Source organism: Rhopalosiphum padi, chromosome 2, assembly GCF_020882245.1.
Source record: "Rhopalosiphum padi isolate XX-2018 chromosome 2, ASM2088224v1, whole genome shotgun sequence".
Lineage (NCBI taxonomy): Eukaryota > Metazoa > Arthropoda > Insecta > Hemiptera > Aphididae > Rhopalosiphum > Rhopalosiphum padi.
Window position 1 is genome coordinate 68966114 of NC_083598.1, and position 144179 is coordinate 69110292.

Genomic DNA, 144179 nt, shown 5'->3' on the forward strand with positions numbered 1-144179 from the left:
TGCGTTATTCTTTTAAGTCGATTAGAGTGTCATTGTCGGTCGTCGGAGTGTCGGACTTATCATATTTAGTCAATTGTAATATTCTAGCATATACATATATATATATATATATATAAATATTTACACAACGTACACTGGCAACTGTAAGACAATCATTAATATCACTTTAAATGAACTGACGAGTGACGACTGAATCTTATAGTTTATTTTAAACAATAATCACGTACTAATTATAAGTATCGAGTCTTAATAGATATATGCACAGTCCTAAACTTAAACACGTACGTTTGTTATAGCAGACGGGCGAGCGATCGGAATACAGATAGTTGTTAGATGTTATATTCATTAGCGCAACTATAGGGGGAGGACTTAAGGGGGCTTAGCCCTCCCAATTTTTTTGATTATTTAAGATTTAATAATAAATTATAATAATATATTAAAAATAAGAGTTTTTTTCAGGGAGGGCTAATCTATTTTTGTAATGTAAAATTTAAGTTTTTTGTAGCGATTTTTATAGACCATTAAAAATTTAAATAATTTTTAAATTTTCTTGATATTTCGGGGCCCCCTTGGCTACGCCACTGATAGGTATATTATATATTATAGTTTTATACATATAAAAAATTGGTACTTTTAAAGTGGAATAATTACTCCAACATTATAATGACATCATCGATATACTTGATAGTGATGACTGATACAAACATTTTTCATTCGAATAAATGCGTAGGTATAGCTGTAGAGATTACTGACTACTATTTAAAGAGAGTAAATATATTACGTAATTATTTTTATTTTTATATAACGTTGATTAGATAAAGTTGACAAAAATCTTTGATATCCTTTGATCTTTATACGCAATAGTACAACATAGTACACCTGCAAGAGAGATGAATTAAGTAATAATACATATATAAATATATATATATGAAGGCAAATTTTATATCAAAATTTTTTTTATTTACACGTTATGATTTTTATTGTATCCGTAATGGCTGAATTACCTGAATCCCATTTAATAATAACTGCAGCAGTGGTTTTTTTTAAATAGCTTAAAAGCATAGGTAGACATTTAGTTGAATTTCTAGGAGGGCTATAATAATTCAATGTAAAGTGATCCCACATCCCCTTTCGATACACAACACACAAGTATAACATATTACATTCGAGTTTTGAGGGGTTTATTGATATACTTGGGGGGCTAAGCCATCTAAGTCCTCCCGCTGTCCGCTAATGCTAACAAATAAAAGTATCCATATTGTAAATAATATAGGTGATGAGTGAAAGTGTGTTACCCTACAGTGATTGAGTATATTATGTTATTGTAATAACTAGTGAATATGTTATACTTGAATGCAAACAAAATCATTGTAATCATTGCTATCGATTATGATAACGTCGCAGACTAGGATATTTTATTATGTAAACATTTATATTGCTATACCATTTAAGTTATTTGTTATTTATTTACCATTTAAACTCAAGAAAAGAAACTAGGTGTGAATGCACTATATAAAGGTATACTTTTCGATGATTGTTACTTCATCATAAAATAAAACCTACCATTTGTACGTATTTGTTACCTTATGTAGTTAATAGTTATATATATATATATAATTATAATTAGAAATGGACGAATGAACATACGTTGATAGTTGATACGTCTACACATCAATTGTAACTAATTAAAAGTTACAACTAAAATTGTGTACCTACTAAAGTACTAACTATAGTAAGGAAATAAATAGAGTCGGTATTTTCAATATTTTATTTTGTGTGGTGAAAACAACTTATGAGGAATCTTATATTAAATGTGTTCAAGTTTTTTCGCCTAAAAATAAAAATTATATTATACTTAAATGTAGAAATTATTCAAAATTTCAAATATTTATAATTATAAGTATAGTACACAAAGAGCCGAAATGTTTTGAAAATTATTTATTATGTGAATTCATGTCTAATATAATATAATATATGCTTGAAATTTTTATTTTTCACAAGTAAAAACACAACCTATACAAATTAATGCACAATAAGCATTTAAGATAAAAATATACATAATAACATGAATTACTTGAATAAAACACCACCCATTAATGACACTTAGCTTGGCGAATATTAAAATTGTTAATAGATATTTTTAATTTAAATGGTCACGACACCATTTGCTTTTGAGTCTGCGTTGTGGATTTTATGGAAGTGTGAAGGTATGTAACTCTTTTATTAGTGGGTTGGGGTGATTTTCTAGTTTAGCAAATCAATAAAATAAAATTGATTTTATCAAAACTAGTTTTGCGTAAAAATTTCTGTTTTTTCAATTTTATCAGAAAGTATTAAGAATTTTCATTCTTGACCTCTTAAAACTTAAAAGTACCAACTGGATTCAACTTGAAACAATCCTGAATTAAACATCGAAGCATTTATTCTTTTATAATAAAACATAAAAACAGCGTGTACACGAAAAATAAAAAATAAACACGTCATTGTAAAATCAATACATAAAACTCTCCGATCCGAACTTAAAACTTGGTTACATAACTTAAAAATATAATATATGTAACCGATTATTACTAATCCTATATATATGTATATATTAACCAGAATAATTACATACAATATTTTATAAAAAAAATTGTGGATCATAAAAGTAGAATAAATTATGAAAATATTAATAACATGGACACATGGTATTATTTGTTAAAAATAACTAAAACTATAGGTGCGGTAACTTCTTTAGAGTACCACTCTAGAGTGCCACTAAGTGATAAATGAATAAATGATAACAGACAGCAGTATAACATTTTGTTATTATGTGTCAGAATCATGATGTATACAAATAAATAAAATGTAGAATGCATGAATAATTTGGATTCATATTATAGCATATTGTATTATATAATACCAAAATATTCTTCTGCATATAACTTTATATAAAATATTTTATATTTTATACAGGAAATGGTAAAATAGAATACAGTACCTAAGTGCATTCAGCTATCACTTATCACTTATCAGTAATATAATTATGTAATATAATAATATACCTAATTACCTTATAAATATAAATAACAAATAACACATTTGAAAACAACATTTAAGATTAATTTTATTTTGTATAATATTTTCTATCATATTTATTATTAATAATTAATCTGATGTATAGATTTGTAAGCATTAACTATAATACCTATATATATATATATATATATATATATACCTTCATAATTTTCATTATAAAATATTAATACACATGACTAACAGACTATATAATGCATAGTATACATATATAAAATCTAATTATTATTTATTTTATTATTATGGATAACATTTATTACTATTGATTTATTTTTAATTTCATAATATCACGTAATATGGTTTTATTATTTTATATTTTAATAAATAACGTTATCGAATATTGCTATATTGGAAGTTTATATCATATATTCATATTTATTTAGTTGAAAGATAAAAATGGTAAATACCTATAATTTTATTTACAAAATTGGTTTTATTTTAAGAAAATTAAAATATTTTTATAGGTTATAATAATACTTTTATTTATATATAAATGCATGCCATAATAATTACATTTTTCATACAATTTAGCATATTTGTAATTATTTTAAAAATAATTAATGATTTAATTAAATAATTTATAATAACATTTTAACACGATATACGACAGTATGATAAAAGATTAAAGCAACTTAAAATTACTAGTTTAAATTTTAACAAGCACATTTAAAATTACAGTTTATTAGATGAAAATAGTCGTTTCAAGAATAGTGTTGTTGATGGAGAAATTGAAATTTATGATTTTATTACATTTACAGGAACTACTATGAATTAAGTTATTATAAATATATATTGGAATATTGGATGGTAAAATAAAATATCTGAATCTGTACCACGGGATAACGAAGGTTTTAAATGTAAACTAATTTGGATTTCAGAAGCAAGTTAAAAAGCTTATTCTTTTGCTTTAATTTAACATAAAAATCGTTTCTGTGTGACACTATATATTATTATTATCATATTTTTATATCCTTGCCTATTTCAAATGATTTAGATTGAGAAAAATTCCATATAATAGTTGAACTATAATCGATAATATATTAATATGCATTATAATATATTATTATTATATTATTATCCCCCCCCCCCAAGAATTGATGATTTAGCAAATAAAAACAGAAAGCTTGATTTCATTTTATAATTTGACTATATTTATTATATATATAAAAATATAATGTAAAATAAACATATAAAGTTATAAACACATCTCCCTAACTGCCTAACTATTACTAATTAGTAAATAGTAATTACTATAATATACAGTCTACCCGTAGGAATCTTTTTACAATTTATTAGTAACTTGATTATATAATTGGTCAGAATTTAAATTCTTGATATAATCAAGAATATTTTTAGGATTGATTGAAAAGAGGTTAATTTATTTATTATCTAACTATACCCAAGTGTTATGTTTATCGTATATTGACATTATAAAATAATATTTATTATTTATATATATTAAAAACTATGAATTGAGAAATATAGGTATTTAAATTTATTATTTAGAAATTTAGAATAGGTATACCTACTTGTATTAGTTGTATATAAACATATAGTTTATATTTTATTATAGTTAGGTACAAAAGTTAAAATAACATGTACCTAGATGGCTAAATGTTATCATTATTATTTAAAGTAAATTACTATTTAGTATAGGTTTTAAAATCGATTTCTGCAATATTTTTAAAACCTGTCATTTGTCAATCACGAATGATTATGTACTATAGTAGACAGTAGTTTAATAAAAATGGTTTTAATGTATTTTAAATCGTATAATAAAATAATACGTTCCAATTATTACAAAATACAAATACGTAATAATTATAATAACGTTGATAAATTGTTATATATACAGACATACAGTATAGACATTAGACAGTATATAGATAAGTATGTACATTGTACATAATATGATACTACATTACTACGAATTATATACCAAATTTAATAGTAATAATTATTATTTCCACTAATAACTCAGATTTATAATAAAGCGAGTTCTTCAATAATTAATATAGATACATTGTACAATATTATTATATACTAGGAATGTATATTCATTAATAAAAATATCAAATATTAAAACTATATTTACAGATACCTCTGGATGTAGGTATAAAATATATAATATCTATTTAGTTTTTTATGTTTACTTAAAACATAACTATACTTGTTTATTTTTACTTTATCATTATTTTCATTTATCATATAATTTACTATTTGTTGATACTCTGTGCAGCATTGCAGGCTGCAGCCTCTATATTTTTGTTAGCAATTTTAATTTAATAAAAATTGTGTAGCCATAGTTAACAATAAATACATTTACCGTTCACATTTCCCAAAGTCAAAGTGTATAAGTAAATATTATATTATTATAATATCATCATTCTTCACCTGTTATTTTGTAATATTCAAGAAAAAAAAAGTGGGCAAGTGGGTATTGCTCTGCTGTATAGTGGAGATGGAGAGTAGGTCACTGATCACCAAAATGGATGTGTTAAATTTATCATTGTATACGAAAAACGATTCTGAACGGAGATGATTTGTCAGTCAATGATAATTAGTTGGATATATTATATTATTACCTAAATTTAAATTGTAATATTATATCATTATTTTACGCGATTTCGTAAAAAATTAAATTTCATACGCTCATAAAATGTTTTCTATATTGACGCTGGAATTTTTTTTTACAGTTACTTGTAGGAAAACTTATGGATAACCTTGTATTGTATTGGATTTTTGAACCTTAAGTATAAATCACAAACATTTTATGAATTTTCAACTTCAAAATTCCATGCAAATTTTCTCAATTTTGATATATTTCGTAAACATTTTAATAGTTATATTTTTACTACGATAGGTACAACTTATAATAAACCTTGTATTAAATTTTAAAGATTTTTTGGATAGCCAAATTTTTTTTATTGGCATTTTAAAAAAAACACCTAGAAAAGTCGAAAATTTAAATTGTCTATAAGTAGCTTAAAAAAGGTCAAAATATTTTGAAAATTTAATCGTAAATAGATAACCATAATATAAACATTTGGTGAAAATTTCAAGTATTTTCCTATTCAAAGAGGGGCTGAAGTCAAAAATCGAAGCATTATTACTACTCCAAAACGTGATAGATACAAAAAAAAAAATAATAATAAAACACATCATTGTAAAATCAATGCATTCATCACTCCGTTCAGAATCTAATACGTAGTTATAACCATACTTTTAAATTGTATATTTGTGTTACCTTTGATATTTAATATGTATATTAAATTAAGATAAATTAATATCAGTGTACTATGAGTTATGACTGTATTTGTTTTATCATTATCTCTCTTTTTCACTAGCAATATGATAAATTTACGTTTAGCAAACCAATTTTGTGTTTTTAACTTTAATAATAAATTCAATTGAAATATTTTAAACTTAAAGTTGATCGTTTATGATATTATATATATATTAGTATCTTACATTACCTTTTAATGATATTTATATTTTTATGTGAGATATATTCATGTAAAATATTACAATTTAAAAATGCTCATATTTTACTTTAAAATTGAATATATTGAGATAAGCCAAAGTATAACAAATCATTTTTATAACTAAGTTTGTTTATAGACCAAATCTACTTTAATACTAACAAATAACAATACAAGGTTAATTCTGACAATTCTGTTGAACGCAAATTTTCTGTTTTTTGTGGATCAAAGAGAAAAAACGTGTATAGTGCTCACTACCCAGACATCCTCTGATTTTTCTGAACAGTCTTAAATAACCGGAGTATAAAATAAATGTTTTAGCATCTGATATTGCTCTATCGGTTCGACGGCTCGCATTTATTACAATTAAATACTAAGGGCTTGGCGGGCTTGCTATAATAAAAAAAGAACATGTAAGCAACTGTAAGCCTTAAGTTAAAAGTTAATAAAATTATGGACTATCTGTACAGGTATCATTATGCATATTCATATTATATTATACATGAAATGTTTCAAATTTAACAAGCAAATGCTTATACCACCGAGTACAGTAGTACTTATATATATACTCCGCTACTCGGGCCACGCTAATACTACTGTAGAGTATTATACTAGCGAGTAGATATATATATAAGTATTTGAATTACAGAATTGTTTTAAATACTGAAGAGATCTGGATAAATAGTCGTTGGTCACGGACAATGAAAGCTAACAAAGCGGAGGTCAAATCGTATGTAGTCCGAAAACACTGATTTAGTATGCAACGTTGCCGTCATTAAATATCTATAGGTACATGACCATCCAGTCATTGTATTTATATAATATTAATATTGTATTATATCAAGTAATTATTAAGTAATATTGTTTTGTTTTATTTTATACAATACCTATACATAAATATGTATAATATATTATAATTTAATAATATATAGGTACTTGCTTTGTATAATAAATAATACATTATGAATCACGCGCGATAAAGAATGAATTATAAATTTGGCCATTTGGTAAATAATATTGAAAAGAACTATTAAAATCAAATTATTATATACCTAGCCATAAAAGTAGATGTTTACAAACTAACAGTTCTAATTATAACTATTTTAAAATTAATAAACACGGCATATGTAGGAAACTTCAAAAAAAAATTATCACTTTTACCATATTAAAAAATACGTAAAAACTAAAAATTCGACATAACACTAAAAACATTTTGCTATAAATGTTTAGACATTTTAGTAGGTACACTTAATTTTTAATTTTATCATTTTTTCTTGGAAATGAATGACTTGTTTAAAAATTTGAAAGTGTATCTATATATATATATTATATATATATTATAAAGAAGTAAAGATCATTTCCTAACTGACTCATCATTACTTAGGCGAAAACGCTGAAGCTATGAGTATGAAATTTGGTCAGTAGTTTTATTTTATTAGGATTGCCATTGTTGTCAGATTTTTAAATCCCCAATGCCACCAGTGACTATATAACTATTATATACTTTAATTGCGTTCCAAAGATATCTGCAAAAAAGTTCTAATATCTGAATTGCGGCCGGATTTTTTTTGGGTAAAGATGAATGAAATTGTGGCCCGGGCTTTTTTGCGTTTATATCTTATATCCTAGTTGCGTGGTCCGATTAATTACTTACCATTTTTAATTTTTGTACTTCCCAATAAGGAAACTAAGATACATGGAAAGGCATTTATGCGCATCATATATGAATGTAGTAAACTTAACATGACATATTGATATTTTCACCAAAATAGTTTTTGCTGACTTTGAGAAAACGATTCAATTAAATCTATTAAAAGTTTTTCCTTCTATGTTTATAATTCTAAAGTTTAGAATGATGCTGATTTCACTTAGCCCAAAACTGGTAGAGAAAAATACAGACAAAAAAAGATACCGATTTCGGTAAATACAAAAATTTTTTTTGGCTTACCATTATTGAATCCGAATGAAACGAATGATGTGAGTGACTATTTTACAGATTACTTAAAGGCTATTCAACCAAGAAATAAAAAAGTAGAAATATTTATTGATTATAAATTATAATATTATAGAAACATGAATTTTAAACGAGTCTAATCATTTATCCCTCCCTTTATAATGACTACTATGCAATATATGCACATTACTATAATATAACTGTTAGGCTTTTACCAGTGCCATAATATAAATTTTAAAAAATGATGACATTAAAAATATATATATATATTTTATATATAAAACATGATTTTTAACCTACCTGCAGTAATAATAATAATAACGGTTAATTTCAATAAACACTTTCATCACTAATGAAAGGGACGAGGGACGATTTACATTGTAAGGTCACATAGAAACTCCATACGTGTATGCGACAATAGAGCACCCTGTTGGCCCTTGCGTGTCACTTTTATTGTTTTTAATTTTTACTGACAGGGACAAAGGATGGCCCAATGAGAGTATCTGAAATCAATGATAAAGCCAGATCTTTGGAAACGCGAAGGCCTTTGATGTGTCACTTTACACACATCACGATTTTGGGATCCCCCCGAGTTGCGTCCGGTAAAAAAGGTATACACGAATTGCGTCCCAAAAAATACAGGACGCAATTCGTGTATTTTAATCAGGGGTTTTTAAATAACTAACAAAAATAAATAACAATTATAAATATAATATAAATCAATCAAAACATTGTTTATCAAATATAATAAAAAAGTAAATAAACGTTAAATTGCTTAAATCCAATCAAAATTAATGTAGTCCATAATATAATAAATAAGTTAATTAATAAATAAAACATTGCGAAACTAAATGCTATATACACATACATATAATACAAATCTTTACCGATAATCGATATAGTATAGGTAGAATAGAAATCATGTTTTATTGTTCACAATGACGAATGACGATGAACGAACTTGCTTATTAGTTATAAATAACAACATTTTGTTATAAATGTTTTAAGTTTACTATTATAAATTATAATCTCTAATTCTACCAAAAAAGTATATACCTATAGGTAGTTGTATATATACAATTATACAACTATATTATACATCATATATTATATTAATATTCTACGTATACAGTCAAACAGTCACATTTCACAAATTATTTTGTATTGTATTGAATACCTACCGACTTGATATTATCTTTATTTCGATAAGATACCATTATTACTATATACTATACTAGTTATTGGATTTTATAGCTGGAGATATTATAGTAATAACTTATCTATACGACTGTCGAGTGTCGACTTTAACTAAAATAGTTGTATAAATGAATAAATTCAACAAAATTGCAACAAAGTTAAAAAAATCCCAAAAATTGCACTTAAAACTTTTAGATTTGAATTAATACTTACATAAAACGTATTTAGAACTTATTAATTATATTAATAACTATTAAAAATATACCTCGGAGAACCCCTGAAAACGAAATAAAAATTCTACTAACTAACCAATATAGTGGGACGCAATTCATGTATACCTTTTTAACGGGACGCAACTAAGGTGCCTCGACGATTTTTATTTTTTACGTTATTAACAGTAAACACCTAACTAGTAGCAACCCAAAGGCCAAAGGGGTACATTAAAAGGCCTTTTTTTATGTAATGCTCATGTAGTCATATGGAAATAAGTAAGAATCCTTTTTTTATTTAAATATTTATTAGCTAATACAATTAAAGATGTATTATTAATACGTATAGTTTTCATTTGATGGAGTTTAAGACAAAAGTCAATCTAAATACTGATATTATTTAATTTGTCATGGGCGATTCCGAGCGCGCGGGATCAACGACCGTGATTACAGTCTATAATATCTTAATAAATTTAATAAAAATAAATTTTACGAGGTAACTTTTAGGTTTCTCTAAATTTCAGTCTTATTTTTATTTAAATGATTAAACCATGCTTCAGAAAATTTAAAATGCCAATTAATTGTATTCTTTTATTTTAGGAATGATCTTAGTGCTAGCCGGTAGGTACCTATTAAATATATAGAATAATTCGTTAAATATCGTTAATATATTAGTAATTCAAAATAGTAAATTGAGCATTAGGTGGTAAAACACCAGATATTAATGGACCAATGGGGCACTGGTGGATAGCAGGATAGTTAAATAAGATGGTATTTTCTCAAAATACCCAAGGTAAATTTGAAAATAGGTAAGTAAATGTTTGTGTGACGTAGCACGTAGGTTAGGTACTTAATCAAAAATTACTTTTTGGAGTCATACTATAGAAATATACAGGTAATCATAATACAGAAACAAATAATGTTAATTTTAACATTTTGTAAGTGACAAATTAATGTTTTACATAGTAGAAACCTACGAGTATAATTCAAATAACTTATATAATATGGTTTAAAATAAGGTAGAAAGTACAAACCTGAAACCAGTAAACCACTAACGGGCACTGGGCAGTAAAACACGATCTTGTTTGAAATATTTTGTAATTTTTACAAATTATACAAATTTTGTCGAACAGTGTGACCGTATGCAATATTAAACTTTAAACTTTAAAGTTCATTTTTTAACCTCCTTTTTTTTGTGGTAATAATATAATTTACATGATAATAACATGGTCCCATCTGTTATCACCAATTATTTCTTATCACGGGGTCCAACTGTACCCATCCCGATGGGACCATGTTATTATTATCATGTAAATTATATTATTACCACAAAAAAAAAGGAGGTTAATATATTGAAAATGAACTTTTATTTATTCTGTGATGCTATGTTTATAGATGTACATTATTATTACGTATAGCCATTATAATAATAGATAATTAATGAATGCAATATAATAACCATAATTAAAATTTAAAGATGTATCTTTAATATTATGATAATGACAGACATCTAGTTATCACTATTTTGTACCAGACTGTAGTTGGCAGTTCATCTCATAGAGTAACTCTATGGTTCATCTTGATCTTTATTCTAAAGCGACTAGAAGCACAGAATCACTAGAATGGACACTTTTTGAGTTTAACATAGGTTCTTATGGGGCACAGATTTGCAACACCTGTTGGAATATCAGTGTGGCCTGTAAAAATATTTCCCATTATTTTATTTTTCTAGCTAGACTGATATTCCAAATATTCTAAAGAACGCGATAACGTTTGTTATTGTTTACAAAAATGTGTGCTGCCGAACTGTCCGAAGTCCTATAAAATTGGCAAATCAGTATAACCAGACAAAATTAATTTTACATTTTTGTGATTTTATGGATACACTGATATTCCAACAGATTGAACAGTATTTTTGAGTTCTCACTTCTCAGCCAGTCAGTCAGTCAGTCAGTGTCCTTCTGGGTATTCATTATTCTGTGCTAGAAGTAACGGTTGTTGCTAGGATGAGTAGGATGCTAGATGCACTTGTCTTGTCTTGTTCAAAGCCTCTTTATCGTTGATAATTTATTAACTAGATAATACCAATTACCAAATTTAGATTATTTTTCAGTTATTGCACGGTGTTTGGATCTACATTTTCATTGAAAAGTAATATGATAAATAATGTACCTTTATTATTATAGTTAATACCAAATCAACGTAATAAGTAATACATCATTTCAATTAAAATTAGATTTTCAGAAGTAATTATGTTTAATTTCCTTTAGATTTTTCTTACATGTATTTTGTACATAATAATTAATAATTAGTGGTGTATAGATATACACGACTAATAAAATATGTATATTAAATTATTAGTTAATCCTTTTTAAAGTTATATGTTATAACTTAATTTTACTATACAATTATATTATAGTTATGGTGACCAGACGTACTATTTTTCGTAGGACAGTACTCTTTTTTGACATGGGTCCTAATGTCTTTAACAATAGTTTTAAGTACATGATATTGTACTCTTTTTTTTAAAATTATTATAGGCTAATGCGCGTTTATGTGTTTTTACTGTTTTTTATAATTTGATTATTAATTTATATTTTATGGTTCGATCTAAAGTATTCTTATTGGTTAGTAGCACGATTTAATATATACTAAATCGTATATATTTAAATTTTACACTTGGTATTTTTACCTTTAAAAAATAATTTATACTTTAGTTTAGGTTTACTTTAAATTCTTCAATATCAAAGTATTTTTATCATAAAGACACACATTGACAAATTAAATAAGTTTACATTATAATTTCAAATAATTGGTTTTTATAATTGATAATAATAATAAAATAAATAGAGTAATCAGATGAAAAAAAAACATTTTTATAGAAGGATTGGATAATTACGACTGAGAAGTAGCTAAGTTTTAAAATGTACTTTTTTTTAAATTTTTAAATCTGGTCACCATAATTATAGTAAATAATGTTCCGTTCCATTTTTATACGACTTATTGGATTGGAGACTGGAGTAGTGGAGTGTAGTACCTTGTGTAGAGGCAGTCGTCCGAAAAATGATAAGCACTGATAACTGATAAGACTGCATCGATATTGTTAAATACATAGACCTTATACTAATAGTATAAGGTCTATGGTTAAATATAACATCTATTTTTCAAAATGTTGAATGGCTGACATTCCCCCCCCCCCCGAATATTTTTGGCATAGTAGGATATCACCCCCCCCATATTAAAAAACTATTTAAAACATGTATTATAATTATTATAATATTTTTCCACCCATATTCAAAATGTATTTAAAATAAGTATTAAAATATAATAACAATATATTTTAGTCTGTATTATTATATTATTATATATAGTTAATAGGAATAGGACATTAAAGATGTTTTTACAAAATTTAATGTTTCATATCTATAAATATCTATAATCTATCTCGAAATTTCTAGTTATTTTTTTTATTATTTTGATTTGTATTATTATTACTACTACTATTATTATGTATTTCAAATTAATTAATAATGTAAAAATGTAAATAATTAAAATTTATTACACATTAAGAAAAAATAAAAATAATAATTGCATATATTTTATTATATTAATATTATACTAATTATAGGTATATTGAAATAAAAATATGGTGAGAAAATATCCTACTATGCTGAAAATAGCCGGGGGGGGGAATGTCCACTTACCAATTAATTCATATTTCATAATATTAAAATATAATAATTTTTTCCTATTTACTATTAAATATTTTGTATTTGGTTTTCGAGTTATTTTCAGAAGTGTATACCCGTAAAATAACATTTTACATTAAGTATAAGACAAATACACCCCTGATAATAATTACATGGTATGAAAAAAAAATCATTATTTTTATTAAATTTTACTACTAGATAAATTCAAATAAGTAGTAAAGACCTATTTACTATTGGTTTTGTTTCTTTTATAAATTATAATTGTGGAATTCGATGAAATCGAAGCAGTGTGTACTCTGGTACAAATGTGTAGGTTTGATCCTACATTGTATGCAATACCTATTATCTATTAGATCATTTTTAAAACTGAATTGTGTAACTGTTAATTAACTGTTTTTAATTATATATTTATATGCTGATATTCAAAACAATATTTATACTGTTTTTTTTACATAGTAATTGACTTTTTATTTTATTAACAGGAAACTATATTAGAAATGTCTTCAGAAGAAAAAATAAGTGATGGCGCATCAAATAACGAGATTGTTGATTTTAGTATTTACTATTTGGATATGGTGGAATGTCCATTAGATCCAAACCATAAACTTCGACGTCACAGGCTGCCATATCATCTTTTAAAGTGCAAAAAAAAACTTCCCGGATAAAATACAATGTCCTTATGGACATTATTATTATTTAGAAAAACATGAAATGGCTAATCACTTACAACTATGCCCTCATAAGCCAAGGTCAGTTCAAGCTGAAGAAATGCAACCGTACATAGTGCAAGCTCAACGAGCTAGAAATGAGAATATCGTTTACAACTATGATGTTGACGATTTTAAAATTGATGAACCCTATTGGGACTAACCATTAATTATTTTATTCATTTTTTGTCCCCATTAGAGTGTTAAATATTATTTAAACCAATGATATTTTTACTGTATCAAGGACTAAGGTTAATATTAATTTTTTTTTCCTATTACTTAAGTAAAAGTTTTTTTTTTTTTATTTTAATCATTACACTTTTTATGCTAAGTATAATGTATATGAATTCAATTAGCATCATAATATTTTTTATATAAAAATGTAATTTAATTTTTGTCATTTTATATATTATGTTAAGGCGTTACATTATGAGACTATGTAAATTGTATAAAAATATTTCCATTGTACAACAGTATTTATCACTGGAGTTAAGCATTATAAATTTACTAATTGTATTATTAACAATATTTTTATAACACAATATCTAATTTTGAAGAGTTATGTTAAATGATTATAACTAAGGTATTAAAACCAATTTTCTTACATTTTATTTTTTTTTTATTTTTTAAGTAAAACAACTGAATCAAAATATTTGTTCCTTTTACTCATTTGAGTTAAGATTGTACCTAAAATAAAGATATCATTATGATTTTTGCATTGATTTCTTTAAATCTAAGGAAAACTATACTCAGTAATTAGTATGTAAACTTTTTCTCATCCAGAGTATGCTGCTATCATCTAGGACTCCAATTACTAATACTATTTGAAGAAAAGATTTATTAAGTATTATTAACCTTAAAATGAACTGTCATAATATTAGAGATCCCTGTTTATTTTATAATACTTCTCCTCTTCTTTTTTAAATGTTATTATATGTTATTATTCCCCGATCATTAATGTATTAATGATTGGTAATACTGTAAGAGTAGATATTATTTTATTTTATATTGGTTTTTCTTTTTTCTTTGTTAAATGAAATGTAATTTTAGTTATTAAGGTATCTTGTAAATTCTATCGTTTAATTACTGCACTTTCAATTATGTCCATAACATTAAAAAAAATATTTTTCAATATTAAATAATATTGAATAAGTTTAAATCTAACAGAGCTTAAAATATAATGCACTGCTACCCAATGAAAATGGGGACAAAATAAAATGAGCACAAATATTCAAGGGTTTTTATTACATGCACAGTAAAATTGACTAAATATGTATGAATAAAAAAAAGAAATTAAATAATTAACTTATATACCAAATAAAATATATGGTCCAGTCTATCATTTAATGACTAAATTTATTTAGATCAAGACAATTGTTCCATCATTGTTTAACATTTTTAGGCCATGGAACCACAGAATATTCATAGAAATTCTGTGATGGAACTCTTAATAATAAACATGAATAGTGATAAAATAGTTCAATATTAAGACTATGACAACATTTATTTTTTATTGACATATAATGCAGAAGTGATTTTCAATACAAGTCTCTAAAATTTAACTAAGTACCTAAATAAAACTCCAATTTGTTGAGGATATTTTATTTTTAAACTGTTCATACTTTAAAGATGAATTATTTTATTTTAATAAAATAGGTAATGGAGATAGTCTCTCACGACAATTGGGCAACAAGAAACATTAAGTCTTGAGATGATACATATAGATTATCATTAATGGTAATATACTACACATTATTTCCAACAAATGCATATTGTATTTGAACATTACAATGATTATATTCTATTTGAATAGTTTTATTTTTCAATTATTACTCAGACTTGTGTGAAACGATCTAGAGGTTTAAATTAAACTCATTTTATTTGTACAAATAAATAATTTCTAAAAAATAATTGTAGTAGTGAAAATGAATCACCTCCTTCTCTTAAGATGCACATGCACAGCCAATGTATCTTATTTAATATGTAATAGCTGAATGGAGCCTTTAACATACTTTAGGTAGTTCAATAATAGAATTGCGTTAAAAATAAGATAACATTGAGTCTATGAACGGATGGGTTATTTTATTTAACCTATTTTATACTTTATTTTTTTATAAAGTACTTTAACATGTCAAGTCTTTTTACTATAATTTTATTAACCACAAGAATGTCATTAATTATTTATACTTAAAATTATATATTTATTTATAGCTAGCTATACTTAAAAATAAAAATTCAGAGGGGTGGTAAATTGGAATGGATGGCTGGGCCAATCAAATAATTTAAACTGCCAATTTCAGTTTCATTTCGCACCACTATATTACTTATTGTATTTAATATTTAAATGCATACAGACTTTGTTTACTTAATAAAAATTTAAAAAAAAATTAGTATTTTAAATCATTCATTATTAAATTATTATATAATTGTACTTTAGAAGACTTAGATAAATTTGTGATAAAAAAATTAAATATAGCTTAATATTTTTAATACTACAATAGGTATATTACAAATAATTATTTAACATAATACAATATTAAAAAAAAACTTTTTCACGACCATACTAACATTATTTATTAATTATTAGTATGAATCAAGTAATTATTTGTGGATTGATTTTTCATGGCTTGAAATTTGTATGTTAAAAGTCGTCATCATCATTAAGATCATTAAAATCTGAAAAACAAATAGTCTATTAATAAACAAGAATAGGTTAGGTAATACTCAAAATAAAAATAAAATGAAATGATGAAATTTTGATGAAAATCAAAATAAAATGCACTAAATCACAAGTTTCCCTAAACTGACATTTTTATTTTTACTTAATATATAATTTATTAACATAAATAATACATAAAAAAAGTTAATTTAGACATTTTAACATTCTTTTTTATATTGCAAATTTGATTTGGTTAAATTCAATCGATTTCAGAATATTTTTTCTTTTTTCAGTCTAAACTTAGTAAAAAAAAATAGGAGTACAAAACTGGTATTTCCTCAAATGTATTATTTATATAAGTCAACCCGATACATTGATACCCATCATATCCAATCAATACTATAAGAAAAATATAATCTCACACTCCTGCTGTTTTTGGGTAGTAGAAAAGCTCCATAAGTTTTTAAAAGTTAATATGTATTATGTAACTAAGGCTTAATTTTTGTATGAAAGATAAATCTATTATATAAATATAAACTACTATTAGGTAAGAGTATGTCAGCGCACTATTTGTTTTCTCTCTGGCTCACGTGCAACATAGAAAAAAACGCATTTACGCACAATCATTTTTTCTATGATTTTAAGTAATCTTTGAGTAAAAACACCCATTGGCCATTACAAAAAAAATAGAGAATAATATTTTTGAGTGAAAGATATATCAATTTGTCTAAATATGGTATCAAAACAATTTAAACATCAATTCAATTTACAACATTATTTTGAAAGTCAAATAACAATAAAATATAAATTCGATATGTCATTCCCTCAAAAATATTATTATCTATCTTTTTTGTAATGAGTGATTTTACTTTGAGATTACTTAAAAACATAGAAAAAATGATTCTGCGTAAATGCGTTTTGATTATGTTGCACGTGGGCCAGAGAGAGAAAACAAATATTAAACAATTTATTAAATAATTTAATATTAAATTAATGTTCTACATTTTCTCTGCTTACCTAAATTAATTTTTTTTTTAACTAACTTTAAAATATTGTATATTGTAGAATGTTAAAGTATATTTTGATATATATTATTATTGGATAAGTCGTAGTGTTTTATTGCCAATTCAATTTTGATATTTTTAAACAGAAACCACATCTAAACATTATAGATATGATAAACATGGGCTTCTATAGTACTTATTTTGCAATATCCAGATTTTTAAATCATCAAACCGGGACATCATATAACCATTTTTTTTTTTTTAGATAAACTTGAAACCATGCCAATTACATTTTAGACTAAGTCATTTACATAACATATAATACGATAATCAATGATTTATTATTAAATAATACAATATTAAAGGTATTAAGTTATTTTCTCTCAGCTTCCATTAATCGGGACAAACTTCATGATCAACCGGGACACTAGGATAAATGGCAACTCTAGTTACAAGGATATACATAAAAATATATTATTATAAAGTATTTTTATAAGATTAATAATGGTTATTATTAATTGTTGAAAATTGTGATGAACAGATTGTCATAGCATGCATTCTTAATAACAGTAATGAGTGATGTTTTTGTCATTATTTCTAAGAGTATTGCAAAACCCCATACTGTATGCAATTAACTAAACACTATAACATGACTAATTTGTTAAATTATATTATGCTAAACACTAAAAAAGCTAAATAAAATATACTCAATTTTTTTATTATGCTTTAAATACCTATATCAGGTATATCCTTAAATAACACAAAATACTTTTTTCCCTCGTGTGAAAACACATGTCTTACCGTTTTAATAATAAACTAATAATTAAATATTAAAATAACTAAAATAAGAAAAACATTAATTCATATTTTTTGTTTATAAAAAACACATACCATTATAAAAGTCAGCTTGTAGACTTTTTTCATTCATCTCAAATATAACATTGCTTCCAGTCTAAGAACAATACATTAATCATTAATTTAATGATATATATATATAATGTATTTAAATTACCTCATCATCCAAGTCCATTATGGCACTTGTCCCTTCAGGGAACATTTCATCGGCAACTATTCCAGGCTTCATGACAATTTTTGCTTGTGTATCGGTACAATAACGATAAATATAAAATTCAATAGCACTTTTTAGTTGTGCTTGTGACAGTGAATTGAGACTCCAGACAGTTCAGACTTGAGGAGTGAGGACAGTTATAAATATTATAATCGAGATTATAACCACTCAATCATTGGTCGGATAAAATAAATAATAATATTATCAATAAGGTATGTATTATCACAGAATTTATTCTTGGTTATATAATAAATATTTATCTTTTATATAATCAATGTTATCAGTTTATCACCACCGGATTAAACCGAAAGTAATGTTTCAATTTAAAAATTTAAAATCTAAAATCCAAATTACAAGGTTTAATTAACATACCTATTTTGAATTATTTTGTCTTAATTATGGGTAGTGATGGAATTCTTAAAAATAAACACAAACGGAGAAGAGAATTGAAAAAATATAAGCGTAAAGAATTGGATCCAAAAATTTTAAAAACATTACCCGACGAAATACAGAAAGACACTTCATTGTTGAAATATTGGCATTCTAGGTATAGGCTGTTTAAAAAATTTGACCAAGGAATTAAATTAGACAAGGGTAAGCAAAAAATTACAATTCATTATTATACTATTTTTATTTTTGTCACAATGTTGTGAATTTGTTATATTGAGCAAAGAATAGTTACAAGAAAATATAACCGTGAATTGTGATAGTAAAATAGGGTTAAAGTTTTAAGTGTATAGAAAATAAGAAAATAAAAATTACTTTAGTGTTTAAATAATTTTCTATATTATTTATAGCTAATGATACAACAGTCGTAGTTAAAATAAAAATTAAATTTTACTTACCCATGATATAATTATATAAAATAGTAATTTCTAAAGTATTATTTACTATAGTATTATATTATTATACCGTATAGTATTTTTACTCTATATGTTATACTAAATTTTGTTTTAATTGTATGTTAAGCTATACACAAAACTATATTATTATTTTTTAGAAAGTTGGTATTCAGTAACACCGGAAGTAATAAGTCGCATGATTGCTAAACGATGTACATGTGATTTGATAATTGATGGATTTTGTGGTGCTGGTAGCAATACTATTCAATTTGCATTAACTAGTAAAAAAGGTAGGTAGATTTAATCTTATTTTTAAAATGAATTCATCCATTTATAGTTTATCATTTTGAAATTTAAAGCTCATATGAGAATTCAATTAAAATAATTGAAATTGTTCAGTTATTGCAATAGATATTGATCCGAAGAAAATAGAACTTGCACGAAATAATGCTGAGGTTTATGGTGTATCAGATCGCATAGAATTTATTATTGGAGATTATTATGCTTTGGTTCCTACTTTAAAAGCGGATGTTGTATTTTTATCACCACCATGGGGTGGCCCCTCATATTCCAAAAAAAAAAACTTTTAGTATTGATGATATAATGCCAAGTTACGGAGGTGGTAAATACCTTTATGAATTAACTCGTCAGATAACTAAAAATATTGCATTTTTTCTCCCAAGGAATATTGAAGACAAGCAAGTATGTTTAATTTTATCTATAAATTATTATATTTAATTTATGATTTAAGTTTTTACTAATATTCAAACCTCAACACAAATACATTATTACATTATTATCCTAAAAATAATAAAATAACTGGTAGTTAAATTATAACTAATAGCTATATTTATTTTAGTTAATTTTATAATCAACCAAAAACTAGAATGGTATTTTATAAAATTTAAAATAATAAGTTTACCAATTATTTGATAATTTAAGAAATTATTTTGAATTCCTCTAATTTGATATAAAAAATTTTCACTTATGTATATGAATATGATATTATATAATTACTAAACCTTAAAAAAAATAGAAAATATCCATACAAAATAGTTGAGTTGTACAATACATAGGTAATACAAGTATATTGTTTGTATAAAATATGTATAAAAAAAATAAAATAAATAAGCACATTTTTTCCAAAATTGTTAAAATATGCATTTTAGATTTTATTAAGTGGAAATGATTTCTGGTTTGCTAAAAATGTTGACAATATAGGAAAATAAGCAACTCTTATTATCACAAAATCCTAATAATATTTAAAAAAAAACAACCAAATAGCGTTCAAACAGGGGCTGGTACCTTTTGTTTTATTGGTTCTGGTACTAAATTATTTTATTAAAAAGTTCTATTTTAAGTTCTTGAAAAATTTAAGTCAAGGGTAGGTTAGGGCTTTAGTTTCATGGAGGTAAAAACAAAATTAACAAATAATCATTGTAAAGTACAATATTTTTCATTTTAAAGTATGGGTTTTGATTTTGGTTCTGGTTATTTGAAAATATTTAAATTAAATTCTGGGTTGCTAACAAGTTAAGGGTTTTACCATTCTAGAAAAACTTCTTTTTGGCTTGGTTTTAGTTCCTGATTCAAATATGTGAATATTATAATCAGTTCAAGTGATAACTTTTAAAAATTTAATAATAATTTATTTATTAAATTGAGAAATTAGTTTAATTATTCATTAATATGTATTGATACATTTTTTGTTTGTTTATTTATTAAAGTAGATACACTTTATATAAGAGCAATTTTTTTTGTTTCAATTTATATATCTGATAATGCTTGCATTATGTAATAATTATAATATATGTATATTATATTATGTGATTATTTGTATTACTTAACGAGTGTATTAATTAAAACTATTTTGTTATTTAGTGTGTTTCTTTAGCTGGCCAAGGCAATTTGGCCGAAATAGAAAGTAATTATTTGAACAATATACTGAACTCAAAAACATTGTACTACGGAGATTTAATTAAAACTGATAATATTAGTATTTAAAATAAATAAGTAATAACACAATATTCAATTCATGAATAATTTAAGATTTTGTACCAATATTTGTATTGATAATTTTTTCATATTTATTCAAACAATATAAGAATAATGGTTACAAATTACAATACAATATAGATTAAATATAATTAACAATTTATACTGTTATAAAATAACTTTTATAATGATATGTATGTGTTGCGTAAGTATATGTGATACTCTTAAATTTTAATTGTATAATATTCATTCCTTTAAGCATATTTTGATTAACAATACAAATAGCGTCGCAAAATAAAAATAAATGGTTGTTTTGTGCTTTAGTTTGATATCATTTGTTGCATTTTGATTTCTCAATTGAAATATTTGTACATAAACATAGTATAATATAATATCATTAGCTTACAGAGTAATATATATTTGTATAAATTTGACATTCTATAAATAGGTAGGCATTTTTAGTTTCATATTGTAAAAATCATTGATGGAGAGGATTAAGTACTTAGTAAATATAGTTGATATAAGTTAGGTAATGATTTTTACATTTTAATCGTTCATGCAATAATTATATTATAACAGTAACACTTAAAATACTACAACTAAAATTGTATAGGTACATTTATATGATGTTGATATAATTGCTCTTATTGAAAATTAAGAAAGCAGATTTTTATCATCATAATAATTTTCGTATAACTATAGTTTAAACATAATAATAAACTTAACAACTGACAACATTGGTTGTCAAACTTATAACTTTATAAGCAACTGTCAACTAATGAGTATTGAATACAATTCACTTATTTATTATAAGATGAGCTCAATTAGTTATGGTAGTGAGCATCACTTAATTAGAATAAGTACATAATATTCATTATAATAAACCACGAGCATCTATATGTCACCCTAAATTAATTGTTTAAGACAATTTATTTGATTACTTACTACTTAGGTCTTAGACAAAAAATTCACAATTTGATATGTAGGTCATGTTTGCACCAAACAATATTATAAAACAATTTTTTTTTTTTTGGTAACATTTTATGCTTTCTCTGGCCTATTATTGAATAGTTCTTCAACTATATGTTCATCAGCTACTGTTGATATGTCCCCTACTTCTCTGTCATTGACTGCAACTTTTCGTAAAACTCTTCTCATTATTTTTCCAGACCGAGTTTTTGGAAGACCTGGTGCATGTTGAATAATATCCGGCATAGCAAAAGGCCCAATTGATTCCCTCACTAAAGCATAATTATTATATTTGCTTAGCTAATAAAACTAATGAATACTAACTAATCGGTTTTAATTCATTAAAGCCTGTATTCTAAATTTACCTTTTTTAACTAACTCGGATGAAAGTTTTGGTGTAAAAGCCACACCATGGTTAGGAGTAACAAAACAATAAAGACACTCTCCTTTGACAGGATGTGGTCTGGATACAACTGCAGCTTCGGAAACATCCGGATGTTCAGTGAGTACAGATTCCACTTCAGCAGTGCTCATCAAGTGCCCAGATACATTTAACATATCGTCTACTCTACCAGTCACCCATAAATATCCATCTTCGTCCCTTCTAGCACCTATTATGAAATGTCAATTAGGTATTATCTTATAAGTTATAAGCTTTGAGGTTTAAACATTAATTTGAATTTACCATCTCCTGTGCAATAGTATCCTGGAAATTTGCTGAAGTAAACTGATTGGTACCGTTCATGATTTCCATATAATGTGCGCATCATACCAGGCCAAGGCTTATTAAACACTAAGTATCCTTCGCCAACTCCTTCAATTTCTTTACCACTTTCATTCAATAGGATTGGTTTAACACCAAAGAATGGAAATGACTATAAATACCAATTAGTTACTTGGTATTTGTTTGAGATGATCTGGTTATATTAAAATACTTACTGCTGATCCTGGTTTCATTGGTGTACAACCTGGGAGAGGAGTTATAACATGCCCTCCAGTTTCAGTTTGCCAAAAAGTGTCCGCTATGGAACACCTTTCTTTACCAATATTTTGGTAATACCACAACCAAGCTTCTGGGTTTATTGGCTCACCTACTGAACCTAATACTTTTAATGAATCGAGATTATGTCTAAAACAAAATCAAATTAATATTAAAAGCAATAAAGTTATTAAATAAAGTTTGTACTTCTTCACTGGTTCTTCTCCAAACTTCATTAATGCACGAATCGCTGTCGGTGCAGTGTAAAACTGTGTAACTTTATATTTTTCGATAACTGACCAATATCTTCCATTATCTGGATAAAATGGTGTTCCTTCAAACTAAAGTTAAGAAAACATTAACAAGTTATTCATTTGTATTTTATTTGTTTTACGTTTTCAAATCAATTTTCAATTTCCTAAGTCTTGATTTTAGAAAATTATTTTTTTTTTTAAATATTTAAACTATTGATGTTTATAATTGAAAAAACTTACTATAACTGAAGTTGCCCCATTTGCTAAAGGTCCATAAACAACATAAGAGTGCCCTGTGATCCAACCTATATCTGCAGTGCACCAATAAATATCCCCTGGATGGTAATCAAAAACATACTTGAACGTAGTAGCAGCGTATAATAAGTAACCACCAGTTGTATGAAGCACTCCTTTTGGTTTTCCCGTTGAACCACTAATAATAATAATATAGTAGTATGTTTAAAATTTGAAAAATAATAAAATTATCACTACATCATTTAAATGTATTTATTTATTTGTCTACGTGTTCGCTGTTCTGTTTAATTCGGATTTCGCTCACAAAATAACTAGGTCTATAATTTATTAGTCTAATATAAATAAGTAATATCTACCTAATATTAAAATAATTCAAAGCTATTGAATTTAGAAAATATAATCATCAGCAGTTCTTTAATATTATTCTATTCATTAATAAAAACATAAGCACACTTTTACTCAAAATCATTTTCAAAAAATTTGAAATTAAGTACTTATGTCTTATATATGTACCAATGTACTTAGTACCTACTAACCTCGTATATAACATAAATAGTGGATCTTCTGCAGACACCCAAACTGGATAACAAGAGGGTTCTACATCATCCATTTCATCATGCCACCAATAATCTCGTCCATCAGTCCAAGGTACCTGAAACACAAGATTCATATTACAATAGATCCCTGCTATATGGAATATGAATCCTATCTAACCCGACAGAAATTCTAAATTAGTTCAACCCGAACAAATCCGATACGAGAATCTGAAAATTAATCCTACTCGACTAACAAACAATATATAAATACCTAATTCCGACCAAATCCTAATCGAAAATTAACTAGGTACCGAACATTTCGTGACTAACCCGATCCAAAATAATTTTACAATAATTTAATATCTAATCCTAATTATTTTATTGGTAGCCCGATTTTAATCTGATCAGAATAATATTTTTTTATTTAAACTTGACAACTCGAACAATGTTAAAATGTATGGTTCGAACCGTCAAAACCTGACTTTGGGTAGAGTGGGCCAAGTCTGTGCGGGCTCTAGAAAGTATAGGTACCTACACATGAAACAGGATTCAAACAAATGTTATTATTTAATAACATGATAAATAAATATGAAATACATTATTGACTTATTGTTTTGCTTAAAACAATAATAGGGAGAAATTAACTCATACAATACTTCTAAATTGCGCTTATGCGATTAAGAACGTCAGATTATTATTTAATAAAATAATTAGTATTGCGTATAAGTACATCAGAGTGTAGATCTATTATGTCGGAGTTCGATCCATTTGTACCATTTGTTGTGTTCATGGATCTGTGAAGTCGTGGTAAGTGACGTACTACAATACACGTTGAAACTTCATGGCCAAAATTTTTGGCTTTGTCCATTGCTAGAATGTGAAAATAAATATTTATTTATAATTTGATTTAATACGCGTATCTTAATTTATTACCAATATCGCAAAGGCTTTTGATGTTTAACAATTTGTCTCCTCTGTATACGCTATCAGCAGTAACAAGAACCTTGCACTTACAATCGGCCATACGTTCTGCTAGCGAATCAGATGAAAATCCTGCGAACTAATACCCAAAAATATAAGATTAGGTATGAGCTATTCAACTTTATAAAGTAATTATTAGTTACTATAGTTTATAGACTATAAGAACTACGTAATTAAATTATTAACACAAACTAATATGAAAATAAAACTAGTATTATAAATTATAATTATTTAAGAATTATATTGAGTAATGTTTTAAAAAAAAAAAATTAATCAGTAAAAATCTTTGAATTATTTAAATACCTAAGTACCTAATAAGTTTTTTAAATTTAATTTTTAAAACAATATAGATTTGAATGTAAATATTAATATTAGATAGATACAGACTACTTATGTATACAATCAGTAATTAATAATGATTAATTTAGATTTGTAGACCGAATATTGTATTATTGTGTACTTGTGTACGTGAAAATTTACATAATACAATACAATTGCAATTATCAATAGAATATATTCGAGTTTTTTTTTTTAAACTGATTAGCTTATATTGTAGTAATTTACACTAATGGTTTGATATTCGTGCTCATGGGTGAAATTAACACGTCAGGATCCTTCTATTACTATTTAGTATTTAGATATTAGATACAACTGATATAAGATAGGTACTTTAAATAATTACCTATGTCCTAATATAGGTTTTTAACAGCTTATTTCTGACTAACTATGTAGGCACCAGCTAGGCACATCCAACTAAATATAATCATATGAAATATCAAAATATCCATTGAATATGGACTATCCACGTCGTTATTTTGGTTTGAATGTTTTGAAATAGAATCCAACTATATTTAGCAATATATGAAGGTGAATAATGAGTGACTTACTGATAATTAATCAACTATCGAATTAATTCATTGCAGCTCAGTGGCGTAGACAGGAATTTTAATTGGCTAAAGAACAACTGGCTAATTTTTGTAAAAAAAACTATAGTGTTGGTTTTTGATATTACTGATATTAATTATTTAAATATAAAATTGAGTTCATCACACTTGAGTATTTGACACTTCACAAATTACCTAAGATTATCATTTTTTCTATTATCGGTGTACTGTATGAAGTATTTATTAATATAAAAGATGGTCATGGGGGATCGAGATCCATCTCCCATATTCTCCCGTGCCTACGTTGCTGGTTGGTATATTTGGTATACAAATTACACAATGTATAGGTTATAACTTATAAGCAAGTACCTACAGAGTCAGTCAGAGTGATACATCTAGATACCTACTTGACCGGTACTTAGATGTTAGATATATAATACAATATTATGTCTAATATCTATTATAGACTAATAGACTATAGTATATACGGCTGTATATCTACTACCTAGGTACCTATTATATTTGAATTAAGGATAGGATCTAACATTTCGGTGGAGTACGACTGTACGCACTGCCGGAATAATAAAGAACATAATTTTGATTATTCAAAGGCGTGAGATTGTGCATGACAAAATTGGGTGCGACTAATTACCGACTAAATGCGACTAAATTGGGTAATCAACTTCAAATCATAATATTATTTTTAATATTTAAATATAGATACAAATACATCATTAAAAACATTTAAACATTAAAAAATCTTCTTTTGTAATTCCTTTAATTGTGTAATGGCATCTTCTAAAGATGTAGGGTAAGGAGAGAAGTGTCATTATAGTAATAGAAGTTTAGTTAATTTTATTGGCCACTAGATATACTTGTAGAACTTGCCTTTCGATTTTTGAATTGAATCCACTGCAGGGTGGTTATGCTCATTAAAGATGTACACTGTTTTTTACAGAACGTATCCATCAGCCCGCTGTCTAAACTCTAAAGTATCGACATTTGTGCCCATTCACAACTAACAAATCACTTCCTCTTTTCGAAGTTATATGGCGAATTTCATTTTCCATTTAAAAAATAAATATAAAATGCTATATAACACTGCGAAAAAAATACGTAGGCTGACATCGTTTAAACATAGTTTAGGTATATTTGTACATGTATCACGTATGGGAATTTAAAATAAATATATTGTAGGTAGTATGAAGTATTCTGATCCATTATAAATATATGATCTAAAATATAACCAATTACTTAATACTTTCTTAGTGATGGGAAGATTGTCTGTATCGGTAATAATAATTAATAAGTAATAAATTATCTACTATAATAATGTGCAAATTTACCGTAAATCTATATATTTGGCAACGTTGTTTAGAAGTAAAAATAATATAGCGCGCGCAGTCGTACGCCTAAAAAGGTACCGCTGATAAGGACATCGGTGCAATTGCATTGCATGTTTTTGTGTTCAGTTATATTTTAATTTACCAATCTAAAAATTACCTAAACAATATGATAGTATATCTATAAAGATAAATTATAAGTCTGTTTACATCATTACATGTATACAATGTATTATCCTATTTTGTATACTTATACCTTAGTCGGCCAGTCATAGCCTATAAAATGCGTTTAAAACTTACAACAATTGAGTGAACTGCTCCGATTCTTGCACACGATAACATAGCAATCACGATCTCAAAAACCATTGGCATATAAATTGCGACACGATCACCTTTAACTACACCTTTGGATTTCAATACGTTTGAAAACCGGCATACTTCTTCTAAAAGCTTTTTGTATGTGATTTTACTATAGTCTTCCGGATCATTGCCTTCCCTAAATAATTAAAACAAATTTTATGATTTAATGATATTAAAATATTATTACTGATTAATTTACATATAATATTTATCTAAAATAATAAGATAAGTAACGATTTTTATTATATATTTTAAATATCAACCAATCAATCCATGAAAATATGAAAAGTATTATATAATAATTAATAGCAATACACCTAAATAGAATATAGAGACGTGATTATATATTATATATTTATGTTTCTAGTGTAGATATTAAATATTTATTTTTATGTTGGAAATTAAATTAAGTTTTTGAAATTGTATTAAAATGTACAGCACATATTAAATTGTATTGTAAAGTTTATGAAGTTAAAAAGTAATGTCAATTGTTTTTCTAAATTAAAATCATTTATTTTTTTATAATTTAGGTACTTCTCAATAGATATTTATTTATAATAAATACTCGAATAGACGAATTTTCAATTCTACAATATAATAATAGTCAATAAAAATATTTAACAAGCTCGATATGTGACTTTGTGATGTTGGGCTTGCGCCAGCTCAATTGATAAGGAACATACTTTTTTTATAGGGTACATTAATATATTATTTCCAATATATGTACATGGATAAATGAGGAAAATTACGGGTTAAGGAAATAAAATGACGGCGGAAGTGTACACTTTTTACTTTCCATAATAATTTTTAATATGCTAAAATCGATTAATTAAGTCTAAATACTTGATCATATTATGAATAACTATTGTGTTATATATTTTTATAGTAGTTTAAATTCATCATATGCTATTAAGTATTAATTGAACTTGAACTTACCTATAAGTGTCTATTCCGTAAATCAATACAACGCTAGTTATAATTTAGGTACATCATCTATCTATCTATATCTATATCTATATATATATATATATATCATTAACTGCACTTATTGGGTATTGGCATTTTGCACAGTTTAATTTACTGACATTTAATGAGCTTCGAATATAAAATTATATTTTTTGACGGTTAATTGATTTTCTTGAGAGTAATAAAGGTATCCTACCACAATTAACAACGTATGTAATAGTAAGGCAATGAATAGAAAAAAATCTTCAATTTTTTTTTAAACAAAATTTATATTTAAAGGATAAATAAATTAATAATTTATACAAAATCAAAACTATAGAAAATTAATGTGTAATTACTGCATGTTGATTGTTAGTTATTATAGATACCTGTACAGTTTAAAATTTAATAAATAATATAATTTTAAATCGGCAGAATGTTTGATAATATGGGTATTGTTTTGTAATTTGATTATGGATTCTTTAAAAATATTTTACTATACATTTATAAGCAATATAAACATTGAAACTTATCGTGATTAGTAAATAGTTGGTAAGTAGTGGATATCAAACATGTTCATTGTTCAACTACCATTAATGTATTAGTAATTTGATTCGAACATATGATCAACTACATTGACAATTTGTCGTTATAAAAATAGATCCGATTTTACATTTTTATTTGATAGGTATTAAGAGATAAAAATAGTTGAGTAATTAATAATTAATAATATGATTAATATTGTTTAAATCAATTTAAATATGTAAGATGTTGTTTTAACGTTCAATATTTTCTTAACTGGAATAAAAAACAAATTCTATATCAACAAATACGAAAAAATAGCTTATATTCATTAATTTTTATTAACACGGTAAAATCAAATAATTTATTATAAATAAAAATAAATTTTAAATTATTTAAGAAAGTCGAAAGATCTGTTTTTAAAATTTGAGTGCAAAATTTTACAAACACGTTGACCTTATAACCTTCACCTTTCAAACGTAAAATAGTATATGTTCATCGAATGAAAATCAAATATATAGCATGAGATGAAAACGAATGATTTATAAATGTTAATCAAATTCTCTAATCTGTTATAAAGTATAAACAAACTTTTATGAAATTATCGTTGGTTTGAATAAAAATGCTCTACAATAAAGGAAAAGTGATGATTATTTTATAAAATTTGGTAAGTATTTTCAATATAAATAAAGAAAAAATTATTATATAATTTGCATATGAGTAAAGATCTGATTGAATGCAGATTAAATATTTTATGATTAAAAATATATTACATAATATGAACAATGCAAGGATAATTAAGATAATTATAAGTGTTACAATTGTTTAAAACATCATAATAATTTATAAAATATAAATTAAATAGAGTAAATAAATTGTTTGCAATTTATTTATAATCAATACTGGATATATTTATTACCTACTACAGGGTTAGTATTTGTATGCAAATGAAAATTATAAAAATTTAATAATTAGTTAGTAATATAGTATTTTAATTTATAATAAATAATTGTATTAATATTACGTTTTAACATTCTAGATGACTGGATGAGAATAAAAACTATTATATAGTATATAGGTATAGTATACGACATGAAGCTGGTAAAAATTGTTGAGATTAAATCCATCATATAATGTTAAGCGAAGGTGAAATAAACAATTAATTCAATTAATGAAAGTAACATAGAAAATTTTAGTTTGTGACTATTTTTAGCACTTACCTATACTTATCTATAAGACTATAATAAGTTTACGATATAATTAGTTTCTACAGTTAGGCCAGTGGCGTATTTAGGGAGGCAAGGCGGGCAATTGCCCCGGGCAGCACTTTTTTTGGGGGCAGCAAATTTAACTGGAAACTTTTTTTATAATATTAATGTAATGATGTTTGTTTAATAAATATATTATGAAAATAAATATGATATGAAAATTAATTAATACATTTTACAATTGCAGGCTTTGATTATTTTGTTATCGTGGGTACTACTGAGAAAACCTACGATATTCAACATTCTAGGACACTATAGATTTTTATACTGCGTGATACTATTAGTATATCACATGTATTGTAAGTAAAATTGGGGCTAGGTAAATTGATGGTAAATTTGTGGTAAACTGATTCCCTGATTTGAAAACGTATACGGTAAACTGAGTCCCTGGTTTAGTTTCCAAAACAGCACATTTTCCTTCTCACTTTTACAGGTTTAGTACTATCTGTTATATTAACATAACTGGCGTGGTTAAAAATGTGCTTTTTTGTTTTTAATATCTAATATAATTCACTACTTTGTACATAAAATTCACAATTAATTAAATATATAATATACAAATTCAAGTCAAATTTTTTTTTATTTATTACTATTTATTATTATTATGTACATGGTAAAAATGTATTTGATGTATTCTTAACGAATTCAAATCTTGAAATATTTTTATTTTCATATTTCAATATTTCGTGTCTCAAAAAAATTGTTTTCTATTGTTATTTTTTTAATTTTAATTAACACTTTGCTACGTATTTATATATACATATCTATTTGAATGTATTTAAGTAAGCAAATCGGTAATCGATAATGACTAATTGGTGACTATAGTCACTATACAGTACTCATTGAATGTAGAGATTTTTAATTTTTAAGTAGGCACATCATCGTTATTTATAAATTATTCTTTCGAAAAATATTATTACTCGGGACTCAGTTTACCTAGCACATTAAAGTTTTCCGGACTCAATTTAATATCCATGATTCAGTTTACCACCCCCGGAAAAATTGCCACTATAAAAAAACCGGTAAGAGGAAAAGGGCATTAAAAAAATGTGTACCCGGGGCAGTAAAATCCTAAATACGACACTGAGTTAGGCAAACTCAAAGATTACTTTCATTTCTTAATCCACCACATGGGACTTGGAGTGCTTAAAATATTTTTAAACTACAATCATAGACGTAATTTGAGTTTTTAATTTGGGGGGCTATTATAACTTGCATGTATGTACTGTGTGTATGCTCCCAGAGATATATAAAGGTGGAAGAGGATAATATGTACAAACATCAAACAATTTTTAAAATGTTATTGTTTAGTTCTTTAAGTTATCATTAAAGAAATTAAAAATATCGAAAATATAGTTAACATTTTTAAAATGTATTAAGATAAAATTTTGACAAAATTCAAACGTAAAATAATGATTTTTCCCTTAAGCGAGTTAAACTGTTTTATTATAATACATTTAAAAAAAAACGACTGTATAAACGAAATATTTTTTTATAATTATAATTTGAAAATATTTAAATTAATTTTTATTTTTTAAACTTTCTCATTCGGATAATTAACTGAAATTCCTCTAGGTATATCTAATAATTTGTAAGATTTTAGCAGGTTACGCTTTGGATTTTCTTCAGATTTTTGCTTCAAGCCAAAGTTTTTTTTTAGCGGCCCATTTTTCTTGATTTGATCGATTTCTGGTTTTTTATAAAAACAAACTCTCCGTAGGGTGGATTAAAATCTATTATCCGTATCAGCTAGGTCCTAGATCCATTATTTATCACGCAGTTCAGAACAATTCTAATATGTTCTTTTAAAATTTGATTTTGTAGATCGTAAATAAATTTTAATAACTTGAAATATATTACATTAAATTTTAATGTAAATTTTAAAAATTTTAAAATACACATACTCTACTTTCCGTCTTCGCACACATTGACGACCGTAATAGTATTGTATTATATTACACTGCGCCAGCAGTGTATAATAGTCAACTTCAAATTAAAACTGTCGATGTGTTATCGTGGTCCAATGTCCATATAATAATTATTAAACATAAGATATGTAACTAAAGTAGGTAATATAAACATAACACATCCTATTTTCAATACCCTTATTAAAGTTATTAATTATTATATACCTTTTAATACTTGACAATTTATGACTACGACATGTAGACTTAAAATTGTCATCGATATCGTTCGTTGACACGTTATCTCAGTATTGTATCCACATGATGAGTAAGTATAAAATATGAGAAATTAAAGTAGCATAAACATTACGTACCTACCCACTATTTTATATTTTTTATGTTTACGATTATAGACATAAATCTATAAGTTGTAACCTAATAATAAAATTGGCAATCAAACATTACCTAATTCGGGATTTTTGTTTTCGTAAATGTTTTTTTGAGAATACGTATTCGAGAAAACGTATGTATATTACTCAGTAATAACTAATGACTTAAAGCCAATTTAATATTATTCTCAAAAATGAGTTCAACCTACCGAATTAAAAAATACTTGTTATAATAATATAACACTAATCCCTGTACTAATCCTTTGGTGTCATTCACAGAATACATTTTTCGTTTTCAACGATTGTCTATTGAATCATTTCAATTACATTTTTTAACACATCCACTTCAATGGCCGAAAAGGTATACTTGTAACATATAGGAATATAGGTACCTGGTATCTATAATATAACAGAACGAATTCCCCATTTTTTGTATTCAAGACGATCATATAAAATATACAGAATTGACCACATTACTATATACCTAGCTATAAGCTATTTAAATTTTAATATTATATTGTACATTCGTGATAGATCAAATATATCAAACATATTATAAATCGTTGATTATATAATTTATAATCGACATTATAGTATAATAAAAATGATATAATACTTATATACTAGCGAACTTATGCAGCATGGTACTATTAATATTACCTAACATAGAAAAAACAGAATTTGAATGAAAATCAATTCATCTTTTATACAATAATATTAATATTAATTAGTGTAAATTAAAATAGCTCATGAGATTTGTGAATATATAATTTTATCTAATAATTATGTTTTTTTTATATTTTGCCATACGAAATAAAATATAAATACTATTATTTAAGTTAAAAACATATTCTTATGAAGAGTAACTAGTTTCTTCAATAATAGCATGCTTACGGCCACAAATGTGTTGTCTCCTGTAGTCCTACGTCAAATCGTTATCAGGGCCGTCCCTAGGGCGGGGTTAACAGGGGCTCGCCCCGTGTCCCGCACTCTCATCACAGTTGGACAGGCCCCGTTTTCATAGATACAATAAATAAAAGTCAAGTTGATGAGCAAAAAAAAATGTACATATCATTTTTTTTCATGTAAAATTGTAAAAGAAAAGGCCACCAACTTAGCTATAATCTCTATAGAAAAATAAATTGCTGACCAATTAAAATATAATGATATTAATATATTATTGATAAATTCACGGATTTAAAAAGTAGAAAAGTTAATTTTTAATACATTTTTATATTGTACCTATTATTATAACTTTATATTTATTGTCTATTTTGTCAATATTATTATTTATTATTTGCCATGTTACGTTATTAATTTATTTACTTATTAATATTGTTGAAGGTGTAACTGGTGCAAGGTACTATATTTGTTAAAACTATTTGCGCACATTTGAGTTTCAAATTTGGGGAGCTATATATATGCAACTGCCAACTGACGCGTGATAGTGACATTTTAGACATTTTACTCTGCCCCGAGCCCCGCAAATCATCAGGACGGTCCCGATCGTTACAAAGGTATAACATGGGAAGTTATCGTTCAGCGAAATCAATTTTTAGTTGATAGTACCTACCTATTAATACTTCAATGCATAATTGACCTATTAACTATAATATACAATTTAAAAGTATAAGGTTATTGCCCGTGTTCTCTCTGTTTTTTATATATTTAAAATAATAAAAGGAATGATAACGATAATAATTTTTAATTTTTATTTTTTTACATAAAAATACGGTGATAAATTATTATTATGCCAGAGACTTATATGTTTAATAAATTAGCTTTAAAATTAAAATATCAAAACAGCTGACTTGATAACACGGATAAGCCTTTAAATTTGATTTACTTTGATATTAATTAAATTAACAAAGATTTAAATGATTTTGATGAACTCGTACGTAAGAGTGTAAGACAGAGGAAACAAACGCGATCGAGTAACACGTCTTCTTAAATTAATACTATTTTATTAGTTTTCTTATATTTACATAAATAATATATTATTATACTTTTTTTAATTTAAACAATTAAAATATAGTTAAGAAATCATAAAAGTACCTATAATTATTCTACAATACTCTGCAGTTGAGTCAGACGAGTGAGTTATAAACACACTATAGTTAGTAGTTACGCTTATATAAATAATATGATTAATTATATTGTCGAGATGAATTTGGTATTTGTTAAAAATTAAATGATTTAGTTATAAATGTATTGATTTTACAATGATGTGTATACTTTATTTTTTTTTTGTGTCTGAAAACATTTTTTATAGCAAAAAAATGCTTCAATTTTTAAATTTTAAAGTGGTTTTGGTTAGGTAATTGGATTTAGTTTATACTTTGAGAGTCAAAAAAATCATTTACTTTTAAAAATAATCGGAAATTACAAAAAGAGTTACGATAATTTGTTAAAATTATAATAATAGGTATTTAGGTATTATTAAAATAATAATTATTTTAAAAGCTAAACTGTCTTTGCTCAGAATAGTTTTCCTATCGTTTACGTACAATAATTTTTTTTGAATTCAGACTTGACATATCTTACATATTATAATCCATAATTTAGTGAAATACTCAATGACGAGGTACACTCGATACTAATTGTACAGCAATGTTTACCTACTTGACGGTTTTTTATGTTTAAATTACATTAATAAAATCAAAAGAAACACTCATTTGGGCAATTTTAATAATATAATAATAAATAGGTTAAGTATTATAAACGTACATTTAAGTATAGGTTTGTTATTTTCTTTTTAACTTTAAACAAATTTAGTACTGCTTGATCACTTACGAGTAAAAAATGACCATGAAGATTAGGTATATAACTATACAAGTACCTAAGTAATAACTTATAATTTATTGTAAAAAAATACAAAAACACGAAACTGTAATACGATTAACTCGTTAACCTTCAATTACTAAATCTATGAGTAGATAATATTATGTTATCATTTTAAACATAAATTATAAGTTTCGATTATTTTTAAACTTAAGTAGTATTTTAATTAATAATAATTTAAACATAAAAAAATGTATGAAATATTTGAAATTAAGTTTTTAAATAAAAAAAAAACGCAAATAGATAATAAATCCAAAGCAATAATAATAACAATTTTTATATTTACAGAAATGAATTTTAATTACAATAAAATAAAATGACAGTATGATATATGTGTACACTATACATATTATAAGTGACAAAGCTACATGATGTTACATGTACCTATGTTTTGGTAATGTCTTAAAATTGTATATTGTAAAATATATGGGTAGTGTAATAATAATATGATTCACTAAATGAGGTTTTGTAATTTCTATTACTTGAACAGTAAAGTAAGTATTTGGTATATGCCAACTTTCGATTTTATATTAGCAACAAAAACAATAATAATTAAAAACTAATTTAATATAGCTTGGTAGGTATTTAATTAATTTATCGATTTTTAAGTAGGTATTCTGTATATGGTTACATAAATATTTATTTTTACTTAACACCAAATTATCAAATATTTTACCATAGATTTTAAATACAATAATTATATTTTAATTTACCTTTAACCTTTGTCTGAAGGATTGTACGAATTATTTTAGTATTTAACTATCGGTGATCATATTATATTAATTTAATATGGACTTTACAATTTATATAATATAAATCAACAAATTGTATTTTTATTATTTAAATTTTAAATCAACTATCAAACCATTAAATCATTAAACTTAAAATGATTATATCAATTATTTTATAATAAAATTTGTATAGGCACCTAATAAAATAATTTTAGCTATTTAGTTACAGTTTATTTAACTTAATATTATTAGGAACTATTCCATGATATAGCCATGTATAGACATGTACAATTGTAAAAAATGTTTAGGTACTATAAATACTTAGGTACCAAACTCAATATCTGAATCAAATATAAGACCTCAATTGACCTATAACATGGAGTTATAACTCCGAGTAGATATTACAATAGTTAAGGTTTGCTTTATTACTGAGTACTGACACGTGTATAAGCCAAGAAAATTAAAGTACATTATTCAAATTAATCTACTTAGTAAGTAGGTAACTAGTTTGTTCATTCGCTTATTAATATTTATGAACATTGAACGTCAATCGAATTATATAGGTATAGGAAATATTTATATAGGGCATTGTTGTCCAGAATCGGAACATTCGTTATTCGCATACTACGTTCATACCATTAATTATATAGTTTATATTATAAAATAATAACCATATCATATTAATAGATTAATCCTTCCAATATATTGGTTCTTTTAATGATTATTTTCAGAGATTAGGTCTTAAAATATTACCTATAAAGTAATGTAACAGTTATGTAACAGCCCTTGTAAATGGGAAAATATCTACATAAGTAAAAATCAAATAAGTATTCCTTATTACATCAAAGGTTAACCCTGTAGTTTAAATGTTCTAAACTGCTACATACAGCAACAATAAAGTAGCTACTAATTTGCGCATACCTACCCAGTATTGGCCGCCGCTTGTCAAATGAAAATAAAAATTTCTAAATTTCAAAATAAAGTTCTATGAATAGCACTCAAAGCATTTGTTTATAGTGTTTATACAAAAATAAATAACTGCACAATGTAACAGGATTGCTAACCTGTCAATATGGATAATTAATTAATATAAAAATGTCCAAAATAACCTAAATAAAGCAGAAGGAACCTCGGAAGGAACTGTTTGCTATAAAACATTTAAACCTAGGCTAATATTACCACGCCTATACAACAAAACATTTTCCTAGAAGATTAACTAGATAACTAATAGAGAAGATGTTTATGTTTATTTGTATTTGCTCTAGGTATTTATAGTAAATTTAAAAATATGTAAAACATATTTCATTTTTTTAACAGTTTACTAATTGAATTTTAAAAAAAAAAAACAAAAATTTATTTATTATCAGTTATCGAACATACCAGTAAAAAGCTACTTTGTCACCCATCCCATTACGCACGTTCTTGTCCAGTAGGTTGTAGCAAACGTTTGTAGTAGCGCCTTCCATCCATTTAACTTGTACGGGTCCGTGATTAATGTTGAAGTTATACGAGTAAAAATTGTTGATGTCATACGGCGTTTCCCAGTGAAATTGTGCCGCAATTTCCGACCAAAATTGCGTGGTCGACTCCAACGATTTATTGTGCATTTCCCGATACTGTTCCATAGACTTGATATGAGCCTTCTCGGATGTCGCGTGATACGGAAGGTATACGCTTTTCGACATTTTGCAGCGTACCTAAACAAATTTCGGTTGGAAGAATAAACAAAAAACTTAAGAACACAATATCAACTAAAACTGTGAGTAATGAAAATAAGGGGAAAAATACGACGATAACGATCAATAAAAATCACGAAAACTATAACTACACGACGGACGACCAGAAAAAACAAACTACTCCGCGGACAGGCGCCACGCCACTGAGTACTGACTGTAGGCTGCAGCGCGTACACGGTACGGAAAACATGTCAATATTTCACCCGCCGAGGCCGCCGCTGCCACCTCTACGAAAACAGTGAACCAACATTGCCAATAATACGCGCGTGAATACCGTCTAGAATAGGTATAATATTATATTGCTTATAATTTTTAGTTATAATTTAACGATGTTTACCTATATTATATTGTTTTTTTTTCATTTAAGGGAAATGCGAATTGAGATTATTTAAATGTTGCTGCTTTGACTAAGATTTTCATGTACATATTACGTACATTTTAAACAATATACAAGCCCTACAGACATCACTTGATATGATTACATTGAACAGGAAATCAAATCTCAAAAATGATATTATTGAAACACGTCTTGTCCTTTAATATGTCATATATTAATATATTATTTATATATATACACTTATAGATGGATGTTTGAAATATGGAATTATAAGATTGTTACATTGAGTTCTCCAGGTTTTGAGTTTTTGTTTTAAATTCAATTAATACATAATAATACCTGGGAAACACGATTACTTCCTGTTGCACGATAAAAATTTAAAATATTAAATGACAAAATTATATACTTAATTACTTAATCATTAACATTTATTAGTCAATTGATCTGCGCTAGTAAAATAGCGTATCAATTTTTTAAATTGTAATCAAAATATTTGAACTATAATATTTTATAACTAAAAAATGTATTAAAATGCAATAAATTTAAAATGTATTAATTTATAATTATAATATTACTTAATGTTTAAAATAAAGTTGTGTTTTCTTTTTCCATGGTATAAAACGCTTATTAACTCACGATTGAATAAACTATTCAATTTTGCGTGAAATAATATTATAACTGGTTACTGGTATTATAGTAATGTGTCTACTAATAAATTATACATTTTGATTATGATAACCGTAGGCGTATAATCAGCTTTATGAAAGGTAGTAATTTTAATAAAATATGCTATATTATATATTGCAGATCAAATTTGAAACTATATCAGAATATATTTAATCATATTTTATAAAATTTGTATTTATTATCCATTTAACCTAGTTGACTAATTATAAAAAAATAAAAACAAAAATACTATAAAATTATTTAAAACTAAAATAACGGTGTCAGTGTGATATCTAAATGACAAAATACTTAATGTATTCAAATTTAAACGTATTCAAAAACATATGTATTCGGGATCGGTCTTAGGACAAGGTAACCATTAGGCATAGGTATGTCTCAGTGATATTAAAATTAAAATTAAACGAATTATACAATAATTATTATTTTTTCCCACAGAATATTATATATATAAAAAAAACCAGGAAACTTAATGTTTATGTAATATATACGTAGGTATAAATGCATAGGTACATATAATATATTATATATGCAATATTATGTAGTTTACTTTCGGTTCGTTAAAAAAATTAGATAACATTTGAACTTTATACATACTTCAAATAAAAATATCTAATCCAAATCGGCCCTATATAATATATTTATATATGATTTATATTGCATATTTTATTATTTATCTGGTTTTAGATCGATTATTTGTTTTATATTTATCTATTTAAACATACCTATAAATAAATTTATTTTTTTATAAGTAGTAGTTTGTAACTATTACTAGTAGTAGTTAGTACCGAACATTGAACAAAATTAAAATAATTAAATTTGTTAAAAATAAAGAAATTTTACTTTGTTTCGTAATTTTTGACAATAAACTATGATTAAAAGAAGATTCTTGAAGTGACTCCTTTAGTTTATCTCATGTTTATTAAATTAAATTTTGCTTCAAGTTTATTTTAATTTAATTTATTAAATTTCCAATAAAAATACGAATTTTAAGTAGCCCTCTTTGATTAGAAAAAGCCGGTTAGACAACTGTAATAAACGTCTTTAATACATCGTTAAATTTTAATTAAATGAGAAATCAATTTTCAAAATCAAATTAAATTTTATTACTTACTTTTTCAAAATTTAGAAGTCACGTCATTTACAAGTTTTTAACCGTGTTAAAATGTACTAATTTTTAAGTATTTGTTAGTATAAAATTAAAAGTTTGTAAATCACTCGACCCAAATTACCTTTTTCGAAAAAAAAGTTAACAGTACTTTATAGAAGTTTTTGAACTTTGGCCACATCGAATTGCAAGTATTTTTAAGCATGCTTAAAATTTTGCAAGACAAATTTAATTTAATCAAGTTTAAGCGATTTTTTTTTAGTCAATTTAAGATAATACAATATCTCAAAGTTTTTTTTTAACAATACCAAAATATAATAAGGGTTTTTTATATTTTTTTAAAGTATTTATCAATTTTTTAATTAATCTATAATCATGCAAAAAATACTCATCGAAAAGTTTATTTAGACGCTTAATGAATTGCTTATGTCCTTGAAGTTAATTCCACGACTGTCCCTTCGACTCAAAAAGTATAATATTACACATTGTTTTCTAGAATTCGCATTATTTTTTAATTTTTTTGTAGGAATAGATTTTAGCTTATAATTGAATATAGACGTAGGTACTTTAAAAATATTTAAAAGCAGCTAGGTATGAATATCTTGTAATTACTAATAAGTGTCTTTTAAAAACTGTATTGTAAAGGAAATAATATTACATGTAATGTTAAACAGTTTTAATTTTATATTAATAACATATGTAATAACAAAAATTGGTATTTACTATTGATAATCAATTTTAAAAGTTTTTTTTTACACAGTGCCTATGTATTTTTGATTTTTTTAGAATGATGCATAATATGTAAAAAGACTCGTCTTAACCTTGTACTAAATTTTTAACCCTAATACGATAAAAACAAATTTTAAGAATTTTAATTTTTTTTTCAAATTTCAAACTTTAAGCACTTATTATAAAAATAAAACATACTCATATATTTTTAATATTTATAAATTTCTATATGTACCAATCCTAAAAAAAGAGGAGGTGCCGCTCTCTTATATATTAGGTGTCGAGTGGATCACTTTATGGGTGTATTAAATTTGAATTCAATGATATATCATTGTAGGTACACGAAAAAAAATTCTAAGCGGAAATAGTTAGTCAGTCTATATTACGTATAATATCATTAAATATATTTCGTGAAAGTTTTTTTTATATAATATCTATAAAAGCCATTTATTTTAATTTTGGTATTACAGTAAGTTAACATATTTTTATCTCGGATAATGTAATATTGAACTATTATAATAATTAATAATATATATACTACGTATATTATAAAAATTTAGATTATAGATAAGTATATAACTTGAAATTAAATGTTATCTTTCTTTAAATATCATAAAACAGTAAAAATAGAAAAATATATTATATTATGTTAAAATAAATCAAAAATTACATTGTATATGTATAATAAAATTCATTATAATATAATTAATAATTGTCGAGATATTATAATATCCTTGTTGAATGTTGAAATCTTATCATTAAAATAAAAAAATATTAATCATAATATATAATATACATACAAGTTTTAAGTTTCCACGAATAATTGTTATATAAAAAAACATTTAACGCTGTTATTATTTCTAAATTGTTTGGATTTTATGGTTTCGGTATGCTCTACTTATGAGGAACCTTGCATTAAATTTCCAAAACTTAGATTTAAAAAGAAAAGTTTTTATGAATTTCTAACAATAAATAGCTAGCAATTTTTATGATGATTTAAGATGAATTTCGTCAAAATTCTTACTTTAAATACATATAAACAAATTATGCCAATATGTTTTCAATATTTTTATATAGATATAAGAACAACTTATGTGAAATTGTATGTTAAAGTTTTCAGAATTTCGACCCTGCTGTATAATTTGATATTTAATAATTTATTTAATAATATTTTTTAATCGATATTTATAAAAATAAATAAAAATTTGCCATGCCTATGAATAGCTCAAAATGTTTTGAATTTTATAACAAAAAATATAAATTATTTGGAAAGAAATAACTAATAGGTATACAAGGAATATCCAATATTGTAAATATTTGAATTTCAAATACTTATTAAAAGTTAAATTAAATTTTTTTTTATATAGATTGAAAAACTTATAAACTATTTTTAATTTAATTTTAAAATCTTAAGTATAAATTGAACGTTGTTTATATATGTTTAACAACAATATAACCAGCATTTTTCGATATTTTCACGAAGTTTGTCAACATTTTAAAATATTTAAAAAATACTGTAATTGTACATTTTCGATACTTTTTAATTAGAAAATTAACCACTTATTAGGAACCATTAATTTCCAAGTATTTTTACTAATTTATAAATTTTTATTGACATTTATAAAAAAAGAAAAATTGTCGTTATATGTCATATTATAATATGAATCAAGAAATTCAAAATACTTTGAAAATTATATAATTAAATATTATTTAAATTTATACAATAATATGTAAAAAATGATTGTATTTGTAATTTGAAGTTTCAACGCTTATTTGTTTTTTAATTACTTGCATAACAAAATAAAGAAATCAATTTAGTTAAAATCTAGTTTAGCGTAAAAATGTTTGCTTTTCTTTAATTTTCTGCTTATTTTTCCCGATTAAAAAAAAAGTATTACACATTTTTGATTTTAACCTCTCTAAAGAGTAAAGTGTAAGTTTCAATTTTTTTTATTCAAAACCACCCTCAAAAGTTGAAAATTGAAGCATTTTATCAGCAACTTATCATGTATTCATTCACAAAAATAAAGTCACACATCATTGTAAAATCATTACTTTCATCATCGCTCCACCCAGAATCTAAAATTTTTATTAATACTTAAAAAAAAGTTCAGGCATTTTAAATTCTAATAAATATAGCTAAAAATTAATATAAATATTTTTTATGTATATAATATTTTATTTCATTGTATAATCTTTATTTTATGATGGAACGTTTTAGGTTACAAGATTACATTTAATATTCTATCGAATAATAACAAAATAACAAAATTTTTTTTTTTATATAAGATAAGACATTTCTAGCCTATCTTATCTATATTTATGGATAATATAGAATAAAAAGTTTGAGACTATTTTAACAATATCAATACATGAATCTAATATAGATATAAATATACTAATAGGTGTGTAAATAGGCGATTTACATGAATATTTGACAAATATTATATACAAATTATTGAACAAAGAATAAAAAATAAAAACATCAAAATTAATAGACGTATTCAAGATAAATGGATAGAATATAACTTAATTGTGAGGTCGTATTGGCGGCCGCGTTTTAAAATTTTAAATTACGTTGAAGTGGCGGATGGATATAGAGGTATATATAGTAGTGTAGTGAGTCTGTTGAATTGTGTATTGAATTATGAACATTTTTGATAAAGTTTATGTCATTATGTGATCTTACATTTTATTAATTTAGAGGTCTTTATGTATATTTTGAATGAATCACGGAGCATTTGTAACAATTCTTGAAACCTTCTTTTGAAATAATTTTTTAATATATTAAATAATATTTTTTGAATGTGTAGCCGAACATTTCCCCAGATTGAATATTCATAAGAAATTTATAAAAGTAGCAGTTGCTTGTATATTAGGAATGAACATTTTTTATGAATACCTAATTTTTTGTTTATTATTGGAAATAGCATCGATAGGCAGTGGTATACCAATGTATGCTTGTTGTTATTTTGTTGATATGTATGGCCACCAGGCCAGCCTCTTATCTAGTGTGAGTCTGCAGAGGTGTTTGACTGTTGGTTTCCAAGGTATGGTTGCGTTGTTGAATTTTGGTGGTAATGGTGTGGAATAAAGACGAAGGCTGAAAATGATTGCTGTGCTTTTTGACGTGTTGGTATTTGTATTTTCCAGTTTTTACACTAAGTTGATAATACATTAAAGTGACCTTGTAGGTTATGTGTTATCGCTTCTATAGATTCACTGTATATTACTACAATAATGTTGTATTATTATGTTTGAATATCCAATATCGTTAAAATTTTACATTAACAAACACTCAAAAAAAAAAAAAAAAATAATAAGCAAGAAGTGGGTACCGCTTTCATATTATTGCTCACGAAAAACGATTTGGATCGGAGAGGGTATGTCAGCCTGTACCACTAAATTTATTTTATGATATAGCTATTAAAGCCATTTATTTTACTTTTAGTATATTACGTTAGGTTGATATAATTTCTTACAAAACCCTTTCATTTATTATATTATTAGTATTTAATTATTGTGATTTATGATATAATATAATAACATTATATATTTATTATTTACACCATACTATAAAATTGTTTAAATTTTTAAAGTAATAATTAGTTCTTATTACTATAGTTCTTAAACACCCTAAAACAGTGAAAATAGAGTCATAGTATATAAATAGATAATATATTAAAATTAATCTACATTTTAGAAAATTTCATTGCAAATAGAAAAATTAATAAAACATATAAAAGTTTTATGACCCCACGAAAATAATAATAAAATAATTAACATCATTATTCATTGTTAAAATACATAAATTCGTTCAAATTTAAACTACAAATATAAATAGTCTTTGTATATTTTTTAGATTTTTTAGCCCTGGTGATATGAAGTACTCACGAGGAACATTGTATTCAATTTTTATATTTTAGTTATATAAATTGAAGATCTTACACATTTTTTACTACAAAATACTTATAGTTTGTAAATTTTCATGATTTTGAAGCATTTAATAAAAATGTGAATGCATATAAAAAAATTTAACCTATGCATTTTTATAATTTTTGTATAAATACAAGTAAAACTTAATTAAGATCTTATATAAAATGTTTAAAGTATTTTTATACATTCATAAATTTTTAACAGTATTTAAAAAAAATTTTTATTCGGTCTAAAATTATTTTTAGGCCATGTAATAACTAATAAGTAAAATGAAAAAAAAACATAAGTCTTTTAACTCAATGAAAAATACAAAATATTACATTTTCTGTTATAACGTACATAACCATTAAGCCATATAAATATATTATTATTTATTAGTATGTATATATCAAAAATATATACCTAATTATTTTAACCTATAAATATTTTAATGCTTTTGAATAAAGCTTAAACATAATATATAAAACAATTATTTTAACTCAATGACCCGAGTTAAATATTAATATACAAGTTCATAACTCTTATTATGTTATATTTTTTCATAGAAAACTGAACGAACATAATATAATAAAATTTATTGTTTGATATACGTTAGGGAACTATACATTTTGAGCGTTTTTGTCGAGTTTATCATGAAGGTTATTTTGATACTGCCTTCACATTACTATACTATATGTCTATATATGTACTAGTATAATGTATGCATGTATATATGTATATATATATAATATTTAATGGTAAAAAGTAGATTTAATAAAATATTTAAAACAGAAAGTGATTGTTTTTTTTATGTTGTTTTATATATATACATTGTTTTGTATTATATAAATATAAATATTAATTAAGAAATATACAAGTAGTTAAACATTAATTTAATACTTATTATAGCTAAGTAACTGAGTACTAAATAAAAATTCCTACTTACTAAAAAAGTAAAAAATGAAGCAAAATTAGTGATAACGTGTTTATATGAAAATTTGACACGTCTCCAACATTTTTATAAACATAATGTTGAATAAATAAATATATTGAAGTAAAAAAAAAATAACCTTGAATTATTCTGGCTATTAATATTGATAATAACTAATAAGCAGGTATTTTAATAATTTATAGAAACATGACACAAGAACATAAATGTATAGATAAACAATTAATTTTGTTAAAATAATTTAACAAATATATTTGAAAAAAAAATGTTGCGTAAGTATTAAGTAAAATAGGTACCAATATACATTTTGATATTAAAATGTATATTGTTAATCTAACTGTTATTGTTGAAGACACATTAAAGTTGAAACATTTTATTAGTAATAATATTAAAATGGGAAGATCAACAATTTTAAATGAGCTTTATTTTTTAATAAATATTACCTATTGGCTAATTATTCTACTACTAACAAAAATAAATAAATATATGAATTATGATTATTAATATTTTATTAATTGACTTTAAAATTGATGACTATATTTTCGAATATTCTAAATTCCCTACTCATATATGGTGTAAACATTCGAGTAGATTACAAAGAACTACAAATGCTTGTGAAGCTGTTCACTAAAAAACGTAATGCATATTTTTATTAAAAGAATATAAAATAACTATGAATAAAAGTATTGACTAATTTATAAAATAATTATTTTTTTTTTATTATTATTATTAATTATTATTATAAATCGTAAATTGTCTATACTTTTTTATATTACTGTAGTACATATTATTTAGTATACTTTATTTATAAGATTTATATTTATGCGTTCAAATAATCTATTATTTAGTATCGGTTTTTAAAAATTAATAAGACTTACAAAAAAAGTTATTCTGGAAAGCAATAGGCATCTATATACCTATTTTTTACCTTTTTGATCAGGACCTTAATGCTATTAAATAAAATTTGTATTGCAAATAGTACTTATACTTCGAATTTTTTTGGGTAGGATTATTAAAAATTAATAATGTCAGCTTCTTTACTCGATCTTCGAAAGTGGGTATGTATAGATAAGCAGTGACTCTTGACACAGTCATGACGTGTCCTGACATAAAAATTAAAATACATATTGATATTTTAGTAGGTACCCTACAAACTATGTAGTAATGATAATTCTCTAAATATTTTAGTGGTTCAATATTTACTTTGATTGCATAATAAGTGCAATTAATTGTTGTGAACTTCAGCACTTGTGTAATTATTTAAAAAAAATATTTATTGGTGAATTAAGTGAATTGTTTACTATAAACAATAACATTTCTAACTTGATTTATCATACGTTTATGACGAATTATATTTAAATAATTTGTAATTGATTATGCTTACTATAAATTAATACGTCGTCATCGTGTTACATAAATAAGGTACCTAATTTTAAATACCAATAGCGTGTATTTTTATTTTATTGACTATGTCTACTAATTATAAGTGCTGATATTCAAGTGTTAGAAATGTTATCTTATCATTAAAGCATGATCTATAAATAATATTATGTATATTCGAGAATAGATGGTGTCGTGTGTTGTCACAAATAACAGAAAATTGACAATTTTAAAATGCTTATAAAGTTATAATATAATATAATTTTAAAGTTAATTATCAAACTATCAAATTAAAAAGCAAAATTATAAATAAATAATATCATATAATAAAAGGTATAGGCGTATAGCAGTAAAAAATTTGGAATGACTTTAGTCTCTTTCACCATTTAAATATTTTTGATACCTACCTATAAAGTTGTGATTTGTGTTACACATAATTACGATCGAGTATTTGGTCCATCATGACGATTGCTATCATAATAATGTGACAATAATAATCTTGATATCTGCATGCTGTTAATGTGGTAATGAAACGTTAATATTAAAATGTGATATAATGCTGAAAAGTGAAAATAATTACGTTGTCCTTGTGTATATATTTAAAATCATAATATTGTCGTTTAATACCTTATCGTTTTTTACCTGGTGTTTTTTCCGTATCATTTTTACTGATTATTAAGTTTGATTATAGATAATTAAATTCACTCTGAACCAGAGTATAATGAATTATTCTGAACGTAAAATTTGCCTTACACATTTGTATAAGACGGATACAATACATGCAGAAATACACTCCTCTTAAACGAAAATTATAAAAATAAAATTACAGATAATTGATAGGTCGTTTTTATTTCATGTCCGAAATTAGGTAAGTATCTTATAATTTGTATCTATATCTTTTATCTTATTATAGATGTTTTTTTTAATTATTTAATTTTGAATGATTAAACATAATTTTAAATTATCAGTAAACCAGTGGCTGGTAACCTTTTTGGACTCTGGGGCCTCATTCAAAAATTAAAAAAGTTTCACAAGCTGTGTCGGACAAAAATTAAAAATTTCTAACCTTATTTTAAAAATTTTTAATTTATTAATTTTCATTATTGGATATTGTTTGCTATTTTTTCATATCAAAATAACTTATGTACGCCTTAACAGTTAACACGCAGTGGAGGTGGTCTGTTAAGCGTGTTTGGTGTTGGTTTTTAATTTTTTTTATAAGAGAAAAGGCCAGTTTACACATATATGTAGATCCAAACATAAAATAATATATATTTTGCAACTATGTTTTTAATTTTTTTAAATTATGAAGCAAGTTTAGCATAAAAAAAAGGTAAAGCCAATTGTTTGAATGCATTTTTTAGAACATCTTGGGACTAAAAATCTATAATTTTCACTTAAAACTCAACAGGAACGTTTTCAACATCAATATTACATTGATTGACGAGTAATTGAAAATATTATGAACATTGATTAAAATCTTGAAAGCGATTATTAAAATCGTATTGAAGTGTCAAAATAGATTCAAAAAATTCAACCGATGAAAATTAAAATGTTGACAATTCAAAAAATTGTTTACAAGCTGCAGGAAATATGATAATTCATTTTTTTTTAAGATAAAACCGTAAACATTTTAACTTTATATTTCGAATGACTTAATATGAGACCACATATCAGAAATAAGTTTATTTTTACTTTGTAGTTTTATATTAATTTTATTGGTGTACTTCAATATATCAACAACAAACGACCGTTCAGAAATCCAAACTTCATTTTTAAGAATGAAAGCATCTTCTCTATTTTCTTCCGAAAAATCGTAAATCTTTTGACGTAATATATTACCCAGACGCATTAAATTATCATTTATAGATATAAAATGTATAGAATATAGATTTAAGGAAATATCAAAAATATTAAATTTAATTATAATTTTGGAGTGGACTGCTGCAACCATAGTTGCTGACTACTGAAGTTCTCTACAGTAATAAGTAATAAGTATGGAATTTCTAGTTGAAAGGCATAAAATTCAATTTTTTTATGCAATTAAGTTTTTTTAATTTTCAAAATTACCATTTTGTTTATCATATTTTTTAAAACAATTAAAAATAATAACTAAAATTGAATAAAATATACAACCAAGTTAGAGAAAATTATATTTTTGAATTTCTAAGAATAATAGTTAGTTTGCTAGGTAAATGTTTTAAATGTTTAACCAAATAGGTCAAAACAAAAAAGTTATACTTAGTTAAAGACGATAGTACTATATGTATGACACAGATAGCTATAAAGAAAGAGCACCAATGAATAGTTTTAGTAATCATTTACAAAATTGCTATATGCGTAAGCATTTTTATTATAAATTGCATATATAACAAAAGATTACACATTACAACCCATTTCGTAATTTTAGGTACACTTCACGATAATTAAAATACTCAAAAATAAATAAGTAACCAGTTTCGTTGTTCAGTCTTCAGTATACGATAAGATACAGCTATTGCTATTTCTATTCAAATAAAAACGTTGATTAAGTAGGTATGTATATAACTGTATAAGTATTGCAGGCTGAAATGGATATATTATTATTGAAATGCGAAAATACTGGTTATCAAAAATTGAATTTTTTTAATCCTAACTGATGACTGAAAGTTTCACTAACAATTATATATTCACAAATTGTCATGAAAAAAATCAGTATTCCAATCGAAATTGATTATAACATGCAATTCGTATTTTGTTATAGGTGACATATCAATTATTCTAAGAAATTCAAAAACATAATTTGCTCTAACTTGGTCGATTTGTACTCAATTTAAATATTTCTTTTTTTTAACTGTTTTAAAAATATGATCAACAAAATGGCTATCTAGAAAATTTCAAAAACTTATTGCATAAAAGAGTGTTATAATAATTGTGAGTGTAATAATTTTAAAATCGAATCTTATGCCATTCAATCAGAATTTCCATACTTATTATTGAAAAATAAAAAGCATTTAAATATATTAATTTTCCACGGAGATTGATAAATTGGGTCCCGGAAAAAAGGTATTATAGGTTAGTTGAGTTCCGAAAAAAAAAAAAATTAAAATATATGTGGTTTTTATAATATCATGTTCTAATTAATAAGTCATATATGGTATAAATAATTAAAAATTGAGTCCTGGAAAAAAAATGTTAGTATGTATAAATATCATTTTTTAGGTAAAAAACTTAAATGATAAACATTTAACAAATTCTAATCTAACAATATTATTAGTATAAGAGTATTTTATTATTTGTTCCCTTAAGTGTATTTCTTTACTGAGCGTAATTTTATTTTTTTTTATTGTACTTTGTAATTTAATGTGTCTCAGAGTCTCAGACTGTACATGTAATAGTTCATCCATAACACAGAATTATTCAAAAGTAAATTATATAAATACAAAATATTAAAATTTAATTTTTTAATATTTTAGACCTAGTTGCGCCAATAGTTTATAGCTGGGACCCAACTTACCTACTACCTTTTTATGCCCGGAACTCAACTTACCGCTTTCAAAATGAACACAAATTATCGCGGACCCAATTTACCTAGCCCCGATTAAAGGTGATACGACTGATACGAGAATTTTTGAACACGCATTGTTCACTTTTAAAAACAAAACTAAACAAATAGAACATAATATTATTCTTTTTCTAAGTACCTAGTAATTTAATTAATAAATTAAAGATTTATCATACAAATAAATAAATAATTGTTTAATAATTATGATTTAATTTATATTTCATAGTTTAAATGTATTTACTTATAACGTTATAAGTTTATAACTAATTAATTATTATTTACTGTATTATAAGAATTAAAAGTATGAAGTTTCTAAACTAATTTTATGGCAATGAAAAATTAAAATTATGTCTATCTATATATCTGTAAATACTTGATCAAGGACCCAAAACAGGTTTTAATTTTTATGGTTCAATATGTCTCCCTATTTACTAACGTTATTAATTTATAATATACTTTTATACGTTTATATTATAATATACGGCCATACGGGTTTAAAGTTTAAACCCGTTTTTACACTGGAATACTGGATTAAACCATTTAATCATCAATGATATTGTAATAGTTAACTCGTGTATTATATGTTTATATCTGTCATCTATGGCTGTTTTATACACACACACATATACATATATATATATGTATATGTGTGGTTTTATAAACGACAATATTTAGTATTTAGACCATACGATTTAAGCCCTAAGGTTCCAATTCATAGATGTTGGTTAAATAATTCAATAAATTATTAGTATTAAGTCCAGATTCAAATTCAAATTTAAAAAAAAAATATAAAATATGGAAAGAAAAATTACTTAATACTTAATAGTTATTAATATTATTATAATTAATTAGTTAACATTTTCATACATTTTGTTTTATTATTGACTATTGTCGCTATGATTAATATCTACATTTAAAAAAATATCAAAAGTATATTTAAAAAAATATAATTGATATTTACATATTATTTCTTAAAGTGAATTAATTTAAATACAATAGGACATAGGTATATTATAACAAAAATAATAAATAAATAAATTTAATTATAACTGAATATTATTTTGAATTGTGTATTGTTAAAAATGTATGCCAACACCAAGTTTTATAAAAATTGATTTGAGATTTCTATATCAAAAAACGATTTTTTAAAAATGTGGACGTATCCGGTTATTGCACAGGGACCTTCAAATGATTTAAAATAATTATTTATTTTGTAAACAAGGGCATCTTTGTATGCAATGATTCTGTGTATTAAGTAATCTATTTAATATTTTTCAGGAGTTCAGTAGCTCTTAAAATTATAAATTATTAGTAATTAGTTATTAATATGTTTTATATGATTTCTGTTTTTTTCAATATCTAATACTCATATTTTGAAAAGTATTAACTTTTTTTTAAATAAAATGTATACATGATTTTAGTGTTTTGATCCTATTTCACTCTGCATTTGTTGGTTAGTGAACTTATTTCTTTTAGTACATCTATATTCTATACCTAACAATTGATTACATTTTATTTTTAAATGGAATTAATGGAAACCTTAAAGCACCCTATGGCCCATGCACAAACTCGTTTAGCTATCCATCCTATGAACATATTTGTAATTAAGTTAATAGAATTAAAGCAGAACTAAACATTGCGCATACACAAACCGACAAACCACACAAACTTGCAAGCTTACATCAGTTACATCGTAATAGTTTAGACATTTAATGACAGACTGTCGCCTCATTAGATCGAAAAATCAAAAAAGTTGATTATTTCATGTTGCCCCTATAACTGAATCGTCCTTCAGTTTTTACTGTTTTCAGCAGACAGCATTATATATGTTAGAAAACCTGAATGCTTAGAACTGATTAAATAAAATACGTAGAACGAAATACGAATAATAAAACGGATCGTGTGTGACGACTTAATAATAGGTACCTACCTACATAATGTTCAACTTTAATATGTATTTTAAGTTTAAATAAGTGAAATATCAAGTAGGTACCTATATATGCTAAAGTGGGCCACAAATTTCACATCATACCTCTTGCAGTCTTGCCTCTTCACTCCTTCGTCTAAATCTAAACTTAAAATTCTTACAAATAAAAAAATATAAAACATGATTATTAAATGAACTGATCTACCTATAGGCTATAGGCACTCGTATAATTTTATACGCAAAACACTTAAAAGCAAAATGGAAAACGATTATAATATGAATAATATTATGAATACCACTCACCTAATTATCGGAAAGTTGAACGTGAAATAACTCAACTATCGAGTGTCCGTGAACGACAGTAATGAAAGAAAGACAACTTTAGGTACTATTTAACCTTCCGGCTTCTTCGGAGGTCAGGTTTTTCTCGTAGTAATAAATCGTCACCGAAGTTTGAGTATTCGTCGATGGTCTGGAATGTTATATTATATTATGTTCTGTAGTCTGTTTTGATTTTACCAAGTCACATTATTTGAATCATACAGGTAGAACAGCGAGTCTGTATTTTATGCATTCATAACCAGGTTTTACTACCTATTACACATACGAGTATATTATAATATATGTAGGTATAGTAATTTAGATGTTTCTTCATTCGCGTAATACGTGCGAGTACACATTTGTCATTCATTATTACTTTATATTGTTGTGCACGAAAACGCAAATCCACATTAAGATTTACATTAATCGTTCATTTTTAATAATTTTATGTAAACAATTATGTAGGAGCAAGAGTATTTTTTATGTATGAAAAACGCATGTAACAGAATTATTTTTAAGTTCCTATCTAGTATCTATTGCTGCTATATGTTATTTAACGAACACATCAGCATAAAATGTATTACCTATTACGCTTAGTAGTTAGTATGCAGTCAATTCGTGACTTGTTGATATTGTGATAGGCAATATGAATATTGAATAGCTACTTCATACTTGGTACTTGGTAGTTGGTACTCCTCTACCATTGTAAATTTGTAATGTACATCCGGCGGCAAGGGACCAATAAATTAGATACGATTAATATTGGTTTAATCGCCATAACATTCTAACCTATAGAGTATAGATAGTGATTAATGGATATAATTAACCGAAACTATACACATAATTTAAAGACGTTACATTTAAATAGCTAAAATATTTTTTAAAAAATTGCTACATAATAAAGAGATATTTAAATTTTCAAATAGTATTCAGACGGGGTACAGTATTTTTAAGCCCTAATCAGTAATCTTTATCTAAGTCATAAGACCTTTCCTAATAAGACAAGTAATTATGAAAGATTAGTAGGTATTAATTCAATTAGATTTGACAATGCAATTCCAAGATATAATAAAAAACATATCAACCATGTTTTATGGGGTTAGAGATTAAAATATTTTATTAACATAAAAATAATTCCATTCTACTCGTCTTGACAAAACTTAAATAAACCATTCATGGTTTGATCGTTATTTTATAATTACGAGTAATATAAAATACAATACCATAATAGAGTAATATTTAATATGTACTTTATTATCTATGATAGTTAGGATTTATAATTCCTTAGTTATACCTATATATTATCATGATAAATTATATTATAAATAATAAGTCATTAAAAACTTATTTTAAGAAGTAACAGTTTCAAAAAAGTTTTAATTTTATAATAATGTATATTTACCGTACAGAATTTGAGTTATCTTTAATAAATAAGAAAAAATATTGATATACACATTTTATATTTCAAATGGTAATCTCCAATAATACTTTAGTATTTGTACACAAATTTATATTTACCATTAAACAAATTTCACATAGTTATCACAAGATTTTTCACAAATTAGTTTAGAGTATTACCTGTAGAGTGTAGACACAACACACAATTAAAAAATGCATTAACATTATGGTTTATTTTAAGTTATCAAAATTATATTGTGTCTTGTGTGTACAGAGCAATAAATTATGACCGATGATTTTACAATATTTAAAACATAATATCTAATCTAAATAGTTTAGGTCATAACAATATGTATAACAATTTGTGATTAATACATTTTTTTATTGAATAAAATTTTTAAAAACAAGTTAATATGTATTTAATATATAAGTTTATTTAGATAAATGCATACAACTTAAGTAAATTATTAACAAAGTTTAAATAAGAAAATAAAAAAAAATATACAGAAGTCACCTATACTTGGGATACTTGTTAAACATACAGTAATAATCAATGTAAAACAATATTCTATATTTAGTAAATTTTGTCTAACAGATCATAAATTACTTATTTTAGAATTAACTGTGATCCTGTTTAATAAATTCAGCATATTGTTCTTCATTCATTAAATTCGGTATTTCTTCCAGAGATGATAGTTCTAATTTGAAAAGCCATCCTATAAATTAAATGATTAAAATTATAAAATTTAATAGAACATTCAATAATATATTATACCATTTTCATAACAAGATTGATTTATTAATGCTGGTTTTGATTCCACCTGAGAATTTATTTCAACTACTTTGCCAGATGCAGGACTGTACAGTTCACTTGCAGCTTTTACGCTCTCTAATGCACCACATTCATCTATAAAAATATTCTTTTTAATATACTTAAGTACAAATTTTAAATTATGCAAAAAAAAAAATTGACATCAAAAGTATTAATAGAATTGGAAGATGGAGACAATACATATTATATGAGTTGATTTATAAGGCAATAGGAACTAATAATTTAAGCAACCTTGGTTCCCCTCAAGGATAGGTAACTTTTTTTTAAAAATATTAAATTTTAAAGATTTTTATGATAATGTGTATTATTATGGCCAACATTTATATGCATTTGCATATATTTACTGATTGGTTTAAAAATAGCTAATTCACACCAAAATCTGTTTCATGGCCTAATGATTCTGTATACAACATTTTTGCATATTTTAGAGTTTTTGCATTTTTAAGGCATATTTTATGATTTTGTGCATTTTTAAAGCATATTTAGGATTTCATAATTTTTTAAAACATTTTTAACTTGATGAATCGAGAATTTTCACAAAATAATAATTGTTCAAGGATTTTAAATATCAGAATGCAGTGAGGGAGCTGATAATAAAATAGGTATACAATATATGCGTTTTTAGATAAAATATTAATTTTTTTTCGCTCTTAAGTAGTCATAGTTCAAGTTGTTTATTAAAATTTAAAAACCAAAATCAAGGCCACTTTTATTATAAACAATTTAAATCATTTACAGTATAATATATAAAATATAAGAAATAATTTAATTAAAAATACAATTTTACACTATATTATTATTATTTTTATTTTTTTGAGCATAACTGTAAACATACTTAATAGGTTTTTAAGGCACAAAGTACAATTATCAGCTCTATTTATTATGAATCTTACTCACAAATATTTTTGTAAAGAAAATATTAAAAAAAGGTCATTTAAAAAAGTATTTTTTATTTTACATTAAGGTATACACAATCTGCACTTATTAGTTACTAGCACAATAAGTATAAGTGATGATAGAAAGAAATATTTATATACTTATTTGAAGAAGCCACTTATTAGTGAAATTTGACTGATTTTAATAATACAAATAAAACCAAAATAGATAAAATAGTGAGGGAATCACTTATTTTCACCTCATTTAAGAGTAGCAATTGATATAACATTTAATATCTATATACCTTTTATTTTTACTTCTGTTCCAACAGCAGGTAGCTCAGCATAAACTACATCACCTAAAGCATCCTATAATAGAATAAAAATAATTAGTTAATGTCTATAATGTAATATAATATAAATATAATATCAATTTTTTAGGATTATTAACTATTAAGTATTCATACAGTGTATAAAATAAGAAAAACAAATAACATTTTAATGTGTTAACTATCTCAATAACATGTAATTATAGTAAATTAAAAATATGAATACTTATAATATATTCCATTGTCATATTTTATAACACTGTATAAAAATCAAGTATTGGAAGTATTATATAACATCATTATTCATAATAATAGTTTTTTTTTAAGGGTGTTCAATACTGACCATTTTTATATTTGTCCAACATATAAAACATAGAAATTTAGATATGTTTTTGTCAAACATACCAATTGATCTAATAAAATAATAAGATATCTGAAAACAGATTTAAATTGATCATTAAGTTTACTTGAGATTGACAATTTTTAAATTTATTATTTTTAATTAAAAAAAGAAGAAGAAATTAAAAATCAATAATTTCAACTTTTGAAGAAGTTATGATCAAAAAATCAAAAATGTGGCAAAGTTGATCTCAAGTAGACTAAACAATATATTTAAATCGGTTTTTAGATTTCTTATCGCTTCACTAGTTCAATCGATATGTTCGATAAAGAACACGTCTAAATTTCTATGTTCCTCGTGTGTGGGACAAAGACCGAAACAGTCAGTATTATTTATGCAATAAAAATAAAATAAAATATTTTAAAGTATAATTTTTAACATGAAAATAATATAATATTTAATTAAAAATAATAATCACTAATCAGTATATGTAGATAACTAACTAAATATTATGAATTATATTTCTAAATATATAGTTTTAATAGATTTATATTCACAGAAATTCTTTAATAATAAAAGTTATGAAAACAAAAATACATTCCTATAGGGTTTTGAATAAAATGTTTTTAACGACAAACACTAAAAAAATGGCATGAATATAGACATAATAAAATAGCAGTGTTGGGTAGTAACATAAAGGTAATTGTGTTATTTATTATTGAAATAATACAAAAGTAGATAACTACATTAATTATTTAATAAGTAATTTTAACTAAAAAACTAATTACATTAAAATTTTATCAATTATAAACAAAATATTCTTTTTTAATTGATTTGAAAGCAATGTTTGGGCATAATAAAACAAAAATTAACAAAATTTAATACTCTTTTAAGCAGTGCCAGCGCTAGGGGAGGACAAATGGGATAAATGTCCAGGGTCCCGCGATTTTTAATTCTCATCTTAATACTGTGAGACACATTGACATTTTACATAACTACAATTTAAATTAACAAATTATAAGTCTATAAATGTATTATTCTATACTACACATCTCACATGTATAATATTAGAATGGGCTACTCTGGGATACCTAATGGCCAATACCTTGTCCAGGACCCCGCAATACCTAGCACTGGCACTGCTTTTAAGTGAATAAAAAATAAAAAATGGTTTACAAATGACAGAACTGTATCTTTTGGTAACTTTCATGATAGGCTGGCGGCAGCTCACTTTAAATAAAAATTGTTTCTCTCTTCTAAAATCTAACACAGTGCTTCTTTCAAGCAAAGTATTAATTCAGATTATTTGAACCAAATAAATCATGAATAGGTAAAAACAACTTTGAAGACTCATTATTAAATAAAATAAAGTTAAATGAAAATATGCATAAATTATTTGTTTTAATTTTTGTCATTTTTAGTTTTAAATACTTAGAAACTATATCATTTAAAGTAAATAGCAAAAGAAACATCATTGTAACTATACTTTGTCCAACAAGAGAAAGCGCCGTGGCCCAACAACAGTTGGTTCCTCTATGTATCCCTACACAACACGTAGACACCCACCTAATGCGATCAATTCTACTGATTATCACACAGGGATGCTCAGAATCGATATGTTTTCTAACTATTTACTTTTGAATACAAAAGTAATGCAACACTATTATTTTTGTATTTTGGTAATAAAAAGTAATCTAGTTACCTTTAAATTTTCTAACTTAATTACTTTTTAAAAGTAACTTATTCAACACTAGTTATTATATCCACGAGTAGGAATTATATTATACAATTATAATGTAATCTTAACAATTTTTGTACCACTAGTTACTAATCACTCTGTATTCGTTATTAAGTATATCTACCAATTAATTTAATTAAAATACTAATAAACATACCAATTTTTATAGATAAATTCAAAAGAAAAATATGTAATAATTGATGAAATTTAATTTTAAAAAGGAAAAAATTAATCTAGTTATTGATAACCTCTACGTTTTGAACTTTCAACACTTCTATTATTTTAATTTGTGTTATACAACACAAAGAATTACTATACAATGAATATTTTTAAACAGAATTACATTTTTTTATTTAGAAGGAATGAAGTATTTGGACGACTAAATAGAATTAAATAAAAAATTCCAAATCATTTGTTCAGTTTTTTTTTTTTTTAATTTTGAAAATTATTTTTAAGCTTGGAAGTGAAAAATTAATTTTAATAAACTATATTATTTAAAATATTTTAATATTTTTTAACCCAAAAACATTTTTTGTCATATTCAATAAGTTTAGTAAGAAAACATCAACTAATTACTGATTACTGTATAATTGTATTAAGGTTTTAAATAAATTACTTAAATATTTATAAAATTTATCATCTTTTGTATAGTTACTTGAGCATAATCTGAAATTCCTATAGTACCAATATTATCTTTCACATCAATCCATTCATGTTTGTCAGTATAATAACGATCTAAAAACAATGGTTTTAGGTAAGCATTCATTATTAAAATAAAAATTTACTGAAATATATAAACTAAAGGCATATTACCTTTAACTTGAGAAGTAGAAAAACGCAAGACACTCGCCGATAACCTTTGAGCATGATTTGCATTTCTCCAGATTTGATTAGTTACTTTAATAATTCTAATCATTTTTGTAGAAAATATTTTTTAAATTTAAATAAAGCGGCTCAATTTTGCTAAAAGAAATTAAATATAGGAATAATGAATTATGAATGTGACATTAGTTGTAATTTGTACACACTAAAGTTTAAAGTAGTGAACTCCTAAACTGAACGGGTGCTTGTGTAATGTGTAATACTCATACTGTAATACTTCTTTTTAAAGTCTGAAAACCCGGTGGCCGGTATCCTTATCACAGTTTAATCAACTTATATATAACAATATAACCCACGACCTTAGATTATTATTTTTTAGCACAGTCGCACAACAACGCAGAACAATAATAGTAATTATTATTACAATTAATAACCTCAGGTTGGTGCGCGGGTTTGTTCCTTGTAAATCGGAGGTTCAGATCAGCTGCTGCTGCTGATCATTTTTACATTGTTCTATACTTTTACCGTGGTATGAAAATTAACTGTACACAGTCGTCAGTTTGTAGCATAAAGAGACTCTATGGTCTATGGACTATGGTGATAATGTGATAAGTGTGTAAGTGATTATTATCACTATTAAACATAAACACTATATTCTACCAAGTTGTACTTTTCCGCTTTCCACATAATAATAATTAAGTCAATAATCAGCAGTGGTCTGTTATGTAATTATGTAACAAGATTACTTACAGACTACACTCTACAGTTCAGTTTTAAACTATTCTACTGATGCATAAATATTATAATATAATTTATATAATTTGAGAAATGTGTGTAATCAGTAAAATGTCTATCAAATGCAATTGATTTTCAAATAATATACTAAACAACATTTAGTTTTGAGCTAATTGTCTTAAGTAGTATAATAGCATAATATATAATACATTTATATACATTTTTTTAAAAGAGAAAATATATAGTACAAACCATGTTGATCTCTAATATATTAACTGCAATTTATTCTCTGGTTTTTATCGGTAAGTGTTACTTGTGTATGTTATGTACTAATTTATATAAATAAAATGTGAAACAATATATACAAGTTTGAACTTAATTAAGATATATATTATATTTATAATTTCTAACCTAATTCATAAGTTTACAAAGTTCTTACATCTTAAAAATGATTTTAGTTTCTTAAACAAAACCTGCTATAGTTTTTATGAACCATTATGTTTTGATTATTTTTCAAAAGAAAACATAAAAAAATAATCATACATTGTTTTTTTCATTTAAAATCATAATAGCAAAGAAATATATTTTCAATTAAATGTGTATTACTAATTTACATATGTGTTTATGTTTTTCCAACCTAGTTTAGACTATTATATTGAACAACATTAATAAAAATCAAAGAAAGTTGTAATATTATCAAATATTAAAAAAAAATTAAATACCTATAAACTATTTTAAATATATTATAAAGATAGATGACAAATATTTCTAAAAATGTTTGTTAAACTTTTGCCCATAGTTGAAACTTGATATTAGTTTATTAATCAATAAATCCTCATGATTTAATTTATCTATGTAAGAAACATTTACCATTTTATAAATCTATAAACTTATTTAACACTTTAATGAATATATCACAAGCTTTTAGCTTACCAGAAGGGGCAGGGAGTTGCAAATATTACAAATTATAAATTATATTATTTATTTATTTTAGTCTATAAATATTATAAGACATTTTTTATATTCTATGTACAAAAAGGAAAAATAATTTGCAAAAAAAATAAATATTAAATATCTATAACAATTAAACAGTATAAATTGTTGAAGTACTACAAAATTTCTTCATTATCCTATATGTTTTTAACAGACAACAGTTGTTCCTATCCTTCAAATGTTAAATATTACCTAGTTAAACTAATTAGTAATTGTAGTATCTGAAAAAAAAACTTTTAAAGAATAAGGATCTGATTATGTGTCAGTGTTGCTTAAGCACTCAATATTGTTTAAATTACTAATATTTAGAATTATTACAATGTTTTAGTATCTGTTATTCTACTAAAAGACGTTCATTCATCAAGAGTATTGGAACTTAGCGATGGGTAATTAGTATTTAATAATTATTATATACTATATTGTGTACTGATTTGTATTAAACAATTTATAATTTTTTTTTTTTTTTTAGGTTTATTGAAATGAAAAATGATGGGCATTGGTTTATACTGGTATAATCATGAAAAATTTATTAATTAATTATAAAATTATTATTGAATATAATTTAATCAATAATATTTACTTTTAAGTTATAACCTATAACTATTAAAATTGTATTAATTTTTTGTTTTAAGTTTTATGCTCCATGGTGTGGTCATTGTAAGAAATTAGAACCTATTTGGCGTCATGTCGCTCAAGCATTACACCACTCTGATATAAGAGTTGGAAAAATAGATTGTACCAGATATAAAAGAGTAGTTTCAGAGTTTGGATTGACAGGGTATCCTACAATAATGTTGTATGTTATCAATTTATCTGTTACTGTCATTATATATTTCAGTATTTATGATATTAATAATTATATTTTATATTTTCTTTTAGCTTTAGAGATAGAGAAGGTGAATTTAAATTTAATAGCGAACGATCTACAGAAGAAATGGTTCATTTTGCAAAGAGATTGGCTCGTCCTCCCGTTCAAGAGGTTACTGATAGTAAAGACATTGAAATGCTCAAACAAACTAATAAAAACTTCTTTATGTTTATTGGAAAAAGTGTTGGCCATACTTGGGTACTTGATAATTTTATATTTGGAGTAAAATATAAATTTTCATAAATAGTGTATTATTTTCCCAGGACCTCTTTTATGATTTGGCAAAACAGTATCAAGCGCATTCTTATTTTTATATTACTCCTGAAATAACTGGAAAACAGGTATCCATCAATTGATTAATAATATTTAATTTTTTAGCTGTTGACATTATACAGTGTCCCTTGAGGATTTATCCATTGCGATATATTTTGAAATAATGGAGATATCGTAATTCTGGTTTTTTATTGAGATTTACAAGGACAAGAACTACATGTATTTCATGTTTTAATTTATTTTAATGTTTTGGTAAAAAAGTTTTAAAAAAATATTTTTTTATTTAATTAATTAATTAATTTTTTTCAAAAAAATTGAAGATAGCCATTTGTAGAGTCCATTTTTCTGAAAATATTGACGTTTCAACATTTTAATTTCATTAATCTCCTGATTTTCAATATTTTTTCTAGTTTCGAGAAAAACACTGAAAGCGTTTGCCGGCTGTATGAGCTGTACGTAGGCCACACGTTTGTTACAATGATACCACTATTGTATTAAATAATTTACAGTTTTTTTAGTAAGAATATTAAAAATTGGGAAATTAATGAAATTAAAATGTTAAAATGTCATTTTCAAAAAATGAAATCTTTAATGTTTTTGAAGATAATTAATTAAAAAAAAAATTTTTTTAACTTTTTTACAAAACATTAATATAAATTAAAACATAAAGTACATGCAATTCTTGTCCCTGTTAAAAAACCAGAATTATGATATCTCTATTATTTCAGGAGATATCGCAATAGGTAAATTCTCATGGGACACCTTGTATACATTAGAAATATATGATAAAATCATGAAGGGCTATTAATTATTATAATGTAAAAAAATTTAAAATATTGTATATAATTAATATTATATTCTACCTTGTATAAATAATATTATATATTTTATATACTTATTTATAGCATTTTGTTTTTGGAGAAACTCCTGCGGTTGTTGTGTATAAAGAGGAACAACACTACTCCTTCAATGGTAAATGAGTTATGATTAAACATTGGAAAAGTTCTTATTATGTTATAATTAATATTAGCTGAAGAATGGGATATGGACTTCAATACAAGCTTAACACAGTGGATAAACACAGAGAGATTTGATACTTTTGTAAAAGTAACTCGATCAAATATTCATCATATGTTGGAGACCAACAAGTATTTAGTTTTAGCATTAGTGGAAGAGAATAAAATTGAAAAGTTACCTCCGCACCATTCAGAGTAAGTAATGTTTAAAATATTGGCAATTGGCTATATTCAAATTAAGTTTACATCTATAAAAATCCTAATTCCTAACATTGTTTTCCAATATTTGATGCAAAATATATCTGAGTTGATTTATACTAGGATTTTAATGTTATAGCATAAAAATATTTGTTTTAGTGTACTGTATTTGAGTATTTATATTTTAAAATTGAAAAAATAAAATAAATAATCAAATAAGTATTTATCTTAATTTATTAAAAATATTAAACCATAAAACTTAAAATAAATTAATCGAGTATCTTTTTTAGGTTTCTTCAAATGGTAGAATCAGTTATTGTTAAAAATAGAGAACGTTTTCATAGGTAAAATATTATATAAATGTATTCAAGATAAATTTAGTTAAATAAATCATTACCTTTTAGGGACTTTCAATTTGGATGGATTGGTTCACCAGAATTCGCCAATTCTATTATCTCATCAGACGTATCCTTGCCATCATTAATCATTTACAATTCATCTACTAGACATCATCATTTTCCAGAAGAAAAACCACATGAACTATCACCAGAATCGATTACTTTATTTCTAGAAGCTGTTAGAAATCAATCAGTAAAGGTAATATAAGAACCAATATTATGCAAATTATGATATAAATAATATTATTTATACGTTAGTATGGTAATTATTAATTATTTATACTTTGATGCAAAATATGAATACAATAAATTTAATATTTAAATAATCAATGAATTATGTTTTTGAATAGGCTTATGGAGGAAGTGGTGTATTTATACAAATGTATAGAATGTATTATGAGACAAAGAAGTCCTTAGTAAATATTTGGGTCAGTAATCCTGCAGTTGCTAGTGTTTTATTTGGATTACCTATAGGCTTCCTGCTATTGATATGCTATTCTACATGTTGCACAGACATTATGGATGCTAGTGACGATGATGAAGATGGTATGTATAAAAAATAATGACTTATTAAAATTATTTTATTAACTTAAAAACAATTTAATTTTTAATAATTTTCTTTCTTTTGTTATTTATAATTGTTGATCTATTTTGATTTATTTATAATAATAATAATTTATTATTTTGTTTTTCCTCTTTATTCATGATATTTTTTTTTTAAATAATATTTATTTAGTATTTTTGTCATAATTTCTGAAAACATTTATACTGAATTAATTTATATTTTGTTCTTAAGATTAAGTATGTCAGCTGCTAACCCATTGGCTGTATTAAATGTTGTTTTTAATTATCTTACAAATGCATACATTTTTGTATCATATTAAAATTTATTTATGTCTTGTTTTTGTATATATGTGTTGTTGGAGAATTAATAAATATTATTATTAAAATGATAGTATGATACATTTGCTTTCATTATGTTTATGTACTGTTATAAGTTTAATTAACTTCATTTTTCATTTTTCAGATGTACATCATGAGAAGAAAGAATAAGGTACTCATTCAAATATTCAGACATATTAATTTATTAACAGCTGTTAAGATGTTGAACAAATATTTAAAAATAAAATAAATAACACATAAAATAACTATTTATATACATATTATTCATGTTTATATATGTACACATACAAAATTATTCAAATATTAATTTAATAAAATACCTAAGATTACATTGAATTCCAATATAAAAATCCTACCATATTATAATATAGTATATACATTAATCCTTTTGGCTATTTTACTATTTAATCAATATTATACAATATACTATGATCTACTGCAAATAATTTAATTAATAAATTAGATAATGAATTTAATATTTTCCAATTTGTAAAACTTTGAATGAATGTTGAATTTTATTTTAATTATGATTTTCACAAATAATTGTGACCACACACACTCACATTTTATTACTGTAGCTTATTTACTAATATAAATTCTAACCTTAAGTTTTGCTATAAAATATATTACTATTATGCTTAATTTATATTACATTATCAATTTTTAAACCTCCCAAGTTATTAATTATTATGTTAAACTTATTGTTGGTTACTAAAAATTTTTGGTTAGTACATCAAGTGAAATAATCTTTTTGAATATATTAAAAGGTGAAATAAGATTAAGACTGAGTCAAAAATTTAATTAAAATAATAATGATTAATTTAAGTTATCTAAAATATCCTAAACGTAGAAGAGAGTCATAAGAAGGAACAACAATTATAATTTATTACTCATCATTAATATCTCAATTAATTTAAAATAAAATATTTATTAGTTTTATTAATTTTAAACCGAATTATAAATGAAATATAAATAATATATCTGTATTTGATGTCAACCATTCAATAAGTTTTATAAAGTCCAAAAAAATCATTAATCAATTAACTATTTTAGCAATTTATCTTAATTTATAGCTATGATAATGTATAATGTATGTATATGTTAATTTTTCTTGTAAATTAATAACTAAAATTTTATTTAATATAAAATTGTATTCTCCTGTACTGTATAGCTAACTAAAAATGTGTATTTATCTAGTCAATTTTGTATTTATTTATTTATTCTTTGTTTCTATATGTAAACACTTAATCGTGTTGTAAGTTTATTAGTTTTAATTTATAACCTTGATTATTGTATAAGAAATAGTATATTATAATTTGAAATAAATTTGAACTTGGTGGATGAAATCTTGATTTCGTTATTATACTTAATTTTCTAATAGTGAATAGATACATTTTTTGTTATAAATTAATGTATAACTTAAACAACAACAATAAAGCATAATAATTAACATAATTATAAATTAGTAATTTATAACTAATTTAAAATTATTGATTATAATTATAATTATTAATGAAATTATAATATAGGTATTAGGTATGTTTATGTATTATGTATCTTTATTTTATAGCTAATAACACAACCAAAATGGTAATATTGAAAAAAATAAATAAATACTTAGAATTAATTAGAATATGTTACTTGGCACATACAATAAGTGTAGATATTGGGAATATAGCATTGGAGCACCAAAAATAATTTTAGTTTATATATATTAAACTAAATTATTTAGCGGTGGATAGAACTGTTGAAAAAATGATTGAACCACAATTAACGTTTAAAGTCAGTTAATAGCATGACAATATATATATATATAGATATAGATATATTCATATATTTTGTCATGGTTGATAGAAACTTATGACACCAATGTAATTTATGAAAAATAATGGGTACCAATCGGTAAAGTGGCTAAATAGGAAGTAGAGATTTATGTCAATAAATAGCCACTACCTATATTGTAAATGTAAGATAGTCAGATAGATATATAAATTGATAAGATACGTTTTACAAGATTTGTTTGATGAAAACATTACACCTACATTTGTAGGTACCTTTATTATATATTTTATTTCTAAAATATTATTATCGTGTTGCATGAAAATGAGTTATTGATTTAGGTATTATATTTTTATAGTAATTATTTATGTAACCCGGTAAACAGTATATGAGGACCCATGACAGTGACTTATAGGCTGTTAAGCTCGTTTAAAATGTTTAAGAATTGAATAAGCTAAAAAGATGGTTATTTTGTTATTTAATCATGATTTAAATTTTTGTGGAACAATGTGGATTTGTAGAAAAGTACACAAAAAAAAATATTGGTTTTACAAAATCAATCCTCATTCCTCAACTATAATAATATTACATCCTATTAGACTTATATGCTACTGTATGTGTACATTGTGTATAAGGTACTAAATTTCTAAAACATATCGTTATACAGACATTTGTTATAGACAATTTTTATCAGCAAAATGTATATAATATAATTTATATATTTATGTACTCCCGCCTTAAAAAAAAAAAAATCAAAAACAAAAGTCAAAGCTATAAACATTTCAGGGGAGAAAATTAGATAAATCATATTCACTTAGTCTGTAGCAACGGCTGTAACATTGCAGTGTGGTGTTGTTCAGTCGATTTTTGTAATAGTCGGTCTAATTCTTTTTTATTGTAGTAAAACACCAATTCTTTTGGTTTTACCCCTCTAAACACATCAACTACACTAGGTTTAAGGTTGTAAAAAAACAAAGCTTGCCCCCTGTCTGAAAAATCTTTAGTTAGCATTTCGATGACCTTAGCGGCGGTGAAGTCAGCTCCATACACATGAGAACAATCTATGACTACCGGCATATCCCGTTTAAGACTGTGTTTTGTAACCAGGTTACGGACGTAATCGGCGGATGGAAATACCAAACATCTGTCCGGGGTCAGCATTAGATACTTGAAACCGGCGCGAGTCTTGTACTCTTGTATGGATATTTTGGGTCTAGCCGCGTGGTACAAAATCGAAGTTAAATTCAGCCCTATGCCAAACAGGACGCCAATCTCTAAGGGCAAGAATAGGCATGCAAAAAAAGTGAACATCCCCGGGATTAGATCGCTTTTTTTCGAACGATATATTGGTTTAACGACCCTCACTTCTACCATGAATACCACTGCCGTTATGATAACCGCTGCCAAACAAGTTTTGGGTATGTAATAAAAGTATGGTGTCAAAAACAACAGAGCCACGATCACCAGGATCGAAGTGTATAATCCACCCAAGGGGGTTCGCACTCCACTGGCGTTATTCACAGCACTCCTGCTAAACGACCCAGAACCTGGAAAACTTTGCACGAACGAATTTCCAATGTTACACAAACCAATGGCCAATAATTCTTGGGTCGCGTCCACGGTCTTGCCGTTGGCGAACGCCTTGCAAATAGATATATTCTCCAGCAGACCAATCAGTGGCAAAACGACCACGTTTGACTTCATCGTGGACATAATTTCGAAGAAACCTATGGTCTCATTGTCTCGCTGCATTGTGAACTGGGGTAGACGAAATTCCGGAAGACCCGCTGGAATTGTTCCGATGATCTTGTACGGCAATTTGAACGACTCGTCTTGAGCACTTATGAATATGTAGCTCATGACGGTACAGCTGATAACAATTATCGAATTTCTGATCGATCCTATTAACCAGAAACTCTTGTTTATGTATTTCTGAACGCAGCTTTGTTGTTCCGGGTCCGCGGGACCTAAACGAAGTTCGGCGATGACCCGCAACACTAACAGAAATACAATGCATCCGACCCCGATGACAGTGTCGCCGTAGCTAATCGTGTCGATGTCCCTATAAAGGGAACACATCATTTCCCACAGACTGGACCCGGTACCGTGGACACCGATCAGGTCTTTTATTTGGGATGCGATAATTAGCAAGGCCACGGCGGACGTGAATCCCGAAGACACGGGACCGGATACGAAATCGATGATTATGCCCAGGCCACAGACTCCCATGGCCAGTTGTATGACGCCGGTGAGAAAGCATAATAGTGTGGCATACTCTGGACCGTAGCCGTGTAGTGTGCTATAAGTCATCAGCGACACAATGGCAGTCGGTCCCATAGGCACGTCCTTACAGCTACCAACGAACGTGTAGATGAACGTGCCAAGAAACGAACCATAAAGACCGTATTGCGGTGGGAGACCTGCCAATCCGGCATACGCCATCGACTGTGGTATGACCGTTAAACCAACAGTCACGCCAGACATTATATCACCAAGTCCGTCTTCAATCGTGTAACATGGTAACCAGTTCAATATCGGTACCCTACGCCTCACGTTTTTCATAGCCACTGTTCTACCGAGTTTTTGCTTCATACACAAACAAATTCCCTGTACCGTTTCCACAGTGCTCGTTTTTCGACCGGAAATGATTTCTTCTACGAGTATGAAGTCATCGCTGCCTAACGAACACTTATATGTATCATCGTGACTATTCATCGAAGAATTAGTATCTCTGTCTGGCATAGCTGATTGATTTAATCAATACAATTAGTTCTGAAAAAAAAATTATTTTTGATTTTATATTATGTATTAATACTCGCAAAAAATCGATTAGTGTATTCATTTATTATATAATTATAACATTCATAACTAACTAATAAGTTTTTCTTAGGTATTTTAAAATGTTTTTTAGCGCAATTGGTTTATAAAAAAGTAATTTTAATTTTAAGAGGACGTCACATCCGCATGCGTTGTCTCCGTCTTTCACAAGTATGACATAGACAAAACGTGTTTACGCAGTCTGAATAGAACTCGATCAATTGTGGTTCTAAAGTAAATTTACTTATTATAAAATTGAAAGATATGGCAATATAGAACTATAGAAGGCAAGACCCTGAGTTTATTAAAAAAAATTAAAATTTTGAAAAGTTAAATGTTATTTAAAAATAATGAAATTTTTGCTGATTCTAAACGATTATAACGAACGTTATATTAGGAATAATGAAAAAAACTCAGCGTCTTGCCCTCCAAAATATTGGCATCTTTTAATTTTATAATAAGTTTATTTACTCTAGAACAAAAATTGAGCGAGTTCTACTCAGTCTGCGTAAACGCGTTTTGTTTATGTAGTACGTGTGTGTGAGACGGATGAGACAACACATGCGGGTGCTACGTTCTCTCAAGCACAAAATTGGTAAACTGCCGTTAAAATTTATATTTATTTGATATTAGCCATAGACTATATTATGTAATAGCGGTATACTAAAACAACACACGATATTGATACAAAATACAAATGTATACAATTGTCAATTACCTAATACAGTAATACCTATACAAGAAAAATGCAAAAATAGTTATTTTACTTATTTTTATACATGAAAGTTGAAACACTATCATACCAATAGTTTTGTAAAACCTCGCACGGAATACTGCTGTTTGTTATTATATTGTGTATAAAACTGTAAACTGAAAATATTAAATGTATTACGAATAATGCAGCGCGCGTGTACCTACCTACAATAACATTTTATTTTTTAAATTTTTTTTTTAAATTGAGTCTTAAGGTTACTGATTGAAAACCACGATGAATATAATATAGTATATACTATATACATTAATATATAATAGATACCTTGTCGTTGTTAATGCGTTTTTAATGTTTACCTATATCATAGACCAGGCACCAGTGGCTTTCTACCGGTACGTCGCGGCTTCCAGGGGTGTTATCCATTGGCGTATATAGGTTTTCATTTCGGAGGAGGCCGATTATGTAATTGGATTTTTTTTTTTTTGTTTTTGAGAAAGGAGGGAAGTGAGACATTATTTTAAATAGTTGTGTTTTTCATTTCGGAGGGGGCCCGGGCCTCCTCGGCCCCCCATATATACGCCACTGGTGTTATCGTTAATTATCAACTATCAAGAGAGCCGTGTCTGCAATAGATACTAAAAATAAAATTGTTAAAAAAAATTGTATTATTATAATTATTCTTAAGAGAGCCACTTATTCGATTTAAAAATTAAAAGGAGCCGTGGATGCAAAAAGTTGAAAACCACTATCATTAACTATAGAGTATAATATAATTATTACTTTTGGTTTGTATATTGTATAATTGTATTGGAAAAATGACAACGACCAATGCCTTTCGGTAAAAAATAAAAAATTATAATTAAGGTAATGCAAATAATAATTATTATAATATAATATGCAAACGCATGCAGTACCTACCTACCTATAGGCTATAATATTAAATACCTATATGTATGGCTACAATACATAATGCGCCACATAGTTAATAGCTAGGTTTATAAATATTTTAAATAGGAACTTATACATTTTTAATGATTATAATAAATGATGTAAGCATTTATTAAATTTAAATCTATTTGTATACGCCTAAAAGTCCAAATATAATTATAATTACTTATAACTTGCCTAAAAATTAAAATATTATTATAAATCTGAAATAACACAAGTGAAAACACAAATAATATTCTTAGTATTCTTATTTCTTACCTTTAAATTTGATAATGATAATAGGTCAATTCACTCTATTATTATAGGATATTTACCTAATACACAAAATTATAACTACGACTGAACACGAATTTTCTATATCACATGTTTATAAGACGGAGATAACACACTTGAGCGTGACGTCCTCTTAATTATTTAATGATCTAAGAAAAGAGTAATTTCGAGCTTAATATACAGTATGTAAACTAATTGGAAAGTCAGTAGGTAACAGTACCTATATACTTCGAAAAATAGTGCAGATTGCAGTTTTTTTCAATGTAATATACCTACTAGGTAATACATTATATATGACTCCAGGCACAAATACAAAAAAAAAATCGTGGGCAGGGGGGGGTTACAAAATATAACTATACGAATTGTGCCGCAACATAATAGAACAATTTTTTCCTCGTTACTCCAAAAATATTTGTGGAGGGTTGAACCCCAAAATCCCTCCCTGTATACGCCCCTGCAATCTACATGACTCATCGCTTACCTTTTACAAAGGTCTAAAATAGACAAAAATCATAAGCCACTTAATTTTTTTCTCAAAAACTCGAAAATAACTACCTATTTTGCAGAGTATTTATTTAAATATAAAAAAAAAACAATTTTGAAATCGGTTGAATTTTGAATAAATAAAAGAAACTTCAATTTCAAAAATACAGCATAATGTTGTAATGTTTTCACACTTTGATAACTAATTTTCTATTTTAATAGCTTTATACAGAACACAAAACTCGTTGATATTTTATATAATATATTTTTATTTATTTTTGTAATAAATAAATACCATTTCTACGTAATAAGGAATAGTAAATTTCATTCTATTAAATTAATAAAGTAAAATAAAATAAAAATGAAGTCTACCTAATGTTAAATTAAGTTATTTACGCACCTGCATTGTGCACTGATAGAATTTTAATATAACAGTTAGGTAACATTAATGACTATATCGTTAATATATCACTATATCAATAACCTCACTAAAGTATTATTAATATTTTTATCAGTATTATTTAGGTATTTTTAAAAAATGTTAGGCCAATTATAATTTAAATACAAAATATTTAAACGTTTTTTTCTTCAAACTAAAGACTATATTCGATTTAGACCACAATGGAGTTAAAATTAACTTGGATATAATTAGCAGTGTATAGTGAATATATTGAAAAATATCATAAAATTAAATATTAAATACAATTTCAATGAGTAGGTAGTGTACTTACCTATTATTTATTACAGTTTGAATACCTAGCATTATGATGGTTACCAAAACTAAACAATTTTACCATAATATGTTTCTTTTTTTTTTTAATAGAAGTTCCTTTTGTTTATTCAAAGTTCAACCGATTTCAAAATTGTTTTTTCTCCATCATACAATTAAATAACTCTACAAAATGATTATTTTCAAATTCTCATCAAAAACGTTTTGAAAAAAAAAATTTATTGGATTTTGACTTTTTTTATTTTAGAGCATTGTAAAGGTAGATTTTTAGTCATACTATATAACATTGAAAAAACTGCAGAACTACAATATCTACATTATATTTCGAATTACAGCTACTGACGTTACAATGAATTTACATACGAAGAGGTGGGTGCAACAACCAGACATCTCCATATTATGAAAATGTTCAGCAGAGACAAAATACATCTACGGAGAAGTCTTGTTCTTGCAACAAAAAATAAAACAGAAATCTCCATTTGTATTATATCTCCGTATCTAACGATCGGATATGTCTGATTGTTGCACCTTGCACCAATTGACGGAGATTTTTTTTTCTGTGGGAATACACAAAAAAGTGATTTTCGAAAAAAAGTGGAGATGTCTGATTGTTGCACCCACCTCTTCAATTACTTACTGTATATAATACAGATTTTGTAGAATTATTTTTGTACCTTCATTTATTTTTATCTAAATGGCCAATCCCTCAATGAACTTTTAGTTACAAATCATACCAAAAATTCAGTAATCAGAAGCCTGCTAAGACTTTCTATTAGGTTAATATATTTTCTCATATTGTTGTATTAAAACTTATATTATTTGCGTACAACACGTCAACACTAACAAACAATTAAACGATTACAAAGATTTGAAGCCTATACACAGGTACTAATTTCATGCGTATGCAACAATAGTAAAGAACAAAAGGATTAACAAAAAATAAAACTATTAAATAATAATATATATTATACTCATACATATAGCTATTAGTTTGAATACAATGAAAACAATGTACAGTTATGACATGTTTGGTACATATATAGGTATATCATCACTATTACAATATATTCATCATTCAGCAATCATTAAAACTAGTAGATATATAAACCGTATGTCATCGGTGTAGGTGTGTATATGTGTGTATATGTTGTATGTAGAATGTTAGTTGTGTTTGCAAATTATGACAATTAGGTTATATATATATAAATTACCTACTTAGGAAATATACACTAGACAATTTTAAACTTTTATTTTATTAAAATAATATACTAAATTATATTTATATTCATATATTAAATTAATATAGGAATTTTAAAATAGTTAAAAAATAATGACTATATCATTTTAAATTTATTTTATGTATAATATATTTGAGTAACGTTCAAATTATGAACTTAAAAAAAACAGCTTAGGATACTTAAAAAAACAACGTACGATATCCACATACTACTTGTGTCCTCCAAAAGATATATTTTACAGATATTAAATTCAACTAGTAACTTGCGTCCTAAAACTTGGATATATATTTTTTCTACCAGCTATAATACCTATAACCAGATAACCTAGGTCACATCACACTCACACCCCTAAGATATGATACATGTTACTGGTTTAATAAACTGTTCCAATTTACGATTATAATTAACGATAAAAGATTTACAGCATTCACGGAATTAATAATTAAGATTTAAGATTGAAGATAATTATATGTTGATTTGTTAGCGTGATAAAATAAAATACGCACCGTGCGATTGTCGTCCAAAATAATTTATCATCCTAACACAACACTGTCAACACTGAATGATTTGAAAAATCAATACCTACTTGTCCTACCCAATATTTGATTTTATAGATACCTGATATAATAGTGTTATACGATATGATATATATTATGATTAAGGAGATTAACATAAAGTTTTTTTATTGCTTAAAAAAACATCAAAGAACTTCATTTTATGTAAACTACTCGTATGTTCGTAAAGTGGTATTTCAACAATTGGAAAAAAGGTTTCTGGATATTCAATATCTTGTTCGTTAATTTTGAACCTTTGATTCATTAAGTCATTATGAACTGTATGGACAGAATTAGCAACAAAAGATTGTCATTTCCATTTGGGACAGTCATCGTGTTATGTACAAATTAACATCCGTTAAAATTAAATGTTTATTGTTTATCATACCAAATATTTGGTATAATAAACATTTAATTTTAAAACAAGTAAATTTACTAGCCAATGAAGTTTTAGTTGACAAATTAATAATAAAAAAAAAATTGAAATAGATTTATTTTTTAAACTTTTATTCTAGAATGCCATTTTTACATCCAGAAATGGCAAGTAATGTATAGTTTATTCCAATCATTCTAGTAGAACGTTTAAAATTTAATTATATCTACTTTCCTTTATTTCAACATATACAATATGTTATGTTTATTCTTTAACATTGGTATTTTATCAGTGTCTAGAACCTTGAGAAAATGTCACAAAATTACGAAAAAAAGAAGTGTTCAAAATAAAACTATTAAATAATTTAATAATTATATATTAATTGCAATTGACTAATAAATATTATTAAAAAAATCTGAAAACAATAAAACACTTTAAACCAGAACACATTTTTTTTTATTTAAAAATAAAAGTAAACAACAACATGTATTTTTGAAATAATTTCTTTTATGGCTTATTTTGTACCCAATTATTTATTTCTATGATATTAATAAATAGTGGAGTATTTAACTTAAATGAAATCGTAGACAATTAAAAATTGTATTAAAATTAATAATTTTAAATAAATTATATAACTTAATAATTACAACATTTTTAATAAAATACTATTACTAATACAATATTATTTAAAAATTAATATTGAAGAACCATGGAAGTTATTCTATTATATATTAGGTGTCGTCTGTCAAATGTACCTTATAACTGAGTAATGAGTATAGATCTCAGTAACATATTTTCAATTTGAATTAAATGAATAAAATTAAAAAATCATTGTATTCGATAAATGACTTTAAGAGACTGGTGTATACGCTATTATAAGCATTTATGTCTAAGTATAATTTATGTTATATTATACTTTATAAATTAAATTCATAGTTTTCTATACATGGTTTAATTTTCAAATAATTTGGCTCCATTTGAGCTATTTATATACATTTGAAAATTATGAGTGAGCGGAGATGGTCTATTAACCTATATTTAAAAAAAATATATTATATTTTTCTATTACTTATCATTTTATCAGTAATAATAATTTGAACAAATGTTTGCCAAAAATAAATCTCACATATTATATAATATTATTTCATATAATAATATTAGTAGCTGTAAATTATAAATCAAAACGGTCTTACTGTACAACGATGTGAATAGGAAAAAGGTTCATCTAGTTATAAAATAACATATCCTGACTCACGTCTCACTAATTCATCATCGCCTAGAGCCAGAACCACTAAAGCTATGAGTATGAAATTTGGTCATTACATATAATTCTACTTTATGATGTAGACAATTTTAATGTCTTTAAATAGATAATGAATATTTTAAAAATGTTATCATATCTTGAAAATGCAAACACAAATATTTGTTGAAAAATTCAAATCTCAACGGTTATTCATTTGTGAATTACGTAAAAAAAAAAAATCGATTTTGTCAAATATAATACAGAATAATGATATTAACGAATAAGTGTAATAATTTTTTTTTTTTTGAAAAGTATACTGTGGACTTTCTACCTTTAACAAAATAAAATCAGATTCAAGTATTAAATTTGCTACTAGAAACCTATCATAAATTGAAGATTGGAACTTTTTTGCTACTAAAAAGAGTCTTCAGATACAAACAAAAAAAAAAACAAATAATTGTAAAATGTCATGCTTAAAACATTTTAATTATCGAACAGCAAAATTATTTTTTCTAGTAACTTGAAATTGAAACCAGTTAAAATAAAAATTGTACTTATTTGTTGCTTATTTATTTACTTATTTATTTTAATATGATTTATCCTAGGTAGATAATTATAATTTACTTGTCCCATTTATGAAATATACACATAATAAGTACCTGGTACCTATATAAATGCGTACTTCATACTTATATATATATATTTACCAACAGGCAATAGTTATTACTTTCTAGATATACGATGATTTACTTTCTCGATACGAATCTACATTTAATGAAAAGCTCACTGCCCAGGTACTGCATACAATATACAATATAGACACATAAACGAAAATCATTAAAATTTACCTGTACACTAAAAAACAATTATACATTTACTCTCGCCTAATAAAAAATAAAAATAATCATATTCAAATAGTATTTGCATGTTAAATACAGATATTGTTTACACAATAACAATGTGTAATAGTCTTACATAAAATACCAAAATGTTCATTATTATAATATCATGTATAGACTATAATATTATTATAGTGTATTCATTTATTTATAAAAAATTACTTTAAAGAGATTCTTATCTTGTTTATTCTTTTTTTGTTCAGCTTAACTGCAGAATACCTAATGTTGAATAATTTTGTATTTTACTGTTTCAAAGAAAAATTATTTAAAATAAATATATACTAGATAAAATACTATTAATACACATAACCCAAATAGCAAGTTCGATAAAAGAAAAGAAAAGAAAAGAATTATAATTATTTATAATTTATAAGTTAAACAGGATAAAGTTAAGTAAAATATATATTTATATTAAACTGTATTACTATTTTTTTTTTTAATTTCTATAAAAATTATATTAATATTATTATGTTTTAATTTTAGTATCACTATTCCTAAATATACTCATATGTATAATAAATTATAAGCTATCGGAATCAACTTATTAACATATTTAATATTTAAATACTTCAAGCAGTCCCACGAAATGTCAAAATATATGTGAACTTGTAAAAATTAAACTTGTTTAAATTGTTTTATCTGAGTATTTAATTTCTTCTCAGAGTAGATAGCATTATAGCAATAAAAAACTTCGATAAACATACGTGTATATTATGTATTATTATGTTCATTTATAATTTTGTTTTCTAGTAAAACAAATTATGTTTTTAAATTGTATTTAAATTAACTAAAAGATAAAACACGTTAAGGCATAGTGTAAACGACACAACTATAAACAATTTTAACATACTGTATTCATAAATTAAATTATAATATATATTATATATAAATAATAATAAATACATTTTCATTTATTTTTACAGCATAATAATAATATAATAAATTAATATAATAGCTTTATAAAATTTAAATTATCCAACTTAAAAGTCCAACTATGTACTTTGTAGTATACCTACTTTATTTTTACCAGACCACTATGCCATCCTATATAAAGAGGACAACCCTCAATACTTTTAAAAATTTTATGTAATGAATCATAATCATAATTATTATGATTCATTACATACTAATAGAAAAATTTAATTTAAAATTGAATAAAAATATATATCTAGTACACGTATAATACCTATAGTATGTAAATACTAAAATAACTAAAATTTACTCGAATTTATTATCGTGAAAAAAAAATAAGGATTAGAATACAATAAATAAATAAATAAATTACCTGTACAATAAGCTCCGATAGTGTAATTATAAGGTATGTAACTGAAAATTTAGCGACGTGTCCATTCAAGCGTCTTCTCTAAACGTCTTCTGCGTGTACTTTTTTCATCCGACGAACACCAAGCTACTCTCCCCTCCAGTTTATATATGATAGGGACCCGCCAAGTCCAGTGTGGCTAGGTCGGAGATATAACCTATAGCAATTAAATAACTTAATTTAGCCACTAAAAGTGACATTATTATAATAGCTTCCATTTTATTATAATTTATACATTTTACCTCCCATGAATTGTTTACAACAATTTTACTAAGAAAATGTTACAAGGAATTTAAATAAATAAGATGAACATATAATAATCTAATACGATTCACTAAAAATAAACCAATTAAAAAAAAAAAAAAAACAATCAATTTTTAACATATTATTTTTGCTTTTAAAAAATATTAGACATTAATATTATTGCATCTACCACCTTATCTTCAACTGCTCTTAATAATCACCATAATGTCGCTCAGTTATTGTCCTGTTTTAAATCCTTAATCATATCCTTCAAAATCTATCATACATTCTCATCTCAATCAAAAAATATTATACTTTCCCACATTATTTTTCTTTAAACACACTGGTCATATATATTCTGTTGTATATAATTAATATTTTAAAAATTATTACTTTTAAACATAATATTAAAATTTCGGAAATTAATTTTCAAACTATACATAAGTAAAATAAAATCTGTAAGAAAAATGTTTAAGTTCTTTTCTAAATATTAAGTATTAGTTATGTCAATATTTAATAGTATTAAATCATATAACAATTAAAAATTTGAAATAAAAATTAAAAATTTCCTTAGTTTAATTTTTAGCCTCGTAAATTACCTAATAAGTAATACTCCTCTTATTAGATACAATTTAATAATAAAATACAGGGATACGTATTAAGTAACGTTATTGATATATTTTTGTGTACCTATTCCGTTAACTTACAAATATTTTAGATTTTCATTTTCAGAATTCTTAGTTTTCATTTATTAAACCAAATATTATTTTGTTGCAAATTGTTTTTCTATTCCGAAAAATGTATAATATTTATAAATATTAAATAGCAAGGAAAGTTTTATAAATATACAATTATAAAAATAACGTTTTAACAAAATATAGCTATTGACTTGACTTTCATTGGAAAGGTTAAATTATGACTTTGTAATACTGAATAATATTATTGTATGATTTGGCTATACGTCAAAAGAAATATATAACTATATATTTAAAATAATATTTTTGAAATTACTGTAGGTATACCTATAAAGATATACAGTATATGCATTAGATACTTAAACATAATAAATAATCAATAATATATTAACCAAATATATAGAGCATTAGCTATTTCCTTTTTATACGTGTATAATAGAGCCATTTGCAACTATAAGACATAATCGGGTAAAATAAGAATATTACATATTATTCATAAATACTAAATGTTCTTTGCACTTCATTATAATACTGCATGTTAGTAAGCCTTTAGTTGAGCTTTTAATATAAATCACAGATGTGATAAAAATTTAAATTAATGAAAAATTATTTTATTAGGAAATAATTCTGCGGATTAGGTTACCGAAACAAATTTAAAAACAATTTGGTAGTCAAATATTTATCAATTTATCATATATTTACATCAATGAGAAATCGGGAAAAATAAATAAAGGTAATTTTATTCTTTAAAATTTTAAAACTAATACATCGACTTAGAAGTTCATAATATATTAGGTTATTTAACTTAATTATTCAATTATAACAAATTAGCAAACCAGACAATATTTTTTTGTGAGGAATAAATTAACAGCATTGTATACCTACTGCACATACAGCAAGTCTTGCAGTCTTGAGACAAATGTATAATAGCTGTTCGTATATGATGTTTTATTTCGTATTATATTATTATACATGTATGCTTTTTTCTATGCCATCGCAGTTATTGTTTACAAAATAAATACCTACGATGCCATAATGTCTACTCTCTACTAAGCCACAAACTAGGAAAAACTTTTCATGATCGTATATAAATTGTCAAGGTTAATTAATATATAAATTAGTAAATACTCTATAAAAAACTATTATTCTCTACTCAAGAGCTCATAGTATATAAATATAATAAACAGTGTAAGTGTAGGTAATAAATAATAATATTAAATACCTAGGTATACATATAAAAGCTATCACTACAGCTAACGAGAGTGTAGGTGCAAAGTTTCATATACATAAATGTACCTATACAAATTCATTAAATAATTCTATAAATTAATTCTAATTATTAATTACAATTTTTTTCCCTGACTTTTGGGATTTGCTATTGACTGTTACATATTATAGATATTTAAGTATATTAAAATTTCAATACTTAGGTATAGGTATTGATTTTTATAACATTATGTAACGTGATCAAATTAAAATCTATTTTTATATAGAAAAAATTATAAAAAGTAGATACCTAGATAAAACTTAAAAAGCAAGATGAAATCCAAAGTTCAAAACAGTTATCTTCATGTTTTGTTAACTATAGCACCTTTAGGATACGGGTACGTATTATTGTAATTATACCTACTTATTATTTATGTAAATTTAAAAGCATTTAAAGCAATAAAGATAGATTATCGAGTATTTACATTTGAAAAACGATTCAATAAACGATTCTAAACATAAATATACATCTGCACTGAAGTAAGCAAATAAAAAGTAAAAAATAATTAATAGATACCTGCCATCTCACAGTATTTCAGCTTTTTAATTTTAATAGGTACCTGAACATTTAAAACAAAAATGTAATTTAACTATACAAAATTACATATTTTATATTTCCTTCAGTATGTTATATCGTTATATGCATATAATAAATAAGTAATGACTAATGAGTAGAATAACCTGTGGTATAATGGCGCATGGGGCAAAATTAACTATTGCCTATAAATAATTTAATATTTGCCATCTGGTCAAGTTATTAAGTTATTATTATTTTGCTATCATAGCTAAACGTGATAAAACATATTCTTCAGAAGTTGATGAAGTTTTGACGTCAACATGAAATAAAGTATTAATCTCGTTCATTTGATGTTATATTTGAGTAGTATAGTCAGTATAGAACTATAGAAGTAGTAATAAATACTAATTAACGATACGTTATGTATTGCTTTCATTTATTTTCGTATGATACAAGTAAGTGACTATATGTCAATATTATTAAAATATTGATATGATATAGCAACTAAATATACTACAATACTATTTATGCAGAAAATCATATTGAAATAAAATAGTTTAATGAATATGTGGCAAAAGTACACCGTATTTCTTACCTACTGGCTACTTCAATAAACATTTTATTTTTATAGCTTCAAAATGAATATTTAAATATATCTATCATTTAAGTTTATATTGTTTTATAGTTGTTTTTTTCTTCTCATGTATAATTGTTAATTTGTTATTTATTTATTTTTTTAATGGTGATATTGTGCTATTCGTTAATTAAGAAGTTGTTTTAAATTTTTTTGTTTTATATACAGTTATTTTATACATAAATAATGAATAAAATCAAATTTTCAAGTTATTTTAATAATTTTTAGATATATAAAAGAATGCTCACTTTTACTTCAACTACGGGGTAAAGAAACGCATTTATTAAAATTTATAATTGCAGCTTAGAATTTTTTATTTATGCTTAGGTAAAATCAACTTTTGACTCGAAAATTGCAATTTATGTTATATTATGTATAATAGGACAACAACATAATAATATGCCTAAAACGTGTATACAGTTAACTACCACATAAGAGTTGTTAAATGAAAAGTGCGTCATTCCCAGGTTACTTTAATGACAGTGCTATACTGATATTATGTATAGGTATCTTGCAGTTTCGGTCTAGTACTCTGGTTATAAACTAAATGTTTCATAAAAACTTTAAAAAAATATATAACCACCATCTAATACATTTCAACAAAACTAGTTTATTTTTAGTTAAAAAATAATTTATTGCTTTAAAATGTTTTATTTAAAAAAGAGTATAAACAACGATGTTTTACCTACTTTTTTTTTGAAATTTGTACTTATTAAATATAACATTATATGCTTTATCGTAAAAAAATTCAAAAAATATAAATTACATACATTAAATAAGTTATAAATTATTATTAAAATAATATAATATTTTTAATTTATTGCTGAAAAATTATTGGAACATATTAAAAATTTATTTTTTGTTTAAATCGAAGGATAGCTTTTCAACAAGTAAACAAATTAAATGATTCAAATATTATAAGCATATTAAAGATCTAAGTTTAATTTTAAGATTTTAAGCTTTGAAAATCTCGTTCATTCTTCATTTGACGTCTAAACTGTACGTCTGTAAACGTGTAATTGATTGTTATGCGCATATGTTGAATTAACCAAACTTTTATGTAGGTTCAAAAAAAATTAAAATGTCCCATTCACGAATTTTAAGTTATTTAAGTATACATTTTTCCATTTAGTTATGAGCCTCTAATATTGAGTAACCGAGAGGAATCGCGGATGAAAAATCTCGTGATAAAATATCCGTTTTAAAATAAATTGATTAAAAAGTCCGGATTCAGTTTTTATAGTCGGATAAAAGTCCGAGCACATTTTTAGTGTCGGACAAAAAGTCCGAAAATACGAAACATTTTGTATAATTAATTTTTATAATATAAACCTACTATATTTTTTTTTAGTTTTAGTTTAGTTGACGTGTTTATGTGAATAAAATAAAATTCATTCTTTATTGAAATATATTTCAAGTGTGTGTTTAATGTGTTGAATTCTATATTATTTCTTAATATATATCAAATATGTATAAAGAATAATACTTGATAGTTAATATTAAATTAATATTATAAATTTTGATATTGTTGTTCCTAAGATATTGTGTAGTAATTGTTAATATTTTTAAATACATGTATCTACTAAAATTAATTAAAATTAATAATAAATTATATAATTATGAATGAAAATAAGAAGATAGAAAAAATGTTTAATAATTTTATATGTGTATAATATATAATAAATAATAATGTCTACAAACATTTTTAAATTTTTAAATGTTTAAAATAAATATTAATTATACAGAATATTTTATATTTTTGGAGTTTTTGTCCGACACTAAAAATGTGCTGGGACTTATTGTCCGACTATAAGAACTGAATCCGGACTTTTAGTCCAACTTTTTTTTTTAAACGGACTTTTTGACCGATTACCAGCTGGGAAGGACAAACCAACATTATTAGTATCATTGATTATAAATACTAGTATGTTAGTATCTATAATCTATATTATTAAAGCAACTACATTTTTAAAATAGAAACATAGGGATTTACAGTATATATAACTACTACGAATAAAATTAATTATTTAAATTTTACATATTAATACATTTTAATTTTATACTTCAGAACAACTATAATATAATTATAATAAAATCGATAAATATACATATTTTTATTTTACATCATATTACGGGCTTACCGTTTTTTACTTGAATTTTGCATTTGATTTTGATCAACCGTACTACATTGTATATCTATGTGTACATATAGTATTTCGGTAAGATATGTAAGCAATTAAATCTACAAGAACAAGTTAATAATAATAATAATATCATCACAGTTCGATGATTATACCTACGTAGTGCGCGTGTTGTTGTTGACGGTTTATAAGTTTGTCGCTCATTATTTATCAGAATACCTAATGACAGCGACTAAATCTCGTTCTAAATAAATTAAAATAATGGAATATACAGTCTCTATATTCATGGTACCTATACAGTCGTATAACTACCAACATCCGGCCACGAGTGAGTAGAAGATTTGGCAAGTACAAAAGTACAAATGGCCTACCATATGTAATATAATAATTGCATAATATACAATTATTATTTATTACTAATTATAGTTATTTTAATCATGTATGGCTATAAATTTAAAAAAGTGGGCAAGTGGGTATCGCTCTGCTGTATAGTTGAGAAGGAGAGTAGGTCACTGATCACCATAATGATGTGTTAAATTTGAATGCAATGACGGGTATCATTGTATACGAAAAACGATCCTGAACGGAAATGATTTGTCAGTAAATGGTAATTAGCAGGGTATATCCTATATTTAAATTGTAATATATCGTTATTTTACGCGATTTCGTAAAAAATTAAATTTCTTAAGCTCATAAAATTTTTTCTTTATCGACGCTAGAATTTTTTTTTACAATTACTTAAAGGAAAACTTATGAATAACCTTGTATTGGATTTTTGAACCTTAAGTAAAAATCACAATTTTATGAATTTTCAACTTTAAAATTCCATGCAAATTTTCTCAATTTTGATATATTTCGTAAACATTTGAACTTTTAATAGTTATATTTTTATTACGATAGGTACAACTTATAATAAACCTTGTATTAAATTTTAAAGATTTTTTGGATAGCCAAATTTTTTTTATTGGCATTTTAAGAAAAAAAACTTAGAAAAGTCGAAAATTTCAATTGTCTATAAGTAGCTTAAAAATGGTCAAAATATTTTGAAAATTTAATCGTAAATAGATAACGCTAATATAAACATTTGGTATTTACAGTGATTCGTTTTTGAGTTATAGCAAAATCAAAAAATCGATTTTGTCAAAAAGTGGTTATGCGTAAAAATTCCCGTTTTTCCGTAATTTTTTCAGGGTTTTTCCCGACGCTTTTGAAAACTATTGGAATATTTTTTACTTTTGATCCCCCATAGTACCAACTAGATGAATTTTCATTTTCAAAGAGGGGCTGAAGTCAAAAATCGAAGCATTATTACTACTCCAATAAGTGATGACAGACTCCTTTCAGAATCTAAAATAACTAATAATACCTGATTGAACGAACTTTTCTAGGCGTTTTAAATACCTAGATAAATTAAATATATAGTCCAGCGCGTGAAGATCTGACGTTGATTTGTTACCAAATCCACTCATAGGACCCTCATATCATATAAAAACTCTATAACCCCTCTATAAGTTAATATAAAATGTATCTTACAGATAATTCTATTTTCCTTAGCAGTTTCATAAAAAAAATTGTAATTTTACATAACCGATCCGTTCAATCCTTCTAAATAATATAATTATATATGTATATATATATCTTATTTTAAATTGATCGAAACGACATACATCTGCTCTACATAATTTTTACCATTCAATATCAACTAACCCATTAATACACTGCTCATGAACATTAATTAAATTTATCTAGACATCCGCCACAAACCATTAAACGTTATAGACTATAAGTATAGTATACATAATTACCTAGTTCTAGAGAGAAAGCTATTTACGCGACTGCTGCATCATTTGCATTATCATTATCATCACACGAACCATACAATACCATTGTGAATAAATAAATAAATTTTTATTCATTCTTTTATAAAAAAAAAAAAATGCATTATACCTACCTTACCTTCATATTTTTTATCTAAAAGTATTATTCTAATTTCTAGTCATTCTAACGACAAATATACCTATAATGCACTTATACATTTTAATAGTAACACACAATGTTCATACTATATACCATATTTGATATTACCATATAAGTATATAACTTCTATATAAATAGGCTATATAGTTATAACTTATAATTGATTAATCTAATCGGAACAGTAGGTCAAAAAGTAAAATGACCAAATATTATGTGTAATAGTCGTGTATGTAATTAAATAACGAAGATAATCAAAATTAATAATGATAATTTATAATATGTACCTACTCTTTTCTGGTGTTTCGTAGAAAGAAATTCGATTAAAAGCTACACAAAAATTTAAAAAGTGATAAATCAAAAATTCCCAATAAATTATAAAAAACAAATTGTATGAATTTTTTAATTAATAAATAAAACAATTTTATAATGATATAAAAATCCCTAGTTTTGTAAAAATGAAGATTCTTGTAAGGTCGAATTATGTTAAAAAATATACAGAGTTCTTATATTTTCAAATATTTAGCCATTTAGGTTTAATTGTAGATAACAATATTGTATTGTATTCATTTTTGATATAATGTCAAACTATTGCATATTTTATCGGATTATTAAAGTATAAATAATAATAATAATAAATAGTATAATACCATGCCAGTGAATATCATATACTAATTTTGGCAAGGTTCATTATTAATTATCAAATTATAGCAATATAAATATATGATAATATAGGTATATGCAGTGGCGTAATTTGGGAAACATATCAGTGGTTGCAAAAATTACTCAGGATGCTCAAAACCCGTGGGGGCTTTGCCCACACACCCCCAACATTATAAAAAAAATGTCTTAATATACATATTATATTAATATAAAATATATTATAAATCTATATAATTCTTCTTTTACATATATAGATACATGTTAATATGTCATTAAAAACTATATATTTTAATTTTGGATAATTAATATGTAGTACACAAACATTAATTTTATTTAAATTTTAAATCACATAATCTTTTATAATTATAATCTAATAAATAATATCAATCGTTTATAATTTTAAAATTGTAAGCTGTAGCAGTCTCATTGTTGTTCTCTATTTTAATGTATTTATAGTAATGATTAATACATTTACTTTAATTTTATTTAATTTTTTATAGTGAATTGTAATTCAATTATATTATTTTCATTGTTGAAGTATTGATAATATTTAATCTCAATTTTGTCATTCTTCAACATTTTTTATTTCATAATTAATTAAGAGGGCGTAGTACCCGCATGTGTTGTCTCCGTCTTACACACTCATGACATAGCAAATTTTCGTTTACCAGTTTCAATATTGTACTGTTAGTTTTGATATAAGAGTGAACCGACCTATTATAAAATGTAAAGGTAAGATTATTATCCAGGACCCCACGTAGCCTTTTATTGATATTATTATTGTTAAGTAAGTTATGATAATTTTAAAATGTCTTAGATATTAATCTTACCTTTACATTTTATTATAGGTCAGTAGATACACTCTTTTATCAAAACAACTAACAGTACAATATTGAAACTGGTGAACGAAAATTTGCCATGTCGTGAGTGTGTAAGACGGATACAACACATATGAGGGTACTACGTCCTCTTAACTAAATAATTACTTACTTATTAGTTATTTTACTTATTTTTTACTATCTAGCAATAAACCATAAATATGAAAATTTTAGGAGTTGTAAAATAGTACTTTTGCAGTCCCTAGATTATATTTGGGGTCGCAAATACGACCCCCTGCGACTCCCCCCTTCAATTACGCTACTGGGTAAATGACTATTGTCAATAATTTATATAGCAAACACTAACTATTAGAGTAGTATGGTGGATAATTGATTGGGTTGTTAGGTATACTTAAACCGTAATATTATAGATAACTAGATTAGGTATATAATATTAAATGTAACGTTACAAATATTTGTTCATGTACTTACATAATAAACCCATTCAATGTTTTTAAAAGCTTTTTACCAAAAAAGTGATTAAGAATTTTGAACCTTAAAAATTAAAATTATTAGAATAAATTATTTATTTGGTTGATTAAGTTCCGAAAAAAATTATCTATCTAGTATCTTGACAGGGAATAATAAGGAAGATAAAAATGGGACACACTCAAGAAGAAAATTATCTATAGAGATACAACATTTTTTACAAACAATATTATAATTAAGTATTAACAAATTTCAAAAGATACTAATTATTCTATAGGATACTGCCTACTCAATATTTATGCATATGTAGCTTAGTAGCTACTAACTTGCTAATTCATTATGGCTAGATACCACATAAAAACTACTAATAATTGGTACCTATTTGACCAAGTTAATACCAAACGTTATTATAAACTATAACGTGGTTTGATGGTATGAACAAAATAATTAATAAATAAAGGTATCTAATTACTAATTAGAGTTCAAGTTGGTTACAACCTAGTACCTACTAATACATAATTACCTATACTAGTTTATCAAGTTAATATTGTAAAATGCAATAATTATATGTCTTTACTTATACAAGAAAGTTAATTATAAGTAGGCAAAAGACTAAAAACTAGGTATATGGATAACAGATAGAGATCGTATAAATTATAATTTATAGCCGGTACATAGCTAGTACCTACTTATATATTATAATATTATGTGTTTATACAGAATTTCTGAAAAAATACGTTTACCAAGGTTACGACATAATTTTTCTTTAGAGTATGTAGGTTATTACAATGCCTAACCTATAATATTAATTATAGGTATATCTAAAATCTAAGTTCAACACAAAAACAAATATTTTAAAATATTATGTATTAAGTGTGTATTTACATTTTTTACATTTTTATGAATCTATTTTTACTGTTTTATGATATTTACAGCTTTACAGGGACATTTTTTTAAATTCTAAGTCATATTAGTTAGGTAAAGGTTACATATTATAATTAAATACCGCCGTACGTGTACTTTTTTTTATGGCGGATAAATATATTATACTAAACTGCATATACGTTTAATGTATAAAGTGGCCACACTGCGTTTACAAATATGATAACATTGATAACACTATTAAGTATCAAAACATTCAAAACATTGAAATTTCAAACAGTTTGTTCATTATTTGATTATTTATTGGAAAAGGTGAAATAAAGAATGTGAAATACAAATCACATTTATTTACAAATTACTCAAATCTTTTACTATTGTAGTATTGTTCATACTTTCTGAATACCTGTAAACTCCATTTAAACAATTTAATATTTACTTTATTGCTCAATCAAATAAGTAAAATATTTTGCCTTAAGCTTATGTAAATCATGGAAAATTCAGAAAATCAATCTATCAAAGTTGGATCATTAGAAGAAGAAGCTCGAAAACGAAAGGAACGATTGGCAAATTTGAAAAAATCTTTAGAAAATAAAAATGAATCTAAAAAGAACGAAGACAGTGTGGAGAAATCATTACCAAAGTATGTGTAAAAATTAAATATACTGTAATATATTTAAAAGAAATTTTTTTTAGGCCAAGGTTTAAAAGTTATATTCCTGAAGATGAAGGGCTAAAGGCTGAACTTATACCTACCCCTCAACCTGGTGATATTATTGCTGAAGTCGAGGATCAATTAAAAGCTGGAGAAACCGTTTTTACTGTTCAGGAATTGGTAAATTAATGCGATTAAATACATTATACTTTATAAAATAAATCTTATAAGTTATAATTATTAGATATATATATTTGGATCATAATAATTATACAAAATATTTTTACTCATATTTAACAAAATCACACCAAATATAAACAAATTATGGTTATCAATGATGTTACGTCAATATCTGAACTCAAATAATTAATAAAAAAACTTGAAACAAAAATTATGAACAAGTACCATGTCTTATAAACTATAAAGTCATAACACTCATAACGCAATAAATAATTAACCCTAACAATTCCCCTGCACACTACTAGCAGATTGGGATCAATTTAATTTATATTTTTATATATAGGTAATCATATTTATATTTGTATTTTGTATTGTATTTGTAAATGCTACCTAAATGTTTGTTATTTTTTAATAATAATCTATATTATACTAAACTTATTAGTTATTATATCAATCTTGTTTGATAATATTTAATTAATTCTGATGTTTAAAATTTATTACATTTTAATTTATAAAATAATCTGTCAATAAGTAATGTGTACTGAATTTTAGATTTGTTTTATTTATCATTTTGACATGTACCTAAATAATGTTATTAGTTAGTCTTATTATGATAATAATGGCATGAAAAAAAAAGTACAATAAAGATTTACTTCAATTTTGTAATTCGTAATATTTTACTGTGATACACTTTTATTATCACAATAATAATATATAATACTCTATAATTAATACACAATACATTTTAAGAATATAATATTTTACTCACTGTGAAAATGAATATATTTTATTTTGCAAATGGGATAACAACTTTTCATTTATATATTTGGGCCAAATTTTTCTTGAGCTGTAAGCAACTGCTTATTTCACTTACCCAGCTTTAATTATTTGTAATGTTTTTATCAAAAATTAGTTCAACCTATTGAAACTATTAATAATAATTTATATATAAAATAAACTAACTTTAGAAATAGATGTTGATCTATCAATCTCTTGCTCAGAACTAATTTTTAGTTTATTCATATTTATTTAGATTTTTTTAATATACATATAATATGATTTTAGGATTTAAACACATTAGCACCAAGAAAGCCAGATTGGGATTTGAAAAGAGACATAGAAAAAAGAATGACAAAACTCGAAAGGAGGACACAAAGAGCAATTGCTGAACTAATACGTGATCGATTAAAAGGAGAACAAAATATAGATTTAGCAACAGCTGTAAATGAAGGTGCCAGAGCAAATGCTCAAATTGATAACGATGAAGAGTAGTATTATTTATTTTTTTCTAATTATTTTAAGTAATACTGTAAGTAATTAATAAAATTAATATAATTTACTTGTGTAAATATAATGAAACAATTTTCAAAATAAATTTTGTTTATTGTTCTGTCTTGAGAAATAAAACTTTTTAATAATATGTATATAATTATATATTTTATATTTTATGATATATGTAATATACTTGAATAGTCACTATTTTTTTCACAGACAACAGTATTTATAAATGGTTATTAAAAATATGTTTGGTCATAATTATTTTAGATTCCGATTAAAACAATTAGCCATGGCCCATGAATATATACATTTTACAGTTTTTTATTTTGTATGTATGAGATACCTTCTATTACAAAGAATACTCTAATCATCAATTTCTGGTATTAAATTAGATCTAGTTTTTATTTCAAAGGTAGATAATTATGCATGGAACTTTTGTATATTAATTTTTATTAATTGTTAAATTCATCTCCGTATATATAATACAGAGATATATATAATAGTAGTAAGTGTATAATGTGAAATTTGTTTATTTGTTATTATTTTATTGTATAAAAATAATGTACAAATGATTCAATGTGGAGAATGAAAAAATAAAAATAATCAAGGTGCAATGAAAACTGAGAAGCATGATCAAATTCTAAATGATAGTAATTATGTGTGCAGCAAAAATATTTAACACTGTAACTGAGAAACCTACAATTACAAAACAAAAGATGTGCTAAAAAAAATATATGATGTTGATTTCCATACAAAAAACAGCAAACCATATAAAGCTCAAAAACTTATTTACTTAAATTAGTAGATGAACAATTGTTGCAGTAACCAGAAGATTTATAATAATATATTATACTGTGACATGGCTATAAAAATATAAGACATATGAACAGTACTCAGATACAACTACAATTACTGTCAGGCGCGGATCTAGTAATTAAAAAAGGAGAGGCTAAATGAAAAAATTTACTTCAAACACATGAAAGCATGGACATTTGAAATATTTTAAGTAGGTATCTAAGGCTTAAGGGAGGGACTTCATCCCCTATACTCCCCCCCTTGTATCCGCACCTGATAACTGTTTTAACAATAATTTTATTTCTATGAAACGGATCTAAACAACAAAGTGGCAAGTCATATTTAAAATTTAGAAATTTAAGTAAAAAACTAAAGAAATTAGGTGAACCTATATTCAATGCTTGTGAGTTATGACTGAAAATGACTGATGACTACTAGAAAATTAGAAATGTTTCTACATTACTTAACACTGTACATCAAATTAAAATAAAAGTTTGGGTAATTTGTCAAGCTGCATGCTAATTATTAGTAAAAAAAAAATCGGAAAATCTTATTTTTCGATTTTGTGGTGGAAGGGCTGAACGGCTGGTGAAACATTTCAAGTCTTCACCCCCCCCCCTCAAAAAAATTTTTTATTAATTATTTATTATTAAATAGTAACATGCAAATTATGATAATAGTCTTAACAATTCACGCTAATTTTTAGTGTAAAATAAATCTTGAATTTTTATATGATCAGAGAGCACCCCCAATTGAAGGACGATAATGATAATCTAAAACGTGGTATTGCCAACAATTTGAAAATCGATTCTTATTTAAAAGAATACAAAAAATTCAAATCTGGCGTAAAATTCAAAACGTGTTATTGTCTCTTGTATTAAGTTAAAACGTGATATTGCCAAATTCAAACCAAAATACATTATTGCCCGTATTTTTTTATAGGACTACCTACATTCTATATAAAAACAAAACGTTGTATTGTCATTCTATAATAATTAATATTGTACCCATTACAGCAGGGGCGTATTTAAGGGAGGGGAACATGGGGCCCGTGCCTCCCTCATTCACCTATTTTATACTTATTTTTATTATATGAAAAATGTTACAACTCTATACCCCATGTTCGCAAATTTGAACTTTTTGTTTGTGCCCCCCCCCCCCCTTAAGACATTTCTAAATACGCCCCTGCATTACAGTCAACTTTTATTTAACTTTTCAGCGTTTACATGTTTATTATTATTTCAACAATTATAAATATTATGAGAATATGAAAATATTTTTGTTTTCGTGATAATTCAAATTTATAAAAATAAAATGCATTAAATAATTAAATTCATATTGTTAATACAGAATAAGATAATGTGTTAATTTGTTAACAGTCTGATATGTATTCGTGTATATTGTATAAAGAAAATGCAATAAATTGTGCAAGTTGTATAAAATAAATGTATACAAGATTATTAAATAATTTTGTAAAATAATTATTTTTTTAAAGTAAAGGTTAAAATCTAAATATTTTTGTAGATAAAATATAACTGCAAAAGACTTTAAATCTTTCGAAATCTATATAATATATAAATAATATGCGTTAGTATATTTGGTTAAATTTTAGACATTATGTGCCCCCCTCATATAACATTTCTGGATACACTACTGGTATTTTACTACTAAAAATCATATCTATGTATTCTTTGTCATAATCGTTTTGTGTAATTTATGAATACATATTTGCAACGAGCAAAAGTTCGCCTGCAGGCTGCATGATTATATAGTATTCAATCATTTCAATCATCGTACCTTTACGTCATGTTCAACTATTGCCGCGATATAATATTATGATTTATGATTATCTCATAAATGATTGAAAGTTTCTTTCGGCTATTACGTCTGATCGTCTGAACAAAAATGCATAAATAGATCTATCTTGCAGTGGGTTGGATTAAATTTGTTCACGTATACTAACATCTGATCAGGCATCTATAATGGTGTGTTTAGATCAAAAACGAGTAGATATATGACCGAAATTTCAGACGAGTGTAGGTGCAGTAAAAAATAAAAATGATGAATATATTATAATATTCCACTCGGTTCGGACGAACGTTATTGACTATACGATATTATTAATAATCATGTTTTAGATTTACGTAATATACCTATTACCCAACCCTTAACGCGTAAAATACGTAAATACTTCATAGTGTTATTTTAATTTATATAATATGTGAATATAGTATATACTAATATACTCCATTTATGGTTGTATGTGTATATTATAAAAACTCTTATTTTTCAATTATTGGCTCAAAACTCCTAATATATAAACTCTTTTATTCATTCATTATTATTTATGATAGTTGTATTTTATTATAATTTACCTATACCTATAATCAAAGCAAAACATTTTGTACATGATTACGTTTTACGATATTTTTTTCAAAAAAAAATAACGGGAAACTTTTAATTTTGTATCCAATTTTATAGGTACCTATATTTGTATTTAATATATTTTAACTAAACCTTGCAGAGGAAAAATGTCTATGTAATAGCTAAATAGCATGATACTACTGCTATTACTTTTTATTTTTGTGTTTACTTTTCGATTGTTATCTTTTTAGGCAATTAAAAGAATAATGAATAACAATAAAAATATAATACATATATATATATAAATAATAATCATGCATTGACATATTGTGGAACACCGATGGAAATTTGTTCAAATCATACAGCACAGCCACTATAGTTTTATTGATGGCTTATTGATATAGTATGTTCTCGTCGACGGTCGTTGGCTGAAAATTGTACACAAGCACGTTTAATACGTGCTTTTTGACCTTGACGCACGGGTACGGTGAACGGACGTATGTATAGTTCACGACGACGACGAATACACGAATAAATAACTGCGGACAGGATTCGGTCGCCGGGATTCTAAAAGGCGTAAAAGAGGTGCAGGTAATCTGCGGACAGCCGCCGCACAGGTTCCTATACCGAGTGTAACCATCGCCCCGTCGGCAATGTCTGTATCCGGTCGCCGTCGATCTCGCGCATCTGCACCGCGGACCCGGAAACCGCAGCTGAGTCGACACTGCTGACATTTTTTTTTCCAAGCAACTCACCCCGTACCGTTTTCGCCATCAATACGTCGTCGATATCGCAGTAATCACTATCGGGTCCGAGTCGTGAACCGCGCGCGTACCTGCAGCATAATATAGTCGCCGTAAGGCTACATATATGGTCTGTCACGCCGCGATAGCCACCGCGATATAATAATATTGTATATCTGTCGGCGATTACCAGATCTGTCCCGTATGCGAATTATTGAAACACATCACGGGGTTCGCTTGTGATGCGCGCAGTCAACACGGACATTCTATATGTTCAATCTGCCCCATCATCATATATGTTTTGCGTAAAATATGAATAAACGATGTGAGATATTATATACCTGTACAATCACAGACACGCTACACGCACACAAGCTCGGCTGTACATTTCTTAGGGGCACACTGGGCACAGTACAATTTGTATGGTGCGTGTGTTGCCGGCCGGTGGTAGTCGATGTGTTGGATGATTAAGTGGTGAGCGGCGATACGTAATAGCTAGGGGACGAAGGACGAAAACTAAATAAATAATAAAATAATAATAATATTAAATTATAACGAGTAATACGAGGATGATGTGACACGAAAATATTTATTCCTATCTATTAAATCGTTGAAATCCTTTAGTCACCAAATTATCATTTTCCCCGATCACGGGTGATTCCCTATCCGTAAATGTATTATATATGTGTTGTGTACGGAAGTTCGCGGTTTGAGCCGATACCGTCCGTTTAGTCAGTCAGTCCTAGTTTGTTTCCGGATTTGACGACGTTTTAATTATTATTTTTTTAAAGTTAAAATATTATATAATTTATTATCACGTCTAATCGAAGTGTTTCAACATACCTACTATCTGCAGCAACTGATTTAACTTGACAGTCGACGCTGACGACACTCGGTGTAAGTATATCATTAGCCGAGAACATAATAATACTATATATAGCCACCTGAATGGATATTTCTAGTTGAAAATCTTTCAAAGAAGGATGTTAAAATATAATATAATGTTTTGTTTGAAGATACTTAAGATACTTTTTTATGACCATTGAAAAAATAATATTGGATAATGTATAATGTATATACCTTGTTTTAGGAAATTACAACTTATTGCAACTTGTATAGTTGTATTATTGCACGCAGCAGCCGGGTATATTGTATAATAATATAATATTATACATAATTGTGTAAAATGTAACAGATATAATATATGTTATATAATTGTTGTATAATGTGATGTATCATGTATATTAATACACGATAAAGATTATTATAAATCAGTTAGTATTAATTGAGTTACGAGTGTATTGGTGGCTGGTGCGCTCATAGCCATTTACCGTTTTGGTGTGATGCTTAAAATGTATAGCCACCCGACGATTCACCAATTCACCATTCGTCTTGGTGTGTAATTCGCATTGCCATCACGGCATCACCTATATAATATGCGAACCTGTCGTTCGTGAGTCCGCCTCCTGTTTTATCGGTGACGAATCAGTTCCGTTTTATGCACTTTTGGCGGACGATGCATCACGCCGAAATCCAGCATCATCACCAGTGTAAATGCTGGTCTATCACCTTGTAATAATTGTGTCGTATCAGATACGCCCGTTGTGTATATTATTATTACATAGTATGAATAAGCACATTCGACCGCGACGTAACACATGATAATATAAATTTATAGTATTATTGTCAATCAGTGGCCAGTATATTAATATTTTTGTGACTCGTCTTCATTATCGTTGTAGGCCATCGAGTCATAATACGTATTATAATTATTATAACTTATAACTATTATAGGAATAATTTCGGATATCTGGCATCCAGAGCAACTTTCAAACCATCAATGTGCCTCCCAGAAACGACCACAATTTTCCGCCGAAAAAAGTGGCGTTAAACTTGTGGTTCAGCAACATTAAGTTTGCGAAAACATCGTAAACGGCGCCGAAACCTTTGACATTAACCGAAGTCGTCGAATAAGACTATACGTAATAAGTAAATTACTATTGTGTCGGTATAAGTCAATTGCGCACCTTATTCGGCCACCCGAAGACTCTGGCGGCTTGGTGGTTGGTTAGCTAAACTAAAAGCACAGTTCACGACACCAGTACACCACTCTGACTACAGTACCAAATATTATAAATTACGGCGATAGCGACACGTTACGACGGCAGCGGAGATTGTTCACAGGTCAACGTTGCTGTGGTCAAGCGCCCGATTGACATGTTCAGCATTCCGAGCGCATGCCGACGCCGCGGTGCGGAAATCAATGTGCTCCGTAACGGTCCGTGACACAATGTCAATGATGTCACCACAGTCAGCGTATATATAATTTATATGGATATCGTTCGGTACCGTCGTGATGTCACCGGAACTATAGACATTAACAGCGCATTCAAACATTCCAAACACATGCTGACCATTATCGGTTGTATGTTCCCGTAATCCCAACATATCACACGATATTCGTTTTTCATTTTTATTTTTAAATGTGTTCTCAGACATCGACATCATATTGTTTTTGTACGATCGCAAAATACCATTTGCGATTTGGATCGGCTGCTTTATCGGTCGCCGTATTAATGTATTATTTTTATGCGTCTCCGCTTGCGTGCGTTCGGCCGCCCGTCAGCCTCCGTCCCGCGTGTTGCGACGCGTAAACGTCGTTCGCCGGGACGTTTTTATATTTCGACGTGCGTCCGAGTGTGCCACCGCTTCGTGGCAGATTACTCGACGTTAAACGTTCTATTAGAGTACGCTTTTTTAAAACGTTCTTATCGTTTTTGTGTTTTGTCCGGCTTCTTCGCTGGGCGTTCCATTGCCGCTCGCCAACTTTTTTCATACCGTTTGTCGTTACCTTTATACGACGTGCAACGCGCAGTACAATCATCTCGCTGTAACCAGTACATATATACGCTTACCTATGACGTTTCGTGGCCATCATGCAGTCGGTCATCGGTTTGTTACGTAACGATTAACTGTCGATCGCTCGTACGTAAAGTCGTAAATTAGTAACGTTTGCTATAACTGCTATTGGTGCCCGTTGTCCACTCGGGTAGCGGCTGGCCACCGTGTCGCCGTCGGGTCGCGCGATTGTAAAAGGCGAGTGCCGTTCGGCTGGCTGCCATCGAGGGTCTTATGCGTTTATAACAGAGCGTGCGACACCCGCGAACCGTCACACCACGGGGTATATGTAAAATATAATTTATATTTCTAGAGGAATAAAAAAATAAATCGAGTTGTCAAGTTTTTCGACTTTTCGCCACTCGACTGTATCATATTATAGGTTTATAGGTGCAGGGTACATGACTGCAAGACTGTTTATAGCAGTCATTCTCAAAGTGGGCGATAGCGCCCCCCTGTGGGCGTTGATAGTCTTCAGGGGGGCGGTATAAGACCCTAAGAAATGTTGGTGACCTTGAAACAGAATAGAGGGGCAATACTGATTAAAAAGTATTAGGTATTTTTAAACTTCAATCTAAAATTAAATTCCTACTACATATCCTCATAATTGATTTTACGTCTGTCATAGCCGGCATGACAACTATACTGTTTTTAAAATACACTACAGATGGTAAGCTTAAATATTTTTAGGGGGCGCTGGATAATTGTTGATTCTCAGTGGGCGATGCATGAAAAAAGTTTGAGAACCTATGGTTTATAGTTGTTTATACGACTGCAAAAGATACTAAATATTTCAAAATCGGTGTGTTAATATAATTATTCATATAATATATTATTAACAACACTATATAATACTGTAGGTTTAACTTTATTGACAATACATTGTACAGAAAAAAAGTACCACAACACTGGCCTTACCGTACGGCCGTTGAGACTAGGCTGACTTAATAATAACAATAACAAAATAGTACCACATAGGATACAATATTATATAAGACGCTTATCAGTGTTAACAATATTATAATACGTTTGTGGCGTTGTTCGTACACGGTAGTCATTCTCGGTGCACGATCGTCACACCGAATCTACGCCATTGCAGTAGGTACTAGGTACCTATCAGAACACTCCTCACATCACTCACGCGTTAAATAACATAATTTTATGTTGAGTGGTTGCGTCACCACAATTATTATTTGCTTCTCTGGCCTTACATATTATGTTGATAATTTACATAAAAGTATAAAACATATATTGTACATATAAATTACATATGTATATTAAAATATTGTGTTCCTATGTGCTAAATATATATATTACATTATAAAGTTTATGGTCGTTACTCGTTTATACTAATACCTACTATAGAGTCTATATAGTATAGACTATAGACAGTGGTCGGCAACCGGCAGCCCGCTTTAAATTCTAGAACGACCAAATTTTTTTTTATACATTCAATATTTTAAAGTTTAAGACAGTATTTATAAAATTTATTTTTATATTATTCAAAACATGAGGAGTAATATTTTTTTATTAATTTATCCAAATACATTTTGAAAATGTTTACAATAATACAATACAGGTAATATTATGAGTTAGAGGTTTCTAAAAATGCGTTTTAAATATATATATATATATGGTATAATATTGTAGCAAACGCATAGGCCATAGGTACTAACAATATAATGACCATATTTACGATCAATTATTGTCACCAAGAATACATTAAAATGTGTTTGAAACATCCTTCCTTGCTATAGTATTATGACAAACAAATATACTGACAATATAATAAATAACCATATTAAAAATCAAACATTGTCATAAAAGATGTTTAAAATATTATTTTTTTTATGATAATATTGTTGGAAAGTTTTACTAAAAATGTAATGGTATTAGAGAACATTACCTATATCTGAAAATTTTGAAAAAATTATTTTCGCTGCCAAAAATTTTTTCTTGCAACATGTTGAAAGTATTTTCAAATTATAATATTGCTGTGTAGTGTGTGGGATAATACCTATACAACTTCGTCTTAAATAATTAACGAAAGTTGAATTGACAGCTACCTGTTTAAATTATTGACATACGTTTCGATTTTAACTGTAATAATGTATTCAATAATTTTTATTTTTATTAGTATTAAGTATAGACTTTAGATAAACAACGGCTAAAGGTACGGATCAGGTAAACATCGTTGCATAATCCACAGTATTATCACAGAAAATGTATTCTTTGGTAGGTAGTTATTATTTATTATTTATCTAGGTATCATAATAAAATGCATAATTACACTTATACACATAATTTATAATTTACTTAGTAAACACTAAACATAAGGACTAATAGTGGCCAAAATAAATACATGCGTACAATTTATAATGAAAAAAAAAATTAAAGTACAACTGATTAGATAAAACTTTTATAACGCAATATTGAGTAAGCTACTCGAGTAAATATTTTCAATTTTATCGGGATTAGAGATCGAATTTCCCGTATATTTTAGTCATATCTATTTTTTAAGTAGTCTTAAATTGTTAGTTGCTATTAAATACTCTGTTTTGATAATTTAATAACATTTATTATGGTAATTACTATACATGCAGATAATGCGATCGAGACCAACATAAAAATATAATTATCGTTTTCTTTTAATATAATGATGCGAGATAAAGAAATAATAATTTATTATTATTAATGGTCAGGTAATATTTTTTTTAACTCGGTTCGTCGACAATAACATTATTTAATCTAATACCTACTATTTACTAATAACAATTTTATAATAGTATAATAATATAAAAAAATTATGTAGGTTTAAGCAAGAGGTTAATTAATAATTAGGTATGAATGTATGATATATAAATGGGTTTTTTTAAATTAAAGTTATGTATAATATATTAAATGATAATTTCTAAGCAGAATGGAAGACACCAGATCTTGTGGTATAGGTAATCTATAATATTAATAGCCAGGAGAGCGAACGCAGGAAAAAATTTCGAAAGGGAGGGTTTGAAAAAATGTTCATTAATATCATATACTAATTACTATTCATATACTGTACCGTCTGTACTTATTATTTATTTATTAATATATAGGTAGCGACGCCGACGATAATAAATTACACTCGTTGTCTACGTTATAAAATATGTACCTACATAATCAAATTGGCGGCAATCGGTGTCGATTAGTTATTTTATTTATAACATATTCACTACCTACATAATGCAGTATAATGAATAATGATCATTTTATTGTATTCCTCAATATTTACAAATAATTACGGCAATTTTAAATAACTAATTATTTATTTATTAGTTACACATTTGTAGGCCAGGTCATTTATTTGTTGTTCCTGACATTTCTGGAGAAGGGGGTTAACGCCCAAAACAGGGGTCCTCCTGCGTTCGCGCCTGTTAATAACTATTAACAAATCACAACTAAAAAAATAAACACACCCCAGTAAATTAGCCCGCATAGTACTTACTACTTAGGTATATCAAAACTATTAAAATAGACAGTAACGCGTACCTGTGAAAACATTCCAGTCATTCCACATTTCCACCATCTTATGTCATAGGACATAGATAATATGCAGTTCGTCTAATACATGTTTAAATTATGTATTTATTTTATATATATGTGGTGTATTGAGAAAATTTGTTTTAATTTTTACTAGCAATTCAAATTGTGGTTTTAATAATAGCTTAGTAATAGTTGTAAAATTAACTATAAAAGCTAATTGAATTAGGGAGGATTTTTTTTAAATATATGACATGCTAATGTTTGTATAGGTTTTTTCATTTTTTTTTTAAATACTAGGTACACTTAAATGTTAATTTTTGTTATAAAATTAATGCTTATATATTGAAAACGTGGTAGAGCTTAAGAATGGGTGATAGTGAAGCAATGAGTGATATTATTGAGAAATTTGCATGAATGAAACATAAATTAGATTTTGGTTTGAAATTTAATTTAAAATTTATAAATTTTAATATTGTAATGTTAATTGAGTATTGTGATTTAGACGTTAAGTTATAGAAATACAATCGTCAATCACCATTCCACAATAAAAACTGTCTATATACAAGTTATATGATGGGCGCAATTTGAGTTTTAAATTTGGGGAGGCTATTATTATAACCAGTGGTTGACTTGGGGGGCATGGGGTGACTGAGTACCTTAACTAATCTTTTGGATACGCTAGCGTATGCCTACTTATTTTTTAAAGGGGAACAAATGAGATAGATTGTTATTTAAGTTTATCTATTAATTAAATACAAATTATAATTTATAATTTGCATGTATGCACTGTGTGTATGCTTCCTGAGATATATATAAACCATTTTGGGGGGCTATGATTGATTTTGAAGGAGCTTAGCCCCACCCCCCAAGCCCCTCTCAAATTGTGCTTATGAATGTACGCCATTAATAATGTGACATGCAGTAACTTTGAAAAATGTAAAATGTTTTTTAATTAACAACACTTTGGTTCCTAGGACACCTTATGCTGCGAGGGAGTCCTGAGAACACTTCCCTTGGGTTTCCTAAATTAGGACATGTTGAAGAAATTCCTGGTGGTTAGTTTCTAGAACTTTTTGTGCCGTGAAGGAATCATTACAAATAGGTAAGTATACTTATGATACTTAGAAACTTTAATATCAAATTTAAAATATAGCCTTACATATTGTTATAGAAAAGAAAAATATTAGAACACCTAAATGGCCAAGTATTATTGCAAATTTAAAAAATATATAGGGTAATTAGTAGTTTAAATATAGCATGTACATTATATTATACTAGCATACATGGTAACTATATAGATACTAACTAATAACTTCTTTATATCATGCATACCTATCATAATTTAAAAACAATTAATTTATTAAATGTCTTATTTAGTTTTTTTAATACATATAACATAATGTTTATAAATTGAAATACTTAATGAGTAAGTAATTAACTTGGTTCATAGTCATTTATTGTGTGAAATAATGTTCATTTGAAATTTGAATTATCCAAATTAAGTATTCAAGAAAAAACTATTATCTATTCAAACTATTAAAAATTGTTTTAACTAAATGCAAGTATTGATTTCTGAATCATCTTATAGTTAAGTCTACAATGTAGATTAAAACATATATTTGTTATTCAATATATTGTATGTAACAACCTATAATCTAACCATAAGTAAAATAGTTCAATATTTTCTTTATATAAAAATCTATAGGTAGCAGTATACTACCCAAAGTATTTGAAATTTGAAATATTACTAACACATTTAAAACATTATCTGTTACCATATCTTGAAGAACTATTGCTTTTTAGAGCAAATTATTTATGATTATATAGCCTAAAATATAGCCTTACATATTTATGATTTACAAGCATAAATTGTATATAGTATATGCTTATTACTTTTATATATATTTATACAATATACATAAAACTATCGTCTATCCATTTGCATAAAAACTTGCAATTTTCTTCTTTTTTTTTAATGAATCGATAATTCACTATTCAGATGGATCAGTTTTAATTCTTATCAAAAATTATTTCATAGCTGTTTAACCTTAGATAAGACACATTGTATTTTTAATTATTTCTATTGTAGATAAGTACCTTTTAGGTACATTATAATGAAATAGAAAATCAGAAACAATTCAAATTGAAAGTTAATTTTTTTTTTTAACAATGAATGTTTATTATTACATGAGCATATTTTCCAGATCTTATTATTGGAAATTTATTTCTGTACAAATATAACTTTTATTTTTATTAGTGTTATACTTATTGTTACTGATTGTTTAATAAATACAAATTATTGATAGAATTGATTAAACATACATTACATATTATGTCTAATTAACAAGACAAGTATTTTTTTTTCTCTTTTTAATATTTATCAATACTTCTGTCGCAAGACTAAACGGTAGGATGAGACTGTAGGATATTTTTTTTAGGATTATACGTACTGCTCTTAAACAAAGTTTTTATACCTTTAAACAAGTAGTTTTCAACCTTTTTAACCATGCGGCACATTTCATCTCCTACAAAAATTTGCAGCACACAAATCCATATAATACGTGAAGCATATTTTATATATAAACCTATTTACATATATATATATATACATATGAATACATACTAATAAAACTATTAACAGATTTTTCGCGGCACACTTCAAGAGCGCTCACGGTATACCAGTGTGCAGGGAACACTGGTTGTAAACCACTGTTTTAAACAATTGTTTAACACTAATGTGTACAACAATTTTTTCATAAATTCTTCTATATTATACAGTCGAGTCGCAATAAATCAAACCTCAATAACTCGAAAAACTTGACAACTCAAATTTTAATTTTATTCTCCTAGAAATACAAATTATATATAAATTTGAGTTAGATATCTTGAAGCTAATTTTTATTTCCCTTGAACTTCGATTTATCACGACTCAACTGTAATAAGCACAATTTCCTCAGGAACTTTTAATTTATTAAAAGATAACCAATAATTTTTTATGTAAGGCAAATAAATTAAAACAGATTGATACCCATTTAAATATATAATTATTATTTTTTTTTTTATATAACTATAAATTATTCTTAATCTAAAAATAAAAATTGAGACATATTAGAAAAAAAGTTGTAATTTCATTTACATGATTGTTAAAAAAAAATTATGTAACTATGTAAGTAACAAACAAAAGCAAAATATGATTTTAAAATATAGAGTAATTAAACTACTTAATTATTGTATGATTAAATAAGCATCAATTTACACATTTAATAATAATAATGTTAAGGAGCAACAAAGAGGGCTAGTGGCAGCATTGACAATCGAATTCAACTATGTATCCTAGTTTAAATATTTATAATTTTGAAATTATTTTTATACTTTCAAGAATGATAGAAACTTAAAGAAATTATGATTCGACATCGTACACCATGTAATGGTTACAGTTATCAATAGCAGCATGTGGTACAATCTTGTTGAGCCCTGGAGGTTGTAACGAAAATCCCAAAAACATGAAACCTCTGACCAGTACATTACGTTCAGGATGATTCTTAGCAAAGCAGACAATGATATGAGATACATTTAAATATTCTTCCGCGTATTCCAGCATGGCCAAAAAACCTTCTTTTGATCCAACTGGTCTTTGTGCATCTGCCACCTAAAACATAAATAAATTCAGTAATTTTAACTATAAAACTTGATTTAGAGTTTGAGGTAAGGTTTATATTTTATACAACTTTTTATCTATAAATAAAAAAATAAACAGGAAATAATATATACTTTAATAATAAGTAATTATGATTTATTTAAAAATATAGATAAGAGTAGATAGATACTATCATAATATATTTTATTAGAAGTTATTTATTTAAAATATAAATTATCACTTCTGATAAAAATATTAAAAACACCATTAATCACAAGCAAAAAAATATGAGAGAGGATTAATATCAATCAGAATTTTATAGACATAACTTAGATTAAAATTAATAGATAAACAAATATTTGAAACTTGTTATAATAATCTAATATCTAAACGTGTTTTAATATACAAGTAAAAAATAGGTTATAGGTACTTATAGATTTTATCCACTACTTATAAATCAAGGTTAAGTCCATAAATGTAATGCTGAGATCCATCTCTTTAATATATAATTTCTTTAATTCTACTTCCAGACTTTATAGATTTATCTCAATTACTGGAACCAATATAACTGCTTTTACTCACTCACCCATATTTGCTGACTTCCATACTAAATGGATGTAAGCTCAATATTTTTTTTTCTCTCTTTCAGACCCATAATTAACATAATTACAATTAATCATATAATATAATATTTTTTAACAATTTTAGAGTAAATTACTTATTATAAAAATTATAGAGGATAATATTTTTGAGTGTTTGATATATTGGGTTTATACTTTATCACTTAACTTTAAAAATAATTTTCTTTGTAAATTTAAATGGATATTAAACAACTGTTTTTTAAAATTTTGTGTCTAAACTCTCAATAATATTATTTTTTTACAGTTTTTGTGATTTTAATTTAAAGTAAAAAATAAATTTGAGTGAATATGTTTTTACCAGAGAAAGAAAATGAACAGTGTGCTGATAGTTTTAACCCGTTGACAATTAAATCTATTTTTTATACTTAAAATGTGGTGAGAATTTTTCACAATTTTTTTATATGTTCTAAATCACTAAAACAGATTAACTATGAACTTTTAAAATCCATACATTTGAAAGTTACTATATTATATTTCTGATAACTATAAAGTATATAGATTCTAAGGAAATGAATCAAGGAGAAAAAATATCTCACACGTGACCAACGAGTTAAGAAAGTCAAACCAACAAATAGGCTTATTTAGTATGAATGTGAAACTAGCCATTTCTTAAATTGAATAGAGTAAAGTAGCTCTGTTAATTTTAAGTAAGAGTATAAATCTAACGACTAAAATTGTATTTTTTAAAACAAAGTAGTTTCTGTAAGAAATTTTACTCAATTACAAATATATATAATTGGAAAATATTATAAGTATATCTAAAATATTGCTAGGGCTCGAAAGTTATAGGAGCTAAGACAGGCAAAATATACATGCATATGTGCATGAAAAAATGTTAAATGTGAAAACAATTATTCAAAATTCCGAAGAAAAAAAAACATCTATTAAAATTGAAAAAAATATTATAAAATGTCAATCGTGTACAACAATTATTTATTTACAAATTAACAATATGTAGATTTACAATCGTATTCACAATAAGTAATTTTTAGAAGGGTACATATCAGTTGATTAAATGCTCATCGTACTGACTCACCATAAGTGAAATTAATATTTGACTGCGACACTGACAATAAATATCTACATAAAATAATATTGAATTTTATATTTACATTGATTAAGAAAATAAATCAATTTTCCCTAAAATTGATATGATATATACAAAATGTACAATTTAAATTTTTAAACTGATCATAATTTTGATTTTTTAGCTTGATCTGCTATAAATCGATAGTATATAGAAAAATATGCAACTCCTACCCTTACTGAGCCCTATATATTATTTATATTTTTAAATTTAATTGTATGAACATCACCAGTAGGGCAGATTTTCAAAAAATGTTCAAATGATATATTAATAATATATGTATGTATATATATAATATATATATATATGAGAAATTTGTATTATTGGCAATGATGTCTAGCTAGCTCACAATAATATTACAGCTATATAAACAACAATTATAGAATATTAGAATTATGTAAAAACACAGCCCAATATTGGAGGGGGGAATTGCTCAATAACTTACATCATTCTCACTCATAAAAAAATCACTAAGAATATTTTTGATAGAACAATCATTTTAGCCCAGAAGACCTTCAACTTAATTGATCTCATAAATAAATTATTTCTAGAAATCAGAAAATCATATTCAAATATTTTAAATACATGAAAATATATATGCAACACTGAAATTAGTTTTAAATGCTAGTCATTAAATAAGGTGTGCGTAGTACTGCGAATCAATAATGGTTAGATGCATAGTATAATATAATTAACTGTGCAAGAAATTACATCAATTAATGCTGAAAAAACAATTTTAAATATTTAATATTAGAAATAAGTCAATAAAATTTATAAAACTGTATTGTTTAATTAAAAAATATTACCTAAGTAGCATAAAACAAAAGTTTTATTAACAAATAATTATCAGGTTAAAGAATTAAAATTTTAATACTATTAATAATTATTTTATCTGTTTGAATTCTGGTATCTAAATATCCTTTGCCCTTTACTTAAGTCCAACAGTTTTATTTACAGCCAATCCACAATTTGTTATAGGTGGTGTAATAAGAAATTATGTACCTGGGTACAGACTTTAAATATGTATTTGTTTTTTGATTTTGTAAATTATCATTTATTAATTTTTAATTATATAGATATACATTTAACAGTTAAAATAAAAATAAACTTTTATGATTAAAAGATAAATAATAATTGAAATATATAAATATAAAAATAATATGATAATATTTGTCCAATTTAATGCTGGCAGATAGTATAAAATATATTCAGCAACAAGGACAAAAAGTTAAAATATAATATTAATAAAAGCTAAGAAAAAAAATAAAAGGTACATTACTTATCTCATAATATGTTATCAATAAGATAATATATTAAAATGGTAAAATAAATTAGATAATTTAATTGATTAATTAGAATTTGTTAATAGGTTATAGTCTTATAGATAAATAAATTGATTTAAAATAATAATTTAAAAAATCATCAAATCCACTTATTAGTTTTTAATAATTTAAAAAAAATATCTTAATTAACTAATAACCACCGATATATTTTACTGTAGATACAAAATAAATATAGGTAGGTACCTATTAAATTTAAATTTTTCTATTAGCTTGTATATACCTAACATTTTATTCTTTGACAATTAAATAAAATAATTTAATTAATTTAAATAACTAAGCCAGCCACACAGATTAGGGGAGGTTTAGTATTTAAAAAGGAAAGTATTTTTTTCTACACATAATTCAATATTTTTTGTTAAAGATATATTTTAATAATATATTGCATAGCACAAAAACCATATTTCATAATATATCAAACTCTTTTGATGCCTGTATATTTAGGTAGGAGAATAAATCAATTTAAAATTTCAAGAATAATACAAGTAGGTACCAAGTTTTATGAAAATTATTAAAATGGTTTATGCAAATATATTATGCAATTAGCATATAACATACCTATGTGGCTATGTACTACTTAATATATGTATATTAAATTATAGAAAACATGGGTATATTTTCTGAATGACATTCCTCATACATACATTTATAAACATACCTACTATAAATTTTATAAACATAATATCAAAACAGATAATTTGTTATCATGACCTTGGACGAAAACGTGCATCTAAACGTTTAACAACATGGAAAATTAAATCCACATAATGTAATTAATTAACTATCCGGGAATCAGATCATCATAACAAACATGACTATTTTATATCTGTTATTTGTTTCAAAACCATTGAGGTCGCCTACCAAATAACGATCTAGGGCGACAACAATGTGTTATGAGTAGTAAGTACCTATAACTCACCTGTATGTAGAGTTTACGTCCTGACAATATTGTATCCCATTGTATGTCCACGTCAGCCGTGATCTGCATCCCAAACGTAATCCGTACCGCATAATGATTTTTGACATCCTCCAAAAGTTCGAATTCATGCACTGGTTGTGATTCCAGTACAGAGAGCTCCGATTGAATAAGCTTGCCCATGCCGCTGCTGCCCTCTCTGTTGCGTTTGGCTACGATTGCGGCATGGGGGACATCAGGACCACCACTGAGGCCCAGGGCAAAGAGAGATGGAGTATTGCGAGGGCTCAGCGTCCAACATAGAGTTTTCGATGCCGTAGCATGCCGTCTGCCAGTCGCGCATTATTGACAACAGGCTGTTGTTCCTCTTACTACTACTAATATTACCGTTTTTACTACTTGATATCTTCTCCATGGTCGCGCGGCACCTTTAAAACCTCCACAGCGAATATTTGCAAAACGAAACGGTCGTTAAAAATTGTAAATCGGTTTTCCGAGTGTGTGTTTAGCACCAGAGAAGTTCTTGTGCGCCCAGATGACAACGAAGGAATAGACGAACACCGTAACACACAGTATGAGACCAAAACACAATGGACGGGGATTTCTTGTTCGCGCGACACGGTCAACAGGCAAGAGGTGGCTGTTACGTCCGGCTCCGCCTACCAATGACGTCACAGCGTTCCGTCTTTACTCCACCGTCCATAGTGTCACGTCATCAGTTTTAGCGTCTCTTCCATGACCGTCCCGACCGATTCCTTTTACCTAACGTGCTGGTGGCCGACCGAAACCGCCGACGGATGACGGACTTGGACGACCAATACGGCTGGTTGGCGGTCGTGGCGGCGGCGGCGGCGGCACCGTGTTCCCGTCGAAAAAGTTATTTAGATCAAAAAGGTCATACAATCCCGCGATAAGGCGATAACGCGGCGGAACACATGAGTTCATGACGTCCGTCTGCTAATGATTCGATAACACCCGTCGCCCTCGCCCGTCGGCCATGGCCTGGTAGTGGCTGACGGCTGTTAAAGTTGTATACTCTTTGCCCCTTTCCCACCAATTGGTCGTGTCTACACGTGTTGAGCCCGACCGGCTGGCGACGGAGTCTCGTTTCCTTTCACCTTTTAGTATTAGCATTGATTATAGAATAGACTATTCTATAATCAATGGTATTAGTATTTAGTTTGCTTTTGCGACTGGACGAGCGTTCAAAGATCATGACATTATACAATTTAGAATAGATGCTTATCGCCGGAAACGTACTCAATGGTTACTGTTTGACGGCGTTCGTGTGTGCAGCGTACTACCCTCAGTCCTCACAACAAAGACTGTAATTTCTTTTCTGAGCAGCAAGCATTCGCAGTACTGTTCCATCTATTCTGTGCGACTGTTCTGCATCTACAGTAAGATTTATCATGCAGTTTATTAGAATTATGCCTTCCCAAAATCCTTTTTTACTATCGTATTGTAAAGTGCCCTCAAAAAGCCAACCTTCCGAACTCCACTCAGTAAGTTGTTTCAACGATTTTTTTAAATCGTCCTAACGTACCTACTTGTCAATTGTGAGTTACGAGACTTCATCTTTCTATTTTAAAATTTGTGTACTTAATATTTAAATATTTTTTATACAACACTTTATTGATGGTCAAACAACTGGTTTTATGAATATCAATACTAACACCAATTACACTAAAAATTTGATTTAAATTAATATTTAATAAAATCAGGTTCTATTTTTAAATTTGTAGGAGTCAGACAGTCTTCCCTGAAAAAAATCTCAATGGACTAAAATCTTGTATTTTTACACAATAAGACAATATTTCTACCAGTTCATACTACATTTACAATCAATAAAATATACACTAAACGTAAACTTTCACAAGTTTTGAAAAATTTTTAAAATGAATATGTTAAGATTCTACCAATATATCATAATGTCTTGTTTTACATAACCTTCTGTATACCCTGGAAATACAAATATTTAATAATAATTTAAAAAAATCATTCTCTTAAATGTTTCAATTTACCTTTATTTGATGAATAAATTCCATTATAATTAATAAAATTAATAAATTATTAAATTCAAATTAATATATTAATAATTTAAGTTATAACTCAGTTTCATATATCTAAGATGTGAATAAAGTATTGTAAACACGTTAGTCTATTAATTTATCTTTGAACTAGCATTTGCCATTAGAAAATACCTAATTCAAATTTTATAGGAATATAAACACAATTTAATAGATTATTATTTATTTATGATTAGTAAATAAGTACAAAATTTGTGTGTTCACTATATAATATATTATTCTGTACAGGAATATAAGATAAAATATTAAGTGTTATGTATAATAATTTAAAGTTGTAAAAATTACCACTTTAAAATGAATAAACAGAGAGATTTTGTATTCTGTACAAAAACAAAAAAAAAAAAATGATTTTTGTCCTAGATCTTAAAATTATTGTTACAGTAAAATCACATTATTAATTTGGTTTTCCCTTAATACAGACAGCTGTTTCATAATACTTTAATACTTGCATAAAAATAGTTCAAAATTAATCAATTATTACCATAAAACGGTCTAATACTTTATTGCATTTTATCTTGTATATTAAATAATTGTTGTATTTCTTAAATTTTAAATATTTTTTTATTGTACTGAACAAAATATGCACCTTGGCTCATTTCGTAGGATATTTTGTTTAAATTGAACATATTTTAACATGTTTAAATAGTAAATATTAGATTATTTATTTATTTTTGTTTTTTTTTTTTTTAGAAAATGGCTAAGACGTTATCTTGTAAAATAGGTCCATCTATTTTGAATGCTGATTTATCACAGTTGTATAATGAATCTCAAAAGTTGATAGACAGTGGAGCCGATTACTTGCACTTGGATGTTATGGATGGTACTTTTGTACCTAATCTGACTTTTGGACATCCAGTCGTGAAATGTTTAAGAACTAAATTGCCCAACACTGTGTTTGAAACACACATGATGGTTCAAAATCCAATTCAAGTATAATTTATAATATATATAATAAATATGTACATTTAAATTTTTATGTATAATGCTTAATATTCATAATTTTTAAATGTTTATATTAGTGGATTTCTGCTATGGCTGATGCTAATGTAGATCAGTACACATTTCACATTGAGCCATGTGATGACGTTCCTTTAGTATGCCGTAAAATCAAAGAAGCGGGAATGAAAGTAGGCTTAGCAATAAAACCTGGAACTCCTGTTACATCTGTTGAAGAATATATAGATCTGGCTGATATGATTTTGGTGATGACGGTTGAACCTGGATTTGGTGGTCAGAAATTTATGACTGACATGATGCCAAAAATAGAAATGTTAAGAGAGAAATATCCCACAATGGACATTGAAGTTGATGGAGGTATAGGTCCAAATAACATTGATGTTTGTGCTAAGGTAAAAAGTATACTATTCAATTGAATACATTTCCAACTAAATATTTTATAGGTATTAAATCCTATTTAAGTATTAACTAGGGATCCTAAGTTTTACGAGTTTGCCTACTATTCTACAGTAGATTCTCATTATGTTGAATCTCAGAGGAAACAAGAAAAGATTAAAAATATTGAAAAATTCAAGATATCGAGTTTTATTAAAATTCTTAAAAAAATTTAAAAAGTTGGTATATAACTTTAATGCTTAGAATGCATAATTTGAATATTTAAAACATTAATACTACACATACATATCAATAATATTCTACAATAATGAATGAATGAATTTTTTTTTTAATCTGTCATTACAGTTGACATAATATTACTTTTGTTTTTGTAAGAATGTAAAAATTAATTGTAAGGACATTTAATTTATGCTTATTTTTTAATTCACTATATTGTATACGAATGACTACAAATATAAACTACCAACGCGTAAAATCACAATCACTATACCGAAATATGTACTGGTTCATTTTTGTTCTTAATGCGATAAAAATATTATATGTGTAACGAGATAACGAAACACGATCAATTTTATTTCGAGTTATCAAGAAAAAAATGCTACTAATGGTAATTTTAAGGGGATTTCAATGTAGTTCGACATAATAAGAATCTATTGTATAATAATATTCTCGATTTTAGCAAACCAAGCTAGAAATTTAAGCTATACAATGATGAGTTTAAAAATTTAATCTAAAAATAAATATCTTGCATATTTCTTCAATTTTAGGAATAAAGTGCATATTTAATTGATTTTCATGCGCACATTACGCATATTATTATATTAAATATTTACTAAAAAAGCATTAGTTTTGTTCTTTCTTAACCTATGTATTTTAAATAATGTTTAATTTAAAACTCATCAGTAATATTATTATTTATTGTCATCAGTGCAGTTGAATGTTAATTTTACGAGAACAGTATAAACGTATGATGCTCATTTAATCTCTATCGTATTAAGAGGACCTAACCTGCATGTGTTGTTTCCGCCTTACACACGTGTGACATAGCAAATTTTCGTTTACCATTTTCAATATTGTGCTGTTAGTTTTGATATAAGAGTGAACTGACCTATTATAAAATTTAAAGGTTAGATAATTATCCAGGGCCCCATGTAGCTTTTTATTGATATTATTATTTTTAAATAAGTTATGATCATTTTAAAATTTATAGTTTCAAAAAGATCATAACTTGCTTAAAAATAATATCTATAAAAGGCTACGTGGGGCTTTGGATAATTATCTTACCTTTAAATTTTATAATAGGTCAGTTCACTGTATATAAAAACTAACAATATTGAAAATGGTGAACGAAAATTTGCTATATCTCACGACCTCACGTGTGTAAGATGGAGACAACATGCGTGTTCTACGTCCTCTTAATATGCCGAAATACTATCTTATCGTTGATAAGTTGCTAACTTTTATTATTAATCTAATTATTGTTTATTTTTTAGTAAAGTTGTTGTAGATGTTTGGCATTATTTGACCATTTCAGTTTAATAAAATGTAAAAATGCTAACCAGTTGTCCGCCATATTTTAAATATTACCTATACATTTATTTTTCCACATTTTACATTTTTTTTTTTGTGAATATTATTAAAATTAGATTTAGTTTTTTGGAATTTTGAATAATTTTTTTGCATGTATATTTATTATTTTAGCTCCTATAACATCCAAGCCTTAATAATAACTTTTTGGAATGAAAATACAGAATATTAACTAATCAGCATTGGTAAAGCATGTGACTTACCTCTGCTATGCATTTTTAGGTTTAGTGTATTACCTACTCTACCGGTATTATTGTGTTCTATCAATCGTGAAATAAAAAATATAAAAAGGACACACAAAAAACACTAACTGCTGAGTGTAATTAAATATATTAATTTACCTATTAAAAATGGATCACACACTACCTACAAAAATACTGTACATAACACACTTTGCCAATGCCAATTTAACTAACTTAACATTGTAGATGATCATCAATGGTCATTATACTTAAATTTCATAGAATGTATTTCTGATTTCTTATTTTATTTATTGAAATAATAAACAAACAATTCATTCTATAAAGACAAATTATGTTAATTTTTCAAGTAAATCAGTAGATTAGTCAAAAACATTTATCTTTTGTTATAAAAATACATTATTTATTTATTATTTCATCATTACAACTATACCACTGAATATTAATATTTGTTACCTAATTATATTAATAAATGAAATCTATGATTTAGATACCATTTAATTTTATATCAGTTAATAAAGAAGAATTTTTTATTTTTTTACAGGCAGGAGCAAACATGATTGTATCTGGAACCGCAGTGATCTTAGATAAAAATCCACCTAAAGTTATTAAACTTCTTAAAGACGCTGTTAATAAGCATTTAAATAAAAAATTAAATTGTTAATTTTATTTTATTTTATGAAGTTTATTGTTATTAATAAAGACAAATTCATTAAAAGTTTTATTTAAAATATCTTGTGTTTATTGATTGAATTACTTTTTTAAATTTATATACAGTGGATTCCGCCTAATGTGGGCACCACTTAATATGGGAAAAATGGTCTGGTTCCAATTCAAATAATTTCGGTTTTAATGGGCAACTGCTTAATGTGGGCAAACAGGACTAGTTCCAACGTGCCCATATTAAGCGGAATCCGCTGTATAATATAAATCAATTATTGTTCTTGTATATACATATAAAATTAGGAATTGTAAATAATGATTTATATATTATATCATTTTTAATTGTTTTAACATATAAAACCAAGTTGATATGTAATGATTGAAAATTTAATTTAAGTTTTGTTTTAAATACAATACACTACATTGGACAAAATATAAATTAGTTCAATAATTGAAAAACAATTAAAAATTAATCGTCACACTTTATATTATAAAATTTATAAATTTTAAGAAAAATGCATTACCTTTATAAATATAATAATTAATAATAATGTGTTTTATTATTTTATATTTTTTATGCTCAAATTATAAAATAATATGGAACAATATAAAAAAACTTGTATTCTTATGTTACAAACTCTATAATATATCACACGTTATATTGTATAGTGTGGCAATACATTTATATCAAATAATAACACGAGTGTGTTGAGATCAGGACGAAAAGCGTAAACATTGTATTAATTAATTTAACTATTTAAGTATATTTTCTCATGTCTTCATGGAGAACTCCAAATTTAATGCTTAATGTACTACAAATAAAGATATGAATTGACAAGCATACTAAATTATATTACACACGACATCTTCTGGTAGTAGTCACCACCATATTTTATGAACTGATTATATTCGAGGGAAACTGATGCAAGAGCTCGGCTAACGGTTGGGAATATTTGAGACATTCAAAGGCAGGTCATAACATTGTTCACTAGTTAATATAGTAATATCTTACATATTGTTTTTTTGTATTATAAGTTTATGTTTTTCTACACTTAATACTTTATGTATGCATTCTTCCATTGATGCATGAATAGGTGAATCAGGACTCAACACTTAAATAGAACACCTACCTAGAGCATATTAATTAAAAATGTGATTATTATTTAAATTTTAGTCATAAAATTCAAAATTTGAATAGATACACTAAATTGTCATTTATTATCAATACAATTTATTCTGAATAATTATAATTATATATTAAACACCTTTCAACATTCATCAATTAATTAATGAATCTCAAATTTGCAAGAAAAAAATGCACTATGATAACATAATTCAACAATTATTTTACTCTAATATAAAATATAATATAAATGTAATGGATTCAAGGCAGAAAACAACAGTTTTTGTAACATAGCATCACACAAATAACAAGTTATATTCTCAATTCACCTATATTATTTACTCTCAACACTAAATAATTGCATGTTAGATAGTTTAATAACTGATTTCTTCAGTATGAACATTTGAATTATAAAATAATAAATGCAATTATTATTGTTATTATATATATATTTGTATAATTTATAAATTAACATACATGAATATATACAATGAAAAATCAATTAATATTTTAATCAAACTAAATTAATAAATTAACCATAGTTAAAATTATATTCCTGAATTTGTTTTAATTAAAGAAATCTTCAATTATTCTAATAATAATATAGATTATTCAATTTTCTTCAATTTCAAAACAGCTTCTCTCATTTTGGTTACCTCGTTTTCCACCACATCTTGACATAGTGTTCCTTCTTCGTCAAAATAATTTGCAACCGATTTGGATATTTCACGTTCTCTAATATCTGAACCAACAGCATCTTTGCGCACCATAGTTAAATAATACATACCAGTATGTTTTTTAATGTAACTGCTGGCTTCCCAAACAACATCTGGATTAAAACCACTTTCATCTCGTTCTAAAGTCACAGCAAATATGCCTTTTTCCATATATGTTGTGTATAATGTGATCGCACCCATGGTAAGGAAATATAAAGCAACACATACTGTAAGAACAAAACGCGATTTTGGGAATGGATTGAAGAAATCCCAACCAAGTGCAAATCCAGCAACCAGCACAGCAAATGTACATATCAGCAAGCGATAGTCAATTAAAGAAAAGTCTTCGACATGGTTATACTTGGTAATTAATACTTCTTTCACTGCATCATCGAGAGTATTTTTTAAAGCGAGGTAATCCCATTTATTGATCTTAATTTGTTTATCTTCTGTGTTTGAATCTTCTTTACCCATTTTATCTTTAATTAATTAACTTGTAGTTTACTTTAAATATGATTTGATGCCTCTCGAATATTTGGCGTAATCTGAACAAAAAGTGTAAATGTATAGTCTAATATCTAATGTATACTGTATAGGAATAGCATTAATTGTTTTCCAAAAGTTACTGTTAGTAAAGCCAGCTGGAAGTTTAGTGTACAAATTAGTGTTTGTTGTGTAGTTGAATACCGACTGCTAGATTGATGAATCACCAAATATTTAAAATGTTGATAACACTATCAATAAACGTAAATAAAATAACGGTGTTGCCATAAAAAAAAATATAGAAAATTCATAAATAAACTTTCATAAATTCTATGGACTGAGACCCAGTGGCGGGCCAATACTCAGTTTACAAATTATTGAGTTAGATTTCAAATAAATAGAAAATAATTATTTAAATAATTTTCATAAAATATATATTGAATAATCATTTAATTAAAAATACTAAATTATTATAATTTATAGTTTTAAGTAGGTACCTACCTATATGCGTCCATGTACTCAGAATTCAGAGGCCAAAGCGTCCAAAGCTGATAATGAATAATGAATATATTAGAAATCAGAAGGAAGACTATAATAAAAAAAAAAGTATGGTTAGAAGATGACATGAATGGATAGGCCACATAACACGACAGAAAAGATTGTTTAAACTGATTTTAGAATGAAAGTCCAAGACTAGCAAGTAACAATATAATATAGTTATTAATCATTACATAATTATTATTATTATTTGCATAATGATAATAATCTTAGAAGTTAGATTACCTAAAAAAGTTACTATTATTATACATAAAAAGGTGGACAAGTGGGTATCGCTTTGCTGTATAGTAGAGATGGAGAATAGGTCATTTATCTAATGGGTGTGTTAAATTTGAATTCAATGACAGGTATCATTGTATACGAAAATGCGATTCTGTACGGAGATTATTTATCAGTCTAGGATAATTAGTAGGATACCTATATTTAAATTGTAATATATCGTTATTTTATTCTATTTCATAAAAAAATAAATTTCATACGCTCATAATTTTTTTTCTATATTGACGCTGAAGTTTTTTTTTACTGTTATTTGAAGAAAAAGTTATGGAAAACCTTGTGTTAGGTTTTTAACCTTAGATATAAATCACAAAACTTTTATGAATTTTCAACTTCAAAATTCCTTGCAAATTTTCGCGATTTTGACATATTTTGTAAATGTTTGAACTTTTAATGCTTATAAACAAAAATTGTAACTAACGATTTTTGATTTTATTTAACAACAACAAGATACAAGAACAACTTAATAAACCTTGTATTCAATTTTAAAGATTTTTTGGAAAGCCAAATTTTTTTTATCGGCATTTCAAGAAAAAAAATTTAGAAAAATCGAAAATTTTAATGGTTTGTACCTAAATAGTTTAAAAAAATTCTTAATATTTTGAAAATTTAATCGTAAATAGATAACGCTAATATAAACATTTGGTAAAAACTTCAAGTATTTACAAGATTTGTATTTGAGTTACAGCAAAATCAAAAAATCGATTTTGTCGAAAAGTGGTTAAAAAATTCCCGTTTTTCCGTTACTTTTCTAGGGATTTTCCTGACGCTTTTGGAAACTATTGGACATTTTTTACTTCTGACCTCCCAGTAAGTACCAACTAGATTCAATTTCCTTTTCAAAGAGGGGCTGAAATCAAAAATCAAAGCACTATTGTCTATTACTACTCCAAAACGTGATGACAAACCAAAAATAAAATCAATACATTCATCACTCCGTTTAGAATCTAAAATAATCTATTAGAAATTAGACATATTATAAATTATGCCCTAAAGATTATCTATTTTATAATATTAACATGCATATATTAAACGTTTATGAATATCTTTGTGTTGTCTCGTTTAGACTTTAGTTAGATAGATGTATTATAAACATTAAAGTCATTAAACATATATATATTTATATAGAATCTATCCAGATACATTGATTGATTGATTGGATGTATTTTAGTCTTTAGACAACTTATAAATCTAAAATGTTTACTGGGAAGATACGTTCGAAAAATAAGAAAGAACTGAAGATGTGGCTCATAAATTGTAAAATATTTTAAAGGAAAGTGAATTGCAATAGAGAAGAGTATAGATCTGTCATCTGTAGAAGAATTGGAAAATAACTATATATTAATTATCTACGTGGATTGAAACTATAGAGAGATTTATACATCTATCTAGTAGTATATAAAATAATTGTATACTATATATTGTATTAAATTGTGTTATGATGTTAAGAAAAATTGCGTAAAGATATTTAAAAAAATGAATTACCTATACAAGAATATTGTATAGGTAGTATCGTTATTATTTATTAAATTTAATATCGTAATGATTGATGGGCTTACACTTTTTACATAATAGATGATACAATTATAAATTAAAATATATAGTATATTATATACTAGATATAAGTAGATATAATGTATTTATAAATTAAGTAATCAAATAAAAACTAATTTTTATGTGAATTCATATTTTAACAGAATATTCTTCACCCGAAACCGCAACCCAATCAGAGCAACCCGATCCTGAATGTACCCATATTTGCAAAATACGCTATGCAACCGGGTCGAGACAAAATATTTACAAATAAATGTTTACATATTATATAACTATACTTTGGTTCACTAGTAAATTGTGATGCGATTCACTGTCCCCTTTGCGAAGGTGTGAATTACGGAGTTCCTACAAGAAAATTAATTAATACAAACGATGCGTCGATGTTGCCATTTTCCGTTTAGGTGCATCGTGCATACAATAAGCATATTGGACGATATTCAATAGGTACCTTATAGTTGGTACTAGACGTGAATTTCAAATAATTCCGTGGACGTCAGACGTCAGAGTGTACGATAACTGATAGGTCACGCTTGGCTTACTGCAAGCTAGGTCATGAACAACGCTTATAATGCTTGTTCCTATTCCTTGTTTCCTCCCGCTTGACTATAATAGTCAATAATTTTAATTTAATAAAATAGTCTAAGACATAGAGAAAATATATTGGATTAATTGGATTTATTTAAAATATAACCGAGTCAAAATTTTGATGTACGTGAATAGTTAAATAAATTCTCAAAGATGTAACTTATACTCACTACTCAGAATTTTCATATCCCAGTCCTATATTTATTCCTCCGTCCTCCACCTGCAATACTTTGAATAGTTCAATACTTTATTATCAATAAACTTGATCACATTAAAACACTGCATTGATTTTAAATGTTAATTCATCGATGCTCAATAATGATGAAATTAATAAAAAATTTTCCAACAATTGATTCACATATTTAAAAAAAAAATCGAAGAAGTCGCTCTGCTGTATATTATGCCAGCATATAGATCATTAGTGGCGTATATAGGAGCTTCAACCCCCCTGAAATGTATGGTTGGTACGGGCATTGATTTTGATTGTATAGTTAATTGGAATTTAAAAATGGAAATTTTTTTTAACACCTCCCCCCTGATATTAATTTTTATATACGCCACTGTAGATCATAAGTACAGACGTACTATACGGCAGGGATTCGACAACCTTTTTACCTACACGGGCCATAATTTTTTTCAGTTTTTCATTGAGGGCCGCATACAAAATTATAAAATATTAAAAATATAATTTATTATAAATATATATTACAATATACCTATACATTTTATACGATTAGATTGCGTTCTCGCTCATAGCTTATCTCATAAGATGTGCACATTATTTTATTATAATAGTCATGATTAAATTGTATTCATATAAAATATATAAAATACATATATATAAAACATATACAAAATTGAAATTTTAAACACCATGAAATATATTTGGAGGGCCACAGCAAAAAGATCCGAGGGCCGCGGATTGTCGGTGCCTGATATTATACGGTATAGTACCTATAATTTACGCAAATTTACCTGATATTATATAGATTGAACTAATATAAAACTTCTATGAAAGTGCGTTGAACTAATTTTTTCCAAAAACAAATCGCATAATAATATATTATATAGTAATATAGTATGATATTTTTGTTGTTAAAAGTTAAAATATTATTTGATTATTTCATATATTGTCAGTTGTCACAAAATAAGCTAGAATACTATTTTGCGATAAGATATTCGGTCCTAAATAAATTGATAAGTAGTATATTTTATATGCTATCGACCACAAGTCCACAATAACGACTTTTGGTTTGATAAATTATGTATAAATGTATTAAATTTGTTCGTTGAATTTATAAAAAAAAACCTTTGATTCGATTAATAAAATTATATTGGGCAATTGAAGTGTCATCAGGAACGTAAACCGGATCTGATTTATAACCAAATATCAATAATAATTTAAATAAGTAAAAAAAATTCGATTTCAGTTACCCAAAACGCCCAAAACTACGATTATATAATATAGACAACTGTAGCCAAAACTAAATTCATATGTTAGAGTTAACTACTTTATAATAACCTTTTAGGGCTAAAATAATAAACTATAAACTTTCTCTGAGTCTCGAGGAATCTTTTATCTATTGGTATAACTTTTATTGAAAACGGTTAAGTCGTTCAAAAGTTACACGATCACATAACAGACAGAAGATAATTATATACTATTTATAAAGATAAGTATCAAAACCATCACTTGCAGGCTGCAGCGTTTACTACAGTTATATACTTATAACTTATATATTACTTCCATTTATTAAATAAAAGCAATTTGTTATTTATACAACCACAATTTCCAATCACAACAAATATACCTATAGCTGATATTATATCAATTATTAATATTATATTATGTACTGTCGTTTAATTTTTCTTCGTAACAACTTACATAATATATTTTATTATTTTTACTTACATTTTTTAAATTTAATTAATGAAACAATTAAGTACCTATATTACAATTTATAATTAAACGTATTTAAATATTTAATTAAATATTTCTTTAAAAAGTATGGGATTTTATATTATGTGTATGATATGGACGTCGGGGGCCTTGGCCTTTTGCCCCCTTCTCCTGGATCTGATCCAGCTATATGTAGATACACACAGGACTTATTATATAATATTATACACACACACACATATATATATAAATAATATATATATTGCTATGTAGCACTGGAAATTTAAAATTATGCGTTGGCCCTTACTCTTGTAAGCATATTTATTGTATAAATATGCACGAGGCATAGCATAGTATAATATGTGATTGTCGATTGACATCTCGATTCGTAGCTGAACATCTATTTCAAACGATACTGTATGCCTGTAAATTGCTTTTCCGTCGTCAAAATGTTGTTGTTCCTTCGTACACGCGTGAACCGTGATAGGTAACCAGGTAGGTATATTATAATATAAACTGGTCATTGGTAGGTATGTATACCGGTTTCTGTATTTAACGCCGTGCCGTGCTGTGCATATATTTATTTTGATTTCGACACATCTCGCTGAAACACGGTAGCCAAAACTATAGTACCGTTTTTTTAAAGTGCAGTATAATTTTAATGCATAAGAGCTGTATAGTGGTACATTTTTAAAAATTATATATAGCCATATAGGTACACATTTATACTAGTTGGTTTGTTATTTTTATGAATAATTAAATAATTTATTTACATTATATTAAAATTAATACATTACCTATATACCAATTATACCATATGAGGCTCCTTTCAAAAATGTTTTTTTTTTTTATAATGGATACTTACGTAGTTACGTAATTGTAAAAATGAAGAAATTATTTCATTTTAAATAGTTAGAAGAGTGTATCCTATACCTTATATCTATATAGTTATCCACATTAAGTCGTAAAGGTAACAATAACATTATATTATTTCCACTTTATAAAGTACAATTATTGTTGTTGATTATTTAATATAAATGTATCTACGCCAATTTTATTTTATAATTATAAATTAATATCATAGGTTTTTAATTTTTTATACTATATATTATATAAGTACTATTTTTTAAATTATAATCGATATAAAATAATGGAAATACTAGAAATACTAGAAATAATATAGATATAAGAAGAATGTATCTTGATTACAATTTTGGAACTAGCCAGCAGGTAATGTTAAAATCAAACTCCTTACCTATAATGATACCAAATATCAATAAGGTTACCTATAAGTTTCAGAAGTATAAATTCAATTTTTATAATTTTTTTAGATATACTAAATCTAAATTTAAATATATATTATATGACTATAATATAAATATTGAATGGTGTGAAATATTATATTATACATTTTTTTAATGATGACCTTGTTACTCTCGAAGCGAGTTAAAGCGCATTGACCGTGCATTTCTTTGTTGATACAAAATTCTCGGATCCTCTGAAAATGAATATATTATTTTATTTAATATAAATATAATACATAAAAATCAGAATAATTTTCAAGAATCTTTTATACCGAGTGGTATATAAAAATAGTAGGTATAGGCATAGATGCATCGTACAAATAAGTGTTTTTTTACAATCAAAGTAATTTTATTGAATTAAAGGAAAGAATAAATAATTTATTCTAAAAAATCATTTTCGTTTATTACATAGGTGTATAGTACTCAATCTACAATATAAGTTTTTGCAAATTTACTAGGTACTTAGCTTCTTTGCTTCCCTCTGAATCTAAAACCACACATAGTTTTACACTTTTATAATAATAGAATAAACACGCAGCGCACTATAGTAATAATAATAGTAATAATTAGTTTGAAATTTAAATTATATTTATTAAAAAAAAATCTATAATTTCTTAAAGTTTAAGTATATACTGTATTGTCTATATTGAATATTTTTGAAGAATTTCCACATGTTTGTAATGTTGTTATTTTATTGAGACTTGAGAGTATTGTCTGTCAGTGACAGTCGGCAGTAAAATCACAGATAACAAAACTTAAATTTTATCTATTCAACCTGCAGTATACCATATAATAATAGTAATAATACCTAGCAAATTATACATTAAATACATATCGATAATCGATGTCAACATGATACCGCCCTATACGTTGGGCTCAGTGTTGTAATATGTTATGGTCTTTGATTACAAGCCATAAAAACAATAATAATTATTCTATATATTTTATATATACGTGTTGAGCGTTGTAAGCCGTGATAACAAGATTTATTGATACGTCTATATTTTTGATTATCACGAGGGTCACGAAAAAACTAAAAAAGAATTTTCATTGTGTATTTTTTTAATATTATAGAAATTATAATAGAAGATATTATCAAAAATGCTTGATAAACATGGGCCCCTCACACGAAACTGCAGACTATGCACCGGCATACCCTGCATACGTGCGTACGCATATGTTGTAGAATATATGATGATTCAATGTTATTATAGAATTAGATTGGATAAAATTATACTTGTTATACCTGAAGGTAAAATTTAAAGGTAAGCGCAAATGGTACACTGATCCCAAAATACTAATTTTGTTTTTAGTATAGGTACAACCGGTCCGTGAGTATAGTCTATGAGACCATGAATTATGTTATTATAACTACCTATATTAAGAGTTTTTAGGTATATTACTTGATGGTACCTATCATCTATAATATGCTATTGTAATTATTCAAACAATATATAGTTTATGTTTGAACTTTGCACGATATCACTATACATTTTTATTTTAACTATAGTGATGAAAATCCATGAAAAACGCGCGTATACCTATTATAGGCACTAAGGTAAAATAACTAGTATAAGCCATAAGGTCTACGGAAATATGGTAAACCTGACACTTGCATACATGATAAATAATAATTAATTGTCTATGTTTATCTATATATGCTGTAAATAGGTTAAACCTTTAATTCAGAGCAAGTTCAAATAATTTTAAAGCTGATTCAGAGATTAAAACAAAACTATTAAGTACCTACATATATTATTGTATATTAGATTTTTATATATTTTAGTATTTTATAAGCAGTTATTATTAACACCTCTGGCAAACTGTGTCATACAAATGTTTGTAAAGAAGTGCCAAGTGGCGCTTTCATTTCGCTAGTATAAATGCTATGATTTGATATATTTTATATTATTATATTTTGAATTTGATTCTATATTATATATTATTATGCTGTGATTGGTCTAAATGTTAATTTATTGATTAACAAAATAATGTTATCTTATCACCGCCGATTTGACTACTTTCTTAATTCAAATTTAGATTATTTCAATGACGTATCCAGGGGGTTACAGGGACCATACTATTTTTTTTTTAAAAGATTTATATTCTTTATTCGTATACATGTACGCATACTGTGTGTCCTAAAAAAATTCTGAATACGCCACTGGGTCATCATTTAAGGGGAATAGACAGGTGCGTTTTCCTTGTCTTAAATTCGTATGGGCTAATTTTTGATGCTTTAGAATAACTGGAATGGTGGCTCAGAGCTCATGTGATGAAGTTTTTCAAAGCAAATTATAAAGACGAAAATTTAATTTTGTAAATCATTTATGATTGTCTGAATCAAAAAAGTATGTCGAACATTTTAAGCCAATAAAACAAATTATAAATTAACTCTTAAAAGGTTTGTAGTATATTTCATTGTTTTAAATTACAATAAACATTTTTAATTTTTGTATACCAAAGCAAAATATTTTTTGGAATTTTTTATATATAGGTGCATCATAAAAATTAAATTTAAAATTAATTTTAGTTATAGATATTCACTAATTATAACTAATTTAAACTTCAAATTAATTAAGTGGTGTCACAGAGGCTACCGCAAAATGTTGGTTCACTACTCATCATCATCGCTCATAAAACCTATTTAAATACCAAATTATAAGATCACAAATTATAACTTATAACTTATAGGTTTGAAATTTTATTTGTATACGCCATTAAAATTCTCAAAAAAATATTCTGTTTAGGAAATAAAAATATGAAATTTATGAAGTAATAATGCTAGTGTTAGAACCACCCTGTATAATAATTAATAAATGCCATATGAATATATTTAGCTATTACTACCCCATGTGGGACACACCTGTGCACCGTATGTCTGCGTGTGTATATTTGTATACGTTCGTCCATCAAACCCGTAACATCTCTTAAGCATACACAGATCGTGACATATGCGCTGCTATACGACTCAACTTGTGTCACCAGGAAAATATTATGATATGTGCGCACCATACATGAAATAATACAACGCGTGATATTTCGCGGTTTTTGACGTTCCTCTTTGAAATACGAAAAAACTCCACTTTGAACCAATGATAACTATATTATTATTTTTATAATTGTTATGTGTGCGTGATCGAGCTATGTATATATTTGTTTACTTAACACTTTTACAGTTTACACTACATAAACACATCAGTATATTTTTGTGTACGTTATGACGGTGATGTCAACAAATTACAATGTTCAATAATTAATTCTTCATTTCATTACATAATATATTAGGTATGTACTTTTTATTTAAGTAAACATAAAACTTTTTCTCTATCTTGTAGTTCTTAATCGTTATAGTTAAGAACTCGTTACTTTTAGTATTTATATTTACGATATGGTTGCGAATATACGATGTAAAACAGCCATACAGTGGGGGTGAACAATATATATATTATATTAATGACATTGGTATAGATATTTAGACATTTTTTTCGTTTTAATCGTGATAAATTTGTTTTAAATATATATATACCTATCTAAATCTAAATGAGTTAGTTGATAGATTCATAGTTAATAGGTCTATGCCCTATGGATAGATTCATCGACTGCCAGTACGCAATTAAAAATAAAAATACTTTTATACTTCAATATATATTAGCAATAGTTTAAATAGCTGCAGTACCTATCGTATTTTTTAATAATGTGATAATATTTGTTTAATAATTGTCATGATATCCTGTACTATATAATTACTTATTTAACATAGCAAAATAATTTAAAGAGTAAAATTAAATAATCTGTTGAATTATTAATTTAATGTTTATAATCTATCTAATCTATGCAATTTAGTTGTAGTCAATCGTTAAAAATATTATTTTGCTTTTATTTTTTCCATTAATGCAATTTATTTGGATTTATTTTTAACTATATGTTATAGAGATTTTTATTCATAATGTATCTAGGTATCTCAATATTTATTTATAAGTACGGCTGTATAGACAGGTACTAATGTACTGTATACACTTTATACATAATATTATATCATATTATATACTATGGCATATACGATTGTACGATAGCTTCGATAGGTATACATATATAATATGTACCTATAGGTATAATACTTAACAAGTATACTTGTTAAGGTCTATACTCTATGTTATAAATTATACAGATAGTTATTTGATAACGTATAAATATTAGTAAATTTAATAAATATTTTCTTTTTACCTATTATTTAGGTTTAGATATATTTATACTATGCATATATATAAATAGGTACTAACCTTATACCTTTAAAAAAAATAGTTAAAGTAAAAGTAAGAATAAGTGGGTTTAAATTTTTTTTAATTATAGTTATCTATGTAATGTGTTTTAAATTGATTTTGATTATGTTGTTACTATTAATACCTATATATTATAATATAAGTAAATGAAAAAAGGTGAACAATAGTCAATAAGTGGGTGCCACTTTGCTGTACATTAGGGGTCGAGTGGGTCGCGGCTGTAATTGATATGCTAAATTTGAAATCAATCATATAATATTCTATATAAAAAATGATTCCGTGTGGATACGATCTGGTAGCCTACATCACTAAATATTTTTCGTGATATGCTTATTAATATTGCTATTAAAGTAATTTATTTTACTATTACGTATAATATGGTAGGTTGATTTAATTTTTTTTTCGAAAACGATGCATTTATTACATTATTAATACTTATTTAATTAACTTTTGAATCAATACCACATAATCGTAAAACAGTAACAAAATAATTAGCATCATAATTCGTTAATATATAATTTCATCAAAATATTTACTTATTACTTAAAATGTCTATAAAAAATAATTCTGAATATAAATATTTTAGATTTGTTGGTTCCAGTATCAACTACTTTTGAGGAAGAGGAACATTGTATTAATTTTTTAAATCTTAGATAAAATGTTTTTTTAAGTTTCTTACTATAAACTAATTTGTAAATTTTCGATATATTTTAGTAGGTAGGTAAATGATAATAAACCTATAACTCATTAGAAACATTTTATTGAATTTTTCAATTTAATATTTTTTATTTTTGGTTCTTTCCCCAAGTATCAACTAGATCCAAGTTATTTCTTTTTTTTTTTAAAAGATAACTATTTACCCACTATGTATTGTAAATGTGGTTTACTTGTTTATTGTTTGGTATTTACTATTTTAATACCTGAATGAGTGAATGACTGACAATCTATTGACAAATAACATATAGCTATATAGATAGACATTAGTTTGATTTGAACCCAGTTACCTATTTATTTTTATTTTAACAATAATTAAATTATAATCGGTTTTGAAAAGTATTAATACATATGACATAATAATTAATAATAATCATTTTTAATTTTATGATTTTAAAAATATTTCTTGACTTTCGTAATTATAGTAACATTTTCCTTAGAGTCGACTTCATTAAGCAATATAAAAATATATAATGCAAATTACTATACTGACATGGGCATTCATTTGAGTGTTCAAACATCCCCCGAAATTAAAGATAAATAATTCATATTTAATTTTAATGTTTTATAATATTAATATAGACTTAGACCAAAACCCCCTCCGAAAATATTTCCTACCTACATCCATGAATACTGAAAATATTATTGTACCTATATTATATTATACTGTATAGTAATGCACGTCTATTATGCTTTTACTGTATCTTTATTCTTTATTAGAGTATTTTTCTGCAATGAAAAATTCCAATAGTATTTTAATCTTAATAATCTTAATAATAAATACAATTCACCTTAGCTTAAAGTACGCCTAATATCTACCCCAAGTTAAATGAGCTGCGAAGATCAAAATGATATAATCCCGTTAAAGACTCTATACACATTTTAGATTTTGAGTGGTTTTTGAAATGTTATATAATATTTATATTATATTATGTATAGGTAAGTAATAGTTATGTTTTATGCACTTTTAGTCAGCTCATTGTAACTTAAAATGCTTAAAGTTAGTCAATAAGTTTGTTTAAAAACCTCTTTAAATATTTTGACTGTTAATACTTAAAACTTATAAGTATATTGTATATTATTTTTGAAAAATGGAAAATTATTAATCACCTTTACCCGGTATAGCCTATAGGCTATAATAACACATAATGTTTACTGTTTAGTGTTCACTTTAGCAATACATTTATGCGATATCGCAGGTATGATGCAATCACGCAGGGCATCATTGCATCATGTAGCTAGGAGTATGAGTACCTATTATATATACCTCCTGCTATAATTTCAACAATTATTGAATTATAACTGCCTACATCTACATCATGGTAAAATGTATTATATTTTTTCTATACGTTTCTAAAACACCAACATTTATTATAATTATAACTTATTTGGTACTTATACTTACTGTGTGATCCCTTTTAAAGGTAACACTAAATTATTCTGTCCAGTGATATCGGATTGATATGCGGTTTTGGGGAGGAGATAGGGAATGCCTAAATACACATTTTTCGATACTTTTCAAATTTTTAACTTTTATTGTGCGCATGCGCAACGCAACTTGCATTTTTTTAAATAGCAACACTTACTTTTAACAACAGATTTGGATAGACCGATATTTTTTAAGTCAATTTGGTCCTTTTTACCATAGCTCTAAAACCAAAATTGACTAAATGACAACTCGTTAAAGTTTCGATTAAAATTATTGAATTTTTCAACAATCATCCAAGAATTTTATGAATTGTCATGCAATTTTAAGTATTTTTTTTGTATTTGTTGGTATTAAATAATTTAAATTTAGTTTTGAGCAATATAAAAAAAATTATTCAATGAAGAATTCAGAATGTCGTTTTCACATGTATTTTTATTATATTATGGTGTCTATCTTATTTTGATGGATAGCCATCACCAATCAGATTATCTAAATGACTGAATTCATTTGACAGTGGGCATAACAAATATCAATATTTTCAAAGGTTTAGTAATGTAGTACTATATAGTTGATATCTTTTTTAAAGCTTTATACTTGTATAATTTAATTTGAAAGAAAAATAATGACTTTTGTATATACGAGTATATTACATTAATTATAAACAGTATCTATAAACTATACAGTTAGTGGTGTATTTTGGGTGATTTTTGGGAGGTAAACCAAAATATACCTTGAAACATGTCATCAAATCTAATAAAAATTAATTTCATTATTGCAGTTTAGATATTAATATTTTGATAGGCATGAGTAAAATATTAATACATTGGGATATATTTTTTTAAATTGGTGCGAGAAGTATGTCCAGACATGGAGGACTCCCCAGAAAAAAAAATAATAATAATTGTATGTAATATTTAGTTTTCCCAAATCCTTAATATTAGGCAGGTAAATAACTTAATTAATGATCCACGATTTATTATAGGTACCTACTACCTACTGAAAAATCGATTATACTAAAAACCTGCCTACATTATGTGTTTGAGTGTTCAGAGCTAGTGTAATGAAAGTATGAGTTCAACACTTAAACATAATATTATGTTCTATAATCTAAATGATAGATAATATGCTATTATAATGTCATATAGGTACGCGATACGTCTAGGTATGTGTAGATATTGTTCAGTAAATTATAAATATGAATATGGTCATTCGGAGATACTTTATAAAATATAATGATTGTTATACTTATTACAGTAGATGTACCTCCAATCTGCCTCAATAGTATGTAACTAATAACTATACCTAATACGTCTATACTAGCTAGTTATATTGATATGGAAATAATTAAAAGTATAAGTATATTAAAGTGATAATACTATGTTTGCACAAGCTTAATAATAAGTATATTACAAATAATAATTATAATATTATTAGCAAATACGTATCTACTATACGACGATTACACGTCTTATGAATATTACAGATGAAGTGGATGTGATTATATACGGATATATTATTTAAGAATTCAAGATGTAGGTACCTACGCGTAAAAACGGCGGGAAAAAAATGTAATTTCCTACTTCGAGTCGTATTGCCGCTGCCGCCAACGTCGAGGGACACACAATATATTATTTATACTACCTATATTATTATTGTAACGTAGCTTCCGGTTTGGGAATTTAATGAGAAGAGAGAAAAAAATTCCTAGTGCCAATAACCCCTTGCCGGCGGTGACGGTGGCGGCGGGGACGCGCGTGGTACCGTGCCTATATTCGTGGTGGTGGTAACTGGTAGGTGTGGTAGCTGCCTGCTGCTGTGCCGCTATGGACCAGGAACCACAAAAAGTGGAAGACCATAATATTATTATTATTATTATTTATATGTATTATGTATATATTATTTAAAATGACCACGGCACGTGTAATACCGGTAGCTGTGGCTTCGGCGGTCGTGTCTAGAATACATACTACATACATCTATGACATAAGCCTATGTTCATTGTAGGTTTATGCCCCGTCGGCGATCGTGTTTAGGAGATATATTAGGACCTAGGTATAAAAAAAACCCATGTTTATTATAGATCTACGGGTACGAAGTGTCTAGGAGGTCTGTACTTACTACTGAGTACTGTAGAAGTGTAGAAGAAAGGAACGACGAGTCTTTTTAATTTTTATTAACGTACCCACCGGGATATTGGCAACACTGCGCGGCCGCGGCGATCGCTCGGTTGTGGCTCTTGTCGGGGGTTTGTCGCGGCGCCCCACCAACGGCTCGCCCGCCCGCCCGTCAAACGCTCGCGGGACACGTCTCGCGTTCCCTATCCAGTACGGACACCGATCATCACACAGTGTTGGCGCGATCGCATTTCGGATCCATTTCGCATTTGTACAGCAACTCTATCGCGGTCCGGTGCTGGTACTGACTGCTTTTGCGTGCCAATCAACAGCCTTGCGCCTCCACCGCCCCGCCGTCCATGTTGGTGGTCGTTACCGAGGCTTGTGTTTCGGCGTTCGGGAGATTTTCAAACGCTCGTTGCGGAGTGCGGACCACTGCTGTGTTATTTTAGAATATTATTATTATTCCGACTTGCCATCCGCTATCGTATTTTTCTGGCGGTGCCGCAGGACTCCAAGGTAACGTAACGCATTCCGCGGCCGGACCGGCCAGGCGGCCCGCCGAAGTTCATCCGGTAGCGGGTACCGGCGGGACGTGTAGCGCGATGCACGAACTATTGATGTAGGCGACACGGAACATCCGTCGTATCTGTCTATGCGCGCCATACACAAGGTCTACCGACCTTTGTACTTTCGGGTCTAGCGGAGCTTTTTCTCGGCTTTCGACGTTTTTTCGCTTGTTGTGTTTTGGGCGCGAGATTTTTGTATACGCACGCAGGCGAAACAGTGTTCCGGCTCTACCGGACGATAGGCTTTTTTCCCTCCCTCGCGCCACGACCACCCTTCCCTGCTGTATACGTCACCTTGTCTATGCTCCCCCGCCGAAAACCTGATAACGCGAGCCTTTGTCCTTAAAGGTCCATTGTTTCGTCCTCGCAGAATCATCTTCCGCGCTTTGTGTGTATCTCCTTAGTTCTTTGCCAAGCCACACAAAACTTTTCGAAAATTTTATTGTTTTTGGTCTGTCGCGCCAACTCGTTATTTAAATTTATGTTTTACTTGAGACGTTCGACGAATCGTTTTTTTACATTTTTTCGCGCAAGTATCAGTGCGTAAACGTATTAGCTTTTGTCAACATCTTTCTGGAATCTAGGTTTGTCCAGGATACGTTTATGGTTTATTTGAAGATTTTTATTTTTTGCCAATATTTCATTAACCCGTAGTGTTAGTTACACTAGAATTAGACTTAGTGTTGATTTGTATTTATTCAATAACATTATTGGTAGTAAAACTCAACCAATTTCATAGTTTACTTCTTACCTAATTGCAAATCAATATTATCTAATATAGTGTGCTCTCTTCTCTTACGTTTTATCAACTTTAAAATATTTTGTATATTCAACTATAACTAGCATTACACAATTATTTTTTTTATTTTATTTTATGATTTACTATGAAAACAAGTTTTATTAATAACCAACTAGTATATTTGATAGAATACTTTTTTATTATATATTTCTAAATTTCAAGCTATAGGAAACTAGTTGTTAATTTTTTTTAATATAACTTATACTGTTACATATTTAGAATAATTTAGCATTTAATTATTTCAGTATAGGGGTATTTTACATTAAATTTTGTATAAATTAGTTTTGACAATTTCTATACCTAAATGAACATTTGACATTTTGCAATTTTTTTTAAGGCCGATTGTGTTAAAAATTAATTAGTATTTAAATTATAACTGTTGGATTAAAAATTGAAATATTGAAAATTGTGTTTGCTTTTTTTAGATAATTAAAATTCTTATGGTTTATGAAACTTAATATTAACTTAACTCTTTAAACAAATATAAAATATTAAAACTTAATTACATATTATTACGAGTACATTTTTTGGTATAGTTAATTCTAAAAATGCATTTATTTGTAAGAAAACACAATTTATTATAACTAAGAATATACCTAAGTAATTATATAAAATAAATAAAATACATTTTAAGTTATAATTTATTTTATGTCTTATTAATGTTAATAATTCACATTAAAAAATAACTTATTAAAAGTGATATCTCCAAGTACAATATATTATATTTGTATTGATAATCATAACATTAATATGTAATACTTAACTAAGATAAAACAATTGTTTAAAAAACCTGGACATATTTAATTAAGGACTAGGTACCTATTCAATTGAATAAATTTTAAAATAATTACTCTGTAAAAAAATATTAATTTATTATTCGTTTTTTATGAAAGTTTGAATTAATTCTTTTTACTTTTTCATTTTGTCATATTTATTAAGTGTTGAAATTATTCCTATGGATCTACAAAAATTAAATTCTAAATATGTCTCATCTAAGTGTGTTGTAATTTGATAAAAACTGCTATAGAGTATGTTTAAAGATTTTTTAAAGTATGTAATGACTAGAAAAACATTGATCTAATTAAATCGGATTTCTTATAATAAATCAAATATTTATTTATTTATTTTTTTTATTCATATGTTTTAGGTTTAAGTTGACACATACATCCAAAATTGTCATATATTTTCTACTAAGGAATAACATCAACATTATATAAAATGGTATCTACCAGGCAACAAAGTAGTAGTAGTTCTGGTTCTTCAACCAAAGTGGTTGTTATAACAAAACCTGAGAAAAATTTCAGTGTAGTTAATTTAGGCCAAAGTAGTTCCAGCCATATTAATTTGCTAGACCTTCCATATGAAATTCTTGAGAAGATCTTATCATATACTAATTTCAAACATATATCCCAACTAAGATCGGTAAGTAAAATAAATCTGACATCTTAGGTGTTTCTGTTTTTTTTTTTATTAATTTTTAATTTTTTTACAGGTTTCTCGGCATTTCAATGTGGTGTGTAGTACTATGTTAAATTCTACTTTTCAACGTTTGCAAAACCAAATGTTAAATCGCTTTCAAGTTATTAAAACAAAAATGCCCAGACGAGAATCTGCTAGGCGACAACATCCACTTGCATGTGAATCTGATATTGTTGAAACACTTCACATGAGATTATTATTATTGCGTATGGCATTTGGTAAACATATTGAAAGAAAACATATATGTTTTTTTGCTGGAGAGGTAATTTATAATTCTAAGTAATATTTAATTAATTTGTTTAATATGTGTATTTCTGTTTCAGATTTTAGATGAAGTGTACAAAATATTACATTATATTAAAGTTACTTCAAAGTTGGCAAGGCCATATAAAGTGACCGATGAACTATTTGACTTGTCCACAATGGCCATGGAATATTTTAGGGAAAAAATTGAACCAACTCTTCCAGAAATTAGACTTTTTGCTAATGATTATCATGAATTTCCATCACCTTTAGGTATTTATAAAACTATTTATGTTAAATAGCAAAACATTTTACTATAATATGATAATAAAAATATTTCAGGTCCACCTAATACTAGAACTATTACCAGTATGTGTCTGAGAAAACGTAGTTTAATGATACGTGAAGGTTCGGTTTCAAGTTTAGAAGGTAAAAGATCTTCATCAGAAAGTCCTCAATGTGGTTCTATGTTACGAAAGAGTGTATGTAAAATTAAACAAGGAATAAAAACGTAAGTCAAAATACACACTGACTTTATTTTCACAATCATAACCAAATGTTTAGTTTTTAAAAGTTAAAATATATAGAATGTTGTATTGAAGTATGAAGTTTGAAATACTAGTTTTACTATTAAAGTTTCTTTTGGAATCTCAGCTTAAAGATATTATATTGTTGGCTTTACAATATATGCTTTTTTTCATTTTAACTAATCATAACACTGGAAAAGTAAAAATAGTTGGGCGACACAAGTTCATCCAAGCCTGATACTATATATTTTGTATTTTTTGTTGTGATTCAAATAAGAATAATGGTAGGTATTTGAAATTGTTACTATATATTTATATTAGCATTTTCTTGGCAATGATAATGTCTGCCAGCTTCAATATTTCAAATCAATTTACCTATTATAAAAATATTATAAAGTGTATCACATAGGCTTTTATTGATATTTTAATCTTGAAATGTGTTATAAGTATTTTAAAGTTTTTTAATTTTTTATGTACCTGTATATGCCATTAAACTAGTATAAAAAAATTAGGAAAATAGAAAGGAACAGTTAAAATAGTATGAGTAAATTCTTATGTCTGAAATAGTAATCAGTAGGTAGTGGTATGAATTAAAAGAGTTAGACATTTGTATGGTATTTTACGCGCCTTTTTTAAACCTATTTATGTCCCTAGGACTAAATTAAGTATTGTATCTATACAAGAGGAGAGGTATGTCCACCATGAATGTATAATACATTATACATTATATTGATAATAGAAAAAAAAATTTTTTATAAATATAAGCTAGTTTTTTGGAGTATATATATCCCCTCCCCCAATGAAAATACCTGTCTATGCCATTAAGTAATTAGATTTCAAATTTGTATCAACCTTTAACACATAAATGACCCTATAAGAATAAGTTGTGTGACCACCTAAGATTTAGAGTGGAACATATGAACAATTTTTTCTTTTTTTTTACTGTGAAAACATTTTTTGGAGAATTAATGGTTTGGTTTTAAACTTTAGAGAGTGTTTTTTGATTGCAAATAAGATCTAGTATTCTAATTGGTACTTTAGACAGTTTGTGATTTGCATAACTTTTCAAAATAATTGGGAAAACTAAATATAATTTTTATAAACAAAATATTTTTAGTTTAAGACAAACTCAATTTTGTTTATGTCAGTATAGTATAGTCAATTATGTATGAGTGGTTAGGAGTCTTCTTCATTGAAATATTTAAATCTTTATATTAGCTCATCCTTTTACTATTTATTTTTTTAATAGGTCTCAAAGTTGTCATTTGGAACGAGATTTCTTAGATTTACGGAAACAATTGCGCAAGTAAGTAAAATTTTAAATATTATAGTTAAAACGATTAATTTGTTAACCATTATATACTTTTATGTTATAATCATAGATAATACATTTTATCTGTTTTTGTTCAAATCAATTAAATTATTACAAAAAATGTATTCAGAAGGGGTGCAAGTTTAAGCATTAAAAAAGTTTATATATCTATCCAATTACACTTCTAAAAATATTAAATCCCAATATGTATATAATTATTGTAAAACATCCTTTAATTAAACAAAAAGAAATTACAAATATGAAGGTCCCCCTCGTTGGCCGTATTTACTATTTTTTGTTTTAAAGATTTATATTTGTATACATGAACGCAATACTACAATATGTACATATTATGACATATACTACTATATGTCTTATAAAATTTCACACTGTGTGCCCCCCCCCCCCCCTAAATAAAATTCTGGATATGCCAATGCCGCCCACTGGGTTTAAGTATTGAATTAATTTTTAGTAAAATAGATCACATATAATATATAATTTTAAGTCAATGCCAACATTCTGTAGAAACAATAAAATAGTGTTATTAGGTTTGTAGTATTAATAAGTAGTGATAAAGAAAGAAAATTATTGTTTAATCAATAGTATACATTCATCATTCCTTCAGAATCTAAAAACATATGATTATGCCAAATGTCAAAAACTCAAAAAACATTAATTCAATATAGTATGCAATTATTTGCAAAAAAACAGTTTTATGAATCTTGCCACCATTTAGCAATTTTTTTTACTATGTATCATTTTTCGTGTCTTGGCAAGATAGATAAACAACTGCTTGAACTATAAACCAATAGTAAAAGTTTTTTTAAAATATTTTATAGAACATCAACTCAAGTAGGCAACGTGCAGCGTGAGTTAAAACAATGCAAATCACAAATGGCTGAACAACATAAAACATTGGTAGAATATTCGAATAGGATGGATGAATATGATAAGAAGAATGAAGAAACAAATCGAAAATTCAGCACATTGTTACAAGTTAGTATTAAATTGATTTTTTATTATGGGTTTCATTTTTTTCTTTAAATTTATGTAATTATAAAAAAAATTAATATTTATTCTATACTTTATAATAATTACTTTTATAGGAACTTAATAAATGCAAGACAGAAATTCAATATTTACAATCGGCTTCTTCATCGTCTACACTTTCAGTTTGCTCATCCTGTAGTACTACTGCAAGTGATCTATCTTTAGCTATGGGACCACCTGCTTTAAATTCTACTACCAATGCTGTACGAACTAGACTACATAGTCAAGGTGACCAAATTCCAGAAAATACTAACAAGGATTCTATGGAACAGAGTGAACCAGTAGTATTCGAAGAAGTAAAGAGTTCTGACGAACAGGAACCATCCACTAGTACTGGTGTTAAACGTAAATTAGAATTGGCTATTCCTAAAGCTGCTAAACGTGTCAGGGCTGTAGCTAAAAAAGTACGCAGCATTAATAACGTTAACTAGACAATAATTAAATTATAATGAAAATAATAATAATTTTTTATCGAAACGAATCTACCTCTCACATTCATATAGACTTAAATTGAATTTGAAGCATAAATTTTAGATACAAATTAATATTTAGTTAAAAGTCTTATCAATCACAATTTAAGTATAATTATCTTTTCCATATATAAATATAATATAGTTTAAATGTATAATAATTAATATATTCTACGATATCCTGTTAAATATATATACATATGTATTTACATATATAAATATATATATTTAGATAATATATATATATATGCATTTATATGTGTATATATATATTATTGATTGGGTTGTTTTTGAATTTTTACCTTGATGTCTTCCAATCAATAAATAATATTTAGTTCTACATTGTGTGCGTGATTAGGGAAGTTTCGAGTAACATTTTCTATTATCACATTTTTATTTGATTTAACAATAACAAAACAACTTAAGTTTATATTTTTGCTTAATAGTGTGCATTTTAATTTAAATATCAAGAAATAACTTTTTGATGATTAGATTTATTTTTTAATATTTATGTTCTAGTTCTCAATATTACGTCTAGTGTTCTATAGATACTACTAAGGTATCTTACAAATTTTTATCTTTTTAGTAATTATTCATGAAATGTAACTTAATTCTAATGAATAATATGTTCAATTCATTTTTATCAATTTTAGACAAAATTTGTATGTATATATTATATTATAATTCATTTTATTTGTATGTGACCAAATCAGATAACTATTATATTAATGCGTTTGTATTATACAACGTTTAAAACAAATGGTCATGCATTATTTAATAAATTTGGCAATAAAATGTATTGTATAAATTGCCATCTAGATAATAATGGTAATTTGTAACATTTGTACCAATAAGTTCAAGACTGTCCGTTTTTATTATTATTATTATTATTATTATTATTAATTATTATTATTGAAAAAATACCTATAACATCAGTCACAGTCTCGGTAATTATTTTCCAACAAATCATGATGTTATGAAATAATAACTATTTGACTACATTGGTATTATACTTAAAATGTTAAATTAATTTATATTCTGTTTTATTAAGATAATGCAATTGACAATTGGTCTTTACACTTGTATTCATATTTAATACTTAATAGTAAATATTATGTTTTTATGCTGGTCTTAAAAAATATATTGTTTACTATTTCGGTGTATCCTGAATTGAAAGATAAAATTAAAATAAACTAAATGAAACTTTGATTTATTGTGTTTTATTTAGACTACTAATATTCTATTAGGATAAAAAAAATAGCTTAATTAGCTATAATTATATTTCTGGCATCATACAATTGTTCAAAATATCCTATATAGCTTATTAGCTAATGGTGATCATCATAGGCGCAATTTCAATAAAAAAACTAAAAAACTGAGGGTGCTCAAGCTCTTAATTTTCCGAACATAGCGTTAAATTGCTTCGGAATGTGATATTATAAAAAAAATATTTGAGTGTGCTAATTTTAAAATTGGGAGTGCTTATACACACTAAGCGTCTTCCTAATTGTGCCTATAGTTATCATTAAGATAGAATGAAAATTTGTAAAATTGATATTTTATTATAAATGTTGTTAATAACAACAAACATTTATATACTCTTCTGAAATTTTAAATAATTATATATATAATATTTTTGGCTAAAAATAATTCTACCTACTATATTATTACAATTACAGTTTTTTTAATAATAATACTATATCTATAATATAAGGATGCTAAATACTAAGAATCTTCTTTTTTTATTAATTTATACATGCATTAGAAAATTAGTTGATCATTTTTAATATATTTTTGTGAATCTACCCACTTTAAACTTAAGTAAAGCTTATAGATGAGATATCAAGTATATTTCTAATTGTATTTTGGTTTATTTGTGTAATAAATCAATTTTACTAGATATCCATTACAGCGGTTAACTCTATCTAGTTACCCTTAAAATCTTTATAGTAGAACTTAATGTTAATTTGTTATAGACTTTGATTTGAGATAGATATCAAAAGACTGATGAACAAAATACTGAAGTAAGCATAATATGATGTATTAAACCTTAACTCATAAGAATTATTTAATGATAGATATTTTATTGATTGGTAACATTTTAGCAGGTTAGATTTTGAACAAATTATAGGTTGTAACTTGTAGAATTTAAAGATACTCTTATGACTTATGAGTAATGAGTTGCTATTTATGAAATTAAAATTACGTTATGAGTTATTACAAATCAATAATAATATTTTTAAGTATTATGTCTGCATTAATATCTAAATAGTTATAAAAAATAAATTTAGAGGAATTAATTCTATTATTAATAGAACCTTGAGACCTTGTTGTATTGGGTATAATATGCATAAATACAAAAGAAAGAAAAAAACAATAATATAATATTTTAATTTATAGTATATTCTTATTTTATTTAAAAAACACAATCTTTCTGTCACTGGGTTTGGGTTTTAACTGTTAAGTCAGTCTTTTGTCTTCTTGTGTTTGAGAATCATCAAATAAATCTTTGACAGTAACTAACCTGTTTGAATTTTTTATTTGATGTTGGATTTCAAAAACTATTTGATTTTTTTTGTTAACATCAAAACCTTTGAATAGATCTAATATATTAAATGAGTTTGTATTCATTAAGGAAGAATCTATAATCCATGCAGCATTTCTTAGTTCTATCCTGAACCTCTCCATTTCTTCTGAACTAACATTTTTACTAACATTAAAATGTACTTCTAATGGATTGACAATGTATAGGGCGCTATATTCAGGCTTATTGATTGTTTTTCCAAAATTTAGTGATATTGCATTTGTATTAAAATCAAATGATGCATAATATTCAAAAAAACCAAGTAAAAGTTGGTCCAAGGTTTTTTTATTTTCAACAACTTTATGAAGTTTTGATACATCTCTAAGGAACGTGCAGTTGATACCTTCATTTGTAATTCGAACATCACTATTACTGGCTTGCTTTACTAGCGTCTGAATCTTAGGAATGATTTTTTCTTGTTGCAAGTAAAATAACACTAATAGTGTTAATGAAAAATTGGTTATCCATCTCCCTGGTGTATCATTTGTTAAATTGATCTCTCTGGCCCACATTTTTATGGTAAAAACTAAAGGCCTAACTCTGTAGTCAAAATTACCAAAAATGTACAAAAGTTCAGACATATTAACAGCTGTCTCATTAGAAACTGCTAGATCACATTCAACACCAACAAAATCTTGTGAATATTTGACAATAGGTACTCTTGCTTGAGAAATACGTTTTACTCTTGAACAACCAGGTAAAAATAACTGCAATAAATCACCAAGTATTTCAACATTTCGTTGAGTTTGTGTCCGACTATTTGACACACATTTCCCATGATAAATCAATCGACTAGTTTTATTTTCTTTGATTTCACTGTCCATTATAACTAAGTCAATGTCAGAACCAATCTTACCAAAACTATTTACTGATGATCCAAAGGGCAATACTTTTGTCAATGGGAAAATACCTTTAAGTGCATTTTCAATTTGCATTGCTATTAGAAACCTCAATCTTGTACCAATATCATTTAGTTGTGTACACTTCAATAATAATAACATCTGATTAGACAATGAATCAAGTTTTTCCAGTCCAATATTTTTTATATTTGGCTCTATCATTGTTTGATTTGCTTGAAATGGAAAGTTTAATTTATCATCAGTACTTAATAATTTTGAATTTTTTTTACTTGCATTTGAACGAAACCAAAGAAATGGTGATCTTACAGCTACAACATTTGAATCTTTAACATAATATGTACTTTGGTCAAGCAACGTATTCACTGCTGATTGGTCTTCAAATTCGGTAAGTACAAAATGATTTGATCCAGCCAGTTGATAGTGAAATATATTTTTTATTGAACCAAATTTGGAGCAATATGAATATAGATCAGAAATTGAATTTTCTGAAGAAACCTGCACTAAGACACTGCATTTGGACTGAGACCGACGTTCACATATAAATTTATCATACAATACAAATGAATTTAAGTCATTGCAAGTATTTGATTTGTAACGTATAACACGGTGTTGCTTAATTAAATATTCATGTAAGTTACACAGACGTCTTAATGAACAAGTTTTATTCATTTTTAAACTTTTAATATAAATGTAACTATATCATTTTAACATATTTAAATATGTATAGAATGTTTAGTAAAAAAATATATTTATTAAAACATAAAAATAATAATTATATAGTTATAAGTTATAGTTTTAGTAGTTCTTGCATTCTGATAAGGCATTATAATTGATAACTGATATCAACCACGAGGTAGAAAAATGATAACTGGTATGAACCATGATGATAAAGTACATTTATAGCACCACAGAAAATAAAGTTTATACAATTGAATTTATATATATAATTTTTGTATGACGTATTGATCGAATCGACTATCGAGATCAAGATTTAATGTCATCTGGATCAGATTCTAAGATTTTTTCAAAACAAATTCCCCCAATTTCCTTTATACTTTTAAAATGTACACTTTAATATAGTCAGGTTAAAGTATAACTTATAAGTTATACTTGCTTATAATATTAATAAAAAGTGGAGTGCTGAGCAATGAAAGTAAAACAAGTTAGAAAAAAAGCATAATTTAAGATTTCTGTTTTTATTGAAATATTGTAAATGAGTAATGCATTTATAGCCTAACAGGAATAAAAATTAAATAATAAATAGCTCACATAAAATAAACCATCTAATAAAAATTAAATAATGTAAGCTTTTGTGAATAACCCTACCTAGTAACAATTAAATTTAGACGTTTAGAAAGGCTGTTAGTAGTATAAATCATAGACCAAATTAAGTGCATACGTATAAATATTAAATAGGTACTCAAGCAGTCAAGCTTGTGTTATAGGTATTTGTGTTTTTATCATATTTTTTTAATTCATACTACCGCCTATTCAAATAAATACATTTTAAAAGTTCTTTACTTTTTTAATATTCATTATTTTACCTCATATTAATATGTTCATTGTTCAAATCTTTTACCATATAGTATATATACTTAAATTCATATACTGTAGAGCAGTACAGTTATGTTCAAATTTAATTGTTGGCGAGGGAAATGTATAATTTCCATATTAAACATCTGTATGTGTTTTTTATTCCGGCAACACTGTAAACTGATAAGCAGATGAGTGACAATAAAGTCAGTTAAACCTTACTCCTTGATCATTATTATTCATTATATACATATCGTGTTATTATTATCGCCCAATGCCCTCACGGAAGTTTTGTTCACTCTTCACAGCTTAAACAGTTATATACTCTCGATCTTGAACTCGTTGGCTTAGTCATTATTAGTCATCACACGTTTGCTGTTATTGTCGAATTATGTGTTAACAACTCTTGGATATCTGTATCTTAGACTTAATGTTTTATAGAGAAGTCCATTTATGAGCCCGTCGTTCACTGATCAAGAGTACATCGTACCTTTGTTTCATATCGTCTCTGTTTTTTAAATTTGTGAAATTTTTCGTTACGATACTCAGTATGGCGACTACGACGTTGCTGGCAGTGCCCACGAAACGCGCGTCTGAAGTAAACATCGTGAAACCTTTGCGAAATCTGATATCGTCGCATTACAACTCTGCTGACAACCCTGAA

The 144179-nt window shown here is 26.1% G+C and overlaps 13 protein-coding genes across 17 annotated transcripts in view; 7 read left to right on the forward strand and 6 right to left on the reverse strand.

Annotated features, from left to right (window-relative positions):
* The first annotated feature begins 13479 nt into the window (after positions 1–13479).
* On the forward strand, positions 13480–14945 carry LOC132922893 (gametocyte-specific factor 1-like). Its single transcript, XM_060986627.1, is given in 3 exon segments — positions 13480–13782; positions 14110–14271; positions 14273–14945. Coding segments are annotated over 3 exon segments (390 nt in total). The 5' UTR covers positions 13480–13779; the 3' UTR covers positions 14498–14945.
* A 4395-nt stretch (positions 14946–19340) lies between these two features.
* Positions 19341–21925, forward strand: LOC132919855 (trimethylguanosine synthase-like). The gene is given in 5 exon segments (XM_060981744.1): positions 19341–19660; positions 20067–20198; positions 20308–20480; positions 20482–20610; positions 21790–21925. Coding segments are annotated over 5 exon segments (753 nt in total). The 5' UTR covers positions 19341–19464; the 3' UTR covers positions 21913–21925.
* Positions 21926–21940: 15 nt separating this feature from the next.
* Positions 21941–54193, reverse strand: LOC132919854 (acetyl-coenzyme A synthetase). 2 transcript variants are annotated; one of them, XM_060981743.1, is made up of 13 exons: positions 53917–54193; positions 53677–53845; positions 38445–38761; positions 28405–28600; positions 25830–25956; positions 25627–25766; positions 24897–25012; positions 24346–24538; positions 24059–24192; positions 23812–24001; positions 23558–23747; positions 23238–23483; positions 21941–23144 (listed from the first exon to the last, which is right to left on the reverse strand). In XM_060981743.1, the coding sequence occupies exons 3-13, from the start codon at positions 38747–38749 to the stop codon at positions 22945–22947; spliced, it is 2037 nt and encodes a 678-aa protein (XP_060837726.1). In that variant the 5' UTR covers positions 38750–38761; positions 53677–53845; positions 53917–54193; the 3' UTR covers positions 21941–22944. The 2 variants fall into 2 exon arrangements, with proteins under 2 accessions (XP_060837726.1, XP_060837725.1); XM_060981742.1 differs by having other exon boundaries at positions 53677–54193.
* A 1311-nt stretch (positions 54194–55504) lies between these two features.
* LOC132921112 (glycine cleavage system H protein) lies at positions 55505–60436 on the reverse strand. Its single transcript, XM_060983953.1, has 6 exons — positions 60235–60436; positions 60020–60169; positions 59862–59941; positions 57105–57168; positions 55868–55999; positions 55505–55808 (listed from the first exon to the last, which is right to left on the reverse strand). The coding sequence occupies exons 2-6, from the start codon at positions 60120–60122 to the stop codon at positions 55711–55713; spliced, it is 477 nt and encodes a 158-aa protein (XP_060839936.1). The 5' UTR covers positions 60123–60169; positions 60235–60436; the 3' UTR covers positions 55505–55710.
* Positions 60437–60678: 242 nt separating this feature from the next.
* On the forward strand, positions 60679–65656 carry LOC132921111 (protein disulfide-isomerase TMX3). Its single transcript, XM_060983951.1, has 12 exons — positions 60679–61065; positions 62085–62142; positions 62226–62265; positions 62389–62552; positions 62636–62822; positions 62888–62965; positions 63803–63869; positions 63928–64108; positions 64402–64455; positions 64516–64708; positions 64860–65055; positions 65537–65656. The coding sequence occupies exons 1-12, from the start codon at positions 61017–61019 to the stop codon at positions 65560–65562; spliced, it is 1293 nt and encodes a 430-aa protein (XP_060839934.1). The 5' UTR covers positions 60679–61016; the 3' UTR covers positions 65563–65656.
* A 1998-nt stretch (positions 65657–67654) lies between these two features.
* On the reverse strand, positions 67655–78885 carry LOC132922231 (sodium-independent sulfate anion transporter-like). 2 transcript variants are annotated; one of them, XM_060985637.1, is made up of 2 exons: positions 78747–78885; positions 67655–69963 (listed from the first exon to the last, which is right to left on the reverse strand). In XM_060985637.1, the coding sequence occupies exon 2, from the start codon at positions 69931–69933 to the stop codon at positions 68002–68004; it is 1932 nt and encodes a 643-aa protein (XP_060841620.1). In that variant the 5' UTR covers positions 69934–69963; positions 78747–78885; the 3' UTR covers positions 67655–68001. The 2 variants fall into 2 exon arrangements, with proteins under 2 accessions (XP_060841620.1, XP_060841621.1); XM_060985638.1 differs by lacking the exon at positions 78747–78885 and adding an exon at positions 71077–71308.
* Positions 78886–89364: 10479 nt separating this feature from the next.
* On the forward strand, positions 89365–91365 carry LOC132922769 (coiled-coil domain-containing protein 12). The gene is made up of 3 exons (XM_060986459.1): positions 89365–89744; positions 89798–89936; positions 91002–91365. Exons 1-3 carry the CDS (start codon positions 89593–89595, stop codon positions 91206–91208), a joined length of 498 nt encoding a protein of 165 aa, XP_060842442.1. The 5' UTR covers positions 89365–89592; the 3' UTR covers positions 91209–91365.
* A 13192-nt stretch (positions 91366–104557) lies between these two features.
* Positions 104558–109721, reverse strand: LOC132919222 (ornithine decarboxylase antizyme 1). Its single transcript, XM_060980623.1, is given in 4 exon segments — positions 104558–104999; positions 105002–105185; positions 109161–109394; positions 109396–109721. Coding segments are annotated over 4 exon segments (618 nt in total). The 5' UTR covers positions 109573–109721; the 3' UTR covers positions 104558–104976.
* Positions 109722–109911: 190 nt separating this feature from the next.
* On the forward strand, positions 109912–115120 carry LOC132919221 (ribulose-phosphate 3-epimerase). 2 transcript variants are annotated; one of them, XM_060980621.1, is made up of 4 exons: positions 109912–110662; positions 111938–112177; positions 112267–112596; positions 114932–115120. In XM_060980621.1, the coding sequence occupies exons 1-4, from the start codon at positions 110570–110572 to the stop codon at positions 115049–115051; spliced, it is 783 nt and encodes a 260-aa protein (XP_060836604.1). In that variant the 5' UTR covers positions 109912–110569; the 3' UTR covers positions 115052–115120. The 2 variants fall into 2 exon arrangements, with proteins under 2 accessions (XP_060836604.1, XP_060836605.1); XM_060980622.1 differs by having other exon boundaries at positions 109984–110557.
* A 1481-nt stretch (positions 115121–116601) lies between these two features.
* On the reverse strand, positions 116602–117606 carry LOC132919223 (signal peptidase complex subunit 2). The gene has a single exon (XM_060980624.1). It carries the CDS (start codon positions 117361–117363, stop codon positions 116782–116784), a length of 582 nt encoding a protein of 193 aa, XP_060836607.1. The 5' UTR covers positions 117364–117606; the 3' UTR covers positions 116602–116781.
* A 14666-nt stretch (positions 117607–132272) lies between these two features.
* On the forward strand, positions 132273–139747 carry LOC132920859 (F-box only protein 28-like). 2 transcript variants are annotated; one of them, XM_060983577.1, is made up of 8 exons: positions 132273–132608; positions 134605–134879; positions 134950–135198; positions 135260–135452; positions 135522–135690; positions 136956–137012; positions 137858–138014; positions 138125–139747. In XM_060983577.1, exons 2-8 carry the CDS (start codon positions 134676–134678, stop codon positions 138497–138499), a joined length of 1404 nt encoding a protein of 467 aa, XP_060839560.1. In that variant the 5' UTR covers positions 132273–132608; positions 134605–134675; the 3' UTR covers positions 138500–139747. The 2 variants fall into 2 exon arrangements, with proteins under 2 accessions (XP_060839560.1, XP_060839561.1); XM_060983578.1 differs by lacking the exon at positions 132273–132608 and adding an exon at positions 132631–133242.
* Positions 139748–140920: 1173 nt separating this feature from the next.
* Positions 140921–142766, reverse strand: LOC132922417 (poly(A) RNA polymerase, mitochondrial-like). The gene has a single exon (XM_060985925.1). It carries the CDS (start codon positions 142649–142651, stop codon positions 140999–141001), a length of 1653 nt encoding a protein of 550 aa, XP_060841908.1. The 5' UTR covers positions 142652–142766; the 3' UTR covers positions 140921–140998.
* A 1002-nt stretch (positions 142767–143768) lies between these two features.
* LOC132920830 (programmed cell death 6-interacting protein) overlaps positions 143769–144179 on the forward strand; it is an 8191-nt gene continuing 7780 nt past the window's right edge. Inside the window, exon 1 of the mRNA XM_060983527.1 lies at positions 143769–144179. This exon is cut by the window's right edge and continues 98 nt beyond it. Within this exon, the coding sequence (XP_060839510.1) occupies positions 144066–144179 (114 nt within the window). The 5' untranslated portion in view covers positions 143769–144065.

What these genes read in the sequence shown, in the direction of transcription:
- LOC132919854 (XM_060981743.1), bottom strand. Translation starts at nt 38,749, where the DNA reads ATGTCGAAAAGCGTATACCTTCCGTATCACGCGACATCCGAGAAGGCT. An exon ending in GACAAAGTAGCTTTTTACTG is followed by an intron (nt 28,601 to 38,444) that starts GTATGTTCGATA and finishes TTAATTATTTAG; the next exon opens with GGAAGGCAATGATCCGGAAG. An exon ending in ATCCGAGTTAGTTAAAAAAG is followed by an intron (nt 23,145 to 23,237) that starts GTAAATTTAGAA and finishes ATTATGCTTTAG; the next exon opens with TGAGGGAATCAATTGGGCCT.
- LOC132921112 (XM_060983953.1), bottom strand. Translation starts at nt 60,122, where the DNA reads ATGATTAGAATTATTAAAGTAACTAATCAAATCTGGAGAAATGCAAAT. An exon ending in GAATTTCAGATTATGCTCAA is followed by an intron (nt 57,169 to 59,861) that starts GTAACTATACAA and finishes ATTCTATTATAG; the next exon opens with GATGCTTTAGGTGATGTAGT. An exon ending in AACAGAAGTAAAAATAAAAG is followed by an intron (nt 56,000 to 57,104) that starts GTATATAGATAT and finishes ATATTTTTATAG; the next exon opens with ATGAATGTGGTGCATTAGAG.
- LOC132921111 (XM_060983951.1), top strand. Translation starts at nt 61,017, where the DNA reads ATGTTGATCTCTAATATATTAACTGCAATTTATTCTCTGGTTTTTATC. An exon ending in GGGTATCCTACAATAATGTT is followed by an intron (nt 62,553 to 62,635) that starts GTATGTTATCAA and finishes ATTTTCTTTTAG; the next exon opens with CTTTAGAGATAGAGAAGGTG. An exon ending in TTAGAAATCAATCAGTAAAG is followed by an intron (nt 64,709 to 64,859) that starts GTAATATAAGAA and finishes GTTTTTGAATAG; the next exon opens with GCTTATGGAGGAAGTGGTGT.
- LOC132922231 (XM_060985637.1), bottom strand. Translation starts at nt 69,933, where the DNA reads ATGCCAGACAGAGATACTAATTCTTCGATGAATAGTCACGATGATACA.
- LOC132922769 (XM_060986459.1), top strand. Translation starts at nt 89,593, where the DNA reads ATGGAAAATTCAGAAAATCAATCTATCAAAGTTGGATCATTAGAAGAA. An exon ending in GTGGAGAAATCATTACCAAA is followed by an intron (nt 89,745 to 89,797) that starts GTATGTGTAAAA and finishes AATTTTTTTTAG; the next exon opens with GCCAAGGTTTAAAAGTTATA. An exon ending in TTTTTACTGTTCAGGAATTG is followed by an intron (nt 89,937 to 91,001) that starts GTAAATTAATGC and finishes ATATGATTTTAG; the next exon opens with GATTTAAACACATTAGCACC.
- LOC132919221 (XM_060980621.1), top strand. Translation starts at nt 110,570, where the DNA reads ATGCAGTTTATTAGAATTATGCCTTCCCAAAATCCTTTTTTACTATCG. An exon ending in AACCTTCCGAACTCCACTCA is followed by an intron (nt 110,663 to 111,937) that starts GTAAGTTGTTTC and finishes TTTTTTTTTTAG; the next exon opens with AAAATGGCTAAGACGTTATC. An exon ending in TGGTTCAAAATCCAATTCAA is followed by an intron (nt 112,178 to 112,266) that starts GTATAATTTATA and finishes TGTTTATATTAG; the next exon opens with TGGATTTCTGCTATGGCTGA.
- LOC132919223 (XM_060980624.1), bottom strand. Translation starts at nt 117,363, where the DNA reads ATGGGTAAAGAAGATTCAAACACAGAAGATAAACAAATTAAGATCAAT.
- LOC132920859 (XM_060983577.1), top strand. Translation starts at nt 134,676, where the DNA reads ATGGTATCTACCAGGCAACAAAGTAGTAGTAGTTCTGGTTCTTCAACC. An exon ending in ATATATCCCAACTAAGATCG is followed by an intron (nt 134,880 to 134,949) that starts GTAAGTAAAATA and finishes ATTTTTTTACAG; the next exon opens with GTTTCTCGGCATTTCAATGT. An exon ending in TGAATTTCCATCACCTTTAG is followed by an intron (nt 135,453 to 135,521) that starts GTATTTATAAAA and finishes AAAATATTTCAG; the next exon opens with GTCCACCTAATACTAGAACT.
- LOC132922417 (XM_060985925.1), bottom strand. Translation starts at nt 142,651, where the DNA reads ATGAATAAAACTTGTTCATTAAGACGTCTGTGTAACTTACATGAATAT.